General features: G+C 42.7%; 1 protein-coding gene across 1 annotated transcript; it reads right to left on the bottom strand.

The window, feature by feature from the left end:
• Positions 1-42,134: 42,134 nt before the first annotated feature.
• Positions 42,135-137,200, bottom strand: LOC129814813 (chromodomain-helicase-DNA-binding protein 6-like). Its single transcript, XM_055867853.1, is given in 40 exon segments — positions 42,135-48,348; positions 48,548-48,652; positions 49,526-49,669; positions 49,960-50,136; positions 51,180-51,728; positions 51,871-52,092; positions 53,428-53,579; positions 56,658-58,652; positions 59,993-60,201; positions 60,659-60,968; positions 61,230-61,284; positions 61,392-61,467; positions 61,747-61,876; positions 62,224-62,327; positions 62,570-62,659; positions 63,026-63,185; positions 63,626-63,825; positions 65,041-65,243; positions 68,530-68,640; positions 69,329-69,508; positions 76,072-76,236; positions 76,689-76,884; positions 77,497-77,707; positions 77,930-78,185; positions 78,931-79,074; positions 79,400-79,576; positions 94,109-94,261; positions 94,263-94,353; positions 98,650-98,771; positions 99,051-99,185; positions 99,347-99,433; positions 99,747-99,864; positions 100,943-101,001; positions 101,097-101,162; positions 113,421-113,570; positions 115,929-116,088; positions 121,865-122,403; positions 135,118-135,167; positions 136,514-136,539; positions 136,877-137,200. Coding segments are annotated over 40 exon segments (9,165 nt in total). The 5' UTR covers positions 136,912-137,200; the 3' UTR covers positions 42,135-47,295.
• Between the last annotated feature and the right edge of the window lie 6,979 nt (positions 137,201-144,179).

Below are 144,179 nucleotides of genomic sequence, written 5' to 3'. Positions count from 1 at the left end.
ATGACACTGTGATAGACTGCATCCAATTTGCTGAGTAGAGTATTGGAGGCTATTTTGTAAATGACATCGCCGAAGTCAAGGATCGGCAGGATAGTCAGTTTTACGAGGGTATGTTTAGCAGCATGAGTGAAGGAGGCTTTGTTGCAAAATAGGAAGCCGATTCTAGATTTAATTTTGGATTGGAGATGCTGAATATGAGTCAGCAAGGAGCCTTTACAGTCTAGCTAGACACCTAGGTATTTATAGTTGTCCACATATTCTAAGTCAGGACCGCATCCAGAGTAGTAATGCTAGGCGGGCGGCAGCGATCAGTTGAAGAGCATGCATTTAGTTTTACTATGGTTTAACCTTTCACGAGTATCTACCCCGGATCCGGGATCACCCCCCCCCCCCCCCCCCCCCCCACACTGAGTAGCATAGCCTAGCATAGCGTCACAATTAAATAGTAGCATCTAAATATCATTAAATCACAAGTCCAAGACACCTAATGAAAGATACAGATCTTGTGAATAAAGCCACCATTTCAGATTTTTAAAATGTTTTACAGGGAAGACAAAATATGTAAATCTATTAGCTAACCACTTTAGCAAAAGACACCACTTTTCTAACTCCATCAGTTTCTTACTCCATCAGGTGCTATCACCAATTCGGCTAAACTAAGATATTGATAGCCACTAACCAAGAAAAAACCTCATCAGATGACAGTCTGATAACATATTTATGGTATAGGATAGGTTTTGTTAGAAAAATTTGCATATTTCAGGTAGATATCATAGTTTACAATTGCACCCACCGTCACAAATGGAATTGAATAAATACATAGAGCAACGTGTTTACCTAATTACTAATCATCAAACATTTCGTAAAAATACACAGCATACACTAATCGAAAGACACAGATCCTGTGAATACAGACAATATTTCAGATTTTCTAAGTGTCTTACAGCGAAAACACAATAAATCGTTATATTAGCACACCACATATGCAAACGTTACCAGAGCATTGATTCTAGCCAAAGAGAGCGATAACGTAAACATCGCCAAAATATATTAATTTTTTCACTAACCTTCTCAGAATTCTTCAGATGACACTCCTGTAACATCACATTACAACATACATATACAGTTTGTTCGAAAATGTGCATATTTAGCCACCAAAATCATGGTTAGACAATGACAAAAGTTGCCCAGCTGGTCAGACAATGTCGTGCGCCATATTAGACAGTGATCTAGTCGTATACATAAATACTCATAAACGTGACTAAAAATATAGGGTGGACAGCAATTGATAGACAATTTAATTCTTAATACAATCGCTGATTTACATTTTTTTAATTATCCTTACTTTTCAATACAGTTTGCGCCAAGCGAAGCTACGTCTAACAAGATGGCGTCATAAGCGATTAACATTTTTCGACAGAAACACGATTTATCATAATAAATTGTTCCTACTTTGAGCTGTTCTTCAGAATCTTGGGCAAAGAATCCTTTCTTGGGTCTAATCGTCTTTTGGTCGAAAGCTGTCCTCTTGCCATGTGGAAATGCCAACTGCGTTCGGCATGAACTGGAAACCTGCCCGGCGCTTCAAAGTGTCTCAGAAATAAATGTCCCAAAATGCGCACTAAACGGATATAAATTGCTATAAAACGGTTTAAATTAACTACCTTATGATGTTTTTAACTCCTATAACGAGTAAAAACATGACCTGAGAAATATTACTGGCTACACTAATGCTTGGAAAAAGAGCAGGTCGGTGTCCACCGCGCGCCCGACACAGCTGTAAAAGAGTTCCTACCTACAGGTTTTTTTCATTTATAGTGGCTGTGATTGCGCAATCGATACCATTCAAATCGTCATCACGTAAAGGCATCCAGGGGAAGGCAGTGTCCGTATCCTGATAGCGTTCACAGTGGCCTTTAAACTGACTCCAGATCAGGGGCCAAAATGTGTGAAATCTGACTCCATGTCAGGGAAATTGCTGTAGAATGAGTTCTGTTCCACTCAGAGACAAAATTCCAACGCCTATAGAAACTAGAGAGTGTTTTCTATCCAATAATAGTAATAATATGCATATTGTACGAGCAAGAATTTAGTAGGAAGCCGTTTAATCTGTAATGCAATTATGCTAATGAGAAAACAGCACCCCCTGTAGTCGCAAGAAGTTAAGAGCAGTTGGAGTCCACGAAAAGAGTTTTGTATGGCATCGAAGCTCATTTGGAGGTTTAACACAGTGTCCAAAGAAGGGCCAGAGGTATACAGAATGGTGTCGTCTGCGTAGAGGTGGATCAAAGAATCACCCGCTGCAAGAGCGACATCATTGATATATACAGAGAAAAGAGTCGGCCCACGAATTGAAACCTGTGGCACCCCCATAGAGACTGCCAGATTTCCAGACAACAGGCCCTCCGATTTGACACACTGAACTCTATCTGAGAAGTAGTTAGTGAACCAGTCGAGGCAGTCATTAGAGAAACCAAGGCTGTTGCGTCTGGCGATAAGAATACGGTGATTGACAGAGTCGAAAGCCTTGGCCAGGTCAATGAAGACGTCTGCACAGTACTGTTTATCGATGGTGGTTATGATATCGTTTAGGACCTTGAGCGTGGCTGAGGTACACCCGTGACCAACTCGGAAACCGGATTGCATAGCGGAGAAGGTACGGTGGGATTCGAGATGGTCGGTGATCTGTTTGTTCACTTGGCTTTCGAAGACTTTAGAAAGGCAGGACAGGATGGATAAAGGTCTAACAGTTTGGGTCTAGAGTGTCTCCCCCTTTGAAGAGGGGGATGGAGCCAAAATGGCTACCAAGATGCCGCTGCCTCCCGTTACAGCCACTGTGCATAACAATGATGCCAACAAAAAGCTATTCCGGTCAGTGAGACCAGAGGGCAACCCACGTCCTGCTTCAAAGTTCAGAAACAGGTCTTAATGAAACACGTTCAGTTCAAGACTACCGCCATGCCCTGATGAGTTGAAATGGGATGTCTTCTACTCGGAGGCTGACCAGAATATCTGAAGGCCAAGCTTATTAATGTCACCCAGGAATTGAACCTGATGAAGAGTGGGGCCAAGATAGACAGTCAGGCTTTGGAGGAGAAGAAAGCAAAGGAACAGTTCAGAGCAAAGGTGGAGAAGTACATCCAGGAGATCTGCCTGATGAAGGGAGATGATAAGAGATAATGAAGAATGAAAGAGATGCTGAAAAACCGAAGAGAAGAGGCAGGGTTTTTTCTGTATCAAAAAGTGGCTTAGGTGGTGGACGTGGAAGTGAGTGTGGTCGGCCTGTCGGAGTGGCTACATTTGAGAGAACATTTTAGATGCCCCCACCTTGGGGGGTGGAGACATTTTTAATTTTTAAGCCAATTTCCTGAGGAAAGAAAAATTGTCCTCGGTTGCAACTATCCCTACCGAGTTCCAAACTGCCTCTGGAAACAACATCAGCACAAGAACTGTTCGTCGGAAGCTTCATGAAATGAGTTTCTATGGCCGAGCAGCCGCACACAAGCCTAAGATCATCATGCGCAATGCCAAGCGTCGGCTGGAGTGGTGTAAAGCTCACTGCCATTGGACTCTAGAGCAGTGGAAACACGTTCTCTGGAGTGATAAATCATGCTTCACCATCCAATGGATGAATCTGGGTTAGACTGGCCTGCACAGAGCCCTGACCTCAACATCATCCAACACCTTTGAAATTAATTGGAACGCGAGCCAAGGCTAATCGCCCAACATCAGTGCCCGACCTCACTAAGCTTGTGGCTGAATGGAAGCAAGTGCCCACAGCAATGTTCCAACATCTAGTGGAAAGCCTTCCCAGAAGAGTGGAAAGTGTTATGGCAGCAAAAGGGGGACCAACTCCATATTAATGCCCATGATTTTGGAATAAAATGATTGACGAGCAGGTGTCCACATACACTACATGATCAAAAATATATAGTTCAAGAGACCTTTTTATGATATTTTGAAGACAATATGGATGTACAGTCTATTGGTATCGAAAGGGACATTAGTCACACTACTCCATGTGAACACGTAGATTAGGATAAACTCCCTCTAGTGGCTGGATGAGAACAGACACTGTGACATAAAATACTGACATACACAAAAGGAGCTCTTTTTCCCCTCTCTCCAGATTAAATCCTGCCACTTGTGAGGTCTGGATGCCCGACAACCTGTCCATTTGACCCCACTCCCTCCTACCTTCTCCAGACCATCTCCGGAGACCTTCTCCAGACCATCTCCGGAGACCTTCTCCCATTCCTAATCAACTCATTCATTTCAAAATGGCAGAGTTGCTCCCTTCCTCATGAAACAAACACTCGACTCCACTAACGTCAAAAACTACAGACCAGTATCCCTTCTTTCTATTCTTTCCAAAACACTTGACTGTGCTGTCTCTGACCAACTCTAACCAGTCAGGTTTCAAGAAGGATCACTCAACCAAGACTGCTCTTCTCTGTGTCACAGAGTCTATCCACACTGCCAAAGCTGGTGCTCTCTCCTCTGTTCTCATCCTCCATGGATCTATCCTCTGCCTTCGACACCGTGAACTATCAGATTTTCCTCTCCACCCTCCATCTCAGGGCTGGGCGTCTCAGGCTTTGCACACTCTTGGGTTGCATTCTACCTGGTAGGCTGCTCCTACCAGGTGACATGGATAGGATCTGTGTCTGCAGCACATACTCTGACTACTGGTGTCCCCCCAGGGCTTGGTTTATAGCCCTCTCCCTCTTCTCTCTATACAACAAGTCACTCGGCTCCGTCAAATCCTTATATGGTCTCTCCTATCATTGCTATGCGGATGACACTCAACTACTGATCTTCCCCCTTACTGAAACAAGCAACACAAAGCTGGTTGCAAATCCAGATTCATCCTCCAGAAAAGACAGAACAAATATTATGGTTAAATTCAAATATACGAATTGATAAAAAATATATATCTTCTTCATGGATTTATTGTTATTTTTTATTTATGTTATAAATAGGAATGTCACATGTGCAGTAAACAGAAATATGGAAATGTTTGCTCTATCCAGCGCCATACAGTACAGGTTCCAAAATAGTTGGAAAGACATTTTCGATGTGCCGATTCCGTGGCCCGTTTTATGAAATGATATGCAAAACAGTGCTTGATTCAAAACTTACGTTTTCAATTTAAATTATTAGACAGAATTCTTGCGATAAACAGAATGTTATGTATATGGGGCATACAACTACCTCAGCTCTGCAGATTATCCTACAAAGAGACAGAAGCATTAGATCACTTACATGGCCAAAAGTATGTTGGATCTTGCTAGCAACATCTCATTCCAAAAGCACGGGCATTAATATGGAGTTGGTCCCCCCTTTGCTGCTATAACAGCCTGCACTCTTCTGGGAGTGCTTTCCACTAGATGTTAGAACATTGCTGTGGGGACTTGCTCCCATTCAGCAAAAACGTATTAGTGAGGTCTGGCACTGATGTTGGGCGATTAGGCCTGGCTCGCAGTCGGCGTTCCAATTCATCTCAAAGGTGTTCGATGGGGTTGAGGTCAGGGCTCTGTGCAGGCCAGTCAAATTCTTCCACACCGATCTTGACAAACCATTTCTGTATTTACCTCGCTTTGTGCACGGTGGCATTGTCATGCTGGAACAGGAAAGGGCCTTCCCCAAACTGTTATCACAAAGTTGGAAGCACTGAATCGTCTACAATGTCATTGTATGCTGTAACGTTAAGATTTCCGTTCACTGGAACAAAGGGGCCTAGACAGTTTGGAGCTCGGCAGTGAGTGTTGCAACTGGGGATAGACTATTTTTACGTGCTACGTGCTTCAGTACTCGGCAGTCCCGTTCTGTGACCTTCTGTGGCCTACCACTTTGCGGCTGAGCCATTGTTGCTCCTAGACATTTCCACTTCACAATACCAGCACTTACAGTTGACTGGGGCAGCTCTAGCATGGCAGAAATTTGATAAACTGACTTGTTGTAAAGGTGGCATCCTATGACGGTGCCAGGTTGAAAGTCACTGAGCTCTTCAGTAAGGCCATTCTACTGCCAATGTTTGTCTGTGGAGATTGGACGGCTGTGTGTGATGATTTTATACAGCTGTCAGCAACGGGTGTGGCTGAAATAGCCGAACCCACTAATTTGAAGAGGTGTCTTTTGGTATTGTGTGTATTTTGGTAATAGTGTATTTTGGTATTGCTCCTATGTAGCTTGTTTCTGGTCATAGGTAAGTGTTATGGTTAGGGTAGGGTTAAACATATGGATGTCCCAAGCATCCCGCATAGCACTAACCCTGAGTAAACGACGTCAAGTACTCTCACACATGAAAATTGGGGTAGCGAAACCTAAATTTGGACCAGTCCCTAACAAGTGACAACCCATACATCAAAATGTAGCTATAAAGCGCTACTTTGTAACATATGTTTTTTTTTAGAGTCTCTGAAAACATTTGAATGGCAGAGCTTGAAGAATACCCTTCACAAAGAACACACCAGATTCACAAGCTTCACTAAAGGGCTGTAACTGTAACGTTACCAAAGAGTTGAACGTCGCATCCATTGTTTGTCACGACACCCAATCATGACACTTCACATAACAGTATATAGCCAGTGCGCATTTTTTGGTACATTATTGACCTGGCAAGCTTTTATCTACTCAGCACACTCAGAAGCAGTAACAGTTCACAGAATTCACTATTTTCTCCAACTGGTGTAGTTGCATTAGGTGATATAATGTCCAGTGTTGCTGTAGCACGCCAAAGCAAAATAGGCTTATAGCCATGTAAGGACCGCCCTCTTCAGGACAAATAATGAAATGCAAAAAAAAGTTACATTCTATCCATCTATTCTAATTGGTCCTCTGAGGTCAGGCCTGGGAAATTATTTTCCATGGAGGGCCATATTAGAATATAATTTTGCCATTGCGGGCCAGAATCATAGTACAGGAATATGCATCATGTGTATGACTGTGTTGAGAGACATATCTACAGTAAATCACATCCAGATAGGCTACTTATTAAAAAAAAATTAACATGCACAGAAATAAACCACATCCATGTTCTCCTTTTGGTAGGTATTTTCATTATTTAACATACAATGAACTACACGGAGGGAAAAGTACACTGTGCATTCAGCACCACGGACAAAACTCTTGTCAACGGGTATGCACAAAAACACAGTGAGCGAGAGCTCAACATTACATTTAAACTACTCAATCAGTGTGAGGAGTGAGGTCTCTGATGGGCATCGACTAGAGCAGTGAAGTCAGGTATAGTTTCTGACGTTGCTATGAGGTGAGAGTCAGTAAGAGATGATCTGTGCCTTGACTTGTTATATTTCACCACTGAAAATGTCTGTTCACATACATAGGTTGACCAAAACAGTACAAACATCTTCTGAGCATGACTCCTAATCTTTGGAAGTTTTGTTCGTCAAGAGATGCATAGAACCTCGTCAGTGACATTGTTTTGAATAGTTCTCCAATCACTGCATCAGACTGAAGATCGATAAGCTCAAGTTGCAGGTCAGTGGGAGTGTTATCCACATTGAAGGTGAAAGGAGAGGAGACCAACAGCATGTCATTTTCCAACACTTTGAAATCCTCAAAACGAGGAGAAAACTCACCATTCAAAGCACGCAGCAGCGATGTATACTTCTCCCGCTGGTCATCTGATAGGGAACAGACCAGTAGTGTCGGAAGGAAGGTGGGTGAGATTGTTGGCTTCTACTTGGCTGGTCAGGAGGAGTAATCTTCCTTTGAAGTCTTTGACAAGGCTGTACATCTGATGTGAAAAAAAGGCCCTTCCCTTGTAGTTTGGAATTCAGTTCATTCATGAGGGTCATGATGTCCACGGTGAAGGCAAAATCAGCCAACCATTATTTTCCTTTCATTTGCAAAAACACAGCAATCTCCGACTTCAGGTCCCACACCGTTTTAAACACCTTCCCCAGCCATCTCACGTTTGTGTGGTAGGGGAGATCTGCATGACCCGACTCTGTCTCTTACAACAGCGAGACAAACTGCCTGGGGTTTAAAGATTTTGCTCTTATGAAGTTTACCACTTTAGTGACTGTATCCACAACATGGCTCATTTTCAGAACACATTTACAGAGTTCCTACTGATGAATAATGCAATTTAGGGGAAAAAATCTGGGTAACGTTTTTTCCTGTCAAGTTTGGGCGCCCATCAGTGGTCACACTGGATAACTTTTCAAAACTCAGTCCCAACTTTGCCTCACACTTATTAACCTCCTCCAATAAATATTTCCCTGTGGTTGTGCTCTTCATTGACAACACTGAAGCAAGCTCCTCTGTAATTTCAAAGTCTGGGGTTATGCCTCGTAAGAATATCAGCAACGTGCATCACTGCTCTCATACAGGGGCAAGGAGAAATAGATTAACTCCTTTACCTTGTCTTTCAACTGTTGCTCCATATTCTCTGCGATGTCCTCAACACGCCGTGTCACTGTTCATCTTGACAGGGACATTTTCAAACAGCTCTTTCTTGTCGGTGAAAAGTATTGCTGCAGAGTCAATGAAACATTCTTTAATGAATTCGCCCTCAGCGAATGCCTTGCTAAGATGAACAATTTTGTGGGGCAGTACATACCGTAGCTAGCTCTCACAATTCCGTCGTTTGCTGAATGCAGTTTTGTGAAAAGGCCTTGCTGCTTTTGCAACTGAGAAAGCAACTATTTCGATGCTCTTGCCCTCTGCACAGAAGACATATTCCTATATTTCTCTGCATGCTTCGTCTGGAAGTGTCGGGACAAGTTGTAGTCTTTCAAGACAGTGATGCGCTCTTTGCACACAGCTTACGCTGATACATCAATAGGGAAATATTTTGATGTTCATTCTTGCTTGAACACCCTACATTCATTGTCTACTTTACTTTGAAATCTTTGAACCCCCCCCCCCCCCCCCCCTAGCTAGCTACTATTTGTAACTGTGACATGTGTCAGCCTGTCAGTCATTGTCTGTCCTCGTGCAGTTGTTACTTATACGTGCCTTCAAAATAAATGTCCCACAGTGGGAGTTAAATCATTCCACAATGACGAGCATTCATTGGGCTTTTAATTTGAATAACAAATACGTTTTTCTAAACTTTACCATCGCACATTTTTTACGTGATCTGAGCATGATTCCGCGGGCTGTACTGAATCAGGTCGGGGGCCGCATACGGCTCCTGGGCCGGTCTTTGCCCAGGCATGTTTTGAGTGGATTAAACACAGATACAAATACTCCATAAAAGGCTAATATTGGTGATAATATCAGTCAACCAATAAATCAGTCGGGCTCAAATGAAAATACACACGCCAATTTAATTCCACTAAATTATGCAAAGTAACCTATTGACCGATAACCGTAACCAAAATAATCCCTAGACCAAATATATCATGGGCATATTTTGTTCTCTCAGCCCCATGGCCAAATGAGTAGAATTGCATTAAATGTATTATCAAATTACTCAATTTTCTCTTCGCCACATTGCAAAATGTGCAGAATTGCAGGAAGTGAACTTTTTTGTCTCTCTAACATCAAGAGACGGGCCACTCAAATGTTTTGCAACGAGGTGGGGGGCCCCTCAACCAAATCTCGTTTAGGACCCTGTCATGCCAAATAGTGTCCCCCGGCCAAATAGTGTCCCCCTCTACGTCACAATGCGATTAGATGAGTTCTAGCTTCTGTTGCTTGGGCTGTTGCAAGAATTTGTAACATTCTGACCTGATTACATAATTAACCAAAGCGTCCGTTGCTATGCTGGTTGGCTCTATTTTACCTTGAAGGCTCTATTTTACCTTGGAGGAGGTTGAGGGCAATTCTAGTTCTATTTCACCGCATAAACGCTCGCTCAGTCCGCGCAATATTATTACCTCAGAATTGCTCTCCAAGGACAGTGTTTTTGACGGTGACAACCTGCTGACTACCTGTTGTTTCCGAGGACCAAAAATACTGGAAATATAACACTTTCTTTACCATGTATTTGTCTTAAGTACATATTCTTAAATAGGAAAATATAGTTTTACTTCTTATGGCTGGGTGGCAGTATTGAGTAGCTTGGATGAAAAGGTGCCCAGAGTAAACTGCCTGCTAAGATTTGCATATTATTATTAGTATTGGATAGAAAACACTCTGAAGTTTCTAAAACTGTCTGAATGATGTCTGTGAGTATAACAGAACTCATATGGCAGGCAAAAACCTGAGACAAAATCCAACACAGGAAGTGGGAAATCTGAGGTGTGTAGGTTTGCCTATCCAATATACAGTGGGATAGTGGTCATTTTGCACTTCCTAAGGCTTCCACTAGATGTCAACAGTCTTTAGAACCTTGTTTGATGCTTCTACTGTGAAGAATGAGTGAAGGAGAGCTCTTTGAGTCAGGTGTCTGGCACGAGCTGAACATGCGCGCTCACGTGAGAGCAACCTGCTTTCCATCGCATTTCTGAAAACAAAGGAATTCTCCGGTTGAAACATTATTGAAGATTTATGTTAAAAACGTCATAAAGATTGATTCTATACATCGTTTGACATGTTTCTACGAACTGTAATGGAATTTTCTGACTTTGTCTGAACTGTGCGTCATGAATGTGGATTACTGGATTGAACGCGCAAACAAAATGAATGTATTTGGACATAAATGATGGACTATATCGAACCAAACAAACATTGATTGTGGAACTGCGATTCCTGGGAGTGCATTCTGATGAAGATCATCAAAGGTAAGTGAATATTTATAATGCTATTTCTGACTTCTGTTGACTCCACAACATGGCGGATATCTCTTTGGGTTGTGTTGGTCTCTGAGCGCTGTACTCAGATTATTGCATGGTGTGCTTTTTCCGTAAAGTTTTTTGGAAATCTGACACATTGCATTAGGATTTCAATTAATGTCATAGCAGAGAGCACACAACGTTTCAATGTGTCACTTTCTGCTTAAAGGTCTGTCTAGCCTGCCAGAGCCAATCAAAGTTGTTTCACCATTGCACATGATCGGTAAGTGTCCCAATTCAAATTTTGCCATGATAAGTTGTTTTGTAATGGTTTCTTTATTTGACCACAGCAGAGTTACATATTATAGAGTGTGTGTGTGTGTGTGTGTGTGTGTGTGTGTGTGTGTGTGTGTGTGTGTGTGTGTGTGTGTGTGTGTGTGTGTGTGTGTGTGTGTGTGTGTGTGTGTGTGTGTGTCAGTATCCTTACAAATATGAAAAGCTGCATACTGTATGACACAGATACAGGTAAGAATAAAGTCTTCTCTCTAACACTTCAAATGTTAGGGGTGGATCTCATCGGACCCTTCACGAAAGGCAACAGCTGGTGTTTGCCAGCGCCCGATCACTTTACCATGTGGGTGGAGCCAATACCCATTAAGGTCAGTAAAGGAAGAGTATGTGCTTAACCTCTCTTGGGGTAGAGTGCAGAATTTTGATGTGTGGATGAAAAGCGTGCCCAAAGTAAACTGCCTGTTACTCAGGCCGAGAAGCTAGGATATGCATTGGTAGATTTGGATAGAAAACACTCTAAAGTTTCTAAACTGTTAAAATTATGTCTGTGAGTATAACAGCACTGATATGGCAGGCGAAACCCCGAGGACAAACCATCCCCCCCAAACAAATTCAGCCAACCACTATTTTCAATGGCTTTCACTTCTATTATAAGGCCAAGTCCTCCCAGATTGCAGTTCCTAGGGCTAACACTAGATGTCAACAGTCTTTAGAAAGAGTTTCATGCTGGTTCTTGGAAAAATGAGCCAGAAATGGTAGTTTCTGGCTCCCATTTTGGCTGTAGTGTTTCCAAGCGCGTGGAAGAGAGCGCGTTCTTTGGTATTTTTCTCCGGTAAAGACAATAACGATTCTCCGTCTTTTAAATTTTATCGTTTATTTACGTATTTGGGTACCTAAGGTTTGATTATAAACGTTGTTTGACTTGTTTGGAAAATGTATTAGTAACGTTTGGGATTAATTTTGTATGCATTTTGATGGAGGGAAACTGGGTGGATTATTGACTGAAGCGCGCCAGCTAAACTGAGTTTTTATGGATATAAAGAAGGACATTATCAAACAAAAGGACCATTTGTGATGTAACTGGGACCTTTTGGAGTGCCAACAGAAGAAGATCATCAAAGGTAAGGCATTTTTTATATTGCTATTTCTGACTTTCGTGTCGCACCTGCCTGGTTGAAATATGTTTTTCATGTGTTTGTATGCGGGGCGCTGTCAGATAATGGCATGGTATGCTTTTGCCGTAAAGTCTTTTTGAAATCTGACACAGCGGCTGGATTAACAAGAAGTGAAGCTTTATTTTGATGTTGTACACTTGTGATTTTATGAAAGTTCAATATTTATAATACTGTAGTTTGAATATCGCGTTCTGCAATTTCACCAGATGTTGGCCAGGTGGGACGCTACCGTCCCACCTGCCCATAAGAAGTTAACTCTAAATTCCCTTCTGTAACCCATTAAAAATGGTGCTTGGAACCAAAATTACAATATTTTTTGTTTTGTATGATACCCGTCATCGCCTTGGAGGCCACGGCTTTCCTGAGCTTATCTTGAGTGACCGAGGTCAAGGAACGCTAGAACAAGGTACGAATGTTATAGGTTATATTCTGTCACCACATGGTCGGTTTATTTATTTTTTACAATTTGTTTTTGTTTTTCCATGGTACATAATCAGACGTATTTCAATATCTTACATTGGCAATAGATATCGCTTTCCTACCCCCTCCTCCAGGTTTGGTGAATGGACCAACCAGACCCTCAAGACTGCCATGGGCAAGTCCCTTGATGGGTACCAGGAACAGTGGGAGAACAACCTGAAGGCAATTCTCTTTGCACAGCAGCATCCAGGTCTCCACCGAGTACGGACGGGAGCCGCAGCTGTTGACTGAGGTAAACAATGCAATTGTAAATACAATTATTGCATATACTGTAGTCTTTCAAATTTGTGATTGACTTGGAGTTGTTGTTTGTCTATTGCTATTTTTGTATAAAGTACTTTCAGATCACTGAAACCCCACCTGATGTGGTGGAAGTTGCCAAACCAGATCAGAACGCCTTCGTGTACTACCTTCAGGCACGGACTGAGAAGGATGTGGAGGTTTAAGACCAGGTAAAAATGATTGCCCGCTGTTCATTTACTTTATAACACTGCACTAATCCATCACATTTTCGCACAGTAAAGTGTAACCTGTGTGTTTGCTTGTTTACGTCTAGGTCTCCTACCTTTTTCCTTTGAACTCTGCTCCTGTCCTCCAGGAGCTGGGGGGTTCTGCCCAACACCCAGATGTGGATCCACATGATGTCCTCCATTACCAACCACCCTCCAACTGTTCATTACATCATCTACAGCTACTGTTGTTATCATGTTGTCATTATCTGCTGAGAATGTTTTCTTGCTCTATCATACTGGGCACATAATATGTGAGCTAAACCGATTAACTAAAAACACTAGCACTGCAAACACTCAGAACAAAGAGAGCAGCAGTGCCTGGACTTTCCAGTCTCCCTCTTCAAGTCCCCCATTCTGAGACTGGCTGGCTTTTGAGAACAAGTGACAGGCAGAATTCCACACACCAGAATTCAGTATTTTAGTCTATGACCGCCATGTGAGTGCACAAAAAATCTGAAAATAAATGAATGACAGAACTGTACCAAAAACAATCAATGTTCATGTATTAAAATCTTAAAAAATGGCCATGTTGGTTTTCACAGCTGTTTCACAAGGTGTTCATTATTGTTGTAAGGTATCCTTTGATGGTATTAATTTGTTCCACATTATTCATTGTTGTATCCTAGGACCTACAACAGATACGGTTGAAGTCGGAAATTTACATAAACTAGTTTTAATGACTCCAACCTGGAGTGTTTCAACCACTCCACACATTTCTTGTTAACAAACTATTGTTGAAAAGTCGGTTAAGGCATTTACTTTGTGCGTGACACAAGTAATTTTTCCAACAATTCTTTTCAGACAGATTATTTCACTTGAAATTCACTGTATCACAATTCCAGTGGGTGAGAAGTTTACATACATTAGGGAGACTGTGCCTTTAAACAGCTTGGAAAATTCCAGAAAATGATGTCATGGCTTTAGAAGCTTCTTAAGCTAATTGACATTATTTGCGTCAATTGGAGGTGTACCTGTGGATGTATTTCAAGGCCTACCTTCAAACTCAGTGCCTTTTTGCTTGACATCATGGGAAAACCTCCCGGGTGGCACAGTGGTCTAGGGCACTGCATCGCAGGGCTAGCTGTGCCACCAGAGTCTCTGGGTTCACGCCCAGGCTGGGTCCGGGTTAGGAAGGGTTTGGCCGGTAGGGATATCCTTGTCTCAGTATGTAAAATGTAATAAAATGTATGCACTCTACTGGATAAGAGCGACTTAATGTCATTTAATGTCTAAATGACTAAAATGTAAAAATGTAAAACGAAAAGAAATCAGCCAAGACTTCAGAAAAAAAATGTACACCTCCACAAGGCTGGTTCATCCTTGGGAGCAATTTCCAAACACTTGATGGTATTCAAACACTTCAGGTATAAACACCATGGGACCACGCAGCCGATATACTGAATAACATACAGAATAACAGCAAACAACCTTGTGAAGGTACAAAAGTATCTATATCCACAGTTAAACGAGTCCTATATCGACATAACCTGAAAGGCCGCTCAGCAAGGAAGAAGCCACTGCTCCAAAACCGCCATAAAAAAGCCAGACTACGGTTTGCAACTGCACATGGGGACAAAGATCGTACTTTTTGGAGTAATATCCTCTGGTCTGATGAAACAAAAATGTAACTGTTTAGGCATAATGACCATCATTATGTTTGGAGGAAAAAGGGCGTGCTTGCAAGCCGAAGAACACCATCCCAACCTTGAAGCATGGGTGTGGCAGCATCATGTTGTGCGGGTGCTTTTCTGCAGGAGGGACTGCTGCACTTCACAAAATAGATGGCATCATGAGGGTGGAATATTATGTGGATATATTGAAGCAACATCTCAGTTGCTTCATCTCAACATCTCAGAAGTTAAAGCTTGGTCGAAAATGGGTCTTCCAAATGGACAATGACCCCAAGCATACTTACAAAGTTGTGGCAAAATGGCTTAAGAACAACAATGTCAAGGTATTGGAGTGGCCATCACAAAGCCCTGACCTCAATCCCATAGAAAATGTGTGGGCAGAACTGAAAAAGCATGTGTGAGTAAGGAGGCCTACAAACCTGACTCCGTTACACCAGCTGTCAGGAGGAATGGGCCAAAATTCACCCAAGTTATTGTGGGAAGCTTGTGGAAGGCTACCCAAAATGTTTGACCCAAGTTAAACAATTTAAAGGCAATGCTCCCAAATACTAATTGAGTGTATGTAAACTTCTGACACACAAGGAATGTGATGAAAGAAATAAAAGCTGAAAAAAATCATTCTCTCTACTATTATTATGCCTAGTCGTTTCTGAATCCATGACCCCCTGGGACATGCTTAACACCCCGGCCATCCTACCATCTAAGCTTGATGCCCTCAATCTCACACAAATGATCAATGAACCTACCAGGTACAACCCCAAATCTATAAACACGGGCACCCTCGGGCACCCCCAACTTGCCCTCCAAATAGGGCGGCAGGGTAGCCTAGTGGTTAGAGCGTTGGACTAGTAACCGGAAGGTTGCAAGTTCAAATCCCCGAGCTGACAAGGTACAAATCTGTCGTTCTGCCCCTGAACAGGCAGTTAACCCACTGTTCCTAGGCCGTCATTGAAAATAAGAATTTGTTCTTAACTGACTTGCCTAGTTAAATAAAGGTAAAAAATAAATAAAAAATAAAAATAAAAAATACACTTGGTTGAAAATGCTGTTTTCAACCAAGATCTCAGCCATCACTGCCTCATTGCCTGCATCCGCAATGGGTCCACGATCAAACAACCACCCCTCATCACTGTCAAATGCTCCCTAAAACACTTCAGCGAGCAGGCCTTTCTAATCGACCTGGCCCGGGTATCCTGGAAGGATATTGACCTCATCACGTCAGTAGAGGATGCCTGGTCATTCTTTAAAAGTGCTTTCCTCACCGTCTTAAATAAGCATGCCCCTTTCAAAAAAAATTCAACCAGGAACAGATATAGCCCTTGGTTCTCTCCAGACCTGACTGCCTTTGACCAGCACAAAAAAGAATAGCCCCCGTTATATGCAACTTTTCAGGGAATTTAGGAACCAAAAAGCTAAGGCTAGCTTTTTCAAGCAGAAATTTGCATCCTGTAGCACAAACTCAAAAAAGTTCTGGGACACTGTCTCTAGTCTTAAGATTTGTTTTGTGTTATTATCCATATTGAAGGTTATCACCCACCAGATTGTGTAGTGCTAATATTTAGTATAACTTGCCGATATTGAATATTACGTTTTTATCTTGAGGTGCTCTACATAACTCCGTTCAGTCCGCCATTACCTGTCTCAGTTCCACCTCCTACCTTCCTCCCAGTAAAACTCTAGGGTTAGAGAAAACACAGTAAAAGAGACCGAACAAATTCACAGTGGATGGTAACACCACCAGAATCAGAATAATTTATGAACATGAAAAAAAAAACTTGGTAGCGGACATTCCATCAGTCGTGGAAGAAAGAAAATAAACATGTCCTTAGTTTTCACTATGCTACATTTTAATCAGTCCTAAAAAAATCTTAATCATTAGTCAGGTTTACTACATCTTGGGCAGGAAGTCTTAATAAACACATGCGTATACATAATTATACTTCAGACACATTTATACTGCATAGATATCAGATAATACAGTGTATAGCTGAATTGGGCACCTTCTATAGTAAACAACTCCCTTGTAATCTTAATATTTTTGACCTGTTTCATTGACATACAATTATGTACATACTGTCCCAAATTTCCCCACTGTGTCTCTCAAAGCCTGTTTGAGTTCAGTGTGTACTGGCGGCTATCTATTGTTCCACAGGAAGGTTATGTCTAATCCAAACAACAGACGACTTAAACACGAGAGCAGTGGATCAGGCCTTGAGGAGTGAGCAGCCTCTAACTTAATATCAGTCTCAATGCTCAACCTCTCTGTTTTACTCCTTCAAATTACCAAAATATGACATTATTGGATTGCTATCTGGGTGTTATCATTCACTTTGTTACTTTCACTAGTCTCCATAATCTGTTTCCTCCAACTAAAACCATTCTCCTCTTTCCAGTAGAAAAAAAAGATAATCAATCACTAGTCCTAAAACACACGGACCACTCTCAAACAATGTTCTGCGTTCCACTATTGCAAGGATTACAGTGTATTTCTATTACATAATCACTGTTGGATATTCACGTTCTGCTTCAATATTTATTACATGTCTATTATTTTAAGATTCGTATGTAATGCTTTGGAGGGATCAATATGTGTTAACTGGGTTGCACTGTCTCATTCCCCAGTAGATGTCACACTCAGTCCATAATAAGTCTGGCACCTGAGACAGCATAGACAGGGAAAAAATGCAGTCTCCATTTTGCCTACTCACAAATTGGTTTAGGTCGTCATCATTTGGGATATCAACGAAAACTCCATCGGGAGTACAATGAATTGTAGCCTTTTAAGTTTTGTTAACAGAAAATCGTATTCAACATTCATTGGTTCTATTTAACAGGGTATGGGCTTATTTCAAAATGCATTACCAGGGTGAATGAAATCATCTAAGCGTTTATAGTTCTATTGGTTAGGGTTAAGTCAAGTCCTGTACAATGCTTTAACTCTTATCAAACAAATTATTCATAAAGGGACCACTCTGAACATTCCTCAGAATACCTTATCACCTCTCACGTATGTCTACGTGTGGGTGTGCTAGTTGTATATTGTTATTATTTGTTTTCTATTCTTACTTCATCAAATCATCATAATAAACCATTAAACTCAATATTATGTTACTTTATCTCTAGTAAACCATTATACATGTGTTACATCACAAATTCCTTCTCTAGACTATTGTTATATTCATACAGGGTTTTAGATATTTACACTAGTTCGATTTATTTAACAGCATATTTGAAAATAGTTCTCTCTTCTTTCATATCTCCATACATAATAATGTTATACATCAAACTCCACTGATGAGACACGTTATCCTCATATACTCTAAAGTCATGTTATCCTCAGAGACATGTTATCCTCGTTACCAATGAGACATGTTATCCTCAACATTAACAAGACATGTTATCCTCCTTACTAACAAGACATGTTATCCTCCTTACTAATAAGACATGTTATCCTCTGAGATTTCTGAGACATGTTTTCCTCTATCTGTAGATCCAATGGCGGTGTTGGACAGACCCCTAGATAATGTTACTAATCAGCTCACACAGAACTGGAAAACTCAAGTTGTGGCATTCATTCACCTCTTTCACAAGTTAGCTAGTCCCCTGACAGCTCTCATTCACTCAATACTTAATAGCTTATTATCCAAATTCCAATCTTAATAGTAATATTTTCAATCCATTTGTTATCAAAATTTCAATCAATCAGCCACATTTCAATCAGCTTAACTTCTCTGGGATAGGTGGCAGTATTTTCATGTCCGGATGAAAAGCGTGTCCAAAGTAAACTGCCTGCTACTCAGGCCCTGAACCTAACATATGCATATTATTAGTAGATTTGGATAGACAACACTCTGAAGTTTCTAAAACTGTTTGAATCATGTCTGTGAGTATAATAGAACTTATTTGGCAGGCAAAACCCCAAGGACAAACCATTCTGATTTATTTTTTAGGTCACTCTCTTTTCAATGGGTTTTCATTGGGAATCCAGATTTCTAAGTGACCTTCTTGCAGTTTCTATCACTTCCACTGGATGTCAACAGTCTTTAGAAATTGGTTGAGGTTTTTCCTTTGAGACATGAAGAAGTAACACTGTTCAGAATGAGGGTAGAGGGAAGTGTAAATTACTATAAAAATTACTCTTTGTTAGAGGCGAGTGACCTGAAAGCACGCTCCACATTGCTTTCCTCCGGTATTGAACACAGTATATCCCGTCTTCAATTTTATCGATTATTTACGTTAAAAAATACCTAAAGTTGTATTACAAAAGTAGTTTGAAATGTTTGGACAAAGCTTACAGGTAACTTTTGAGATATTTTGTAGTCACGTTGCGCAAGTTGGAACCAGTGTTTTTCTGGATCAAACACGCCAAATAAATGGACATTTGGGATATATATCGATGGAATTAATCGAACAAAAGGACCATTTGTGATGTTTATGGGACATATTGGAGTGCCAACAGAAGAAGCTCGTCAAAGGTAAGGCATGAAATATATCTTTATTTCTGCGTTTTGTGTCGCGCCTGGAGGGTTGAAATATGATGGTCTGTGTTTGTTTGCTTGGGTGCTATCCTCAGATAATAGCATCGTTTGCTTTCACCGTAAAGCATTTTTTAAATCTGACACGTTGGCTGGATTCACAACAAGTGTAGCTTTAATTTGGTATATTGAATGTGTGATTTCATCAAAGTTAAATTTTTATAGTAATTTATTTGAATTTGGCGCTCTGCATTTTCACTGGATGTTGGCCAGTTGGGACGCTAGCATCCCACATAACCCAGCGAGATTAATATGTCATATCTCACAACTTTCATATCCACATTCCCTCAGTACTATTCCCAAACACACTCGGTAATCTCCTCATTACCCACGTGCATTGTCAATGATTCTCTGTCGATACTTGCTATGCACATAAATAACACCACGTACTAAAAAATACCAATTTTTTTTGTGGCTGCAGACCAAAAATACATTTCCTCTAAATGCCTATAGACAGCTGTCAGCGTGGCTTTACATGGTACCGTTACCCTCGCTCCGGGTCCTAGTCCTTTTTTGGTCAGACAGAAATTTTCATCACGCTTCATAAAATGCGCCACCGGTTTTCCTCGCAGACCCCCACTGGAAAGCTCCACAGGTAGAATCAATCATTCTGTTCATTGACGACAAATTGTTGTGGAAATTCTTACACAGGGACACTCGAAGTCAATCTTAAATGAATCATTGTTTATTGTCAGCTCGCTGGAGAGGTTCCAACCAACTCAATGCACCATAGTACACATGTCAATCAGGAGCTCTGCTTGGGGAGTCTCAGCAGTTGTCTTATATACGGCTATACACAGACAAGCTATATTTGCATGATTTAGCATAATTAATTAATCATTACCGTTTTGTTTCATTCATTTGACCGACCAATACTGTTTCATAACATATGGCAGAGCAACACTTCACGAGGCTTCTTTCTCTCTAAGCTGAGACCTTGAAACTGAGATATCTTCATTTGTTCTCAAAACACGGTCGTTCGTTCTCAAAACACGGTCTGGGCGTACTGCCAAATTGCAGCTACTGATAGGTGATTTGTACAGCCACTTGCATGAACACAGGAATTGGTTTACAGAACAGCACATGATAGATCACAGAAATTGGTTATAAGAAAAGCACAAACATAAAAATTCCCATTACACTCCTTAGACAGGTGCTCTACTCATTAGTTTAAAACACAAAACTTATGTTGTCCGGATTATTTTGAGGCTCACTGCAATCTTCCTCTGTTCTTCAGAAATACAATTAATCAAAATAAGACCACTCCTGGTCACCCTGAGACTCCCCTTTTCCCAGTGCATACTTCACCATTTTCGACACCTCAAGCGGGTCTCCCACATCTGCATCCTTACTCAACAAACGCATCCCAACAAGAAGCGATTCATTATAATTTATACACGTATTCTCCACTCCAATTTTAGACCATTTCCCTTTTGTTCCGGTTTTCGATACAACTGTTGACCATTCAGAACATTTGTCTTCACCAACTTTGCTTGATTCAAACTCATCATCCACTTCCGCCATCTTTCCTTCTCATTCGGACCCTTTCTTCTGTCGTCACTAGTTACCACACCCACAAAGTCATAAACCCTGCCCATTTAAAAAAATGTATCTACTTAAAATGTCACTTTAAACTTAACCACACTGCTAACCTTATGCTTAACCTTAAATGAAGAACAAAAAGCTAATTTTTCATGAATTTTTACGATAACCAATTTCGAGGCTGTGCTATCTAGTGGAAACCCCTTGCTCTCCTTCTTTTTTGGGGTTTTACAGTGGACTACGTCCAAAGAGTTTGATTGCCGCCTCATACTGTGTGGGATGAAAAATGAAAAGATCACAAGAAATGTAATAGTGGATTAAAAAAATCTCCTTAACTACCCTAAAATCACTAATCCAAATGCTCCCTCCTGTCTTAAAATCAAATCTCCATTTCTGGTCCCTACACAGGAGCCTGGGAAGGCGTCACATCTTCTGTCGCCAATAACCCTTGCAAATCTTCTGCTGTGAATTCCCGAAGTCCCAGATACTTTTCTGCTGCATGCACAATAGAGCTTGTCAACTTGTGGTCCTAAAAAACGGAAATTTGTTTCTCTGGTTCATTTAGCCATTCCTATGGGGGAAATTAATGGGGAAAGAATGGGGTTTTTGGGATAAAGGCCAAATGTAACGGTCCTGACCTGTTTTATGTTGTTTTTGTATGTGTTTAGGTCAGGGCATGTGTTTTGGGTGGGCAGTCTATGTTATCTGTTTCTATGTTGGTTTTGGTTGCCTGGTATGGCTCTTAATTAGAGGCAGGTGTTTTGCGTTCTCCTCTAATTAAGAGTCATATTTAGGTAGGGTGTTCTCACTGTTTGTTTGTGGGTGATTGTCTCCTGTGTCTGTGTCGATGTTACACCATAAGGGATTGTTTCGGTTTGTTCGTGCGTTTTTGTAGTAAGTACTAGTTCGTTCGTTCTGCGTGCGTTATGTCAGTTCTTCGTACTAAGTCTGTTTATTTTTCGTTTTGTTATTTTGTTAGTTTATTCAAGTATAGTTTGTTTCGTTTTGTCTTATAAATAAAATTCATCATGTATTCACAAACCGCTGCGCCTTGGCTCGATCACTACTCCTCCTCTTCTTATGAAGAGAGAGAGGAACACCGTTACACCAAAAATAAAGTCTGAGGTTAACACAAGCTTAGGAGATCTATGAGATAATATCAGTCATAGTGTAGTGTAGTCAGGGTGTAGTCAGGGTATTTGGGTCATTGCAGCACTTATGATTGGGTTACAGAGACTGCAGGAATTTAGTAGGTCGCCTAGCATTTCGTGCACGCTGTCTTATGAAATTGTGTAGTTAATAAATAAAGGTAATGATTTTCTATATTTGTGTTGAGTATTGATTTGGTGTCCTATGCTTTGATGGTGGACCATACCCGTAAAACAAAGGTTGTGGCAGCGTCACACTACTCTGCTCAATCCAGTACTTTACCCACCTCTCGGGTGGTCTAGTGAGCTGTATTATAATCTAGCCAATTTTGACTTGTAGCTGAGGTAACTAGTGGAAACCGATGTGCCTGTTGTTGACATGAATATATCCCCTCTCATTGGCTAGAATGGTCCCACCTGCCTCCTCCCAACTGCCTTCGATTTTTGAAGACATTTATTTTCATTGTTCGAGCGCCACTAGAGTATCTGGTCAATATAATAAAAATAAAAAATATATATTTCACCTTTATTTAACCAGGTAGGCTAGTTGAGAACAAGTTCTCATTTACAACTGCGACCTGGCCAAGATAAAGCATAGCAGTGTGAACAGACAACAACACAGAGTTACACATGGAGTAAACAATAAACAAGTCAATAACACAGTAGGAAAAAAACTAAATGAGTCTATATACATTGTGTGCAAAAGGCACACAAGTGGCTCAGGTAGTGCAGCTCATCCAAGATGGCACATCAATGCGAGCTGTGGCAAGAAGGTTTGCTGTCTGTCAGCGTAGTGTCCAGAGCATGGAGGCGCTACCAGGAGACAGGCCAGTACATCAGGAGACGTGGAGGAGGCCGTAGGAGGGCAACAACCCAGCAGCAGGACCGCTACCTCCGCCTTTGTGCAAGGAGGAGCACTGCCAGAGCCCTGCAAAATGACTTCCAGCAGGCCACACCCTTTTGTGAGGAAATTCTTATTGGCTGGGCCTGGCTCCCCAGTGGGTAGGCCTGGCTACCAAGTGGTTGGGCCTATGCCCTCCCAGGCCCACCCATGGCTGCACCCTTGCCCAGTCATGTGAAATCCACAGATTGGGCCTAATTAATTTATTTCAAATGACTTATTTCCCTATATGAACTGTAACTCAGTAAAATCTTGGAAATTGTTGCATGAATATTTTTGTTCATTATAGTAATCACCTTTTGTCCGTTCTGAGGTGTTTGCCAAACCCTGATGGGCATGGCAGTGTAGATCCTGGACTTCCTGACATGCCGCCCCCAAGTGGTTAAGGTAGGAAACAACACCTCCACTTCGCTGATCCTCAACACTGGGGCCCCACAAGGATGCGTGCTCAGCCCCCTCCTGTACTGCCATTTGGGTTGCGCGTAATGTTGAGAAAACTACAGCCTTTTTCCGGTCCTGAAAGGTTAGATGAACATTTCCAAACGTATCAGATTAAAAAATATTACTAAAAATATTTATAATCATGCAATCACAAGTGAAATATACCAAAACACAGCTTAGCTTGTTGTTAATCCACCTATCGTGTCAGATTTTGAAAATATATTTTACAGCGAAAGAAATCCAAGTTTTTGTGAGTGTAGCTTTCAATGCTACAACAGCTAGCCTTATATTAGCTTGGTTAGCTTGGTCACGAAAGTCAGAAAAGCAATAAAATGAATCGCTTACCTTTGATAATCTTCGGATGTTTCCACTCACGAGACTCCCAGTTACACAACAAATGTTTTTTTTGTTCAATAAATATTACTTTTATCACAAAAAAACGCCATTTGGGTTGCGCGTTATGTTGAGAAAACAAAAGCCGTGTTCCGTTCGACAAATTCCAAAAAGTATCCGTAATGGTCGTAGAAACATGTCAAATGTTTTTTATAATCAATCCACAGGTTGTTTTTAACAAACATAATCGATAATATTTCAAACGGACCATAACCTATTCTTTAAGAGAGAAACGGAAAATGGGGAGCCCCTCAGGAAATATTCAGAGGACACTTGACTACTTTTGAAAAATGGCGCTCATTTTTCAAAATACAAGCCTGAAACTATGTCTAAAGCCTGGTCACAGCCTGAGGAAGCCATTGGAAAAGGAATCTGGTTGATACCCCTATAAATGGAGGTTAGACGGGCCAGGGAACACAGATGTTTTATTTATTTTAAATATCACTTCCGGGTTACATTTTCTCAGGTTTTCGCTTGCAGAATAAATATTGTTATACTCACAGACAATATTTTGACTGTTTTGGAAACTTTGGAGTGTTTTCTATCCTAATCTGTAAATTATATACATATTCTACGATCTGGGCCAGAGAAAATGTCCGTTTATGTTGGGCACGGTATTTAAAAAATAAATAAAAAATCTGACCCCTAGCGCTAAGAAGTTAACTTCTTTTTGGGTACCCTTCTTCTCAATTTCCGCCTAAAGACATACCCTAATCTAACTGCCTGTAGCTCAGGCCCAGAAGCAAGGATATGCATACACTTGGTATCATTTGAAAGGAAACACTCTGATGTTTGTGGAAATGTGAATTGAATGTGGGAGAATATAACACAATGGATCTGGTAGAAGAAAATACAAGGAAATAAACATACGTTTTCTGTTTTTTATTGTTGCTGTATCATCTTTCAAATGACCAAGAACAGCCAAACATACAGATAGGATACTGTGGATGATTTGAATGAAGAACATAAGATGGCAACAATAGCTGAGCAAAGTTTTAGACAGATGACTTCAAAAATGAGCGAGCTATATGACATTGAGCATGAAGCCACCCAGGTGTCCCACACAAATGTACCCAAATGTACCCAAGTGGCCGAATTGGTACAGTGATACATTTTGAAGGAAAGAACTATATACAAAATACATAAATGCTATTCTAACAACCCCCAAAAATTAATATATATATATATATATATATATATATATATATATATATGAAAAGAATAAAATAAATAAATAAATAAACAAACAAATAGCAAGGGTAACTATTTACATATTCACAATATTGTGAAGACCCTCAGTCCTCTACACAATATTGTGCTGCTGGTGCCATGGCCAATAGCAGTCTCTTTCTGCTGTAAAGCAGAGGCTTACTGAACAGGTGGTGCTGGTGATGGGGCATTTCCTGTGACAAAGGGCACATTGACGTCTCCATACTGTGCCCTTTTTACCCTGAGGCACATTCATGCCTGCAGAGATGAATCTGGGCAGGTGAACACCACTGGTTGACGGGGCAGAAGGTGCTGCAGTGGTCTTGCTGTAGCTAGCAAGCTCCTGGATGAGCAGCTCCCTGAAGGCTAGCTGTGAGATGGGGGGCTGTCTCTATCAATTTCCTCTATAATTTGTGTTAAATCTGTATACCTAGACTTTGTTTTAGCTTTTCCTGATTTATTCGCCATAATTTAAATATATAAACTTGTTGAAAATGCTATTGAATATGTACTGCTATGTGTAACACTCGTGGCTCCATCAAGTAGGATTTGCAATGGCGAATGAACCTCTTTTATGCCAGAGTTTACGACAAAGGCTGGTCTTCAAACGTATAACCATTACATATTGCCGTTTACCTCAGCTCATTGGCTATCTTCCAAGCTAGATTTCAAGATGATCAGTGGTTATTGGGCCAAATTACAGTCAATCAACATAGACCGGTCCTACCATTGGTGCGCAATGAGGTCATTGATTGGTGTCTTCAAATCGGTTTGTTTCGGTCAATACGTCCCGGGAAAAGAGCCATCATGTATGGTTGTGTTAGTAACAAACAGAGGATTGCAAAGAAACCAACCATGACTGGATAAACGTTTGTTTAGTGTGTGTAATTACCACGAACGCTTCGTCCAAAGTTGAATGAGATGGAAATCACGACGCAACCGGTTTACAAATGTTTCGTGTTAGGCTATAAAAATGTATTTTATCAAACAAAACGAACATTCAATGTGTAGTTAGGACACTTGCCATTGCCACCAGAGGAAGATCTTCAATGGTAAGCGATTTATTTTATTGTTATTTCTTTCGTGACGCTAATGCTTGGTTGGAAAATGCTAGTAATACTTGTGTGTGTGGGGCGCTGTCCTCAGAAAATCGCATGTTTACTTTTGCAGTAAACCTTTTTTAAATCTGACACAGCGGCTGGATTAATAAAACGCTCATTTTTTAAATGATGTAAAATAGATGTATTTACAGGAATGTATAATACAACGAATGGTGTATTTAAAATGTTAGCTCTCCGCCGTTTTACCGGATGTTGGCCTGGTGGGACGTTAGCTTCTCACCTAGCCTAGAGAAGTTAATGCAACCGCTGTGTCAGATTTAAAAAAAACTTTACGGAAAAAGCCCACCATGCAATAATCTGAGTACAGCGCTCAGACACAAAACCAAGCCATACAGATATTCGCCATGTTGTGTAGTCAACAGTCAGAAATAGCATTATAAATATTCACTTACCTTTGATGATCTTCATCAGAATGCACTCCCAGGAATCCCAGTTCCACAATAAATGTTTGATTTGTTCAATAAAGTCCATCATTTATGTCCAAATACCTCATTTTTGTTCACGTGTTTAGCCCAGTAATCAAAATCCATGAGTCGCGATCACTAGGTGCAGACGAAAAGTCAAAAAGTTCCGTTACAGTCCGTAGAAACATGTCAAACATCAATCTTTAGGATGTTTTTAACATAAATCTTCAATAATGTTCCAACCGGAGAAATCCTTTGTCTTGGAATGGAACGCAAGCTATCTCTCACGTGAGCGCGCATGGTCAGCTCATGGCACTCTGGGAGAGACCTTACTCAATTCCCTCTCATTCGCCCCCACTTCACAGTAGAAGCCTCAAACAAGGTTCTAAAGACTGTTGACAACTAGTGGAAGCCTTAGGAAGTGCAACATGACCCCATAGACACTGTATGTTCGATAGGCAATGAGTTGAAAAACTACAAACCTCAGATTTCCCACTTTCTGGTTGGATTTTTTCTCAGGTTTTTACCTGCCATATGAGTTCTGTTATACTCACAGACATCATTCAAACAGTTTTAGAAACTTCAGTGTTTTCTATCCAAATCTACTATTTATATGCATATTCTAGCTTTTATGGCTGAGTAGCAGGCAGGTTAATTTGGGCACGCTTTTCATCCAAAATTCCGAATGCTGCCCCCTACCCTAGTGAAGTTAAGGATTCACATATGAGGTCATGTGCTAAACAGTGAGTAGTGTAGTAAGACTAAAAGTGGTAATAGCCTACAATAAGGAAAAAATCCAGGGACGTGTCCAGATAAAAAACATTTTGAAATATTGCTTGACGCTTACCCAGACACGTGTCTAAATTGATGGGTCATGTGAAAGAAATGCTATAACCCCCAGCCACATCCAGTGGTTGAAAAAGTTATAAATTGTCATACTTGAGTAAATGTATAGACACCTTAATAGGAAATGACTGACGCGAAAAGGCACCCAGTAAAATACTAATTGAGTTAAAGTCGAAAAGTAAATATTTTTTTAAATTATTGACAGATAGCCAGGGGCACACTCCAACACTGACAACAACACAGCCATCATTTACAAACAAAGCATTTGTGTTTAGTGAGTCTGCCAGTTCAAATGCAGTAGGGATGACCAGGGATGTTCTCTTGATAAGTGTGTGAATTGGACAATTTTCCTGTCAAAATGTAATTAGTACTTTTTGGATGTCAGGGAAAATATATGGAGTAAAAAGTTGTAGTGAAGTAAAATTTGCCAAAAATATATTGTTAGGTTCTAATTTTGAGTAAATAACTCACGGACACTAGAGAAACTTAACCAAGTTTAATTCTTCCCAATGGGTCAAATACAGCTGTAATTCAGACAAAAACCTTTCACACAAGCACTGATATTTAACCCTTTCTCCTAGGCGGAGTCTCCTCCTCCACAATTGAACAGCCAATGCATCTCTGATGCTAGACAGAACTTTAGTGATATCTGTTCTACCTCACTTCATCTAACCTGACCACTAACACCAAAGTGCTCACTCCTCCCCAACTAAAGGCTGTCCCGGCTATTGACACCAGACTGTGTCTCTTCTCCTCCCAGAGGATCCATGATGGCTAACAATAACATATCCTGACATAATGTAAACGTTATACATGACCCTCTCTCCCTCAGTGACATTGTTAGTTTCTAAGATCTCCACCCATCTCCCCTTATCAATGCCTGCCACATGGAATCGCTTCCCTGCACTCAACACATTCCAAGCTTAGTTTCACACACTACATACCTTCATCCTATAACCCTCAACTTCTGGTGTAGACCCTCTAAACCTCGGCACTCCATCAGTGACATGAATAAGTATGTTTTCATATTCTCAGAACCCAACAATAGTAATGTGCAGATAACCCCCCAAAAATAATTAAGTAGTACTTTAACGTATTTTTAATGAAGTGCTTTACTCCTCTGCCCAAATGCCTTCCCACCAGTGTTGTAGTATTCCGTCACAGCAGACACCAAACAAGCCACACTTGCCTAGGAGTTAAAAAGTAGGTGGGACATGAGTACGAACAACAAAAGAACAGTAAGATAAATTACAATTAATTGTCTCACCCCTTTTTGGAGTGTATATATATATCCATCCATCTATGTCCTTAATCAGTATAAAGGAGGAAATGTTGCTGACTTGCTGAGAAAAAATCTAAGCTGTATTGCATCCTGATGTCTTTGCTTGCTGGTTCAGTAAGGGCCCCCAGAGACACCTGCAGGTCTTGCAGTCAGCAACCATCTTCTGGTAGACAGACCGCTCACTCTGAACAAGCAGGAGATGTTGCTCTTGCTTCTTCAGCTTGGCTGACTTAACAGCTTCTGGAAAATACAGAAATAATGTGAGACCAATAAAAGTAGTGCCAATCATGTTGGAGGTCAATTAAATAATCTAAATGTGTTTATGCTTTACATACCAAGTGTTGTCATCGATTCCTTGTAGAGACGCCACACTGCTGCTTGTCACATCGGATGGCAGCAGCTTTCCACCAAAGTGTTTGTGTCCTGGGTGGCGTCCTGGTAATACTATTGCATTATCCTCTGTGTAGTTGTTGATGAAGCACTCGCTGCAAGTCCTCATGCTTCAGGTGTAACCTGTGCTTGCTTGGGCCAGCTCTCTTTTTGATGGGAGGCATTAGACCATTCTCCCTGTATGACTGGTGGAGGAGAGTCAGGCGTGTTCTACTGATGCTGAAAGACAAATTCCAGATACAAATATTTTAGCATTATTATACAATAGATGCAAAATGGCATTCTGAGATATCACTACACACAGTTCATTCACATAACGTTAACGTAAACTCACTCACCTTTTGTACATCGCCTTGGTCCGTACAATTGACATTATTTTAGAGCCCAAAGAACGTAATACTTCCAGATCAACTGTAATGTCAATATCATTGTAAAGCACAATTTCTCCACTTTCCAACAGAATCAATTACATGAACTCCACGCTGCCCGTTTCTGCATGATTCAACAAGGCAACGAGCTCCATCGGGTCTTTTGAAAAATGACGGGTGGGGAAGCGAAACTAATGCGTGATAGTGAGAAGAGATGTGTGTGGCAAAATTGCTTTTTTTCACCTCGATCTGTCCAACTTATTACCTTATCACCTCTAAAGTGTAAATAAAACACTATAAAGAGTTTATATAATGTGTCATTACATACCTATTTGAAGGTTTGTGTTGAATTTGAATCGGGTTTCTGGGCGGTGCTAAAGTGATCTTCAGAAGTAAACAGCGGCTTTGAGAGTCATGATGCTTGCAGTGATGACACAAAAAATGACCAGGTATTCCCCCCTTACCCCGTCACTGTCTATTTCTTGTTTTTAAACGATGAGAGAAGTGCTACACATGGTGGAGAGAGATTGTAAGACAGAAATAGTTGCTTTATGCGTGCTGTACGTTACGGCATGACACGTCACGATGTAACACGGGTCAGTTTTTTCAACTTTTCTCCAATACTATAGAACCATTACCATGTCGATAAACGCTTGAATAGAAATCTAGTTCACACCCCCGATTTTGAAGTCAACACAGTCGCTACAGTCCCATTAGTTTTCTTTGCAGCCTCGTTTGAATGTCGTGGTTGCGCATATTTGTACGGAACGGGGTGAGTTTACGTTAGCTAGCAAGCCAGCCATCTAACTTCAGCTAGCTAGCTAACAGCAAGCTTTAACTTGGGATATTTTGTTTAGACATGTAGCTAGCTAGCTAGCCAACTAAACAATTAACCATAATCCCTAACCATAAATCCCAAACCATAGAGTACTAGCAATACAAACCGATTGTCATAGCTAGCTAAAGTTAAGCAAATAGGCTCAATTTTAGCTAGCAAGCCAGCCATCGGACTTCAGCTACCTAGCTAACAACAAGCTTTAACTTGCAATGAAAACAACTTCCAATATCAAACTAGAATACATGGATAAAAGCTTCACGGCAGACTGCAACCCTTTCATTAAATAAGATGTCCTGTTTTGTTTGTACAGCTTGCTTGGCCCATTGTTATTGTGTCAAGTCACTTCGGTTCACACTGACCGTATGCAATGCCGTAAGAAAAATCTTAAGCTTTAACCCCCACCCAAACTCTGACCATTGTACTTGCCCCAGCAGAGCTGGTTAGGCTGTTTTCATGTTATCCAGAGCGTTGATGACTAACTGCGCTCCTGGCAACAATTAAGCTTTTTTTTGCCGACATTTAATGACACCGGCCATATTCAACCGGAGTTGAGCGTTTGTAAATTCATCAGAAATTCTGCCCTCTGTACACTCAAAAGAAAGTGATCTGAAACAGTTGTTCGAGTGATGTTCTATTGAAATGGATACTTGCATACTGGAGTGTTTTGTTAAGTTTTAAAATGCAATAAACTGTTACTCCCTCTTCCGGGATGACTACAAGGCCCTCCCCCGCCCACCCTTCAGCAAATCAGATCACTATTTCATTCTGCTCCTCCCTTCCTATAGGCAGAAACTCAAACAGGAAGTAGTCGTGCTAAGGTCTATTCAAAGCTGTTCTGACCAATCGGAATCCATGCTTCAAGATTGTTTCAATCACGCGGAATGGGAAATGTCCTGGGTTGCCTCTGAGAATAACATTTTATTTATTTTTTATTTTATTTTAATTTTTATCCCATTTTCTCCCCAATTTTCGTGGTATCCAATTGCTAGTAATTACTACCTTGTCCCATCGCTACAACTCCCGTACGGGCTCGGGAGAGACGAAGGTCGAAAGCCATGCGTCCTCCGAAGCACAACCCAACCAGCCGTACTGCTTCTTAACACAGCGCGCCTCCAACCCGGAAGCCAGCCGCACCAATGTGTCGGAGGAAACACCGTGTACCTGGCCCCCTTGGCTGGCGCGCACTGCGCCCGGCCCGCCACAGGAGTCGCTGGAGCACGATGAGACAAGGATATCCCTACCGGCCAAACCCTCCCTACCCCGGACGACGCTATGCCAATTGTGCGTCGCCCCACGGACCTCCCGGTCGCGGCCGGCTGCGACAGAGCCTGGGCGCGAACCCAGAGACTCTGTTGGCGCAGTTAGCACTGCGATGCAGTGCCCTAGACCACTGCGCCACCCGGGAGGCCCCGAGAATAACATTGATGTATATGCAGACACGCTGACTGAGATCGTCAGGAAGTTTATAGTGGATGTTGTTCCCACTGTGACTAGTAAAACCTACCGAAACCAGAAACCGTGGATAGATGGCAGCATTCGTGCAAAACTGAAAGCATGTCACAGAAGCAGACCGCTCCTAAGGACTGTGGGCTCTCGTTCTTATGTAAGATGGAGCCGGAGAAGGTAGACATTTCACGTACCCCCAGCCGATTGTGTTTTTTCGTTCGTTTATTTGCGTTGTTCGTAACTTATTTTTTAAATTATTTTGTACATAATGTTGCCGCTACCGTCTCTTATGCCTGAAAATAATTTCTAGACATCAGGACTACGATTACTCACCACGGACTAGCAGAATCCTTTTTTTCCTTTCACGACTCTGATGAGCCCGACGCAAAGGATGTACTGCTTCCTCGGGAACAGGCCAAATATCCCATGATCTGTGTGAAGAGGAGGGGGAGAAAGAGGGGCCGAAGGGCGGGCTGCCTTTGATGAAGTTCATCAAAGGAAACATTAATCATGTATTTTCTGGTTTCTGTTGACCCCAACATGGCGGCTAATTTGGCTATTGTTCTGAGCTCCGTCTCAGATTATTGCATGGTTTATTTTTCCATAAAGTTTTTTTGAAATCTGACACAGCGGTTGCATTAAGGAGAGGTATATCTATAATTCCATGTGTATAACTTGTATTATCATCTACATTTATGATGAGTATTTCTGCTGAAACGATGTGGCAATGCAAAATCACTTTATGTTTTTGTAACTAGCGAATGTAACGCGCCAATGTAAACTCAGACTTTTTGTTATAAATATGATTTTAATCAAACAAAACATGCATGTATTGTGTAACATGAAGTCCTATGAGTGTCATCTGATGAAAATAATCGAAGGTTAGTGATTCATTTTATCTCTATTCTGGTTTTTGTGAAGCTATCTTTAGCTGGAAAAAATAGCTGTGGTTATTGTGGTTTTGTGGTGACCTAACATAATCGTTTGTAGTGCTTTCGCTATAAAGCCTATTTAAAATCGGACACTTGTGGGATTAACAAGATTACCTTTAAAATGATATAAGACACATGAATGTCTGAGGAATTTTAATTATGAGATTTCTGTTTTTTGAATTTGGCGCCCTGCACTTCGACTGGCTGTTGTCATATCGATCCCGTTAACGGGACTGCAGCCATATGAAGTTAAAGTGAGCTGGAGTTGAGTCAGTATGTTGGCAGCAGCCACTCAATGTTAGTGATGGCTGTTTAACAGTCTGATGGCCTTGAGATAGCAGCTGTTTTTCAGTCTCTCGGTCCCAGCTTTGATGCACTTGTACTGACCTCGCCTTCTGGATGATAGCGGGGTGAGGAGGCAGTGGCTCGGGTGGTTGTTGCCATTGATGATCTTTATGGCCTTCCTGTGACATCGGGTGGTGTAGGTGTCCTGGAGGGCAGGTGTTTGCCCCCGGTGATGCGTTGTGCAGACCTCACTACCCTCTGGAGAGCCTTACGGTTGTGGGCGGAGCAGTTTCCGTACCAGGCGGTGTTACAGCCCGACAGGATGCTCTCGATTGTGCATCTGTAGAAGTTTGTGAGTGCTTTTGGTGACAAGCCGAATTTCTTCAGCCTCCTGAGGTTGAAGAGGCGCTGCTGCGCCTTCTTCACAACGCTGTCTGTGTGGGTGGACCAATTCAGTTTGTCCGTGATGTGTACACCGAGGAACTTAAAACTTACTACCCTCTCCACTACTGTCCCGTCAATGTGGATAGGGGGGTACTCCCTCTGCTGTTTCCTGAAGTCCACAATCATCTCCTTTGTTTTGTTGACGTTGATTGTGAGGTTATTTTCCTGACACCACACTCCGAGGGCCCTCACCTCCTCCCTGTAGGCCGTCTCGTCGTTGTTGGTAATCAAGCCTAATGTCGTCTGCAAACTTGATTGAGTTGGAGGCGTGCATGGCCACGCAGTCATGGGTGAATGGAGTACAGGAGAAGGCTGAGAATGCACCGTTGTGGGGCCCCAGTGTTGAGGATCAGCGGGGTGGAGATTATGTTTCCTACCCTCACCACCTGGGGCCGTCGTCAGAAAGTCCAGGACCCAGTTGCACAGGGCGGGGTCGAGACCCAGGGTCTCGAGCTTATTGACAAGTTGAGGGTACTATGGTGTTAAATGCTGAGCTGTAGTCGATGAACAGCATTCTTACATAGGTATTCCTCTTGTCCAGATGGGTTAGGGCAGTGTGATTGCGTCGTCTGTGGACCTAATGGGGCGGTAAGCAAATTGGAGTGGGTCTAGGGTGTCAGGTAGGGTGGAGGTGATATGATCCTTGACTAGTCTCTCAAAGCACCTCATGATGACGGAAGTGAGTGCTACGGGGCGATAGTCGTTTAGCTCAGTTACCTTAGCTTTCTTGGGAACAGGAACAATGGTGGCCCTCTTGAAGCATTTGGGAACAGCAGACTGGGATAGGGATTGATTGAATATGTCCGTAAACACACCAGCCAGCTGGTCTGCGCATGCTCTGAGGACGCGGCTAGGAATGCCGTGAGGGTTAACACATTAAATGTTTTACTCACATTGGCTGCGGTGAAGGAGAGTCCACAGGTTTTGGTAGCGGGCCGTGTCGGTGGCACTGTATTGTCCTCAAAGTGAGCAAAGAAGTTGTTTAGTTTGTCTGGGAGCAAGACATCGGGGTCCGCGACGGGGCTGGTTTTCTTTTTGTAGTCCGTGATTGACTGTAGACACTGCCACATAGCTGACCAATCATCATGTTACCAACCCTTAGTAAACTTCTGGAAAAAATTGTGTTTGACCAGATACAATGCTATTTCACAGTAAAAAAAATTAACAGATTTCAGCATGCTTATAGTGAAGGACACTCAACAAGCACAGCAGTTACACAAATGACTTATGATTGGCTGAGAGAAATTGATGATAAAATGATTGTGGGGGCTGTCTTGTTAGACTTCAATGCAGCTTTTGACATTATTGATCATAGTCTGTTGCTGGAAAAACTTGTGTTATGGCTTTACACCCCCTGCTATAATGTGGATAAAGAGTTACTTGTCTAACAGAACACAGAGGGTGTTCTTTAATGGAAGCTTCTCAAATATAATCCAGTTAGAATCAGGAATTTCCCAGGGTAGCTGTTTAGGCCCCTTGCTTTTTTCAATTTTTACTAATGACATGATACTGACTTTGAGTAAGGCCAGAGTTTCTATGTATGCGGATGACTCAACACTATACACGTCAGCTACTACAGGTACACTCAACATAGAGCTGCAGTTAGTTTCAGAGTGGGTGGCAAGGAATAAGTAAGCCCTAAATATTTATAAAACTAAAAGCATTGTATTTGGAACAAAACACTAACTAAACCCTAAACCTCAACTAAATATTGTAAGAAATACTGTGGAAATTGAGCAAGTTGAGATGATTAAACTGCTTGGAGTAACACTAGATTGTAAACTGTCACGGTCAAAACATATTGATGCAGTAGTAGCTAAGATGGGGAGAAGTCTGTCTATAATAAAGCGATACTCTGCCTTCTTAACAACACTATCAACAAGACAGGTTCTTCAGGCCCTAGTTTTGTCCACCTTGACTACTGTTCAGTCATGTGGTAAGGTGCCACGAAAAAGGACTTATGAAAATTGCAATTGGCTCACAACAGGGCAGCAAGGCTGGCCCTTGGATGTACACAGAGAACTAATATTAATAATATGCATGTCAATCTCTCCTGGCTGAAAGTGGAGGAGAGAGATTGACTTCATCACTACTTTTTTTTTTACGAGAGGTATTGACATGTTGAATGCACGGAGCTGTCTGTCTAAACTACTGGCACACAGCTCGGACACCCATGCATACCCCACAAGACATGCCACAAGAGGTCTCTTCACAGTCCAAGTCCAGAACAGACTACGGGAGGAACACAGTACTACATAGAACCATGACTACATGGAACTCTATTCCATATCAAGTAACTGATGCAAGCAGTAAAATTAGATTTCAAAAACAGAAGAAAAAAATGCCTTATGGAACAGCGGGGACTGTGAAGCAACAAACATTGGCACAGACACATGCAGGCACACACACGGTACATACACATGGATTTAGTACTGTAGATATGTGGTAGTGGTGGAGTATGGGCCTGAGGACACACAGTGTGTTGTGAAATCTGTGAATGTGCTGTAACGTTTAATTTTTTTTTTTTATAAAAACTGCCTTAATTTTGCTGGACCCCAGGAAGAATAGCTGCTGCTTTGGATCCATAATAAATACATATACTGGTGATGTACTGTACCAGTCAAAAGTTTGGAAACACCTACTCATTCAAGGGTTTATCTTAATTTTGACTATTTTCTACATTGTAGAATACTCGTTAAGACATCAAAACTATGAAATAACATATTGATTCACACAGTAACCAAAACAAGTGTGAAACAAATCAAAATATATATTTTAGATTCTTCAAAGTAGCCACCCTTTGCCTTGATGACAGCTTTGCATACTCTTGGCATTCTCTCAACCAGCTTCACCTGGAATGCTTTTGTAACAGCCTTGAAGGAGTTCCCACATATGCCGAGCACTTGTTGGCTGCTTTTCCTTCACTCTGCGGTCCAACTCATCCAAACCATCTCAATTGGGTTGAGGTCAGATGATTGTGGAGGCCAGGTCATCGGATGCAGCACTCCATCACCCTCCTCCTTGGTCAAATAGCCCTTACACCTCCTGGAGGTGAGTTAGGTCATTGTCCTGTTGAAAGACAAATGATAGTCCCACTAATCACAAACCAGACGGGATGGCGTATCGCTGCAGAATGCAAGTGCACCTTGAATTCTAAATAAATCACTGACAGTGTCACCACCAAGCAACCCCACACCATCACATCTCCTCTTCCTGCTTCACGGTGGGAACCACACATGCGGAGATCATCCGCTTACCTACTCTGCGTCTGAAAAGGACATTGCGATTGGAATCAAAAGTCTCAAATTTTGACTATAGGACGGACTTCCACCGGTCTAATGTCGATTGCTCGTGTTTCTTGGCCCAGCAGGTCTTCTTGTTATTGGTGTCCTTTAGTAGTGGTTTCTTTGCAGCATGAAGACCTGATTCACGCAGTCTCCTCTGAACAGATGATGTTGAGATATGTCTGTTACTTGAACTCTGTGAAGCATTTATTTGGGCTGCAATTTCTGAGACTGGTCACTCTAATGAACTTATCCTCTTTAGCTGCAGTAACTCTGGGTATTCCTGTGGTGGTCCTCATGAGAGCCAGTTTCATCATAGTACTTGATGGTTTTTGCGACTGCACTTGAAGAAACTTTCAAAGTTCTTGACATTTTCCACATTGACTGACCTTCATGTCTTTTACCAAATAGGGCTATCTTCTGTATACAGGTGGGCCATGAACTGAAAGGTAGATCGAATCCCCGAGCTGACAAGGTAAAAATCTGTCGTTCTGCCCCTGCACAAGGCAGTTAACCCACTGTTCCTAGGCTGTCATTGTAAATAAGAAATTGTTCTTAACTGACTTCCCTCGTTAAATAAAATATACCACCCCTACCTTGTCAACACAACAACTGATTGGCTCAAATGCATTAAGGAAGGAAATTCCAAACTAACAAGGCACACTTAATTGAAATGCATTCCAGGTGACTACCTTATGAAGCTGGTTGAGAGAATAGCAAGTGTGTAAAGCTGTCATAAAGGCAAAGGGTGGCTACTTTGAAAAATCTAAAATTTATTTTTATTTCTTTAACACTTTATTTCTTTCATCATATCCCCAGTGGGTCAGAAGTGTACATACACTCAATTAGTATTTGGTAGCATTGCCTTTAAATTGTTTAACTTGGGTCAAACGTGTTGGGTAGCCTTCCACAAGCTTCCCACAATAAATTGGGTGAATTTTGGCCCTTTCCTCCTGACAGAGCTGGTGTAACAGCCAGGTTTGTAGGCCTCCTTGCTCGCACACGCTTTTTCAGTTCTGCTCACAAATTTTCTATAGGATTGAGGTCAGGTCTTTGTGATGGCCACTTCAATACCTTGACTTTGTTGTCCTTAAGCCATTTTGCCACAACTTTGGAAGTATGTGTCGTGTCTTTGACTATGCTGGATAAAGTAATATGACATTCTATAAAATCCTTTCTCTGTAATTAATATTACCTGATTAAGCTAATCATGTAACAGTAATTAACTAGAAAGTCGGGGCACCACGAAATAATGTTTATAGAGCTGTTATCTTCCGAATAATCTCTTAAAGACCTAATAATATTTTACATCAATAGCTGTCAATATTAATCATCACCTTATTTCAGTCTCATCTGAAAGTTGTAAATTCTTGGTTATCTTCACGAACCCTGGCCAACAAGTTCAATCAGCAATACAAACTTTGGTTTAATTATTTATTTACTAAATAATCACACAGAATGCAAATTATGTCATACAGAAAACGTCCCTGGTGAACGGAGCCGACATGACGGCTGTTTACACAAAGAGGGTTGGGTTTGAGTGAAAGAGCGGGAAGACTGAGGAACAAAGGGAGAAGCTATGCTATCGTAAATAGAGTATCTTATGCATTCTAAATTACCGCCCATTTGGAAAAGGAAAATGCAATAAATATTTACTCTGAACTGCGCTTCGGTAGGTTGGTCGTAGATGCTGGCCGTGTTGCCCAACAGAGATCTTCCAATCCTCTGAAAAATGTCTCTGGTGGTAAACTGGATACGTCGTCCGTCCTTTCCTAGCCCACGTTTACAGCGGCCGCTGCTAACTCAACGGCTAGGAGGTATCACTTCTATAGTGAATAAGAGTTCAAAGATCATACCATTCGCAACCAAAGCTCACGCTGAGGTTGGCTTAGTTCTGTAGTTGCCATGTTAGTCCTTTTAACGTGGGACCGTCGTCCTCACAACAGGTTATTATCTGAAACCTTCTGACATCGGACCTTCGCCCTAATGTACCCGGAACAGAAAGTTGTATTTTCGTAAAGGGCTTATATAGTGGAGGGAGAGAAGGGTATGTTTCATAGTTTATAACCAGTCTCTTCACATGGGCGGGCCACTGATGGAGCAGAGCTTTAACCTTATGAAAACCCAATTCTCTCATTTGGAAGCTAAAATTACATTTAATCTTTTCACAAATAGTTTCATATTTTAACATTTAAGTTGCACAACAATTCCATGTGAATCTGATAACTATAATGTGTAGACTTTCCAGGATGCAGTTTGTCATCCTATCATTAATAAGAATGTCTCAGATGACAACCGAACTGACATTATATTCATTAAATACCAACGCATATTTTCAACTGGTTGGATTACCGAAATATGGTTCCTTTCCCCCCACCTCTTGATGTTCCCCGGCTCTCTATGTTTAACAAAGGCTTTTTAAGAGTCCTTCAGTAGAGTCAAGAGAGGAAAGGGAGAAAGGTATTTATGGGGGGGGGTTCATAAACCTTACCCACAGGTCAACGTCATGACATATGCTTGGGGTCATTGTCCATTTGGAAGACCCATTTGTGACCAAGCTTTCACTTCCTGACTGATGTCTTGAGATGTTGCTTCAATATATCCACATAATTTTCCAGCCTCATGATGCCATCTATTTTGTTTAGTGCACCAGTCCCTCCTACAGCAAAGCACCCACAACATGATGCTGCCACCCCTGTGCTTCATGGTTGGGATGGTGTTCTTCGGCTTGAAAGCCTCCCCCCTTTTCCTCCAAGCATAACGATGGTCATTATGGCCAAACAGTTGTATTTTTGTTTCATCAGACCAGAGGACATTTCTCCAAAAAGTACAATCTTTGTCCCCATGTGCAGTTGCAAACCGTAGTCTGGCTTTTTATGGCGGTTTTGGAGCAGTGGCTTCTTCCTTGTTGAGCGGCCTTTCAGGTTATGTCGATATAGGACTTGTTTTACTGTGGATATAGATACTTTTTTTTTACCTGTTTCCTCCAGCATCTTCACAAGGTCCTTTGCTGCTGTTCTGGGATTGAGTTGCACTTTTCGCACCAAAGTACGTTCATCTCTAGGAGACAGAACGAGTCTCCTTCCTGAGCGGTATGATGGCTGCGTGGTCCCATGGTGTTTATACTTGCGTACTATTGTTTGTACAGATGAACCTTCAGGCGTTTGGAAATTGCTCCCAAGGATGAACCAGACTTGTGGTCTACAATCTTGGTTGATTTCCCATGATGTCAAGTAGAGAGGCACTGAGTTTGAAGGTAGGCCTTGAAATACATCCACAGGTAGACCTCCAATTGACTAAAATGATGTCAATTAGCCTATCAGAAGCTTCTAAAGCCATGACATAATTTTCTGGAATTTTCCAAGCTGTTTAAAGGCACAGTTAATTTATGTGTATGTAAACTTCTGACCCAGTGGAATTGTGATACAGTGAGTTATAATTGAAATAATCTGTCTAACATTTCCAAACAATTGTTGGAAATGTTACTTGTGTCATGCACAAAGTAGATGTCCTAACGTACTTACCAAAACTATAGTTTGTTAACTAAAAATGTGTGGAGTGGTTGAAAAACGAGTTTTAATGACTCCAACCTAAGTGTATGTAAACTTCCGACTTCAACTGTGTGTGTACAAACTTTTGACTGGTACGATATGTAAATAAGGTATGCTTTTCATTTCAGTTTTCGCCTTGTCATTATGGAGTGTTGTGTTTTTTATTTAATCAAATTGAGAATAAGGCTGTTAATGTAACAAAATGTGTATAAAGGGAAGGGGTCTGAATACTTCCCGAATGCACTGTATAGCAAACAAAAGTCAATGCACGGGCATCTCGGCCCTCACAGCTAAGGTCCATTTGGAGAGCATAAGCTGGGAAGTTTAAGTCCTTCAGTCGGTTTCCTTTTGATTGCTAGCAATAGCATAAATTAGTTTAACCACATAACAATTGAGAAAGCCAATATTATATTTTTGTATACATTTTTTTCAGGATTTTGGAAATTGTCCTGCAACTCACATGTTGCTGCGACCCCTAGCTCGGGAACAGCTTCGCTAATTTCTCCAGGTACAGACTGTCAGTTACGTGTCCTAGGAACACTGTTTAATCATTTCCTGTTCACTTGTAGCAGACAAAGGAAAAGTATCTCTGCCTGTCGTCCATGAGGATTTTTTGTGAAGTGTCCGAGTGGTGGGTTACGGTTGCTAAGCTTTGATTGGACAATCACTGTTCGGGAGCGGCAATTAGCAAAGGGTTGTTTACTGTGATTGTTTTCAATTAAATGGTCAAAAATAAACAAAATAGCTTTAAGAGCAATTTCTCAAGCAATTTTGCTAGGACTGTCTAGAAGTGGTCTGAGTGGGGAGGGGAAAACTGGAAATGTGCTGTTATTGGGAGAGAGGTTTGGAAGTCTTTCTTATTGATCTATTAACGAATTGTCCATAACAGCTCCTACTGTACATTAAAACGGCATTATCATAATTTTCACAATTTCACAGTATTATTCCAACCTAAGTGTGGAAATATATATAAAACACAGATACATTTATTTTTATTATTACAGGAAATTAACTTTAAAACATTTTCTCTCCTCCATAAAGAGGCTGGCCACTGAAATGTTTTGCCATGAGGTGTGTTAGATGTGTTGTATTGAGTACAGGTGTGAAAATTAGGAACAGGTTTATGTGCAGCGCACAGGCAGAACATAGAGAATGGAAACAGGCATCCTTCGGCGGTGCAAACCCCCGTGGTACCGAGCGGTCTCGTGATATTTGACCTGGTATCAGTCTGAATTTAGGCACATTTTCTTGCAGTTGTCAGATTCCCCCCCCCCAATATTTTTGGACCTCACCAGTTTGCATCCCTGCTAAACTGGGTTATATCCATGACGAGTCCTCTATCAATTTCCAAATTGTTTGATTGGTAAATTAGTATCGCAGCAAGCTATCTAAACTTAAAGTTATCATTGTCGAATTACCGACCGGGGGCCCCATTGATTTAGTTAGTAATGCTCACTCAGATATATTAAACGTCAAAACATTTCTCTCCATCCTATGGAAAAATGTGTAGAATTGCAGGAAATTAACTCTAAATAATTTCTCTCCGCTGCCAAGATGGGGACTGCTAAAATGTTTTGCTTGCAAGGTGAGGGAAACCAAATTTCACTTAGGGCCCCCAAAAGGCTAGGGGTACACTCTGACTACATGTATGGATGTGGGTACACAGACCCGCAAGTCACTGTGCCCCCCCCATGATGAGTCCAGATTTTGTGGCTCCCACCCCCAAAAGGTGCCCATCCCTGATCTCTCTATGATTACAGGCACAACTAAAATGTTTTTGCCAAAATGCCACTTGTGTCCACATATCAGTGCATTCGTAACCTAACCATTATAAAACTTCCATTTTATAAAATAACATTACATCGCCTTTTCCTCTCTGGTTTAGCTAGTAGCTAGCAGATGGTTGATCATATGGGCAATGCCTACTCCCGAGCTTCTCACTTAAACTAGCTGCTGCTAGCAGTATGTTGAGAAATGAATACCCCTTCACTTGATGAAAGTTGAAAGTCATCTTTTATTGTACAATAAAAGATCACATACCATGTTCTGAGTTATGGGATTGGTCCATGAGGGAATATTGGAGCTAGTTCAACAATGATTTTTTTATCCACAACTCTGTTAATGTAGCTTACGTCAGCCAGTACTTTTCTTTTGAAGCATGATGTTCCCACCCACGGTGCACTTCGTTCAATGTAGCTTTACAGTAAACCCATTTAGTGAACACTGGCTTTGACTGTATGAGCTGAAAACGAAGGTCCTAATCTGTCAATGCATGCATGCAGACGCACACACACACAGAGTGGCCATCTCTGCAACTTGGATTGTGGCAATTTTCAGGGCCTATATAACCAGCATGTCCAGGCATGCAATCACAACACACATAGCATGGCATTGGAAAGCCAGAGCCCGTATCTTTCCTCTGACATGCAAATACATAACAGAATTGATGAATAGGGCCTGGCGCCTAGTGTCTAACCTGACTGCAGAAATAGGTTATAGTACAATTCAGTCCAAAGTTCACACGGATACAATTGACCCCGTCCCAATGACCCACAATCTATGGCACATGTTAATAAGTAAGTTACACTTTTTCAGGAAAAGTTATAACATTTATGTATTTTATACTACTCTTGCCATAGGTGATGGCAAAAAAAAATACAACAAACATTCTAAAATGTGAAGAGCCAGCAAGCCTTAGAAGCGTGACTGTTGTCCCTCTGAACCCTTTAACGTTACACACCAGGCATAAACATGAAAATGCTTAGACAAGACTTGTACAATAAATACATATGAGATACATGACTTGAAATGAATCTGACCGTTTCATAAATTACCAAAAGACTAAATGAAAAGAAAACACAGTAAAACGATTTCATGACATGAAAGACTGAATAAATATTAATTGACCTTCAACTGTAGTCACATACTGCTCCAAGTAGTTGTTTTTCAAGTTGTCACACACAAGCAAAGTAATAGAAAATTGGTGTGGGCTGGTGTCTTGAGATCTAATAAATCTACTTTATATTCCCAAAAACAGGTTGTCTATCTGAAGACACATTACTCAGCCAATGGTAGTGGAATATTGGATCCAACGTGCAGAATAGGTCTACAATTGGATGAGCATTGGTTTTAACATCACATCCACTTCAGTTGTATACATACCGTGCACCAGTGATGTCTTTACGAAAACTGAAGGCCTGTTAAGTGAATATAAGCATGTGAAAAGCTTGTTGTTTGAGTGAAACAAAGGGGACCCTCAGACATGACCGATCAGGAATTGCATGGCACCCTTCACATTGATAACATTAGATGCAATTGGAATAGGTTCAGGGATGTTTCTGCACTAGTACTTCAGCCTAGATATAATAAATTATGTAAATCAGCAGAAGTTTGGAACAAAATAGAAAAAATATCAAACCAAATCTCAGAGGCACTGATGAGAAAACAGTAATAATTCATTGTTCTCCATTGTGCTTTGGAAGATTGTTTGAGTCACTTCATGGAGTAAGTGAATTGGACCATAAAGATAACTTTGAAAGATTATCTTCTATCACTGCAGTGACTGATACCAGCAAATGTCCAAATCCTGGTTTTGCACATTACCAAGGTATGTACGCATACAACTGAAGGGGCATTTAAAACAAACCGAACAAAATACTTTGATATATAACTTCCAATATGGAGATGTAACAAAACATCTATCTATCTATATACACTGCTCAAAAAAATGAAGGGAACACTTAAACAACACAATGTAACTCCAAGTCAATCACACTTCTGTGAAATCAAACTGTCCACTTAGGAAGCAACACTGATTGACAATAAATTTCACATGCTGTTGTGCAAATGGAATAGACAAAATGTGGAAATTATAGGCAATTAGCAAGACACCCCCAATAAAGGAGTGGTTCTGCAGGTGGTGACCACAGACCACTTCTCAGTTCCTATGCTTCCTGGCTGATGTTTTGGTCACTTTTGAATGCTGGCGGTGCTTTCACTCTAGTGGTAGCATGAGACGGAGTCTACAACCCACACAAGTGGCTCAGGTAGTGCAGCTCATCCAGGATGGCACATCAATGCGAGCTGTGGCAAGAAGGTTTGCTGTTTCTGTCAGCGTAGTGTCTAGAGCATGGAGGCGCTACCAGGAGACAGGCCAGTACATCAGGAGACGTGGAGGAGGCCGTAGGAGGGCAACAACCCAGCAGCAGAACCGCTACCTCCGCCTTTGTGCAAGGAGGAGCAGGTGGAGCACTGCCAGAGCCCTGCAAAATGACCTCCAGCAGGCCACAAATGTGCATGTGTCTGCTCAAACGGTCAGAAACAGACTCCATGAGGGTGGTATGAGGGCCCGACGTCCACAGGTGGGGGTTGTGCTTACAGCCCAACACCGTGCAGGACGTTTGGCATTTGCCAGAGAACACCAAGATTGGCAAATTCGCCACTGGCGCCCTGTGCTCTTCACTGATGAAAGCAGGTTCACACTGAGCACATGAGCACATGTGACAGACGTGACAGAGTCTGGAGACGCCAGGGAGAACGTTCTGCTGCCTGCAACATCCTCCAGCATGACCGGTTTGGCGGTGGGTCAGTCATGGTGTGCGGTGGCATTTCTTTGGGGGGCCGCACAGCCCTCCATGTGCTCGCCAGAGGTAGCCTGACTGCCATTAGGTACCGAGATGAGATCCTCAGACCCCTTGTGAGACCATATGCTGGTGCGGTTGGCCCTGGGTTCCTCCTATTGGCTGGAGTGTGTCAGCAGTTCCTGCAAGAGGAAGGCATTGATGCTATGGACTGGCCCGCCCGTTCCCCAGACCTGAATCCAATTGAGCACATCTGGGACATCATGTCTCGCTCTATCCACCAACGCCACGTTGCACCACAGACTGTCCAGGAGTTGGTCTGGGAGGAGATCCCTCAGAAGACCATCCGCCACCTCATCAGGAGCATGCCTAGACGTTGTAGGGAGGTCATACAGGCACGTGGAGGCCACACACACTACTGAGCCTCATTTTGACTTGTTTTAAGGACATTACATCAAAGTTGGATCAGCCTGTAATGTGGTTTTCCACTTTAATTTTGAGTGTGACTCCAAATCCAGACCTCCATGGGTTGATAAATTTGATTTCCATTGATAATTTTTGTGTGATTTTGTTGTCAGCACATTCAACTATGTAAAGAAAGAAGTATTTAATAAGAATATTTCATTCATTCAGATCTAGGATGTGTTATTTTAGTGTTCCCTTATTTTTTTTAGCAGTATATATATATATATAACACTAGCTAAATAAGGCATTTTACTTTTAATATAATCAACTAAGTTTAAAGAAAAATGTCATGTTTGGTGAAAGTTTGGCAGAACAAATGAATTATAGTCACAAGTTGTGACAAGGCAACTATAACATGTCTTCCAACAAAGAAAGATGACTCTAGAGCAAGAGAGAAATACAGCTCGAGGACAAAATGTCACCCATGGGACAGGTTGTGCAAGTGTGCGCATGCATGTACACATACACAAATAAAAGCTTAATAGACAGAATACAGGTAAACATTCACCAAAGGACACTTTTCTAATATGAAAAAAAAAAATCACAAACAAAAAGAGAAGTCAAGTTGTTACGCTTAGAAGCCAAGTCTAAAACATATACCCCAAAAAACAGACCCTGTTGTAAAATTGAGAATAAAATCAGCTTTTGCATCCATTTAGTGTAGTACATTATGTTAAATACAATAAACACTGGTACTGATTTTGCCATTTCCCCCCAATGTCAAGGGACATAACGGAGAAAACAAAAAATGTGGTGTGCATGTAAACAAAAGGAACAGCAATATACAGCTAAATAGATAGATTTGTTTGAAACATTCTGAGTATGACCTAGTCTACAGGAGTTTAAAATGCTTCTAAGGGAAGAAAAGGAGACCACGAAGCCTTTAAAACAACGAGGCACTCTGCCACTGCTTTACATACAGTATCTGTGATCAAACGACTAACTTTTCCCTAACACTGGAAAGGCAGATGGGAATGGACATATTATTTGTATACTTTGCACATCCCCCACCACCCCTCTCCCTTAGTGAAGTACCCTCTGTGTGCTTGTCCCTCACCGGTGAGGCACTGGCGCTCTCAACAGAGCTCTCTGTGACAGACTGTCTATGGTACCTCTTCACTGCTCCCACACTGACACAGCTGATCACATCCCAAAGTGACTTTGTGAGATTATATATTTTAAAGCATTATCAAAACTCAGGATTAGTCTTTGCCTTTTATTTGAGTGGCTGTCGTACTGCATATGTGTTCTCTCGATTGGTTATACTAGCATCATTGTTTTCTCTAAATCTGTTATACGCACTTTCGTTTGTCTATTTTCCTTTTAAAAATGTTTTACACAGCAGTAACAAGACAAACAAAATAGGGATGGACAAAAGCTGTCCTATTCAGAACTTCTTAGCAGCAGTTATGCTACTAATCAAACTTGGGACTGCAAGTTACCTTGCATGCATTGATATAAAAAGTATTATATTCAACACATTTTAAAGGACCTTCAAATAAAATTGCTATTCGTTTTAGGCTTTCGGGACATTAAACAACTTTAATGGGATATTCACATTCCTTAATACCATCAAGGAAACTGAGGGGACAGTAATCACTAGACGGCTACATCGTTCTTGGTTGTGATCATTAGGCACCAAAAATGGATAAAAAAAACTGACAAAAAAGATGGGACGACTTGATAAGAAACACATTTTCATTTCCCATTGAAACCGTTTGACAATGTTCTCCATTGCATGCCCTAATGAACACAACCCACAATCTTTATCCTCTTCAGTCAAACAGGCTCCCGACTTTACCTTTTTGCAACCAGGCATCTAAATGATGTAGCAGACCGTCAAGGATGCTTGAATTGTTATAACCATGTAACAACGTTGATTCATTCCTCCCTTCGCAAGTGTGTGTTTGCATCTCTTTCATGAAGTTCTTGAATGGAGCATGTGTGGGGATATATAGTATAAGATAATCACAAATTTGCTACAGGGCAGAACTATAAAAAATAAGTTGATAATAAAAGTATTTACATACAAATGAAGGTACTTACACACCACAAACTTAAAACTGTTGCACAGTAAGAAAGAGGTGGGAGAAGAAGTATATTGTGAAGTCTACTCTGCCCCCCTTGACACGCTCTCCTCCTCAGGCAGTTTTTTCTCCTCCATCAAGCTAATCTCCATCGTTCCTCTCTCCTCTTCAACGCTCTTCTTGGGGTTTACCTCTGGAGGTTCATGGGAGTCGTGTCCCGTGCCCTCCTCCTGAATGTTGTCCTCCATCTGCTCCCTGTCCTCCGGCCCAGCCTGGTCAGCCGTGCTCTCCCCAGTCTGGCCATCACTGTGTTTTTTCGGAGGCCCACTGTCTGTCTGTAAGTGGCTGTCTGCCTCCACCACCACCACCACCACCCCTTCCTCCCTTGTTCTTTTCTTCTTCGTCTTTGGGCTGCTGGAGGAGTCTGCAGGCGGCATGCCTGGCAGCGCCATGACGCCCCCGTGCGGGAGGAACATGTGAGGGTACAGCAGTCCATGGGACATCCCCGGAATGAGGAAAGGGTTGAAGGCCTGGTGGCTGCCACTGCTGCTGGTCGCTGTGGTGGTGGTGATGGCCGCAATGCTGTGGTTGCCCATCGCGCCTTGCTGCTTTTCCTCCCTCTTTCTCTCTCTGCCAGACTGAATGCCAGAGCCCTCGGCCCCTGTGCTTGAAGATGCCTGGCCGGGGCCTCGAGAGGGGCTACTGGCCGCTGAGGAGGAGGCCGCAGTGGTGGTAACTACAGCCGTGGAGGAAGAGGTGGAAGCAGAGCAGGTGGGCGGCAACCCCATCAGCCCCTGAACACTGAACATGTGGGGGGCGCCGTGTACGCCGTGGAGCATCATAGGCAGCATACTCAGACCATTCTTTGCGTCTTCACCGGCGGACACAGCAAAGCCATGGGGGAATCCCATCAAGCTTGTGAGTGGGATGCCCTGGACATTGTGGAGGTTCTGGAGGCTGACCAGGTCCATGCTGCCGATCAGGCCGCCGTTCATACAGAGCGGGCCCATGGGAGACTCGGAGAGGAGGGGCTTGGGCATCTCGCTGCGGGGACGACGGCCCCGGCGGCGGGGCCCCTGGTCGCGGCACACGGGCTCAGTGAGGATGCGGGTGAACTTGCCCTCAGGAAGAAAGCCCTGGAAACACAAGGTATTAGTTTAAGGAAAATGCAGGGATGGTTTTGAAGGACATCTGTAATCTGTGAAGCAGTAGGTTCTGACAACTGCACTATTCAAGATGAGTGAATGCCTAATTAAAAATGGAAGCATTCTAATGAAACTATTTGATTGGGGCATTTATGTGGATATGAGAGAGTGAAAATGCCATGCTACTCACAGAGTGTTTCACTACATCTGCCCAGTCAGGTGCCACGCAGTACTCAGTATTTTCATCCAGCCATCGTGAAAGCTCCTTGATTGCTGGAGCCATAGCACCCCCAAGCTACAGCACAGAGGAATACAGCCCTCAATGAGTTCTTGTACACACACACACACATAGCATAAATGTAAATTATGCATTTGTGCATAATTCAGGCAAACATTAGTTTAGAATTTAAGGCAGTTAACCAGCATGGCTACCACAGCATTCTGCAGCGATACACCATCTCATCTGGTTTGCGCGTAGTGGGACTATAATTTGTTTTTCAACAGGACAATGACCCAACACACATCCAGGCTGTGTAAGGGCTATTTGACCAAGGAGGAGAGTGATGGAGTGCTGCATCAGATGACCTGGCATGCACGATCACCCGACCTCAACCCAATTGAGATGGTTTGGGATGAGGTGGACCGCAGAGTGAAGGAAAAGCAGCCAAGTGCTCAGCATATGTGGGAAGTCCTTCAAGACTGTTGGAAAAGCATTCCAAGTGAAGATGGTTGAGAGAAATACCAAAAGTGTGTAAAGGAGTCATCAATGCAAAGGGTGGCTACTTTGAAAAATCTAAAATATATTTTGATTTGTTTAACAGTTTTTTGGTTACTACATGATTCCATATGTGTCATTTCATTTTTTGGATGTCTTCACTATTATTCTACAATGTATAAAATAGTAAAAATAAAGGAAAAACCCTTCAATGAGTAGGCATGTCCAAACTTTTGACTGGTACTGTATCTATTTCACCGACCCAAAAAATGATCCACCAATCGAACGTATTTTGTTAACATTTTTTTTTTTAAAGTCTCCCCACAATTTGCTGTTTCCATCAGGTACAGTACTCTCATAAAAATGGTGGGATGGAAACATGGTTAATGTCCGTGATGTTATGTGTGCTTGTGCATCAGTGTTCGGTGTGTGCGTTTGAGTCAAAATAGTTACCCTGCGGCCAGTGCTCCTGTGGACCACTGGCACCCTCTCTTCCCCTGTTAGGGAGTTGACATCCAGCTTGGTGGGGTCTTTACAGCGATGCCGCCGCTGCTTGGGCCGCTCCACAAAGCTGTGCAGAATCGCTGAGCCAGGAGACTGAAACCCCAGATTTGGCAAGAAAAGCACACTACTCCAAATGATATTCACTTACTTTAAAACGTACTATAAAACCTTACTTATAAAAACAGCGGGTGAGTTGAACCCTCGTACCAGAAACGTTCTCAAAGTGAACACGTTTTTCAGAAATCACAGTTTCCTCCTGCTCATTCACAGTTTCCTCCTGCTCATTCCCTCTTGATTCCAGGAATCCCTCCAACTGGGATTTCACAAAAGTAAAGGGAATTTGAAGAATGGATAAGATGAATGTGCATGGAGGATCAACTCACCGGTGCGAAAGTGGGCACCTCCATGCTGCAGTTGGGATTCGGTCGCAGCCATTCCATCAAGCCATTGTTGGCAGCCTCTCTGTCGATGGCCACCACCTCTGGCAGGGTGGGGGCGGAGGTTCCCGGGGGGCGCTCCGGTGGGGAGGAGGTGGACGACACTGCAGAATGGCTGGTGACCTGTAGAGGACAAAAACACAAGGAAACAAATAGATGCATTTGATTCCCAACTCAACGCTAGTATGAAGCGCTTGTGATTAGTGTTGCACGGTATAACGAAACTCTGTACTTTTTCGATACCAGAACATGAAAAACGGTTTGGTACTATAATTTGGGTTACTTTCAGTACTTCTGTCAAATGTGTCTCACGCCGTATACTGATTGAGAGGATCAAGTCTGTCTATCAATGCAGCTGATGTCCTAAATAACGCAAGCGTACTGTGCCTCATGCCTGCTCCATTTACTCATTGCTAGAGCAGAGTGTCTAGGCAGCAACATGTTAGCTCTCCACTCAACACACTTGAATCATTTTGAAACTAAAGATACCGGTAGCTTCCAGCTTTGTAGAATAACTTTCTATGCAAGTCACAGCTGAACTGACATCAATTCACAATAAAAAATATAAAAAACACAAAATATGCTGATTTCAAAACTTGTTGTCAACAAAAACGTAATAAATTCACAACGATCTCTCCCTCACATCCAAAGACACTGTAGCAACCCTGACTTATAACCTGTGCTTTTGTGGCACAGTCGATTTCCGCAGGGCTACCGGCAAGAATGTTGAGGGTTCGTGCCGGATTCCCGGCCTGTTGGTGTCAGAAGTGAAACTTGGACACCCAAAAGATGCCCAACATTTGAACAGAGCAATAGCTGAGTTTATATGTCTGGATTAAATGCCATTCTGTGACTATGGCTAATACGCCTTTTTTGCCATGGTATCGTTTTGGTATCAAGTATTGCGATGGTATTGAGTTTCGTGATCCTAAAACTGGTATCGTGACAACGCGACTAGTGATACGCTATCGTTCAACCTTTGTTGCAAATTAATTGCCTCCAAGCACCAAACCACAAGAGACAACTGTATTGTCCTTCCCCCTGAACTTGGTAGGGAGACAGGTCCACAGTAATTATCATCAAAACCAGGTGGTGCAGAAAACTAGTACCATTAAGCGGTCTCTTCTTCTGTTCACAAAACCAAAAGGAGTTTTGACTTGACATACCTGTTTTTCCTGCACATGCATTCCTCTGCTCTTGACAAACCCGATGTCAACCGCCTCCACGTTTCTCCGTCTGCCTCTCCTCCGGCGCATGATTGCGTCGTCACACCTCAGGTTGCCGTTGACAATTTGGCCGGTGACGGGGTGGATGAGACCTGCCTGCAGGATCCCGGCCATGTCCTTCCCCACTGAACCCTGCATGGCGCTCATGGCGGGCAGTTTTCGGGCACCGGAGTGGACCTGGTGACTCATGTGGCCTACAGTGGCTGCCGCGTCGCCCCCAATGCCCAGATCCCCGGCCTTGGAGAGGTCCATGGCCGCCTCCTGCCAGCCTTTGAGCAGCAGCGCCCCGCCTCTGTTCGACACGGTTACAGGCATCTCCTCCCCTGTGTGGCACTGCTTACTGAGCACCTCAGCCTTGTATTCAAACGCACGCCTACCCCGCTTTAGTTCAGGCAAATAGGGCGGCGCCACCAGTCTCTCCTGCAAGAGAGGCAAGGATGTCAACCTCCAGCCTCCCTGGCTGCATTCCCCTGCATCTCTTGACTTGTACTGAACAGGATGGAAATGGAAGAATGGAAAAATATTAACGAATACCGACAATAGACTGGCGAATATCCACAAAAACGTCACAAAAGAAGGATTTCAACAACGATGGTTATGAGGGGACAGAAGATGAACATGGGCTAGTCACCTTGGGAAGGTGGGTTACTACAGGAGGGGCTGGGATGTTGAAGTTGAGGCTCTGGGATGGCTGTACCCTGGCTGAAATGAAGCCAGCCCTCTGGTGCACAATGTTAGGCACACAGGTGTTTGCCAGAGAGCTAGGGGAGTCATACTGCTGGCTGGAAGAGGGCCACTTCCCCTTCAAGATGGCGTGACAGATGCTGTCCAGGCGGTTGATGATCACCCGATCCTGCAACGCAAAGGAGCACAAAAAAGTCCCACGCATTATTCCCCTGGTACTCAGTATTTGGCCTAGCTGCAAAGTCAAAATTGGCTATATCGTGAAAATGTACACTACATTATCATAGGTATGTGGACACGTGCTCGTCGAACGTCTCATTCCAAAACCATTAACATGGAGGTGGTCCCCACTTTGCTGCTATAACAGCCTCCATTCTTCTGGGAAGGCTTTCCACTAGATGTTGGAGCATTGCTGCAGGAACTTGCTCTTGTGGCTGAATGGAAGCATTAGTTATGTCGGGTACTGATGTTGGGCGATTAGGCCTGGCTCACAGTCGGCGTTCCAATTCATCCCAAAGGTGTTCGATGGGGTTGAGGTCAGGGCTCTGTATAGGCCAGTCAAGTTCTTCCACACCGATCTCGACAAACCATTTATGTATGGACCTTGGTTTGGGCACGGGGGCATTGTCATGCTGAAACAGGAAAGGGCCTTCCCTAAACTGTTGCCACAAAGCTGGATGCACAGAATTGTCTAGAATGTCATTGTATGCTGTAGCGTTAAGATTTCCCTCCACTGGAACGAAGGGGCCTAGCCCAAACCATGAATAAAAGCCCCAGACCATAATTCTTCATCCATCAAACTTTACAGTTGGCACTATACATTTGGGCAGGTTGCGTTCTCCAGGCATCCACCAAACCCAGATCAAACTGTCAGATGGTGAAGTGTGAGTCATCACTCCAGAGAATGCTTTTCCACTGCTCCAGAGTCTAACGGCGGCGAGCTTTACACCACTCCAGCTGACGCATGGAATTGCGCTCGGCCATGGAAACCCATTTCATGAAGCACCCGACGAACAATTCTTGTGCTGATGTTGCTTCCAGAGGCAGTTAGGAACTCGGTAGTGAGTGTTGCAACCCAGGACAGACAATTTTTACACGCTACGCACTTCAGCACTCGGCGGTCCGGTTCTGTGAGCTTGTGTGGCTCTAGCAGGGAAGAAATTTGACGAACTGACTTGTTGGAAAGGTGGCTTCCGATGGCTGTGCCATTCTTCTGTAAGGCCACTCTACTGCCAATGTTTGTCAATGGAGATTGTGTGGGTGTGTGCTCGATTTTACACACTTGTCAGCAACGGTGTGGCCGAAATAGCCAAATCTACGAAATTGAATGGGTGTCAGTTTTTGGTCTTAATTAAACATAAGGTTATGGAAATAACCTTGAAAATTAGATTTTGGGAGAGAAATTGTTATACCCTAATCGGATAGTGTCAACCAATTCCCCTGGGCTAACATGAAATGGAAACTTTTCAAGGCAGTTGGCAGGTCAACTCCCCATGTACCATACCTTTGGCCACTCGGAGAAGGAGTAGAGGGCTTTTTCCTGCAGCAGCTGGGCGATGGTGGGCTCCCGCACGTCCTGCAGACTGTCAGGCATCTCACACATGGACATGGGGACTGCAAACTGTGCCACCTCCACATAGCTGTCCACTAGAGAGGCTGTGGAGAGAGACAGTGATTCAGTGCACAACACAAGATCAACTACAGGGCATCTGGAGAAGGTGGTAGAAAGGTCATATTCAATGCTACATGTTTGAAGCCCGCTAAAACCAAAAGCCACAGCATTTTTTTTCTTCTGTTTTTCTGTTATATGAGTCCATCTTAACAGCTGTCTAGCTGTAGGTTACCTAGAGTTTTTCCCATATACATACAGTACCAGTCAAAAGTCTGGCCACACCTACTCATTCCAGGGGTTTTCTTTATTTTTTACTATTTTCTACATTGCAGACATCAACTATGAAATAACACATATGGAATCATGTACTAACCAAAAAAAGTTAAACAAATAAAAATATATTTGAGATTCTTCAAAGCAGTGACCCTTTGCCTTGATGACAGCTTTGCATTCTCTCAACCAGCTTCACGAGGTAGTCACCTGGAATGCATTTCAATTAACACCTTGTTAAAAGTTACATTTGTGGAATTTCTTTCCTTCTTAATGTGTTTGAGCATCATTTGTGTTGTGACAAGGTAGGGGTGGTATACAGAAGATAACCCGATTTGGTTAAAGACTAAGTCCATATTTTGGCAAGAACAGCTCAAATAAGCAAAGAGAAACAGTCCATCATTACTTTAAGACATGAAGGTCAGTCAATGCGGAAAATTTCAAGAACTTTAAGTTTCTTCAAGTACATTCCCAAAAACCAAAAAGCGCTATGATGAAACTGGCTCTCATGAGGACCGCCACATGTTCATTAGAATAACAGCACCTCAGATTGCAGCCCAATTAGGCCTTCATGGTCGATTTGCTGCAAAGAAATCCCTTACTAAACGACACCAATAAGAAGAGACTTGTTTCGGCCAAGATACACAAGCAAAGGACATTAGACAAGTGGAAATCTGTCCTTTGGTATGATGAGTCCAAATTTGATATTTTTGGTTCCAACCGCAATGTCTTTGTGAGACGCACATGTGGTTCCCACCGTGAAGCATGGAGGTGGTAGTGTGATGGTGCTTTGCTGGTGACACTCAGTGATTTTTTTAGAATTCAAGGCACACTTAACTTCTTTGGGGTAGGGGGCAGTATTTTCACATCCGGATGAAAAGCATGCCCAGAGTAAACGGCCTGCTACAAAGCCATAAAAGCTAGAATATGCATATTATTAGTATATTTGGATAGTAAACACTCTGAAGTTTCTAAAACTGTTTGAGTGATGTGTGAGTATAACAGAACTCATCAGGCAGGCAAAAACTTGAGAAAAAATCCAACCAGGAAGTGGGAAATCTGAGGTTGGTTGATTTTCAACTCAGCTCCTATTGAAGATACAGTGGGATATTGGTAATGTTGCACTTCCTAAGGCTTCCACTAGATGTCAACAGTCGTTAGAACCTTGTCTGATGCCTCTACTGTTTAGTGTGGCCGAAGGAAAAAGGAATGAGTCAGGTCTGCCATGAAGTGACCATGCGCGTTCACGTGAGAGCGAGTTCTGTTCCATCGCAATTCTGAAGACACAGGAATACTTCAGTTGGAACATTATTGAAGAATTATGTTAAAAAAATCCTAAAGATTGATTCAATACTTCGTTTGTCATGTTTGTACGGACTGTAATATTACTTTTTTTTTACTTTTTGTCCGTACTTTTTGCTGGACCTGCCCGCGCGTCGTGAGTTTGGAAAGTGTACTGAACGCTAGAACAACAAGGAGGAATTTGGACATAAATGGACATTATCGAACAAAAAAAACATTTATTGTGGAACTGGGATTCCTGGGAGTGCATTCTGATGAAGATCATCAAAGGTAAGTGAATGTTTATATTGTTACTTCTGACTTCTGTTGACTGCATAAAATGGCGGCTATATTTGTGTCTTGATTGGGCTCTGAGCACCGACTCAGATTATTGCATGGTTTGCTTTTTCCGTAAAGCTTTTTTGAATTCTGACACAGCGGTTGCATTAAGGAGAAGTGCATCTAAAATTCAATGCATAACAGTTGTATCTTTTAGCAATGTTTATTATGAGTATTCCTGTAAATTGATGTGGTTCTCTGCAAAATCAAAGGATGTTTTGTGACTTCTGAACATAAGGCGCCAATGTAAACTCAGATTTTTGGATATAAATATGAACTTTACCGAACAAAACATACATGTATCGTGTAACATGAAGTCCTATGAGTGTCATCTGATGAAGACCATCAAAGGTTAGTGATTAATTTTATCTATATTTCTACTTTTTGTGAATCCTCTCTTTGGCTGGAAAAATGGCTGTGTTATTCTGTGAATAGGCACTCACCTAACATAATCGTTTGGTTTGCTTTTGTCATAAAGCCTTTTTGAAATCGGACACTGTGGCTGGATTTACAACAAGTGTATCTTTAAAATGGTGTAAAATACATGTATGTTTGAGGAATTTTAATTATGAGATTTGTTGTTTTGAATTTGGCGCCCTGCACTTTCACTGGCTGTTGAAGAGTTGGGACGCTAACGTCGCACGTACCCTAGAGAGATTAACCATCATGGCTACCACAGCGATACGCCATCCCATCTGGTTTGCCTTACATACCTCCAGGCTGTGTAAGGCATTTCTGACCAAGAAGGAGAGTAAAGAAGTGCTGCATCAGATGAACTGGCCTCCACAATCACCCGACCTCAAACCAATAGATGGTTTGGGATGAGTTGGACCACAGAGTGAAGGAAAAGCAGCCAACAAATACACAGCATATGTGGGAACTCCTTCAAGACTGTTGGAAAAGTATTCCAGGTGAAGCTGGTTGAGAGAATGCCAAGTGTGTGCAAAGCTGTCATCAAGGCAAAGGGTAGCTACTTTGAAGAATGAAAAAATATTTGATTTGTTTAACACTTTTTTGGTTACTATAAGATTCCATATGTGTTATTTCATAGTTTTGATGTCTTCAACACTATTCTACAATGTAGAAAATAGTAAAAAAAAGAAAGAAAAACCCTTGAATGAGTAGGTGTGTCCAAACCTTTGACTGGTACTGTGCGCGTACACACACACAGAACCTTACTTTTGTCCAGGTCATATTACTATTTTGGATGCATGTAAAACTACCTTCATTACCTGGAGTTTGGGGCCTCTCCTCCTTGATCTTGTCCTTCACGTCCAGCAGCACCTCTGTCTGCTCCAGTTTGGGCGTGAGGACAGTGCTGTCAGGCTCCAGTATGTCTGACTTGCTCTCAGAGCTCTCTGGGTCCAGAGGGAACTCAAGTTTGATCTGTGTCACTCCCACCACACGTGGGGACAGTGGTGGCTCAGGCTGGGGCCTGGGGACTGAGGAGGATGGGGGCAGAGTGTCTGTAGCGTCAACAGTGGGGAGTGTGTATTCGCTTAAAGTGCTCTCTGCTTCGGCAGGCCCCTCGAAGTCAGCTTCTGGTTCTACGTCGTACTGCTCCAACGGCCCTGTGAATTGTCCTTCTGGTGCTTTGTCTTTACCGAAGTCTTCCAGAGGCCCATCCACTGATTCCTCCTCCTGGGAATCCATGGGCGATATCTCCAAGGGTTCTTCTACCTGTCCCTCTAGAAGCCCCTCAACTGGCCCTAAGGGCGTGTCCCTTTCTAAAGTCTCTTCTCCTGGCCTCTCTAGAGCCACCTGACATGACTCCACTGGAGAGCCCATTCCCATCCCATAGCAGGGCTCCTCTTGGAGAGTGTCCTCGCATGGTATACATGAGGGGTCCAGGCCCTGCTCCAGCCCCACCAGACTTGGACTGTCCACAGACATCTCCTTGTCAAATTGAAAGGACACATCCCTCTCTGCCTCCCTCTCGTCGGGGCTGGGCATGTGGGCGACAGTGTCCGAGTCACTCAACTTCTCTGGCTGCTCGACATCACCATTGTGGTGGTGGGGGTGCAAGGTCATATGGGACAGCGACAGGTGCGGAGGGGGGATGTAAGAAGGAAGCGGGCTGGCGGAGAGGTTTGTGTGCTCTGCAGCAGGCTCCTCCTCGCTCACGTCAATGTTCTTGAACAGCATGAAACTGGAGGGCAGCGGCTCCCCTGGGCCGCTCCGGGCTGAGGGTATACCTAGGCAGTCGTCAAGCACTCCCCCTGCTCCGTCCTCCCTTCCCCCGTCTCCCGGCTGCTCCTCTGTGTCCAGGAACTCTGTATCAAGGGCTGGTGCCCCCAGGATGGGGTCGGCCTCGTTGAACATGCCCACGACGTCTGCTGTGCCTGTGTGGTCCGTGCTCTCCCAGGGCGCCTGCAGCTCCTGTTCCAGCTCCAGCAAGGGAGCCATAAGGCCATTCTCTTCCGAGGAGCCCACCAGCACGTCGCTGCGAAGCTTGCCTGAGATGATTGGGTCCATGTCAGCCGACTGCTCGCTGGTCAGCTCCGCCTGCACACCATACGAGTTGAGCATGCTCTGGCCGCCCTGCGCTGAGTTGAAGGGGAACCCGTTGAAGGCCTCCTTGGCAGACTTGCCATGGAGGGAATCTGAGGCCAGGCCCTCATGCTGCAGTGATGCCAGTTCCAATGACTCATCCAGAGGGGGGCAAACCAGGAAGCCCTCCCTTGGCCCAGACACCATACCTAGGCTGCCACCAGGGCCCGTGCCCACTATCTCTGGCGGGTGACCGTGGACGTTCGGGTGAGAATGGAAGTGGATCGACGAGGAGGGGATGGCTGGGTGACCGTACTCCGGCGGCTGGGGAGAGTGGCATTGGCCGAGGCCCGTCTCATAGATGCAGCAGGGGTGGTGGTGCGGTGAGGGGGCCATGCCTGCGTGGTGCACACTGGGTTGGTAGCCCTGGTGATTCTCCTTCTGGACGTAGTTGCGATGGGCATCCAGGAAAGATAGCTGCGGGTCATTGAGGATGTAGTAGTCAGTGCGGCTGAGGCCGTGGCGGGCTGCTCCAATCAGGAGGTCGCGGTCATGCTTGCCACACTCCCACCACACAGGCAGGTAGAGGCTAGGCCGACACAGCTGCAGTCGCGAGCCCAGCAGTGGGTGGCGCAGCACCTGCTCCCTGACCTTGCGCAGCAGCTCGATGCGGTAGAGGGTGCGTGCTGCTCGCTCCTCTGTGATGGGCTCCACAAACAGGTTGTGGTCCAGAGGCCCTGACAGACAGAAGGAGGGCTTACTTTCGTATAAACTGTATAATTAAAACCACACCATTGCAATGTCACTACTACAGTATAAATAATACTAATCATGTCAAATCTATCACCATGCTTTTCAAAGCACAGCTAAAATAAGCTAAATAGTGAACTATCCCTTTAAGACACATTCCTTTGGCTGAGACTATTGTTAAAGGTTGAGTAAGTCGTTTTTAGAAGGTTGCAGGACGCATTACTAACCAACAACAGCTGCAAATCCCAATAAAATTACATCACGTAAATACTTTCCTTGCTTTGTCTAACTACACTATCTTGAATATAGCAAATACGTTTTGTGGTTCAGAGTGCAGTATTCATTTAGTTTCATAGCACAAAAGTACACAAGCAAGTTTCTCGCTGGCTTTAGTCAAAGAGTGAGCAAGTGGCAAGTGCAGGGTGGTTGCCAAGAAACACGTGCCACGAAAGGGAGGCAACGTCAGCATAGCACTACAAATCCAATGATTCCATGCTAGATTTGGGATGATCAATTAGCGTGAAAATTGGTCCCTTTCAGCCCGAGTGGTGCAGTGGTCTAAGGCATTGCATCTCAGTGCTAGAGGGGTCACTACAGACCCTGGTTCGATTCCAGGCTGTATCACTACCGGCCGTGATTGGGAGTCCCATAGGGCGGTGCACAATTAGCCCTGCGTCGTCCGGTTTGGGTTTGGCAGGATAGGCAGTCATTGTAAAATAAGCATTTGTTCTTAACTGGCTTGCCTAGTTCAATAAAAAGGTCTAAAAAAGCCAATTTTCAGTTTGCTTCATTTTTTGTGCAGTGCGAACCCAACTCAAACCAGGTACACTTGTCCTTATCCCCACACCACACACTAGACTACTGCAACAACATAAACCCTCACATTGATGCCACAAAAGAGAGAATGTGTGTAGTTTCTGGATATTGATTAGCGATTGTCAAGGACGCACAGAAATTTTAAAGTGTGGAGTTTTTAGTTCAGATTATTTGTTTATAATATGTGATCATCCACTTGGGAGAAAGGCCCACCCACTGGGGAACCAGTCCCAGCCAATCAGAATTGAGTTTTACCCCACAAAATACCTTTATTACAAACAGAAATACTCCTCAGCACTTTAAAATGTTGGACCAGCACTTTACATGTTGCGTTTATATTTTTGTTCAGTGTACATTACGGCAGTCCCTAGGGTGACAAATTCTGGTACTTTCCAAAAACTCTGAGGTTATCCAGAAATCCTGGTTGGAGGATACCTGATTTCCGGTTATTCCCTTCTTATTGCACCTTTAAGGGCAAGCTCTCTTGCTTTACCTCCAATTGAGTCGTTACCTTCGTCCTTCCTGGGGGGCAATCTGCAGGCGCTGCGGCACATGGACACAAAGCTACTGAAGTATCTCTCCAGGCTCTCGTCGGTCTTCCTCTCCAACCGGGCAAAGGAGCGGAAAGGACTCCAGTCGAATGTTTTCTTCTCCAGGTCGTACACCACACCGAACGACGACACGGTGCGGTAGAAATCTGCTTGCTCACGCCGTGTCCACCTGCTCACAAAAACACAGGCCTACCATTAACCTTTGATCAGGGGAACATGCACTGACATGTGACTGCAGTACACGGAAGCCACAAGTCAGTTGTGGGTATCATACACAAAAGCAGTCTGGTTCCAGTAAGACATTTCCCCATTGAAGTCAAATGTCTTAATCCAAATAATTTTACATTAGGTCTTTGACATGCACCATATTTTAGGGGCATAGATAATGAACCAGTCCAATTCTTCCTCTAGCCTAGCAAGTGTTCACAGATCTTGAAGGATATGTTTTGTGAAAGGTAAATAGTGATAGTTCCACCTAGCTTATTGTAGAGCTAGCAGGAGACATCCTCGTATTGATATAACCATGCCTTACATATCGGTAAACATAGAGGGGTGTAAGGAGCTAGGAACCGAAAGGGAAAAGGACAGAGCAGCACATAACGTAGGGGATCAATGACATCACCCACCTTTGCTCTGACATCATCACCCACCTTCTCTGCCACTCCAGGAAGAGAGGGTCAGGTTCGGCGGCGGCCACCGTGCAACGCCTAATCTCCTCTCCCAGCTGCCAGGACATTGTCCCCGGGCCTGCCCCCAGCCCTTCAGGTAGCAGGAAGTCGTGGCGCAGCGGCTCGCGCCGCATGAAGCGCTGGTAGGCCGTGATGAGGCGACGTAGCCTGGCCGTAAGGGCAGGGCCGGCCGGCCACAGAGGGCGACCCTTTAGCTCCATGCCCTCCTGGCCAAAGCTCTCCTGGACCATCTCCACTGAGAGTGTGTCTGCAAAGTAACAGCATCAGATCTATGCTTGTTAATCATATGCTTTTTATGACAAATTCTTACAATTATGTGAAAAATATATTTTGGACAAAATGATATTACCTACCTCGTAGAATAACCCACAAGAACACTTGCAGAAAATGAACTAGGTGGAACTTGGAGTTGGCAAAACCACTATAATCTATATGCACTCACAGATTTCTCCAGTTTGTAAGGTGGTTTTATGCAAAAAGGAAAGTCGAAAGGTAGATGAACACTCACCTTGACCAACACTGTCATGCTTGTCCATTGCATCATTACTGGAGCTGGTTTCATCCTTTTGGAGCAAAAATAGACGATACAACATCACAACAACTCGGCCTTTAAAGATATTAAATAATTGAATCCCATTTTCATTTAGCCGAGTCACTCGAGAGTCCATACCTTATCAACCTTTTCCACTCCTCCCTCCTCCAGATCGCATTCAGGATCGTCTTTCACATCATCACTTTTGCAACCACTAAACATTAACAATCAAGATAAAGACCACAAAGTTAAATCACTTTCTCCATCACCAGACTCAGCATGACCACCCAGGATTTATTCATATATTTAGGGGAACTAGATCGAGGTATTGCAGATACATTCAATTTTGGGGCTTAAAGGCATTGATTGACATTCACATTTGTACACAGCACCTGAGATTTGGTACTGTGGATATTACTGTATGCTGTTATTTTGGGGTCAATCCTTTAAAATGAGACTTGTGCCCTACGGTAAGGCGGGGGCGGTTTCTTGCCTGTCAGTGAGGTCAGCCACCACCTCTCCTCCACTCTGCTCGGCTGAGAGCACCGTGACGTCAGGCATGCCCACCCGCTCCAAGAAGCATAGCTCTGAGTCGGCCCGCATGGCATTGTATCGCTCATAGCCTGAGGACACACAGCAAGAGCGCAGATGGTGATGATGGAAGTGGCTTTAGACTGAAATGTACTATCAATTTTAAATGTATGATCAATTAAATCAATGACCAATAACTGATATACGGTAGGCCAGTAATTACCAATCCTAATCCAAGATTTACAGAGCGAGCTACAGGCTTAAAACCTGACTCAGCCAATCGACTGATCAGGACTTGGACTAGTTGATTCAGGTGTTTTAGTGCTGGAACCAAACTTGCACACCCTGAAATTCTCTCGGACCAAGGTTGATGTAAGATCCTTTGAAATTGATCAAATTAGGGCCTTGATAAGAAGGAGACCCGAGACTAAAGGATTACCGTGTTTGTGCACTCCTAAGAGGAGAGACTTATCCGCCTCTGCATCCCACCAGCCTGCTGGGATCTCGATGTAGTCAATATCAGGCAGTGCCACCTCCAGTTTACTGCACAGATTACACACACAAACAAATCAGCCATTTACTTTGGGCTGGTTTCCCGGACAAGATTGTCCTACTTCTGGATTAAAAAGCATGCTCAATGGAGAATCTGCAATGAAAGTGCTTTTGAGTACAGGAATAGGCATGATCTGTGTTCAAGGAACTAGCCCTTCATGTATCAACAAGTTCATCAGTGTATATAGTAAGTGGCATGATTAATGGGTGCCCTCATGGTGCCCACTCTGTACCTGGCATTGATGCCCTCCAGGAACTGAGCAGCAGTTTCTCCCAGGACCTCCGCCTTGAGGTAGTACAGCATCCTCACCCTCAGAAGTACCCTTGGCACAACACATAACACAACACATGGACCACTCGTTCGTCGTTCTGTTATTGGACACAGCAACTGTTTTACCAGGAGCAAAGTTTGCACCAGTTTTTTCAGGAAGAGAAAACACACAAAGCTAAAACATAAAACTTAAAAAAGGAGCAAATGCAAAATAAATCTGCCACAAAAAGTAAATGTAGCATAAAACTCCCTTGGCCTCAGCACTTGAAATCATAATTTCAAACCATCTAGATGGTGTATGTTTCTTTTCAAGCTAGACTTTGTAGATTTAGAAACCTTAGGAATCCTATTAGTCAGAGGAGAACATGACGAGGTTCACCTACAGCTGAAGGTGAATCGTGAGTAATGGAAGACTCACTTGTTGCAGTGCTGCTTGAGGTGTTTCTTGTAGCTGTCGTCCTGTAGCACTACCTCTGGGTTGCAGTTGACAAGCCAGTCTGCATGCTTCATCTCGGGCACGCTCAGCTGGTTCTTTAGCTTCTTACCCTTGCGTCCCCTGGGCACTGGGGCCGACAGGCCTGCTTGTGGAAAGGTAGGGTTTGAGAGCAATACCAAGCAATCATCTTACATCTAGCAATCGTCAGTAGCACACCAGTCCACATTAAAGCACATATTTGGGGATTAGAGTCGAAGCTACGGCTACAGTTATTTGGAGTCATCAAAGCACTCAAATTAACAAAAGCTAAGATTGATTTTTTTCTCCACTTCATTGTTAAGGGATAGATAGAGTCGATACAAGATGCTGAGCAATGATTCAAGCCCTCAGGGGCCATTCAGTCAGGAATCTGCTTTATAGACCACAATGAGAAACTCTGGCACTACGAGTTGCTTTTTAGACCTTGATTATTAATTTGAGTGTTGTCAACATAAACTAGCCATTTTGCCAGTCCTCTTTCCTCCACACGGCCATATGAGTGAATGGCAGCTTGTTTGGAGGGGATGTAAGTGAATCTCTCACCAGAATGGTTCTGCAGGTCTTGTTTATGGCCATCCTTGGCAGGTGTGATGAGGTCCCAGATAAAGCTCTTGATCTTGTCATCGCCCATGTAGTGACGCACGCAGTAGACCAGCAGTGCCCGGCACAGCACCTCCATGTCACGCTCACCCAGTTGCCACTTGAAGCGCCCATGGGTCAGGATGTCCTTCCAGCGACCCCAGCTGTGTGGACACACGCAGAGAGATGGAGCGGGTGTCATGAGCACAGATACACCACAAAAAAGTGTCCGAGTCACCGGGATACAATAAATAAAACTGTACACTAATGTAGCTTACTGCATGAGGCTCTCATCGAGTCCCCACCTCTCCTTGAATACCCCCAGCCAGTGCCACATACAGTTGCAGCCAAACATATTGGCACCCTTGCACTTTTCTTAAAGAATTCCATATTTCTTAAAATAAATAAAAAATTGCTTACAATTTTACTTTTGAAAATAAAGACAAATGGACAAAATTACTGGCACCCCGGAGCTAGTACTTGGCTGCAGAGCCTGCGTTTTTGGCCCACTTTTAAGCAGCAAAACTGCTCTAATTCGTCAATGTTTGAGAGGTGCCCTCCACTAACCAGCTCTTGCCATAGGTTATGGATGTGAGTCAGATCTGGACTCGTCGCTGGACACTCAAGAACGGTCCAGTGCCTCTTTTTGAACCATTCAAGTGTGCTTCTGATGTGTGTTTAGTTTGTTTCGTCCTGCTGGAAGACCAACCTTCAACAGAGACCCAGAGACCTATAATTTCTGGGTAACAATTAAGTACCTTACTGATTATTTTCAATTAAAATGGTCTAAAAGAAACAAAAACAATTCTCGAGCAAGAACTTTGCTAAGACTGTCTGGATGTGGTCTGAGTGGGGAGGGGAAAACTGAAAACGACCCGTTATTGGCAGAGTGGTTTGGAACCCTCTTTTCGATGGGCCAAAACTTCATCCCACCAAAACAGGCTGAAATTTCAGGTGGTCTTTTCTAACAGCTCTTACAATAAAAGAGCTGGAAAAACAGATTTAAAAACACGTTTTTGACTGCACTGGGCCTTTAAAAAAAAAGTGCAGGGGTGCCAATATATTTGGCAGGGACTGTATTTGATGTATTCCACAACTAGCACACCTGATTCAACTAATGAGGGGCTTGGTGATTAGTTGACCAATTGAATCAGTTGTGCTAGTCCCGGAATATGTCAAATAAATGGTACTGGCTGGGGGTTACTCAAGGAGATGATTGGGAAACACTGGCCCACTAACTCCGCAGTAGCCAGTAAGAGTGCTTACTAAGGTACAATTTGAGGGTACTTAAGCCAGTGAGAGAGCACTTACATTTCACAATTATTACAGTATGGCACAATGAAAGTGTGACTGGGAAATGTTAGATGTGATAAAATAACCCGAATATGAGCAGGTTTTTCTCAACGCGGAAGCAGTCGGCACGGAGGTAGCGTCTGCTCCTCTCGCTGAAGCGGCGGGTGCGACAGGGCCTCTCTTCTGAGTCGCTGTCCAGCTCAGAGAACTCCATCAGCTCGTCGTCTTCGAACGAGTTGTAGTGACGAGTCTGCTTCCTCACACGAGGCGTATCAATCACCAGGCTCTCCTGTGAGGGAGAGGGAGTGGTAGTTCATATTCTGGCTTTATTGAAGGATTTATGGACACACGGTTCATCGAGCCATACAGACATTATATGAACCCATGCACAGCACACATACTGTGTACGGATGCCAAACAAATCCATGCGCAGAAAAGTCAAGATGTAGGCCTATAGATAAGTGTACAAACACTGCTAAAACCACATACTCAGGCCCCCAAAAATTACAGTTGAAGTCGGAAGATTACATACACTTAGGTTGGAGTCATTAAAACTCATTTTTCAACCAATTTCTTGTTAACAAACTATAGTTTTGGCGAGTCGGTTAGGACATCGACTTTGTGGATGACAAGTAATTTTTCCAACAATTGTTTACAGACAGATTATTTCACTTATCATTCACTGTATCATAATTCAAGTGGGTCAGAAGTTTACATACACTAAGTTCACTGTGCCTTTAAACAGCTTGGAAAATTCCAGAACATGATGTCATGGGCTTTAGAAGCTTGTGATAGCTTCTAACCTCCAAATGAGCTTCAATGCCATACAACACTCCTTCCGTGGCCTCCAACTGCTCTTAAATGCTAGTAAAACCAAATGCATGCTTTTCAACCGTTCGCTGCCTGCACCCTGCCCGACTAGCATCACCACCCTGGACGGTTCCGACCTAGAATATGTGGACATCTATAAGTACCTAGGTGTCTGGCTAGACTGCAAACTCTCCTTCCAGACTCATATCAAACATCTCCAATCCAAAATCAAATCTAGAATCGGCTTTCTATTCCGCAACAAAGCCTCCTTCACTCACGCCGCCAAACTTACCCTAGTAAAACTGACTATCCTACCGATCCTTGACTTTGGCGATGTCATCTACAAAATAGCTTCCAATACTCTACTTAGCAAACTGGATGCAGTTTATCACAGTGCCATCCGTTTTGTTACTAAAGCACCTTATACGACCCACCACTGCGACCTGTATGCCCTAGTCGGCTGGCCCTCGCTACATGTTCGTCGTCAGACCCACTGGCTCCAGGTCATCTACAAGGCTATGCTAGGTAAAGTGCCGCCTTATCTCAGTTCACTGGTCACGATGGCTACACCCACCCGTAGCACGCGCTCCAGCAGGTGTATCTCACTGATCATCCCTAAAGCCAAAACCTCATTTGGACGCCTTTCCTTCCAGTTCTCTGCTGCCTGCGACTGGAACGAATTGCAAAAATCTCTGAAGTTGGAGACTTTTATCTCCCTCAACTTTAAAAATCTGCTATCCGAGCAGCTAACCGATCGCTGCAGCTGTACATAGTCCATCTGTAAACTACCCACCCAATTTACCTACCTCACCCCCATACTGCTTTTATTTATTTACTTTTCTGCTCTTTTGCACACCAGTATCTCTTCTTGCACATGATCATCTGATGATTTATCACTCCAGTGTTAATCTGCTAAATTGTAATTATTCGATTTATTGCCTACCTCATGCCTTTTGCACACATTGTATATAGATTATCTTTTTCCTACCATGTTATTGACTTGTTTATTGTTTACTCCATGTGTAACTCTGTGTTGTTGTCTGTTCACACTGCTATGCTTTATCTTGGCCAGGTCGCAGTTGCAAATGAGAACTTGTTCTCAACTAGCCTACCTGGTTAAATAAAGGTGAAATATATATATTTTTTTTTAAATAGCCTAATTAACATCATTTGAGTCAATTGGAGGTGTACCTGTGGATGTATTTCAAGGCCTACCTTCAAACTCAGTGCCTCTTTGCGTGACATCATGGGAAAATCAAAATAAATCAGCCAAGACATCAGCAAAAAAATTGTAGACCTCCACAATTCTGGTTCATCCTTGGGAGCAATTTCCAAACGCCTGTTCATCTCTACTAACAATAGTGTGCACGTATAAACACCATGGGACCACGCAGCCGTCATACCGCTCTGGAAGGAGACGTATTCTGTCTCCTAGAGATTAATGTGCTTTGGTGCGAAAAGTGCAAATCAATATCAGAACAACAGCAAAGGACCTTGTGAAGATACTGGAGGAAACAGTTAGAAAGTATCTATATCCACAATAAAACGAGTCCTATATCGACATAACCTGAAAGACCGCTCAGCAAGGAAGAAGCCACTGCTCCAAAACCGCCATAAAAAAGCCAGACTATGGTTTGCAACTGCACATTTTGTACAAAGATTGTACATTTTGGAGAAATGTCCTCTGGTCTGATGAAACAAAAATATAACTGTTTGGCCATAATGACCATCTGGAGGAAAAGGGAAAAAGAGGAAAAAGGGAGATGCTTGCAAGCTGAAGAACGGAGGTGGCAGCATCATGTTGTGATGGTGCTTTGCTGCAGGAGGGACTGGTGCACTTCACAAAATAGAAAATGATGTGGATATATTGAAGCAACATCTCAAGACCTCAGTCTTGGACAAATGGACAATGACCCCAAGCATACTTCCAAAGTTGTGGCAAAATGGCTTAAGGACAACAAAGTCAAGGTATGGAGTCGCCATCACAAAGCCCTGACCTCATTCATATAGAAAATTTGTGGGCAGAACTAAAAGAGCGGGTGCGAGCAAGGCGGCCTACAAACCTGATTCAGTTACAACAGCTCTGTCAGGAGGAATGTGCCAACTTATTGTGGGAAGGTTGTAGAAGGATACCCAAAACATTTGACCCAAGTTAAACAATTTAAAGGAAATGCTAGCAAATACTAATTGAGTGTATCTAAACTTCTGACCCACTGGGAATGTGATGAAATAAATAAAAAATGAAATAAAATAATTCTCTATTATTATTCTGACATTTCACATACTTAAAAATAAAGTGGTGATCCTAACTGACCTAAAACAGGGAATTTTTACTAGGATTAAAAGTCAGGAATTGTGAAAAACAGTTTAAATGTATTTGGCTAAGGTGTACGTAAACTTCCGACGTCAACCCCCCCCGGGCACAAAATTCATACGCAACACACACACGCACCACACACAGCAAGCTGTAATATACACCAAACAGAATTAATTTAACTGCAGCCTCTCCTCCTCCCTCTGCTTCGCATGCTGTTTTTCCCTCTCTCATTAAAGCAACACATCTGTTCAACAGAGTGACAAGTACCAGATATTTAAACTGTTTCGCTTCCCCTTTCTTTCCTAGCCCCCATTCAGAGTGATCTGCAGGGACATGCGGGACCGGCTTTTTCTGGAGTCCCTCCAACACCATGGAGCGGCTACACCCTGGTCAGGGATAACCGGTAGCCCCATAGTGCCCTTCCCTAGTTCCCCTCCCTCCCCCTTACCTTCTCTGCTTTGGAGTCAATCTCCAGCTCGGTTATTTTGGCCCATTTCTGCCAGAAGTTGGGATCGTCCAGGGAAATGTCAGTTCTGTTTCCAGAAGACACAAAGCTGGCCTGGAAATGACAAGGAAAACAAAAGCGTGCACACACATCAACCTGACTGGATCTATGCGAGTAACATACACAGATATGCTGAGAAAGCTGATAAGGCGTGAAATCAGACCTTGGTTAGAGTTGCATCTCCCTTTCACCACCCACTCTGAGTGTAAAGCAGGCGAAACTGAAACTTGTGGTGACTGGCTAACATGTCCTTCTTCCGATAGTTACAGACTACCTGGATTGTGATAGTTTTAGGATGAAGGTTTAATCTATAAGGGAGGGGTAGAGTTTACCTTGGCAAAGGAAAAGCCCTTGACACTCAAACTTGAATTTCCCCATTGTAGTTGAGCACAATGTAATCAAATCTCAAACCATCACCATCCAGTAAAGTGAAAGACCAAGGCTGAAGGGTAAGGTTTATAATTGAGTTACCCTTGGCAAATGTGGAGCTCTGTCAGGATGATGATGGTCAAGATATGGGTCAGAGGTTAATGGTCTGAGGTATAAGGGTTTACCTTGACAATCGTGGAGCCCTTACCCTCTGTCTGGATGGTGATGTTCTGGGTATTAGTCAGGGGTTAGAGGTCAGAGGTATAAAAGTTGGGGTTTACTTTGGCGAAGCCCTTGCCTACCGTCTTGATATTGACAGTCTGGATATTAGCGTCAGGGGTTAGAGGTCAGGGATATAAGGATCAGTGTTAACCTTGGCGAAGGTGGAGCCCTTGGCCTCTGTCTCGATGGTGATAGTTTGGGTGCGGCGCTGCAAGATCTGGTCGATGTCCTCCTCACAAAACTTGGAGCCCTCGTCCTCCTCATCCATCAGTGCGCCATACGCCCCCTTCTTCAGCAGGTCCTCCACCTCAATCTTGGTCATCTGCTGCGCCTTTAGGACACCATGCCCCCCCGTTAGTTAGGCAACCATAGCAACAGCTCTCAGATCAGCTGGACCCAATTACAGATCAGGGATGGGGTCAATTCCATTTCAATTCAGTCATTCAACTGAACAAAACTCAAATACTCCTTAATGTTTTTCAATTACAAAAAGTGGAATAGGTTTTAAATATACTTCAGTACATTTAATTGCTAAAATTTACTTAAGTATCAAAAGTAAAAATATTAATAATTTCACATTCCTTACATTAAACAAACCAGAAGGCACAATTTTCTTGTTTTTAAAATTTACGGATAGCCAGGGGCACACTCCAACACTCAGACATTATTTACAAACGAAGCATTTGTGCTTAGTGAGTCTGCCAGATAAGAGGCAGTAGGGATGACCACGGGATGTTCTCAATGTGTGTGAATTGGACTATTTCCCTGTCCTGCAAAGCATTCGAAATGTAACGAGTACTTTTGGGTGTCAGGGAAAACGTATGGAGTAAAAGTACACTACATTTAGGAATGTAGTGAAATAAAAGTTGTCAAAAATATAAATAGTAAAGTACAGATACCCCAAAAAACTACTTTAGTATTTTAACTTTAGGGATAGGGGGCAGCATTTTCACTTTGGATGAATAGCATGCCCAGAGTGAACTGCCTCCTACTCTGTCCCAGATGCTAATATATGCATATTATTATTACTATTGGATAGAAAACACTCTGAAGTTTCTAAAACTGTTTGAACGATGTCTGTGAGTATAACAGATCTCATATGGCAGGCAAAAACCTGAGAAAAAAATCCAAACAGGAAGTGGGAATTCTGAGGCTGGTCGATTTTCAACCAAGATCCTATTGAAATCACAGCGAGATATGGATGATTTTGCACTTCCTACGGCTTCCACTAGATGTCAACAGTCTGTAGAACCTTGTCTGATGCCTCTACTGTGAAGAGGGGCCGAATGAGAGGGGAATTAGTCAAGTCTGCCATGACCTGACCATTCTTTGACCATGCGCGTTCACATGAGAGGGAGCTGTTCCATCGATCATCTGAAGTCAATGTAATTCTCCGGTTGGAACGTTATTCAAGATTTATGTTAAAAACGTTCTAAAGATTGATTCAATACTTCGTTTGACATGTTTCAACTGACTGTTACGGAACTTTTGGACATTGTCAGCTTTTAGTGAACGCGCTTCCTGATGTTGGATTTGTTTACCAAACACGCTAACAAAAATAGCTATTTGGACATAAATTATGGACATTACCGAACAAAACTAACATTTCTTGTGGAAGTGGGAGTGCATTCCGACGAAGATCAGCAAAAGTAAGTGAAGATTTATAATGCTTTTTATGAGTTTTGTTGACTGCACAATTTGGCGGGTACCTGTATGGCTTGCTTTTGTGGCTGAACGCTGTTTTCAGATGATTGAATATTGTGTTTTGCCGTAAAGCTTTTTTTTTTTTAAATCTGACAGCGGTTGCATTAAGAACAAGTGTATCTTTAATCCTATGTAAAACATGTATCTTTCATCAAAGTTTATGATGAGTATTTTCTGTTATTTGACGTGGCTCTCTGCAATTTCTCCGGATATTTTGGAGGACTTTCTGAACATGAGGTTTTTGGATATAAATATGAACTTAATCGAACAAGACATATGTATTGTGTAACATGAAGTCCTATGAGTGTCATCCGATGAAGATCATCAAAGGTTAGTGATTAATTGTATCTCTTTGGCTGGAAAAATGGCAGAATTTTTCTGTGAGTTGGTGGTGACCTAACATAATCATTTGTGGTGCTTTGAATTTGGCGCCCTACACTTTCACTGGCTGTTGTCATATCATCCCGTCAACGGGATTGCAGCCATAAGAAGTTGAGGCACATTTGGTTTATTTGAAAATAATTTTTTGTTCATGACGAGTTGATAAAGTATTGTCGAAAGTACGTAGGCAATATTATTTACTGTGTCGATAGCAGAGTAGGCTAGTGTACAATAACGTAATTTAATGTGCTCGTATTATTTATTTAACCGATTAATTAAATTGTAAATGAGAATACACACGTGGTGCTATAGGATATAAATATTTTACATTGTAATACATTACCCCTACATGCCATTGGGTGATGGAGCTATGGGTTTATTTTTCAACTGTCACTAGGTCGACACATTCACACTCAAACTGAATCGGGGATGCATAAATACTTTTCACTGAAGGGAAACGCGGTACAACATGCAACTTCGATCGAAGACCTAAAATCATGCCTGACAAAATCACAACGGTATCCTAATCTAGTGTGGATACAGTTGTAGCCTATTCTACAACAATGTAACTATGTGCTAGTATTATTTATATAATTGATCAATTAAATTGTAAATGTGGAAGGGTACGCTACTTCATTCAATGATCACGGTATTGTACAAGGTAGATCCAGGAGTAGTCTATAGTCCTCAATAATAATGAAATTGAATGTGCTATAGTAACATTTATTTAATTGATGAATACAATTGTAAATAGGGATGGGTAGGCTACTTCATTCAGTGAATACTCAATGTATTGCTATCTGGGAGTATGCTAATGACAGATTTTCAGCTGTTGAACTATGACAATGTCGAACTAAATCTCTTTCTTTTAGTCAAGATGTGATGAGCCAGAGCAACCAATCAGCTTCACTGCAGCTGCTCAATCCACCACCCCCTTACTCCCTCCACAAGTAACTACATCCTCTTCTCCTGTTCAACTACTTTGCCACCACACTAACAATGACTGTACACATACCCCTGTGCCCATCTCAGTGCAACATGATCCATCTAAGGCCTCAACTGGATGTCTAAGACGTGAGAAATGCAAGCAAGATGCTATAGTAGTGTGTGTATGGATGGCGTTCCAAGTAAAAACATGAGAAGATGGAAAAGGAGATGAGTGAGAGCATACAGTATGAAAATAAAGACCCCATGGGATCTAAAATGTGGGGTGCCTCGTGTCTCCTTTTTCTCCATTTGAGGATACTACAGTCACCCCTGGTGGAGCCACTTGGAACACTGCAATTTAAGTCTGGGCAGAGATTGACAAAAACCTTCAAAGGTGGTGGTTCTATGTTGCGTGTCAGGCAGATGTTTGAGTACAGAATGAAATGGTGTAAACTTAACAGACTGAACTTGTTGAGTACACTCTTTGAGAAAGGGGTTCCAACAGGGTTCTTTGGCTGTCACCAAAGGAAAACACTTTTTGGTTCCTCCTAGACACAGAAGGGGTTCTACCTGAAACCAAAAAGGGTTCTCCTATGGGGACAGCGGAAGAATCGTGTTAATTTGTAGATAGTACCTTTATATCTAAGTGTAGGCCTATATTGCAGTTGTGGTTCCATGGTTTTCTGTAAAAAATCTAATTCAGTGGTGGTGAGTTAAGATAGTATTTCTGATTATGACACATCCGCACTTTTAGCACACATTTGCAAGCAGGCAAAGTAACCTGTGTGTGCGGAGGAATGTGTGATCACTCAACATTGACAGGACCAAAAAAAAAGACATGCTTGGGGCTCCCGAGTGGCGCAGCGGTCTAAGGCACTGCATCTCAATGCTAGAGGCGTCACTACAGACCCTGGTTCGTTTCCAGGCTGCATCACAACCGGCCGTGATTGGGAGTCCCAAAGGGCAGCGCACAATTGGCCCAGCGTCGTCCAGGTTAGGGTTTGGCCGGGGTAGGTCGTCACTGCAAATCTTAACTGACTTGCATAGTTAAAAGTTCAGTTTAAAAAAAAAAGTTAAACATGCAAACGAAAGATAATGTGTCTAACATGCACCGCTATGCAATTATTAGGAGACTAGATGCACATAGCTAATCCTGGCTACCAAAGTTCTAGCATTAATTTACTGAGGCAAGCAGATCAGAGATGTCAAGGTGGTACCCAAGCATATGCCATGTGTATATGGGACACACACACACTTGAGGTTTTATTTTGCCTCCCTGGTATTTGCATTAAATGTATATAATTACTGTCGCTAGGGCGACTGTGACATTAGTGAGATCTTTGACATTTCTTCATTCTTGGAGAACGACTAGTTCTGAAAACGAACGTTTATGCCTCAATTTTACCTATAATTCCGGTATGTAATGTGCAAAAGTGCAATATGACTCAAAATATTGAGGTAACATGGTTAATTACATAGTCCATGAGTTTGATGATGTTTAAAGGCAATTGAAGGGAGTTTTAACCGACTGAAAAACTGCTTGGCATTTTCCCCATTGTAAGTAATGGAGTTTGGCTAGGTTGATAACGGTTTACATGGCGTCCGAACTTTATGTACTATTTTCAACATAGGCGTTATCTACATTAGGCGAACAGAGGCCCATTCTCAGCAACCATCTCTCCTGTGTTCCAATGGCACGTTGTGTTAGCTAATCTAAGTTTATCATTTTAAAAGGCTAATTGATCATTACAAAAACCCTTTCCAGAGCGCACACTGATGCTGTAACTAGCAAATGTGTTGTCTTTTCTGCATTCTGTATGTGAACGATGAGCTGAGCCTTGGATACAACCAGTATTGCACCAAATGGGCATCACTCTTTTGCATACAACCCCCCCCCCCCAAACTTCTCATCGGATCTACACGAAGCACGTAGGTCATTAATTTCGGATTCAAAATACGTGACCTACATGATTCGTGGTGATCCGAAGGGGGGGGGTGTTGTATGCAAACGAGTGATGCCCGTTTGGCGCAATACTGGCTATATCCAAGGCTCTGCCAAACGTTCAAATAACAGAATGCAGCATGTGACTGAAGAGAGAAAAGATTAGGTTGCATCCCTGTTTGTTACGTTACAGCCTTATTCTAAATTATATTTTCCTCAACAATCTACACACAATGCCCCATAATGTCAAAGCGAACAGGTTTAGATTTTTTTGCAAATGTATAAAAACAAATACCTTATAAGTATTCAGACCCTTTGCTATACACCTCGAAATTGAGCTCAGGTGCATCCTGTTTTCATTAACCATCCTTGAGATGTTTCTACAACTTGATTGGAGTCCACTTGTGGTAAATTCAATTGATTGGACATGATTTGGAAAGGCACACACCTGTCTATACAAGGTCCCACAGTTGACTACGCATGTCAGAGCAAAAATCAAGCCATGAGGTTGAAGGAGCTCCGAGACAGAATTGTGTCGAGGCACAGATCTGGGGAAGGGTACCAAAACATTTCTGCAGTATTGACGGTCCCCAAGAACACAGTGGCCTCCATCATTCTTAAAAGGGAAGGAGTTTGGAACCACCAAGACTCTTCCTAGAGCTGGCCACCCGGCCAAACTGAGCAATCGGGGGAGAAAGGCCTTGGTCAGGGAGGTGACCGAGAAACCGATGGTCACTCTGGCAGAGCTCCAGAGTTTCTCTGTGGAGATGGGAGAACCTTCCAGAAGGACAACAATGTCTGCAGCACTCCACCAATCAGGCCTTTATGGTGGAGTGGCCAGACGGAAGCAGCTCCTCAGTAAAAGGCACATGACAGCCCGCTTGGAGTTTTCCAAAAGGCACCTAAAGAGACACAGACCATGAGAAACAAGATTCTCTGGTCTGATGAAACCAAGCTTCAACTCTTTGGCCTGAATGCCAAACGTCACATCTGGAGGAAATCATCTGGATGGTGACTGCAACATCATGCTTTGAGGAGTGGCAGGGACTGGGAGACTAGTCAGGATCAAGGGAAAGATGAACGGAGCAAAGTACAGAGAGATCATTGATGAAAACCAACTCGGGACCTCAGACTGGGGCGAAGGGTCATCTTCCAACAGGACAACGACCCTAAGCACACAGTCAAGACAACGCAGGAGTGGCTTTGGGACAAGTCTCGGAATGGTCTTGAGTGGCCCAGCCAGAGTCCGGACTTGAACCAGATATAACATCTCTGGAGAGACTTGAAAATAGCTGTGCAACGACGCCCTCATCCAACCTGACAGAGCTTGAGAGGAGCTGTAGTGAAGAATGGGAGAAACTCCCCAAATACAGGTGTGCTAAACTTGTAGCGTCATACCCAAGAAGACTCACGGCTGTAATCACTGTCAAAGGTAGTTTAACAAAGTACCGAGTACTTATTTAAATGTGATGTTTCGGTGACATTTTTTATACATTTGCAGGAGTTTCTAAAAACCTGTTTTTGCTTTGTCATGTAGATTGATGAGGGGGAAAAAATGTATCAATTTTAGAATAAGGCTGTAAAGTAACAAAAAGTAAATGCAATGTACGTGAATTTGCCGCAATACTTTTGGTCCCCTAATTTGGGGGGACTATGTACAAAAAGTTCTGTAATTTCTCAATGGTTCACCCTCAAATTAAAAAATGTATCATTTTAAATCCGACGTGCTGGAGTACAGAGCCAAAGCAACAACAAAAGATGTCTCGCTGTCCCAATACTTTTGGAGCTCACTGTATACAAAGAAAATCCAGAGATCATCTTTCATAGTATAACCTAGTCCTAGATCTGTTTGTGCTGGCATGACGATGGGACGATGACAATAGGAGTTGGCAAAACAGCACAAACAGATATGGGACCAGGCAATCATAGCAGTCACTCACCCCATTGAGGCTGCCCTTTCGATTAATGTCCTGCAGCACAGCCTTGTCTAGACCCAGCTTCAGACTGGCTTTATCAAACATCTCCCTCTCATAGGAGTTCCTGGTGATCAGCCTGTACACTTTCACTGCTTTACTCTGGCCGATGCGGTGGCAGCGAGCTTGGGCCTGGCAGGGACACAAACGGTGGCAGTTTCACACACACGGCTTGAAACGGTTATTTCACACGGGCATTCAAAGTTTCAGGTTTTAATGTCACGTGCACAAGTACAGTGAAATGCCATTCTTGCAAGCACTAAATCCAACAACGCAGTAATCAATATCAATGTAGTACAAAAAAAAAATTTCACACTGCATGCCCACATGAAATAGCTATTATACCACTTCATACAGTATGAAATTGTATCCAAAGCGACGTCCGTATGTGCATACACATACAGTGGTGTCCCCAGAGGGAATCAAACCAACAATCCTGACATTGCAAGCGCCATGCACTATCAACTGAGCCACACAGGACAACATGAAAGCATGAAATCAGGAAATGAGTATAACACTTCTTAGTCCAGGACTAGGTTTAAGTCAAGGTCCGGAAAGTGGTGCTGAACTTTGTGTTGACTAACCTGTAGGTCGTTCTGGGGGTTCCAGTCCGAGTCGAAGATGATGCAGGTGTCTGCAGCGGTCAGGTTGATGCCCAGGCCCCCAGCACGGGTACACAGCAGGAACACAAAGCGGTCCGAGTCCACCTTACAGAACCTGTCGATCGCTGCCTGGCGCAGGTTACCCCGCACTCTGCCGTCGATGCGCTCATAGGTGTACCTAGAACCACACATATAACGTATGAACATACTGTAGCAACCTCAACCGAACGACCTCGTCACGAGGTTCGGATCTCTTGGCGTAACAGTGAAGGTGTTGGGCTGACAGTCGCAGGTTTGAGTACTGGTCGGGCTACCCCCGAATTCGCTACAATACATACAGTACATATTATGTATTCAAACATATTCATTCATACTGTGTTTTCATTTAGATTTTTTTTTTTGCGATATTCATATTGTATCTCCAATTAAAATGCTTGGTCACCTCTTACACTGTATATTCCACTTAATAAATATAAAATCCCCTATGGATCATAGATATCCTGTAAAAATGTGTCTAACACAGATTTATCATTATGTCATAAAGTGACAGCCATTAATATTGTTATACACATGCGCCTTTACTCTTGTTCTTGGAACTGTCCAGCAAAATCATATATTTTTCCCTACTTGATAAACTCAACACAATTGCAGTCTTGGTCCGACTCTTTTTTTAGACTAGAGCAGAGGGTGAGGGGGATTGTGATGTGCGCACACAGAGCAGAGCTTGAGCCCAGTCCAGCAGCCCCAGACCCATCCCCGCTCTCAACTCTATCCTCAGCCCCAACCTAACCTCCTCTGGATGAGGTAGTCCTCCAGGATGTCCAGGCAGCGCACCATCTGGGAGAAGACCAGCACCTTGTGGCCGCCAGCAATCAGCTTCGGCAGCAGCTTGTCAATAAGCACCAGCTTCCCCGCCGCCTGAATCATGGCCTGGAGCTGGAAGTCCCAAGCATCAGGGCTGTGCGTTTTCCTGAAGCTATCCAGGATCTTCTCCTCCGCACCTGGACATGTCCAGAGAAGATAAGGGAGAAAAAAGGTCTACTTAAAATGCATTGTAGAGAGCCTTGTGAAGGTCAGAGAAAAATCGGCATGAAGCCATTTCCATAAAGTCAGGATGGAATTAAACTGAGTCCATATATAAAGGACTCTACAGGGCTATGGATGCTAGAAGGAATACAGGTCAGGTGTTAACAGATTCGTTCAGCCGTCGACTCATTTTATACCTTTGATCAGGTACGGGTGGTTGCAACACTTGCGCAGCTCCATCATGGTGTTGATGAGGTTGGGCATGTTGTGCTGGTTGGCCCCCTTGGCCAGGAAGGTGAAGTTCTTCTCCAGGATGGCCCGGTAGTACTTCTTCTGCATGTTGGTGAGCTCCACCTCGATGATGGTCTCCTCCTTGGGCGCCAGGTTCTTCTCCACGTCGTCCTTCAGCCGCCGCAGCATCATGGGCTTCAGGATGGCCTGAAGCTTCTTCACCTGGAGGAAGAGGAGAGCAGGGTTGGTGTGAATTCCATTTCCAATTCAGTCAATTCTGGATGTACATAAAATTGACTGAATTAAATCAAAATTGACCCCGACCCTGGGGGAAGAGGACAGAGGTGGTCAGGATCTGATGGTCTGCAGTAATGAGACTTAGCAATATGTTAAGTTTAGACTCAGACAAAACAATTGTTTGTTTAGTCTGGGCTGGACAACCAAGCGGCAAGTAGCCTAGCAGTTAAGAGCGTTGGGCCAGTAACCGAAAGGTTGCCGGTTCAAATTCCAGAGCCAACTAGGTGAAAAATCTGTCGATATGCCCTTGAGCAAGGCACTTAACCTTAATTGCACCTGTAAGTCCTTTTGGATAAGGCAGTCTGCTAAATTATTAGAATGAATGTATAAAATTGCCGTAGACACAACAATAACTTAGTGGCGCTACTCATAATATGTTTAAATTATCTGCAGAAGCAACAATTTGATAACACGGATTCAAAAACTGCTTGATGATGTAAAGTGCAGACTTTCTGTTTTGTTCAGTAGCATTTTAGCTATCATTAAGTGTATGATACCATGCTTAAAAGGAAATTGCTGAGGGGTATCTACGAGAAAGAATCAACATTCCCATAGATTCCTGTATATTCCCATGGCAAGTTTCCTATACATTCCTGTAAATTCCCAAGGAAAGTTACCAACTTTTCCCCACAGTTTTCCCACCCTAAAAGAGTACCCCTGAGAAAATCACCTGTTCCTCAGTCTTCAGATCTCCAAACTCCTCCAAGAAGAGGCTCTCTGAGGGGAACTGTAGGGGCTCCAGGAAGTTGAGCAGACTAAAGAGCTCCTCCACTGAGTTCTGCAGGGGGGTGCCTGTCAGGAGGACCTTGTGTTCCTACAGGAGTTAGGTTTTATAGTTTTTTTTCATGATACTCAAAGACAACTCAAAGACAACTCAAAGACAACTCAAAGACAACTCAAAGACAACTCAAAGACAACTCAAAGACAACTCAAAGACAACTCAAAGACAACTCAAAGACAACATCCAACTCAGAGATCCTACTCTGGCTGATTAAATTTTTTATTTTTCTGCTGTACTTCCCTCTTGACCAAGGGGGGGGCATCCATGCTACTATCAGCCTTGGCTGGTGCTGAACTGAATTAATTGACTACAAAGAACAATGCAGATTTTCAAGAGAGTTAGCTAGCTACCCCCTCACCAGGTTCATGAGCTTGAGGCCCTCCAGGAGTTTACAGTTGCGGTTCTTGAGGCGGTGGGCCTCATCGATGACCACGCAGCGCCAGTGGATCTTCTTCAGCTCCGGGCAGTCGGCCATAATCATCTCAAAGGTGGTGATCACTCCGTGGAACTTGTACCCGCCCAACACTACATTTCCCTATACACAGAGAAAGACAAAAGGAGGAAGAAAAGGAAAGATTGGGGGGGGGAAACATTATTTTTTTTCAGAGCAATTATTTAAACACTGCTTTAAAACCGATGAATGCCGTGAATTTGTCCTCCAGGAAGGCAGAAGCAAGAACAGTTCTGGCCCTAAATAAGTGAAATAGTACCATGGTAAAATCAAGACAATTGCAGTGGCAACACATTGCGGTCCTCCCTGATCAAATAACCAAATGCATAATATTCGTCATTCCGAGGTGCATTCCATAATGCCAGGCGTTCTTCTGTGAAGTTGTTCCATCTTGTAAAGCTAGAAGACAATAAATCAAACCTGCAATTGTGTTTGCTGCCACACGGCACTCTGTGTCCCCTTCACCACAGCAAAACATTCAGGTAAGATTTATTCGGGCCTGAGCTGGAAGTGGGTCACGGACATTGCTCATCCATTAAAGCTCTCCTCCATCACTTCAAACACCTTACCTGGAGACTACTTCCTTAACATGAGTTTGTTAAAAGCGCTCGAGAGGCATGGAGTGCAGATATTGTCAGTACCATGGAAACACATTTATCGAGATACTAGTAAGCAAGGTTCTGCTACGCTCGCTAATCAGGGTGGAAAATTCACTTTTTGGTCCTCCAGCCACTGTGGCAGGCAGATGTATATATATATTTTTTTAAATCAATCTATTTTTGCGACATAATTACACCTCCCAAAAAACAAATACAGATGAGCATGCTTTGTTTTCTAAAACAAGAAGTCATTTCTTAATTTCATTTCATTTTTGTGACCTGCGTCTTTTAACCACTATGTTAAAATAAATAATTTAGATACAGTAGTAAAATAAGAAATAGTTCTACAACTGAACATCAAGAATCAACAAAATGCCTAGCCTGACACAAAAGTCTGATTTATTATAGTTCAGGGCTCTACTCTGACATTTTTTTTTTTATAAGGATTACAAGTAGAAATGAAGCACACAAATAAGGAGAATAATTGAAGTATGAGTGTTTAAATGATAATGAATGACTCAAAGTTAATGAATATATGTTTTTAGGAGTGATCCGTGCTCAAATCAAGCACAATCATTAGGTGAGAATTTTGCGGTTGACCCTTTAAGGGACGGGCCATTACCGTGGTAACTTGGGCAGTCGCTGGTCTACGATGAAGAACATCTCCAACTGTGATGTCTTCCTAGCAGCAGTTGCAGCAAACTCAAACGAACATTGAAAAACAACCTAGCTTGTGAATACAATTATACAACTGGCCAAGAAACACAAGGACAAAGTCCCACAATAGTTGCCTTCATTGTCAATTTGACCAGCGGCGACCCATCATTCAGGGCACACCTGTTTAGCTAAAGCATTTTTAAAATACACTGCTCAAAAAAATAAAGGGAACACTAAAATAACACATCCTAGATCTGAATGAATGAAATATTCTTAAATACTTTTTTCTTTACATAGTTGAATGTGCTGACAACAAAATCACACAAAAATGATCAACGGAAATCAAATTTATCAACCCATGGAGGTCTGGATTTGGAGTCACACTCAAAATTAAAGTGGAAAACCACACTACAGGCTGATCCAACTTTGATGTAATGTCCTTAAAACAAGTCAAAATGAGGCTCAGTAGTGTGTGTGGCCTCCACGTGCCTGTATGACCTCCCTACAACGCCTGGGCATGCTCCTGATGAGGTGGCGGATGGTCTCCTGAGGGATCTCCTCCCAGACCTGGACTAAAGCATCCGCCAACTCCTGGACAGTCTGTGGTGCAACGTGGCGTTGGTGGATGGAGCGAGACATGATGTCCCAGATGTGCTCAATTGGATTCCGGTCTGGGGAACGGGCGGGCATGTACATAGCACCATTGCCTTCCTCTTGCAGGAACTGCTGACACACTCCAGCCACATGAGGTCTAGCATTGTCTTGCATTAGGAGGAACCCAGGGCCAACCGCACCAGCATATGGTCTCACAAGGGGTCTGAGGATCTCATCTCAGTACCTAATGGCAGTCAGGCTACCTCTGGCGAGCACATGGAGGGCTGTGCGGCCCCCCAAAGAAATGCCACCCCACACCATGACTGACCCACCGCCAAACCGGTCATGCTGGAGGATGTTGCAGGCAGCAGAACGTTCTCCACGGCGTCTCCAGACTCTGTCACGTCTGTCACATGTGCTCATGTGCTCAGTGTGAACCTGCTTTCATCAGTGAAGAGCACAGGGCGCCAGTGGCGAATTTGCCAATCTTGGTGTTCTCTGCCAAATGCCAAACATCCTGCACGGTGTTGGGCTGTAAGCACAACCCCCACCTGTGGACGTCGGGCCCTCATACCACCCTCATGGAGTCTGTTTCTGACCGTTTGAGCAGACATGCACATTTGTGGCCTGCTGGAGGTCATTTTGCAGGGCTCTGGCAGTGCTCCACCTGCTCCTCATTGCACAAAAGCAGAGGTAGCGGTCCTGCTGCTGGGTTGTTGTCCTCCTACGGCCTCCTCCACGTCTCCTGATGTACTGGCCTGTCTCCTGGTAGTGCCTCCATGCTCTGGACACTACGCTGACAGACACAGCAAATCTTCTTGCCACATCTCGCATTGATGTGCCATCCTGGATGAACTGCACTACCTGAGCCACTTGTGTGGGTTGTAGACTCCGTCTCATGCTACCACTAGAGTGAAAGCACCGCCAGCATTCAAAAGTGACCAAAACATCAGCCAGGAAGCATAGGAACTGAGAAGTGGTCTGTGGTCACCACCTGCAGAACCACTCCTTTATTGGGGGTGTCATGCTAATTGCCTATAATTTCCACCTTTTATCTATTCCATTTGCACAACAGCATTGTGAAATGTATTGTCAATCAGTGTTGCTTCCTAAGTGGACAGTTTGATTTCACAGAAGTGTGATTGACTTGGAGTTACATTGTGTTGTTTAAGTGTTCCCTTTATTTTTTTGAGCAGTGTATATAGATATTTTTTTAAATATACAAATAGCCTGTTTCCATGTTATTCTGGCATTAATTCGTGTCACATATGTTTGCAAACAATGTAGTTAAAAATGTAATCCTTAATAATGAAGCCACATACAAACATCGTCTCTGAGTAAGGCAGCTCCAAAAAGCAGGTGTTTCAGCCGAGCTCAGTGCTTCTGTCACTCATTGGGACACTACATCACTGTAGAATCTATAGGGAGAGCTAAGCAGTTCAAGGCCCTTTGGGTGCTGCCATAGATTTACAGTAGAAATGCTCGTCCAAGAAGGCTCAAGGTCATTGGCCACAGATAAAATGACGTCAAATCACGTTATATCTACCGTAGCTTTGATTGTACTGAGCATGTCAACATCATACTTTCAAAATCTTAGCTAGCTAGACAAGCAGCCATCATCACAAATCATTAGGGTTGTAAAGGGTCGGAAATTTTCCATGGAAAGTTAAGCCCGGGAATTTTGCTTAAATTCATAAAAAAAAGTTAGCAAATAACAGTGGAGCGCCCCCTTATCCACACCGAAAGGACAGTAGTGGAGAAGGTGGAATGTTTTAAGTTCCTGGGCGTACACATCACAGACAAGTTGAAATCGTCCACCCACACAGACAGTGTGGTGAAGAAGGCGCAACAGCGCCTCTTCAACCTCAGGAGGCTGAAGAAATTTGGCTTGTCACCCAAAACACTGACAAACCTTTACAGATGCACAATCAAGAGAATCCTGTCAGGCTGTATCACAGCCTGATACGGCAACTGCAACGCAAGGCTCACTAGAGGGTGGTGCGGTCTGCACAACGCATCACCGAGGGCAAACTACCTGCCCTCCATTACACCTCGAAATTGAGAAACAGCTTCTATCTCAAGGCCATCAGACATCTAAACAGCAATCACTGACTCTGAGAGGCTGCTGCCTACATTGAGACCGAAATCACTGGACACTAATACATGGATCACTAGTCACTTTAAACAATGCCACTCTAAATAATGCCACTTTAATAAAAGGTCTACATATCTTACATTACTCATATCACATATAAATACTGTATTGAGACCCAATCACTGGACACTTTAATAAATGGATCACTAGTGACTTTAAACAATGACACTTTAATAATGTTTACATATCTTACATTACTCATATCAATCACATGTATATCCTGTATTTTATACCATCTACTGCACCTTGCTTATGCCGCTCAGCCATCGCTCATCCATATACTTATATGTACATATTCTCATTCACACCTTTAGATTTATGTGTATTAGGTCGTTGTTGGGAATTGTTAGATTACTTGTTAGATATTACTGCACTGTTGGAACTAGAAGCACAAGCATTTTGCTACACTCGCATTACCATCTGCTAACCATGTGTATGTGACAAATAAAACTTGATTTGAACCATTTTGTGGGATACACATAAGGCAATTATAGGTCTTGTGGCATATTTTGGTTAAACTATCCCTAATTCAGTGGAATTGCAACCCTCTGCATGCACAGTGCATTCTTCCATCACATGTACAGCTGATTCTCAAGATCTTGCACACTAATGAGATGCTATTGAGCCCACACTACTACACCGTCCGAGCCAAGTACTACATGCTTTCTGGTAAGTTTTGATTACAATACATTTTATATGACAAACATGATTTGTGTTAACTAGTAAATAGTAGCCTACAGCAAAGTGTGTTTAAAATCATTCTAATTTGTTCATTTCTGCTAGTTCGTTTTTGCTACCATGTGGGTTTTAGCTTGATTGAGCCTGCTAACTGAGGAGTGGTAATTCACCTGTTTCCATACATGTTTCATTTTAAAACATTTATATTACAAAGGAGTTGCTTAATCTAACTGCTTAACTATTTATCTGTACATGGAACTGTATTTGGGTAAAAAAAATATGTATTCTAATCTTTATAGGAAAATGCCACGGGCACTATCTGATGTGTGGAGACATTTCACTGCAGCTAATGTAGAAGGAAAAGCTGTGTACATTTGCAAATACTGTGCCAAATCATGTGAAGAATACAACAAAGATGCTGAATCTGGCCAAGTGCATAAAGTTCCCTCAGCACTCACAACCTGATAAGTTCCTCTACTTCTATCTGAGGTGAAAATTATGAATCAGACACCTTATCGATAGCAACAGCTCATGGTCCTCCTGGAATCAGAGGGTATTTTGACTCAATGGAGGAACGTAGTCAGAGAAATGCTCCAACTAGACATGCTTTATCTACTAATTTGCTGGATGCAGAGGTCAACAAAGTTCAAGTGAAGGTCAAGTAAATCATAGAGAAAGCAGACTATTGCAATCAACTCTGATGGGTGGTCGAATGTTCATGGGCAAGGAAAAATAAACTACATCATCTCCAACCCTCAACCAGTATTCTACAAGAGCACAGACACGGGACAGACACACCAGTCTCTACATTGATGACTGCCTTCAGCTCTTCTGCAATGACCTTGGACCACAGAAGGTATTTGCACTGCTGACAGACAACGCTGCGAACATGACGACTGCTTGGTCTAAAAGTGGAGGAGTCCTACCTTTTAAGTTCATGTTTTAAGTATCCCTATATTCCTGTTATTACGGGGCTATCACTAAGTCAAGAGTGCGCATGCGCAGGAAGGCTGGTAGTTGTTGAACCTAGCCTCGAGTGTAATGGCTACTTGTAGTGTGTTCATATAGTATAGTAAACTTTGTTAAACTGGACCCTTGTCGTTGTGTCATTTCGAGTTAACATTGGTAGCAGAGGATGGTTTCTAACTACAATGTGCCCCCTCGCTTCGACGAGAAGAGGTCGTACGAAAGTTGGAAAAATGAACTGGGAATCTGGACACGGGTTACTAATCTGGAGGCGAAAAAGCAAGCACTTGCGGTGGTATTATCGCTGGAGGGAAGAGTGAGAGATACAGCACTGGAAATATCCGTTGAGGATTTGAACAAGGATGACGGTATGGGAACTTTGATCACAGCACTGGATTCTGTATTTCTTAAAGAAGAGAAAGACCGTGCCTACGAGGCATATTCAAACTTTGACAGTGTTACGAGAGATATTTCGGTTGCAATGGCGGACTACATCATTGATTTCGAACAGAGGTACAATAGAATGCGCAAGTACGACATGGTTCTCCCAGATGCAGTGTTAGGGTTCAAGTTGCTAGACACTGCTGGTCTAGATGGTAGGGAGAAACAGTTGGCTTTGACTGCTTGTACTGTGCTGACTTTTGCATCTATGAAGTCGGCACTAAAAATAATATTTGGTGAGAAGACGTCTGTCGCGCCAATAACAGATGGAATGCAAGTGAGTGACGCAGCATATTACACCGAGCAGCACAGAAAAGGCGCCAACAAGTCACGTTCTCAAGACAACCAGAAGAGGGCGCCATTTCCCGGCACAAATCCACTGGACAAATATGGAAGGAGATCGAAATGTGCAATTTGTCAAAGCACTTACCATTGGGTTAAAGACTGTCCTCATAAAAATGAACAAGTTAAACTAACAGAGGAAAATGTAAACACAGAGATAGAGCAGTGTAACATTACACTGTTTTCAAATGAATCTGCTTCTGATACTGAGATTTTTATAGTTGAATCCTTAGGATCTGCTGTGACTGCATGTACACGGACAGTGTGTGGTGCAAAATGGCTTGATACCTATGTCAGTGAACTAAATATGAAAGAAGTACAAAATATGATTGAAACACCAAGCAAAAGAGCTTTCAAATTTGGAGATGGGAGAATTGTCCATTCTACCAAGAGAGTTAAGATACCAGCAAAAATTGGTCAGACTAAGTGTCACATTGAAACAGAGGTGGTCCCTACAGATATCCCCTTACTATTAAGCAAAGGTTCCCTCAAGAAGGCAGAGGCTGTACTAGACATAAAAAATGACAAGGCGGTGATGTTTAAACAACCAGTGACTCTTGAACTTACTACCTCAGGCCACTATTGTGTAAACATTTTAGACAAAGACATCACACAGACTCCATGCAAAAATGAGATTCTGACTGACACAGAGCACATGGAGATTCTGACAGTCACAGAGAACATGAGCACTAAAGAAAAACACAAAGTATTGCAAAAGCTTTACAGTTTGGACATGATACAGTTGACAGACTTCAGAAGTTACTCAGCAGTTCAGGGAATAATGATGATGAGAAGTACGAAACTGGAAACAGAGTGTACTACAAACAAGTTGACTGTCAAGAGTGGAAAGGACCGGGAGTAGTCATTGGTCAAGACGGTGTGGTGATATTTGTGAGGCACGAAGGCATGATTGTCAGGGTGCATCACTCAAGATTGCGGAAAGTAAATGATCAACAAGATAGAGGGGCTGTAGCTGAGAATCAGTCTCCTAATGAAAATGACAAAAAGGACACAGTAACAGACACAAACCTACCAGATGTCACATCCAATGATATGGACACTGAAACTGACACCCTTAAAGAATCCTTAAAGCACGTCTAGTGGCTAGATGTTTTGAGGAGCTGGCTGCTAAAGAACTGCTAAAAGCGAAGGAACACTGTGGAAACTAAAAAAGTGTGTGTATGGACTAGCAGATGGATCACTCTACTGGTACAACAAAGTCAAGGCAACAATGCTGAATACAGGTGGAAAAATGTCACAAGTGGATCCTGCAGTCTTCTATTGGCTTGATCAAGACTGCAATGTGACTGGAGTACTTGCCTGTCATGTTGATGACTTTATCTGGGGTGGCTCAGAGACCTTTGCTTCAACTGTGATTCCACACCTCAAAGCTGTTTTCTAGGTTGGCCGTGAGGAGCATGATCATACATTTTTGTTATGTTGGCATAGAGTTTATTACAGTTGATGGCAAAATACTGATGCAACAGGAGAGCTATATCAAGAATCTTCAACCCATCCACATGGATTCTTCAAGAGCCGTACAAAGGAATTCCCCTCTGTGGAATTGAAGCTGATAAATTGAGGTCAAAGATAGGACAAATTTTATGGGTTGATAGACAGAGTAGACCTGATGTAATGTTTGATGTTTGCAACTTGGCATCTAACACAAAACACGCCACTGTACAAACCATTCATGGAGGCAAACAAAGTTGTTCGTAATCTGAAATCACAACAAGTGATATTAAAGTTTCAGCATGTTGGATAAGATGACTCTTTCAAACTAGTTGTCTTCAGAGATCCTTCGCAAGGGAACCTTACAGATGGAGGCACACAAGGTGGACATCTAATCGTGTTAATGGGTGAAGGAGGAAGATTCTCACCTATCTGTTGGCAGTCAAAAAAGATCACAAGGGTTGTCCGAAGCGGACTTGCTGGAGAAACCCTTGGTCTTGGGGATGGAGTTGACAATGCTATCTTTCTTGCAACTCTGTTCTCAGAGCTTACCACTGGTGAGACAAAACAGCACTTTCTACCTGTAGTTTGTGTCACTGACAACTACTTATTAGTTGATGCTGTGAAGTCAACCAAGTCTGTCACAGAGAAAAGACTCAGCATCAAGGAACTTATTCAAGCACAGAGAATCCAGCGGATTCTGTGGTCGACCACAAAGGAACAGCTTGCTGACTGTCTGACTAAAAAAGGAGCATCCGGTCTTGTGCTCCTACAGGCTCTCGCTCCTACAGGCTCTCAGTAATGGAAAGTGGCAGCTTGAGTAATACAAATAGGAACTGTCACACAACCCATTTGTAATGGGGATCTTGAATAATACTTGGACATTTAATTATGTTGTTGATGTTTTATTTGTCTTTAAAGGGGGAGATTGTTAAGTTCATGTTTTAAGTATCCCTATATTCCTGTTATTACGGGGGGCTATCACTAAGTCAAGAGTGCGCATGCGCAGGAAGGCTGGTAGTTGTTGAACCTAGCCTCGAGTGTAATGGCTACTTGTAGTGTGTTCATATAGGTTTAGTAAACTTTGTTAAACTGGAACCTTGTCGTTGTGTCATTTCGCGTTAACACTACCCTCACATCACACTCATTGGCTGTGCTGCTCATGCATTGAATCTGCTCCTCAAGGACATCATGGCACTGAAAACAATGGATACACTCTACAAGAGAGCCAAGGAGATGGTTAGGTATGGGAAGGGTCATGAAGGTATAGCAGCAAAGTGAGAAGAATAAGAGCATCACATTGAATCTGCCCAGCAACACCCATTGGGGTGGTGTTGTCATCATGTTTGACAGTCTCCTGGAGGGAAAGGAGTCTCTCCAAGAAACGGCCATATCAGTGTCTGCCGATATGGACAGCCCCATCAAGAGGATCCTCCTGGATGATGTATTTTGGGAGAGTGGTAAGCAGCCTGAAACCTATAGCAGTAGCCATTGCCCGGATTGAGGGAGACAATCCCATCCTGTCTGATTTTTAGACTCTGCTTGCAGATGTAAGAGAAGAAATTGTTAGATTACTTGTTAGATATTATTGCAGTCGGAACTAAAAATACAAGCATTTCGCTACACTGGCATCAACATCTGCTAACCATGTGTATGTGACCAATAAAATTAGATTTGAAATCTGTACTGCCCTGCCTACTTCACTGTTGCTCCAAGCAGGGGAAACAGCAGTTCTGAAATACATCAAAAAGTGTGAAGACTTCTGCGTGAAGCCCATACTGGCAAGAGCAACCCGTCTGGTTCAGAGCTCAACAAGGCCTATGGTGTTATCAATACCGTGTCTCGCCACCTTTGCCTGGATGAGGGCAAGGTTCTCGGCAGTCTGGCGAAGTACACTTCCAAGCAAGGGCTTTGGGATGGAGATGCAATATGGCAGTCGTGCCAACATATCTCATCAGCCACCTGGTGGAAGGGACTTTGTGGATCTGAGGCTCTTTCCCCGGTTGCCTCCATCATCCTCCAAATCCCAACAACATCACCTGCCTCAGAGCTCAACTGGTCCTTGTTTGGGAACACACACACACACCAAAGCATGCAACAGGCTGACCAATACAAGGGTTGAAAAATTGGTGGCCATCCAGGCACATTTGAGCCTGACAATCCTCAACGAGGTCAGAAAGTGACAGTGAAGATGAGGCCTCAAAGGCTAATGTTCAAGAGGTGGACATTGAGGTGGTCCAGGGAGAAGACATGGAAGCCTGAGAGAAAGACAACCTAAACCTTAGTTTCTAGACTATCATTTTACAGATAGATAGATGTATGTTGAAAATGTTTTTGGGAGATGTGATGGATCATTGGGGATCATTCAATATACCCTTTTGTTGTTCAGTGAAATCATCCCATGTGAAGAGTCAACTCATTTAAAGTTAAATTCGTAACTAAATAGTTGATTTTATTTCTATTGGAAGGATTTATAATTTGCAATTATGTCTACTTATGATAAGGTAAAAGGTTTATGTCTCCATATGATATGGTAAACATATCCAATGCAACAAAAATCTACATTTAAAAAGGTATTAATATTAATTGCATATATTCCCGTTAATTCCCACGGAAAGTTTCCACCTCTGAATAATCCCCAAAATGTGCAACCCTACAATTCATGTTGACAATCTACTAGAAAATAATTTTCAATCCTTGTCATATGAAGAGAAATTGCAGAGCAAACGTGTTCGTCGGCCATTGGAAATGAACATTACACAACAAGACGAATGAGTGGTATGGAAGGAATCAGTTACTAACTGCGAGAGTTGTATCCTTTTCCCTCTCATCCAACACTTCCCACACTGCCCCTACTCGGATGGTATTGCGCCGTCCCAACCTTCGCTCTCTCTCCCCCGCTACTCTCTCCTCTTCCATCCTATCATCTCTTCCCTCTGCTCAAACCTTCTCCAAACTATCTCCTGATTCTGCCTCCTCAACCCTCCTCTCCTCCCTTTCTGCATCCTTTGACTCTCTATGTCCCCTATCCTCCAGGCCGGCTCGGTCCTCCCCTCCTGCTCGGTGGCTCGACGACTCATTGCGAGCTCACAGAACAGGGCTCCGGACAGCCGAGCGGAAATGGAGGAAAACTCGCCTCCCTGCGGACCTGGCATCCTTTCACTCCCTCCTCTCTACATTTTCCTCTTCTGTCTCTGCTGCTAAAGCCACTTTCTACCACTCTAAATTCCAAGCATCTGCCTCTAACCCTAGGAAGCTCTTTGCCACCTTCTCCTCCCTCCTGAACCCCCCCCCCTCCTCCCTCTCTGCAGACGACTTCATCAACCATTTTGAAAAGAAGGTCAACGACATCCGATCCTCGTTTGCCAAGTCAAACGACACCGCTGGTTCTGCTCACACTGCCCTACCCTGTGCTCTGACCTCTTTCTCCCCTCTCTCTCCAGATGAAATCTCGCGTCTTGTGACGGCCGGCCGCCCAACAACCTGCCCGCTTGACCCTATCCCCTCTCTTCTCCAGACCATTTCCGGAGACCTTCTGCCTTACCTCACCTCGCTCATCAACTCATCCTTGACCGCTGGCTACGTCCCTTCCGTCTTCAAGAGAGCGAGAGTTACACCCCTTCTGAAAAAACACACTCGATCCCTCTGATGTCAACAACTACAGACCAGTATCCCTTCTTTCTTTTCTCTCCAAAACTCTTGAACGTGCCGTCCTTGGCCAGCTCTCCTGCTATCTCTCTCAGAATGACCTTCTTGATCCTAATCAGTCAGGTTTCAAGACTAGTCATTCAACTGACACTGCTCTTCTCTGTGTCACGGAGGCGCTCCGCACTGCTAAAGCTAACTCTCTCTCCTCTGCTCTCATCCTTCTAGACCTATCGGCTGCCTTTGATACTGTGAACCATCAGATCCTCCTCTCCACCCTCTCCGAGTTGGGCATCTCCGGCGCGGCCCACGCTTGGATTGCGTCCTACCTGACAGGTCGCTCCTACCAGGTGGCGTGGCGAGAATCTGTCTCCTCACCACGTGCTCTCACCACTGGTGTCCCCAGGGCTCTGTTCTAGGCCCTCTCCTATTCTCGCTATACACCAAGTCACTTGGCTCTGTCATAACCTCACATGGTCTCTCCTATCATTGCTATGCAGACGACACAATTAATCTTCTCCTTTCCCCCTTCTGATAACCAGGTGGCGAATCGCATCTCTGCATGTCTGGCAGACATATCAGTGTGGATGACGGATCACCACCTCAAGCTGAACCTCGGCAAGACGGAGCTGCTCTTCCTCCCGGGGAAGGACTGCCCGTTCCATGATCTCGCCATCACGGTTGACAACTCCATTGTGTCCTCCTCCCAGAGCGCTAAGAACCTTGGCGTGATCCTGGACAACACCCTGTCGTTCTCAACTAACATCAAGGCGGTGGCCCGTTCCTGTAGGTTCATGCTCAACAACATCCGCAGAGTACGACCCTGCCTCACACAGGAAGCGGCACAGGTCCTAATCCAGGCACTTGTCATCTCCCGTCTGGATTACTGCAACTCGCTGTTGGCTGGGCTCCCTGCCTGTGCCATTAAACCCCTACAACTCATCCAGAACGCCGCAGCCCGTCTGGTGTTCAACCTTCCCAAGTTCTCTCACGTCACCCCGCTCCTCCGCTCTCTCCACTGGCTTCCAGTTGAAGCTCGCATAAGCTACAAGACCATGGTGCTTGCCTACGGAGCTGTGAGGGGAACGGCACCTCAGTACCTTCAGGCTCTGATCAGGCCCTACACCCAAACATGGGCACTGCGTTCATCCACCTCTGGCCTGCTCGCCTCCCTCTGAGGAAGTACAGTTCCCGCTCAGCCCAGTCAAAACTGTTCGCTGCTCTGGCACCCCAATGGTGGAACAAACTCCCTCACGACGCCAGGACAGCGGAGTCAATCACCACCTTCCGGAGACACCTGAAACCCCACCTCTTTAAGGAATACCTAGGATAGGATAAAGTAATCCTTCTAACCCCCCCCCCCTTAAAAAATTTAGATGCACTATTGTAAAGTGGCTGTTCCACTGGATATCATAAGGTGAATGCACCAATTTGTAAGTCCCTCTGGATAAGAGCGTCTGCTAAATGACTTAAATGTAAATGTAAATGTAGTTGCAAAGCAGTCAATATTTGACTTCCCCTGACTGCTATTCGGTAGAGAGGGTGTGTGGTCCAAGTCTGGGTTTAAACCCCTAGTCGATTTCCACAGCCCCACGGGAATCTATTTAGCATAATAAAAAAATCCACCAGTTTAAGCTAGAGATATGTATTTGTATTTTTTCTTGCATTGCTTCTCAATCTACCGCATCAGCCAATGCCGCACTTGCGCATCTGCGGTGAAAGGTGGCAGAGCTAGGAGCGGTGTTTGTCAGACCATGAGACATCCCGGAAAATCGGTCTTCTCACAAACTTCTTTAGTGTCTGAACATTGGCCCACAAACCAAAGATGAGACTCTCATAAACAAGATGGTGTTCTCCGTTTTGTGCTATAACCCCCACAAGCGTCTTGGGACTCGTCTGAAGTCAGTACAGCCGATCTGTAGCGTCCGAACAATTTGGGCTATATGACACCTCTGCAGAAAGGTAAGTCTTGCACGAACAAGTTGGCTGTTTTGCTCTAGGACGCCCACAAGCCTGAAGGTTCCTGTATCAGTTTAAAAAATGAACAGAAGTACAGCGCATTTGGAAAGTATTCAGACCCCTCGACTTAACCCACATTTTCTTTAGAGCGTTAGAGCGGTGGACTAGTAACCGAAAGGTTGCCAGATCGAATCCCCGAGCTGACAAAGTAAAAATCTGTCATTCTTCCCCTGAACAAGGAAGTCAACCCACTGTTCCTAGGCTGTCATTGAAAATAAGAATTTGTTCTTAACTGACTTGCCTAGTTAAATAAAGGTAAAATAAAAATTACATTCTAAAATGGATTAAATATATTTCCCCCCCCCTCAATCTACACAAAATACACCTTAATGACAATTCAGACCCTTTGCTATGAGACTCAAAACTGAGCTCAGGTGCCTCCTGTTTTCATTGATCATCCTTGAGATGTTTCTACAACTGGTGTGCCAAGCTTGTAGCGGCATACCCAAGACTCGATGCTGTAATCGCAGCCAAAGGTGCTTCAACAAAGTACAGAGTAAAGGGTCTGAGTACTTATGTAAATGTGATATTTATGTTTATTTCTAATACATTTGCATGTTTTATTTTTATTAAATGTTTTTGCTTTGTCATTGTGGGGGTATTGTGGGTAGAACTGACGAGGGGGATTTTTTTTATTTTTTTTTAAAGGGTCCATTCTAGAATAAGGCTGTAACGTAACAAAATGTACAAAAAGTCAAGGGGTATGAATACTTTCCAAAGGCACTGTACATCCAGCAGACAAGCAATGGCTCACCCTTTAGTCTTCTGAAAATTCCTACACACACACACAGCTTTTGTTCGACCCATAGGGAAAAAAACACATTACATCTGCATATCTTGTGTAGATTCAAACACACGTACACAGTGGTGCAATTTCATACATACACATTCAATGGCTTACCTCAGGAACCTTTGCATTTTAGTATGCATGCACACTGCATCTGCCCAGCATAGTCTCACATCCACACATACCCTCACACATGCACGCACCACTGTCTCACCTGCTGGGCCTTGTGATACATCTCGCAGCTGCCTACTGTCTCACACACACAGACCATGTTGGCTCACCTGCTGGTCCTTGTGGTACATCTCATACTGGTGGATCATCTGGCGACTGATCTGGCTGCCGTGGTAGACAATGACGTTGATCTCAGTCCAGGTGCGGAACTCCCTCTCCCAGTTGGTGATGGTGGAAAGGGGGGCGATGATGAGGAAGGGTCCCCCGCAGGCCCATGGAGAACATCTCAAAGAGGAACGTGATGGACTGGATGGTCTTCCCCAGGCCCATCTCGTCAGCCAGGATGCAGTTCTTCCTATATAGGAAGAGTCGGGCAAACATGGTGATGTCAAACGCACAAAAATATTTTCAAAGAATACAAAAAGGGGTGAGGGGTGACAATCAGTGGCCTGCTGAGGGAGAGTAGAGCTAATCTCCGAACCTAGAACCAAATCTCATGTGTGCATGCCAGCCAACTCGGTTTGATTTTGGGGGGCTGAGGTTTTCAAATCTGTACTGAACGGAAGTAACAGTCATGAAGCCTCTGCCAAAGCCAGTCCCAAGCAACTTCAAGAAGCCCACGTTTACAATCCAGGCTGCACAGAATGACAACATGTCATGGAGGTATCCAATGGTTTGGATGCAACTATTTCACAGGTTAGCAGTGCAAAGTTAATCCACCACCGCACCAGAAGATATCCTCCCCCCATCTCAAACGTGACAGATTAAATGTTAATAGTCTGTCACAAAAGTTCATTTGAACACCTGATCTCCCCCTTTTGATCATGCCTGGTTTCAATGTGATAGTAGTCTATCGAGGATGCTAACTGTCCAAAAATGTATGAAGGGGGCATGGCGTTTTATGACAGAGGAATTTCACCATGTGCTTTTGCAGCATGTGCTATTCACCATGTGTTAACATATGTTTTGGGTCTTTGATTTGAGTGAGTGAGTGTGTAACAATTACAGAAGCATTTGTGTGAACAGTAACCTGTTCAGTAGTATTATAATGTAAGAGTTTGGTAGTATTAGAGTTCTAAACTTCAACATTCAAAAAAGTATTTTACACACGTGTCCATTACAAACTAAGCAAGAATCGGAATGCGTAATTTGTCACCGTACTTGAAAATGTGTAAAAAAAAACAGTAAATACATTATGCTCCATACATGCGGTATGCTACAACAGAAACGACAACACGATATACAGAAAATATGGCACTTACTTTGATTGGAACTCACATGTCCAATATTATTATTTGTAGGGAAAACAGCAATCAAGGCAATGTGAGCACCAACCAGAAAAAGGGGGAGGGGGGGGGGGGGGGAGTTTGTGCTAGACTGTGAAAATGTCTGCATACTTCATCTGGGGTAACAATAGGGAGGTGCTTGGGCTCTCATTGAAGAGGGATGTTTGTCTGGTTCAGTAAAGCCTCAAACAAATTGTCCGCAAACAGTGAAATGGGCTACATTCTATGTGAATTAATGAGGCGGAACACACACGTTGAAATATAGTCAAGAGATAATTAGCAGGTAGCGTGTGTCATGATTTGAGGACAGCGTGTGTTAACTGTCCTGTTGCGTAACAATCACATTTTGGAACAGTGATTGCATTCTGATATCACGCGCATAAAACAATAACTCAGACTGGGGCAACTGTTAGAGCTATTTGGAACTCACACGTGAAAAGGTTAATAAGCACAATGTAGTGAGTAAAGCCCAAATTGGATTTGTACCAAAAACATTGCACGATCGATCATATTTACACCCTACATACCCTGATATATAAACAAGTCCACAAAAATATACGCTTTATTTATCGACTTCCAAAAAGCATTTGATTCTATTTGGCATAGAGGACTGTTCTACAAATTTATTGAAAGTGGTTTAGGGGGTAAAACATATGACATAATTAAATCAAAGTATACTGGCAATACGTGCAGCATCAAAATTGGCAAGAAAACTAAAGAATTCTTTAACCAGGGGCGGGGCCTTCGACAGGGTTGAGCACCACGCTCTTCGATATTTACATCAAAGAATTGGCCACTATTCTAGAAAAATCCTCAGCCCCTGTGTTTGTCTCCACAATTCAGAGGATAAATGCCTGCTCTTTGCAGATAACCTGTGCCTGCTTTCAGCCACAGCACATGGCCTATAGCAGAGCCTGGACCTGCTAGAGCAGTACTGCCAGACCTGGGCCTTGGCAGTAAAATATAGATTTTCCAGAGAAGATCCAGATCTCAGGGAATTAGACCAAAGATCTCATTTGGTACAAATATATAAAGTATTGCACACACTACAATTACTTTGGTTTAAAAATAAACTCAACTGGACTCGCAGGGTATTATACACACCTTTAAAAATGAATTAAAATTGAAATACCTATTAAAATTTGGCTAAAACAAATTGAATGCGTCAATAAACCAATTGCACGTTATGGCAGCGAGTTGTGGGGTGCACTTGCAAAACAAGATTTCACACGATGGGACAAACACCCAATTTTAACCCTGCATGCAGAGTTCTATAAGATTCTCCTACATGTCCAGAGGAAATTTAGGCCAATATCCACTAGTAATAAAAAAAAAATACAGTGATCCACTCATATCATTACCAAGCCCTGCAATGCAAGATCTGAGCAAAGACAAGAGTCCACTCATCCAGCTGGTCCTGGAGTTCACAAACCTGTTCAACGAACACACTGAAGCCTCAGGACCAGGACAACCAATCAATCAGAATAAACTAAATTACAACAAAGTCAAAACAAAACTACATTACCTATTGGGAAACAAAAGCACAAAGCAAATTGCAGTGCTATCTGGCCCCAAATTGACAGTACACCATGGCAAACTATTTGACCATGGTGACTGATCAAAACCTTAGAAATACGCATTTCAGGGTCAGTACAGTACCTCACACATCAAAACAAATTTTAGTCACACGCGATGAATACAGCAGGTGTAGTAGACCTTACAGCTTACTTACGAGCCCCTAACCAACGATGCAGTTAAAAAATATATATGGTTAAGAATAAGAGATAAAAGTAACATGTACTTAAAGAGCAGCAGTAAAATAACAATAGCGAGACTATATACTGGGGGGTACTGATACAAAGTCAATGTGCGACGGCACCGGTTAGTTGAGGTAGTATGTATATGTAGGTAGACTTATTAAAGTGACTATGCATAGATTGCAACAGAGAGTAGCAGTGGTGTAAAGAGGGGGAGGGGCCAATGCAAATAGTCTGGGCAGCCATTTGACTAGATGTTCAGGCGTCTTTTGGCTAGAAGCTGTTTAGAAGCCTCTTGGACCTAGACTTGGCGCACCGGTACAGCTTGCCGTGCGTTAGTAGAGAGAACAGTCTGTGACTAGGGTGGCTGGAGTCTTTGACAATTTTTAGGTCCTTCCTCTGACACCGCCTGGTATAGAGGTCCTGGATGGCAGGAAGCTTGGCCCCATTGATGTACTGGGCCCTTCGCACTACCCTCTGTAGTGCCTTGCGGTCGAAGGCCGAGCAGTTGCCATACCAGAAAGTGATGCAACCAGACAGGAAGCTCTCGAAGGTACAGCTGTAGAACCTTTTGAGGATCTGAGGACCCATGCCAAATCCTGAGGGGGAATAGGTTTGGTTGTGCCCTATTCACAACTGTCTTGGTGTGCTTGGACCATGTTAGTTTGTTGGTTGATGTAGACACCAATGAACTTGAAGCTCTCAACCTGCTCCACTGGAGCCCCGTCGATGACAATGGGGGCGGGCTCGGTCCTCTTTTTCCGGTAGTCCACAATCTCCTTTGTCTTGATCACGTTGAGCGAGAGGTTGTTGTCCTGGCACCACACGGCCAGGTCTCTGACCTCCCTATAGGCGGTCTCGTCGTTGATCAGGCCTACCACTGTTGTGTCATCTGCAAACGTAACGATGGTGTTGGAGTCGTGCCTGGCCGTGCAGTCATGAGTGAACAGGGAGTACAGGAGGGGACTGAGCACACATCCCTGAGGGGCCCCTGTGTTGAGTATCAGCGTGGCGGATGTGTTGTTACCTACTCTTACCACCTGGGGGAGGCCCATCAGGAAGTCAGTCAGTTGCAGAGGGAGGTGTTTAGTCCCAGGGTCCTTATAGATTGCATCTGTGGATCGGTTGGGGACGGTATGCAAATTGGAGTGGGTCTAGGGTTTCTGGGATGATGGTGTTGTGAGCCATGACCAATCTTTCAAAGCACTTCATGGCTACAGATGTGAGTGCTACGGGTCGGTAGTCATGAAGCAGGTTACCTTAGTGTTCTTGGCTAAAACATGTTGGTATTACAGACTCGGACAGGGAGAGGTTGAAAATGTCAGTGAAGACACTTGCCAGTTGGTCAGCGCATGCTCGCAGTACACGTCCTGGGAATCCATCTCGCCCTGCGCCCTTGTGAATGTTGACCTGTTTAAAGGTCTTAATCACATTGGCTGCGGAGAGTGTGATCACAGTCTTCCAGAACAGCTGGTGTGCTAATGCATGTTTCAGATTGTTTATCTATGAGAAGTGTTTAGTGGTGGATTACTACCTGAGCAGTAAGTCTACTATTCATGGGGGGAACTATGTATAGATTTAGGGGAGGAGGAGTGGCAGGTTTCCTACCTGTTGTACCAGTTGAAGAGCAGCCAGTTCATGCCCTCCAGCTGGTACTCTCTCAGCTGGTTCCCGTTTCGATAGTCTTTGGATTTGTCCAGCTTCTGCCACTTGTCTGGCTGAGGTCTTTCCTACTCAGAGTGCGCACACACACACACACACACAAATTGGCAATATCAAATAACAGCATCACACACACATTGAGGTCGACTGGACGGGTAAACGTACTGCCCACGCCCACAAATGCACAGAATACCTGACCAACTCTCATAATCACACAGACACATCAAAAGCTATTCTTCGAAAACAGAACACCCAATTCAGACACATTGCCGATTGTTCATTTCATTTTTAAACAAAGGAACAAATGTTGTAAATTACAGGGGAACGAGGTACTCTTTCCCACTCACCACAAATTTCAATTCAGGGATTCTCTTGATCTCCTCAAACTCCCGAATCTTCACCGGGTCCACATCTTCCTGAAGCTCCCATGTAGCCTCCTCATAGGACAGGGAGCACCACTTCACCAGGTAGTGTGTCACCTCCTGTAAACACACACATGCACGCACAGCGAGACATAGTGACAGTCAATGAGTCAGACACAGAATTAGCCAGTGAGTCAGTCAGATGCACTGACTGACGCACGTGTGTCCGAACACACAAACGCCCCTCACTGGTGGTGAGCAACTCGCTTTCCCCGGCTCACCTCTCCTGTCTCTGTGTCTGTCGTGATGGCCACCTCCAGAACTCTATCCACTTCTATGTAGTCGGGGTTAAAGAGGTCTTCATTCGGCTACATGGAGGAGTAGACGATCAATATCATCCTTTTCATGTGATACCTACGTAGCTATGCATGTATTTTTTTATGGCATATGAAAATGTATTGAATGGCTGCGCTGGGACAGTTTTTTTTATTTGTATTGGTGTACATTTGTACTTCGCAGAAAAAGAAATACATGTTTGCTGATAAATTCAGATACTACTACAAATAAAATCCACTGTTGCAGCTTAGCCATACAGTACATTTTCATATGACATAAAAACAAATAATTTGTATATACATAAAATCATGAAATTCTGTCAGAAGAACATAAGAGTAGCCTCACCTCAACGAATATGTGCTTCATTTGGGCATGCTTAGTCCTGAAGCGCTTGATTTTTTGCTGGATGCGAGGGTCCTTCTCCAACTCCTCCAATGTCGCCCATTTACAATGCAGGTAGGAGCTATGAGCAAAAGTGGTAGGATGGGTCAATTAAAATATTCAAGGGGAAAAGGGGTACATTGACCTTCGACTATGTTGAAATGAGAGTAATTTGGCAAAAGGGTGCAAAAGCAGTTCGGAAACCTACTCATTCGAGGGTTTTTCTTTATTTTTAATATTTTCTACATTGTAGATTAAAAGTGAAGACATCACAACTATGAAATAATACACATGGAATCATGTAGTAACCCCAAAAAAGTGTTAAACAAGATTTTTCAAAAGTAGCCACACTTTGCCTTGATGACAGCTTTGCACACTCTTGGCATTCTCTCAACCAGCTTCACGAGGTAGTCACCTGCAGTGCATTTCAATTAACAGGTGTGCCTTGTTAAAAGATCATTTGTGGAATTTCTTTCCTTATTAATGCGTTTGAGCGTCATTTGTGTTGTGACAAGGTAGGGATGGTATACAGAAGATAGCCCTATTTGGTAAAATACCAAGTCCATATCTTCACTATTATTCTACATTGTAGAAAATAGTACAAATCAAGAAAAAACCTGTATTGAGTAGGTGTCCAAACTTTTGACTGTACTGTATACATTTCCTGAACTTTCTTATATCTCTCATATATATAGATTTTTTTTACTATCCGTTTTCCCATGTATGAATGTAATCTTCAATGCGTTTATATACAAGGCCAAATTCAACGTTTCATTAAATAATTTGTAGTTTTTTTTTTTTATACCTACATGGGTCCTACATTTCAAAATCAAATAGAAAAATGATCCACGGAATGACTATCTTAAAACAATCCAATATGTTAGCTTAGTAGACCCCCCTGTCCACAGTGTAGACTCTTAGGGGTTAAAAAGCAATCCCACAGTATAAAAACATCAAGTGGCGGATTTAAGAACATAGAAATACATTGAACACAGCTAAACATGAGAAAATGCTCATTTTGAAAGGTGCAGCTAGGAAAACCTTGAGCGCTCTAACGTGTCATACACCAAAAAAAACAGACCGTCTGTCGACAGACCATCTGTTATCAAAGAGACCAATGTTATTGGGGTCTTCCGCCTAGCTACTGTAAGCACACTTACAAATTTCTGTACTTGACATAGAACTCCTCGGACTCCTCAGTTGCATCCTCAGGGGACGCCTCAAAAGAAGAGAAAAAAAAACACATCAAATAATCGAAATCCACACACACCTTGTTGCTAGTGTCTGTGTGGTTGTTTATGTCAGGCGGCATACCTCTTTCTTCACAGTTCGAACCGACAGGATCTTCTCAATAACGTTTGCCTCATCTTCAGGGGGCTCCTGCAACAGGGGGGAGAGGGGGCATTACTCACACAAGGTTAAACAGAAAAATAGTGTGCTTGGGCTTACTGAGGGGGACACTGAACGAGCAAGCAAAGACATCAGGATGCATTACAGCTTTGATTTTGCTCAACAAGTCAGCAACATCTCCTCCTTTATACTGATGACAGACATAGAAAGATGGACAGATATAAACGCTGCAAAAAAAAAAGAAAAGTCCTCTCACCTGGGTTGATTTTCAGCAAACTTCACATGTGTAAATATTTGTATGAACATAAGAAGATTCAACAACTGAGACAAACTGAACAAGTTCCACAGACATGTGACCAACAGAAATGGAAAAATGTGTCCTTGAACAAGTACTGCAGTGCATCTCCTCCTTTGCCAGTTCTTGCTGTGAGATGTTACTCCACTCTTCCACCAAGGCACCTGCAAATTCCCAGACAATTCTGGGGGTGGGTGGGGGGGGGGGGGGCTAGCCCTCACCCTCCGATACAACAGGTCCCAGATGTGCTCAATGTGATTGAGATCTGGGCTCTTCGCTGACCATGGCAGAACACTGACATTCCTGTCTTGCAGGAAATAACACACAGAACGAGCAGTATGGCCGGTGACATTGTCATGCTGGAGGGTCATGTCAGGATGAGCCTGCAGGAAAGGTACCACATGAGGGAGGAGGCTGTCTTCCCTGTAACGCACAGCATTGAGATTGCCTGCATTGACAAGCTGAGTCTGATGATGCTATGACAAACCGCCCCAGACCAATACGGACCCTGCACCTCCAAATTGATCCAGAGTACAGGCCTCGGTGTAACGCTCATTCCTTAACTTCTTTGGGGTAGGGGGCAGTATTTTCACATCCGGATGAAAAGCATGCCCAGAGTAAACGGCCTGCTACAAAAACATAAAAAGCTAGAATATGCATATTATTAGTAGATTTGGATAGAAAACACTGACGTTTCTAAAACTGTTTGAATGGTGTCTGTGAGTATATAAAAACTCATATGGCAGGCAAAAACCTGAGAAAATCCAACCAGGAAGTGGGAAATCTGAGGTTTGTCAATTTTCAACTCTGCTCCTATTGAAGATAGTGGGATATTAGTAATGTTGCACTTCCTAAGGCTTCCAGTAGACGTCAACAGTCTTTAGAACCTTGTCCGATGCTTCGACTGTGAAGAGAGGCCAAATGAGAGGGGATTGAGTAAGGTCTACCATGACCTGAACATGCGCTGACCATGCGTATTCATGTGAGAGCGAGCTCTATTCCATCGCACTTCTGAAGACAAAAGAATTCTCCGGTTGGACCATTATTGAAGAATGTTAAAAACATCCTAAAGATTGATTCAATACTTCGTTTGTCATGTTTGTACGGACTGTAATATAACTTTAACTTTTCGTCCATACTTTCCGCTGGACTTGTCCACGCGTCGTGAGTTTGGAAAGTGTACTGAACGCTAGAACAACAAGGAGGAACTTGGACATAAATGATGGACATTATCGAACAAAACAAACATTTATTGTGGAACTGGAATTCCTAGGAGTGCATTCTGATGAAGATCAGTAAAGGTAAGTGAATGTTTATAATGTTATTTCTGACTTCTGTTGACTGCACAATATGGCGGCTATATTTGTGTCTTGATTGGGCTCTGAGCGCCGACTCAGATTATTGCATGGTTTGCTTTTTCCGTAAGCTTTTTTGAATTCTGACACAGCGGTTGCATTAAGGAGAAGTGCATCTAAAATTCCATGCATAACAGTTGTATCTTTTAGCAATGTTTATTAAGAGTATTACTGTAAATTGATGTGGCTCTATGCAAAATCAAAGGATGTTTTGTGACTTCTGAACATAAGGCGCCAATGTAAACTCAGATTTTTGGATATAAATATGAACTTTACCGAACAAAACATACATGTATTGTGTAACATGAAGTCCTATTAGTGTCGTCTGATGAAGATCAAAGGTTAGTGATTCATTTTATCTATATTTCTGCTTTTTGTAAATCCACTCTTTGGCTGGAAAAATGGCTGTGTTATTCTGTGAATAGGCACTCACCTAACATAATCGTTTGGTTTGCTTTCTTCGTAAAGCCTTTTTGAAATCGGACACTGGCTGGATTTACAACAAGTGTATCTTTAAAATGGTGTAAAATACATGTATGTTTGAGGAATTTTAATTATGAGATTTCTGTTGTTTTGAATTTGGCGCCCTGCAGTTTCACTGGCTGTTGATGAGGTGGGACGCTACCGTCCCACGTACCCTAGAGAGGTTAAACGATAAACGTGAATCCGACAATCACCTCTGGTGAGACAAAACCGCGACACGTCAGTGAAGAGCACTTTTTGTCAGTCCTGTCTGATCCAGCGATTGTGGGTTTGTGTCCACAGGTGACGTTGTTGCCGGTGATGTCTGGTGTGGACCTGCCTTACAATAGGCCTACAAGCCAGCAGGCCTACAAGTTCAGCCTCTCTCAGCCTATTGCGGACATTCTGAGCACTGATGGAGGGATTGTGCGTTCCTGGTGTAACTCAGGCAGTTGTTGTTGCCATCCTGTACATGTCCCGCAGGTGTGATGTTCGGATGTACCAATCCTGTGCAGGTGTTACACGATGGCAGACCACAAATGTCCGTCCTGTCTCCCTGTAGCGCTGTCTTAGGCGTCTCACAGTATGGACATTGCAATTTATTGCCCTGGCCACATCTGCAGTCCTCATGTCTCCTTGCAGCATGCCGAAGGCACATTCACGCAGATGAGCAGGGATCTGGGCACTAAACTTTTAAACTGTTAGTGTCTTAATGACCGTTCCACAGGTGCATGTTCATAAACTGTTTATCGTTAATTGAACAAGCATGGGTAACAGTGTTTAAACCCTTCACAACGAAGATCTGTGAAGTTAATTGGATTTTTACAAATGATCTTTGAAAGACAGGGTCCTGAAAAAAGTTTATATACACACAAAAAAACATATATAAAATTTAAAAAATCTCCCAAAAAAGTATTTAGTCAGCCACCAATTGTGCAAGTTCTCCCACTTAAAAAGATGAGGCCTGTAATTTTCATCATAGGTACACTTCAACTATGACAGACAAAATGAGAAGAAAAAAAAAATCCAGAAATCACATTGTAGGATTTTTAATGAATTTATTTGCAAATTATGGTGGAAAATAAGTATTTGGTCAATAACAAAAGTTTAGCTCAATACTTTGTTATATACCCTTTGTTGGCAATGACAGAGGTCAAACGTTTTCTGTAAGTCATCACAAGGTTCACACACTGTTGCTGGTATTTTGGCCCATTCCTCCATGCAGATCTCCTCTAGAGCAGTGATGTTTTGGGGCTGTTGCTGGGCAACACGGACTTTCAACTCCCTCCAAAGATTTTCTATGGGGTTGAGATCTGGAGACTGGCTAGGCCACTCCAGGACCTTGAAATGCTTCTTACGAAGCCACTCCTTCGTTGCCCGGGCGGTGTGTTTGGGATCATTGTCATGCTGAAAGACCCAGCCACGTTTCTTCTTCAATGCCCTTGCTGATGGAAGGAGGTTTTCACTCAAAATCTCACGATACATGGCCCCATTCATTCTTTCCTTTACACGGATCAGTCGTCCTGGTCCCGTTGCAGAAAAACAGCCCCAAAGCATGATGTTTCCACCCCCATGCTTCACAGTAGGTATGGTGTTATTTGGATGCAACTCAGCATTCTTTGGTCTCCAAACACGATGAGTTGAGTTTTTACCAAAAAGTTCTATTTTGGTTTCATCTGACCATATGACATTCTCCCAATCTTCTTCTGGATCATCCAAATGCTCTCTAGCAAACTTCAGACGGGCCTGGACATGTACTGGCTTAAGCAGGGGGACACGTCTGGCACTGCAGGATTTGGGTCCCTGTGTTACTAGTGTGTTACTGATGGTAGGCTTTGTTACTTTGGTCCCAGCTCTCTGCAGGTCATTCACTAGGTCCCCCCGTGTGGTTCTGGAATTTTTGCTCACCGTTCTTGTGATCATTTTGACCCCACGGGGTGAGATCTTGCGTGGAGCCCCAGATCGAGGGAGATTATCAGTGGTCTTGTATGTAATCCATTTCCTAATAATTGCTCCCACAGTTGATTTCTTCAAACCAAGCTGCTTACCTATTGCAGATTCAGTCTTCCCAGCCTGGTGCAGGTCTACAATTTTGTTTCTGGTGTCCTTTGACAGCTCTTTGGTCTTGGCCATAGTGGAGTTTGGAGTGTGACTGTTTGAGGTTGTGGACAGGTGTCTTTTATACTGATAACAAGTTCAAACAGGTGCAATTAATACAGGTAATACAGGTAATGAGTGGAGGGCAGAGGAGCCTCTTAAAGAAGAAGTTACAGGTCTGTGAGAGCCAGAAATCTTGCTTGTTTGTAGGTGACCAAATACTTATTTTCCACAATAATTTGCAAATAAACTCATTTTGTCTGTCATAGTTGAAGTGTACCTATGATGAAAATTACAGGCCTCTCTCATCTTTTTAAGTGGGAGAACTTGCACAATTGGTGGCTGACTAAATACTTTTTTGCCCCACTGTGTGTGTGTGTGTGTGTGTGTGTGTGTGTGTGTGTGTGTGTGTGTGTGTGTGTGTGTGTGTGTGTGTGTGTGTGTATGTATATATATATATATATAAATAAATATACGGGAGGCAGGCAAATACTTGATTGACAAGAGTGAGACATTGAATTGTAATTTATCTTAATGTTATTTTGTTGTTGGCAGGTGCACTATGCATCTGACCCTATGCAGCCAGGTCCCATCTAATTTTTAACTTCTCGCCAGTTTGGCTTATTTGGTGTCTGCTGTGAAGGAATACAACAAGTCAACTACTTGATTGATGAAGGTCTGTCATCCAGCAAAGGCAGCAGCGCAGTCATCAACTATATGCGCCATTTCTTAAGCAACTACGGAGTTGGGGAAACACGTGTGGACCTGAATTGCCACTGGTGCTTCGGCCTCATCAAGCAGTACCAGCACTTCAGGTGAATATCATTTATCATTGCATTGTATGAGGTTATTCTTTTTATCTAAACCTGGGAGGTGAATTGATGTTGTGCAAGTTCGTAATGTCTTCAATTTTTTTTTGTTATTTCCTGTTTTACAGCTTCAATGCTCTGGAGCCTGGTGTTGTCGCCAAGGAGCGGTCAGACTCAGTCGGGACCAGGTTTCAGCTGCTGCGCAACGCTGACATCCTTCCTCCAATAGATGTGCAAGCACCGCCTGTACAAGCACCACCTGGACTGGACACAGCTAGACAAACTCAACTTCTCAAAAATATCTGAGAGTTTCGCGCCAAAGAGGCTATGGACTTCACATGCCCTGCATCAAAATCAAGGGCAGGACAGAAACAGACTCTCCAGTCATCAGCACTACCTCTATTCAAATGACTCTCTCTTAACACACACACACACACACCATATGTTGCGGCTAGTATTTTTTTTATTCTGGGGCTCGGTCCTCTTTTTCCGGTAGTCCACAATCTCCTTTGTCTTGATCACGTTGAGCGAGAGGTTGTTGTCCTGGCACCACACGGCCAGGTCTCTGACCTCCCTATAGGCGGTCTCGTCGTTGATCAGGCCTACCACTGTTGTGTCATCTGCAAACGTAACGATGGTGTTGGAGTCGTGCCTGGCCGTGCAGTCATGAGTGCTGCTGCTCAGCCACTTGATTGTTTTTTTATTTATTTTACTTCTTATGGGCAGGTGGGACAGTGCCCCGCATACAAACACATGAAAAACATATTTCAACCAGGCAGGTGCGACACGAAAGTCAGAAATAGCGATATAAAAAAATGCCTTACCTTTGATGATCTTCTGTTGGCACTCCAAAAGGTTCCAGTTACATCACAAATAGTCCTTTTGTTTCATAATGTCCTTTATATCCATAAAAATTCAGTTTAGCTGGCGCGCTTCAGTCAATAATCCACCCAGTTTCCCTCCATCAAAATGCATACAAAATGAATCTCAAAAAAGTCAAACGACGTTTATAATCAAACCTTAGGTACCCTAATAGGTAAATAAACGATACAATTTAAGACGGAGAATCGTTATTGTCTTTACCGGAGAAAAATACCAAAGAATTCACTCGCTTGGAAACACTACACCCAAAATGGGAGCCACCTAGAAAAACTACAATTTCTGGCTCATTTTTCCAAAAACCAGCCTGAAACTCGTTCTAAAGACTGTTGACATCTAGTGGAAGCCCTAGGAACAGCAATCTGGGTGGACTTGGCCTTATGATAAAAGTGAAAGCCATTGAAAATAGTGGAAAGCTGAAATATCTTTTGGGGGGGATGGTTTGTCCTCGGGGTTTCGCCTGCCATATCAGTTCTGTTATACACAAACAACTTTAACAGTTTTAGAACAGCTTTTCTATCCAAATCTACCAATTATATGCATATCCTAGCTTCTGGGCCTGAGTAACAGGCAGTTTACTTTGGGCACGCTTCTCGGACGTCAAAATACTGCCCCCTACCCAAGAGAGGTTAACCAGGTAGGCTAGTTGAGAACAAGTTCTCATTTACAACTGCGACCTGGCCAAGATAAAGCAAAGCAGTTCGACACATACAACACGGAGTTACACATGGAATAAATAAAAACACACAATATATACTGTATTATTGTCTGTATGTATACAACTACGACGTCTTTCACTATCGTTATTTATAGTGTACATACTGTATATTTTATTTATATTGACACCACATCTGATATTGCTACTATGCAAGTAACCATTTGTCAGTACTGTTTACACCTTCTGTAGAGACCCAATCACTTAGCAAGACTTAACAAAATATTGATACAGTTGAAGTCGGGAAGTTTACATACACTTAGGTTGGAGTCATTAAAACTCGTTTTTCAACCACTCCACACATTTCTTGTTAACAAACTATAGGTTTTGGTAAGTCGGTTAGGATATCTACTTTGTGCATGACAAGTAATTTTTCCAACAATTGTTTTCACTTAAAATGCACTGTATCACAATTCCAGTGGGCCAGAAGTTTACATACGCTAAGTTGACTTTGCCTTTAAACAGCTTTGAAAATTCCAGAAAATTATGTCATTGCTTTAGAAGCTTCTGATTAACATCATTTGAGTCAATTAGAAGCCTAATTAACATCATTTGAGTCAATTGGAGGTGTATATCAAATCAAGTTTATTTTATATAGCCCTTCGTACATCAGCTAATATCTCGAAGTGCTGTACAGAAACCCAGCCTAAAACCCCAAACAGCAAGCAATGCAGGTGTAGAAGCACGGTGGCTAGGAAAAATACATCCACATGGCTACATGTGGATGTATTTCAAGGCCTACCTTCAAACCCCGTGCCTCTTTGCTTGACATCATGGGAAATCAAAAGAAATCAGCCAAGACCTCAGAAAAAAAAATTGTAGACCTCCACAAGTCTGGTTCATCCTTGGGAGCAATTTCCAAACGCCTGAAGGTACCACGTTCACGCAAGTACAAACATTATGGGACCAAGCAGTCATCATACTGCTCAGGAAGGGGACACGTTGTCTTCTAGAGGTGAACATACTTTGGTGCAAAAAGTACAAATCAATCCCAGAATAGCAGCAAAGGACCTTGTGAAGATGCTGGAGGAAACAGGTACAAAAGTATCTATATACACAGTAAAACGAGTCCTATATCGACATAAAATGAAAAGGCCGCTCAGCAAGGAAGAAGCCACAGCTCCAAATACGCCATAAAAAAGCCAGACTACGGTTTGCAGCTGCACATGGGGACAAAGATCGTACTTTTGGAGAAAGGTCCTCTGGTCTGATGAAACAAAAATAGAAATGTTTGGACATAATGACCATCGTTATGTATGGAGGAAAAAGTGGGAGGCTTGCAAGCCAAAGAACACCATCCTAACCGTGAAGCACGGGGAGGAAGCATCATGTTGTGGGGATGCTTTGCTGCAGGAGGGACTGGTGCACTTCACAGAATAGATGGCATCATGAGGTAGGACAATTATGTGGATATATTGAAGCAACATCTCAAGACATCAGTCAGGAAGTTAAAGCTTGGTCGCAAATTGGTCTTCCAAATGGACAATGACCCCAAGCATACTTCCAAAGTTGTGGCAAAATAGCTTAATGACAACAAAGTCAAGGTATTGGAATGGCCATCACAAAGCCCTGACCTCAATCCTATAGAACATTTGTGGGCAAAACTGAAAAAGCGTGTGAGCAAGGAGGCCAAAATGACTGTTACACCAGCTCTGTCAGGAGGAATGGGCCAAAATTCACCAACTTATTGTGGGAAGCTTGTGGAAGGCTACCAAAAATGTTTGACCAAGACTAAACAATTTAAAGGCAATGCTACCAAATACTAATTGAGCGCATGTAAACTTCTGACCCACTGGGAATGTGATGAAAGAAATAAAAGCTGAAATAAATAATTTTCTGCTATTATTCTGACATTTCACATTCTTAAAATAAAGTGATGATCCTAACTGACCTACAACAGGGAATTTTTACTGGGATTAAATGTACGGAATTGTGAAAAACTGAGTTTAAATGTATTTGGCTAAGGTGTTTGTAAACTTCCGACTTCAACTGTATATAAAATGTATATTGATCTGTGTGGTCGTAACATGATTTTGTGACATACCACAGACTCACTAAACACAAATGCTTCGTTTGTAAATTATGTCTGAGTGTTGGTGTGCCCCTGGCCATCCATCAACAACAAAAAATATTTCAAAAAAGGTTAAAGGTTTAAGGAATTTGAAATTATTTATACTTTTGATACTCAAGTACATTTTAGCAATTCCATTTACTTAAGTATTTTTAAAACCAAATACTTTTACTCAAGTAGTATTATACTGGGTGACTTTTACCTTAATAGATAATGACTGAATTATCTTTATATCTGGACATTTTCTGTTAACCTGGAATTTTTCCTTATTCTAGGCTACTACTTTTTCCACTTTTAGTCAATCTTTCCTACACTTCTCACTGTTTCGCACATGACCTCACATGTGAATCCTTAAAGAGATGGTGGGGCTGGCTTAAGAGGGAGTGAACAATGCTGAATGAGTGTAGACAAATATAGAGCTCTCCAATAGGTACCAAAACAAGACCCCTTTCTCAAAAATGTGTTTACAAGTGTATCAACTTAAAGCAGAATTACTTTCCCATTGTTCCTCAAAAATGCAGTGTATGATATACCATTTTGTAGCTGAGTCTCTACTTTTCACCAATATAAAAAACCCAATTTCAAATGTTGCTACATAAGACCGAATCCAGGTGGTGAGTCACATCTTAATTAGTTTTATTACAAATGTATTATATTGTTGAGGTTATTACCATTATTAACAGTTATCAGCTATATCAGCTAGACGCTCTGGATAAGAGCGTCTGCTAAATGACTAAAATGTAAATATAATTAATATTGATGTTAATATGATTAGAATGAATCATGTTATATACAGTACTGTGAAAAAGTATTTGCCCCCTTTCTGATTCTCAATTTTTGCATATTTTTCATACTGAATGTTACAGATCTTCAACCAAATCCTAATATTAGTTAACGAGAACCGGGGTTTACAAATAAAAAAAGGATACTTATTTTATTAATTAACTAAAAGTTACACAACACCCAATTGCACCCTTACACTCAATAACTCGTTGTGCCACCTTGAGCTGCAGTGACTGCAACCAAATGGTTCCTGTATTTGTTGATCAGTCTCTCACATCACCATTGAGGATTTTTGCCTCCCTCTTGCATGCAGAAATGCTTTACCTCAGCAAAATGTGTGTTTTCAAGCATGAACCGCTCGTTTCAAGTCCATTCCAAAACTTCAAATGTATTTATTTTTAACCACCTTCATGTAGACTCGATTTTGTGTTTTGGATCATTTCTTGCTGCATTACCCAGCTGCGCTTCAGCTCACTGATGGATGGCCAGACAGTCGCCTGTAGAATTCTAATATTTTTTTCCATCAACCTACACACAATCCACAATTAAGTTTTTAGATATTGCAAATATATTTTAAAAAACTAACACACATACGTATTCAGATGCTTTACTCAGTACATTGTTGAAGAACCTTTGGCAGGGATTACAGCGTCGAGTCTTCTTGGGTATGACGCTACAAGCTTGGCACACCTGTATTTGGGGAGTTTCTCCCATTCTTCTCTGCAGATCCTCTCAAGCTCTGTCAGGTTGGATGGGGAGCGTTGCTGCACAGTTATTTTCAGGTCTTTTGGCAAACTCCAAGCGGGCTGTCCTGCCTTTTACTGAGGAGTGGCTACCGTCTAGCCACTCTACCATAAAGACCTGATTGGTGGAGTGCTGCAGAGATGGTAGTCCTTCTGGAAGGTTCTCCCATCTCCACAGAGGAACTCTGGAGCGCGGAGTGACCTTCGGGGTCTTGGTCTCCTCCCTGATCAAGGCCCTTCTCCCCCGATTGCTCTGTTTGGCCGGGTGGCCAGCTCTAGGAAGAGTATTAGTGGTTCCACGCTTCTTCCATGGAGGTCAATGTGTTTTTGGGGACCTTCAAAGCTGCAGAAATGTTTTGGTACCTTTCCCCAGATCTGTGCCTCGACAATCTTGTCGTCTCGGAGCTCTTTGTACAATTCCTTCGACCTCATGGCCTGATTTTTTTCTCTGACATGCACTATCAACTGTGGGACCTTAGAGAGGTGTGTGCCTTTTCCAACTCATGTCCAGTCAATTCAATTTACCACAGGTGGACTCCAATCAAGTTGTAGAAACATCAAGAATGATCAATGGAAAGAATGCACCTGAGCTCAATTTCGAGTCTCATAGCAAAGGGTCTGAACACTTATGCAAATAAGGTATTTCTTTTTTTTAAATACATATGCAAAAAAATCTAAACCTGTTTGCTTTGATATTATGGGGCATTGTGTGTAGACTGATGAGGAAAAAGTTTTATTTAGTCTATTTTTAGATTAAGGCTGTAACATAACACAATCTGGAAAAAGCTAAAGGGTCTGAATACTTTCCGAATGCACTGTAGGAAGAGGAATATTAGAATGTGTAGAGAATCAACATGGTAGCGCAATCAAAAGAATAATAAGATAAGTAGTGTTTTAAAAAATATATATTATTATACTAGAGGGTAAAAAAATATGTTGAAGTGATCACCTATTCTAATGTAAGAATGACTTGGTGTTTAATGTCCTCTAATGTAATCTTAATTGAAAGCACGGCCTTTAAAAAGCTTCCAGAGTGGGGCAGCGGTCTAAGGCACTGCGCATCTCAGTGTTGCAGTGTCACTACAGCCTGAGGTTCGATCCCAGTCCCATAGGGTGCCACACAATTCTCCCAGCGTCGTCCAGGTTAGGGGAGGGTTTACTTGGCTCCACACGCGCTAACAACTCCTTGTGGCGGGCCGGGCGCATGCAAGCTCACTCCGGTTGTCAGTTGAACGGTGCTTCTTCCGACACAGTGCAGCTGGCTTCCGGGTTAAGCGAGCAGGTGTTAAGAAGCACGGTTTGGCGGACATGGGGGGAAAAAAAATAGTAACAGCTGACTGATTTAGTCTTTATATAAACATTCTTGATAGTAGTGGAAATTAACAATCGTCGACCTTGGCTTAGCCGTCAGGCTATTACATACTTTGCCAATTCAATGTACCCGGTCCAAAACTCATGAGAGGACAACTTCTTGCCCCAGGACCTCTGAAAATTTCATACATGAATTTAACGACATTAGATCGGTCTTCAATATTTATGAACTGTAAATATTTGAACAGCGAGAAATTTGGAGACTTGTCTATGGTGTCGGTGAGGAACTTCTGTCATTGTAGCCCGACAGATGTTGTTCACCATTCATGATCCGTTGGCCATGGCCGTCGATAGTCTTGCGAACGCCATCTAGAGTAGCTGATATCAGGACCAAAGCAGTGTCTATTGTCCCTTTAAGTTCTGAGACCATCATGATGTGTAGTTTGTCCAAGTCGGCAGGTAGGCCTTGTGCGGGGTTGTCAGCCATCTCCACCATAGGTGGCGCCATCTTAGTCATCTCCAGCAGAGAGTTTTCGTTCAGACTGTCTTTGGGACACAGCTTGTGAGCCATTTGAGTAAGAAGTTGCGTTCGACGTTAGAAAAAGTAAATCCTACTAGTAGTGAAAAGTAGAGGAGCTACCTCACGTTAGTCCCACGTGTTAACCCGGAAGCCTCTACATAAAAACACGGAAGCCTCCACATAAAACATTCTACTATCGCATAGCTATTAGTATAAACATGGCCAAAGATAAAGAACGAGATGCTTACCTCAGCCTGCCAGGTGATAGTGGCAGCGTTGAGGGCAGGGATACGGCCCGTCCCCAGCACAGCAATAGTCTCCCCGTCGTCATCCACCACCTTGAAGTCCAGGTCCTCATTGTATTTCCTGCGCTTCACCTGACGCCCCGAGCGACGCTTCTACGAGAGAGAGTTTACACTAAGTGCCTTCATGTCAAGCATTAGCTACTGCACATAGAGTACCAGTCAACAGTTGACACGTACTCATTCAAGGGTTTTTTCTTTATTTTCTACATTGTAGAATAACAGTGAAGAAATAAAAACTATGAAATAACACATATGGAACCATGTAGTAACCAAAAAAAACTTTTCCCTTTCCTGTGGCGGTCCTCATGAGAGCCCGTTTCATCATAGCGCTCGATGGTTTTTGCAACTGCACTTGAAGGGTTTTTTCTTTGAGCCAATCAGTTGTGTGGTGACAAGGTAGGGTTGGTATACAGAATATAGCCTTATTTGGTAAAATACCAAGTCCATATTATGGCAAGAACAGCTCAACTAAGCAAAGAGAAATGACAGTCCATCGTTACTTTAAGACATGAAGGTCAGTCAATGTGTAAAATTTTAAGAATTTTTAAAAGTTTCTTTAAGTGCAGTTGCAAAAACCCATCAAGCGTTATGATTAAACCGGCTTTCATGAGGACAACCACAGGAAAGGAAGACCCAGCGTTACCTCTGCTGCAGAAGATACATTCATTAGAGTTCCCAGCCTCAGAAATTGCAGCCCAAATAAATGCTACAAAGATCAAGTAACAGACATCTCAACATCAACTGTTCAGAGGAGAATGTGTGAATCAGGCCTTCATGGTCAAATTGTTGTAAAGAAACCTCTACTAATGGACACCAATAAGAAGAAGAGACTTGCTTGGACCAAGAAACATGACCAACGGACATTAAACTGGTAGAAATTGTCTTTTGGTCTGATGAGTCCAAATGTGAGATTTTTGGTTCCAACAACCATGTCTTTGTGAGACGCAGAGTAGGTGAACGGATGATCGCCGCATGTGTGGTGCTTACGCAGCATGGCTACCACAGCATTCTGCAGCGATATGCCATCCCATCTGGTTTGCGCTTAGTGGCACTATCATTTGTCTTTCCACAGGACAATGACCCAACTCACCTCCAGGCAGTATAAGAGCTATTTGACCAGGAAGGAGAGCTGCATCAAATGACTGGCCTCCACAATCACCCGACCTCAACGCAATTGAGATGGTTTTGGATGAGTTGGACCGCAGAGTGAAGGAAAAGCAGCGAACAAATGCTCAGCACATGTGGGAACTCTTTCAAGACTTATGGAAAAGCATTCCAGGTGAAGCTTGTTGAGAGAATGCCATGAGTGTGCAAAAGCTGTCATCAAGGCAGCTTGATGGTGGCTACTTTGAAGAAAAACATAGATGTTTAAGACTTTTTTGGTTAGTACATGATTCCATGTGTGTTAGTTCATAGTTGATGTCTTCACTATTATTCTACAATGTAGAAAATAGTAAAAATAAAGAAAAACCCTTGAATGAGCAGGTGTCCAAACTTTTAACTGGTACTGCGCACACAAACATGCATTTTTGTTAACCAACGTGGCAGAACTGGAGTAATAATGAACGGCAACAAATAGGGTTTAACCAGCGTCAATACTGAACCCCTGATTAGTGGGGTCAAAATAGTGATTTCCTGTTTTGTAAATGGTGTTTCCACACTAGGAGCTCGAACCAACACTGGAATTGTGAAAATTATAAACATTGCTTCTTTTTTTTGTTCTTTGCCTGGAATTTCATCCTTTTCAGGTGAGACAGTTTTTGGCCCAGAGCATGACATCACAATCTGATTATTCTGACCAATAACCAATCATTTTACTTGCATATGTATTCTCTCTTTTTTTAACCTTTTACTAGGCAAGTCAGTTAAGAACAAATTCTTATTTTCAATGACGGCCTAAGAACAGTGGGTTAACTGCCTTGTTCAGGGGCAGAACGACAGATTTTTACCTTGTCAGCTCGGGGATTCAATCTTGCAACCTTTCGGTTACTAGTCCAACACTAACCACTAGACTACCTGTCGCCCCCACTTTAAGATAATTTTTTTTTTTACAGAACATTGTACAAATGGAAGCAACATGCAGAATTGTGAGTACAATTTACATATAAAATACAGAAAATGGCAATTCTAACTAAAATACAATAAACAAAAATAGGCAGAAAATATGTATTTGTCAACAAACCATGGGCTGTGACGGCTAATACTTTGATATGCTAGAGTCTAGACAATCCTATCTGCCAATCAGGGCTGTGTGTGGAAATATATTTCAAATTTGTATCAACACGCCCACAAGATCAGACTGAGCGTTTCAATGGCAAAAAGAGGCTCGGGGGAAATAAGTGCAAAAAATACTGAGTTAGTTTCATGAAATAAACAGTGATTTATTAGACACAGTGATAAAAAATGTAACCAAGACTGCTTTAGAGAAGCAAGTGTCACTCAGTTCCTCACCGTGTTGTCGAGGGGATCGATGCTCTCCTCTCCCCCGATGGCCAGCGCGGACAGGAAGGTCACATTATCTCTATCCCCAGCCTCCTGGAGAACTGCCTCGCTTTTCCGCTTGCCCTTTTTCTTCTTCTCCGCTGGGACCGGCCCTTGGAAGACTTGCGCTCTGTAGAGACACAGCAGGGTTGGCACCACAGAAACACAAGTCCACCAGGGAGTGTTCGTAATCTGCACTCAACTGACCAGAGGGGTCACATGGCGGCATTATGCGTTTATCGCCTTGCCACCTCACATCTCGGCAGGTATACGAGCAGAAAATACAAAAGCTAGATACAGTGCATTTGGAAAGTATTCAGAACCCCTGACTTTTTCCACATTGTTACGTTATATATATATATATATATATATATAAAATGTATTATTGGTTTGTTCTCCCCCCTCCACACACAATACCCTATAATGACAAAGCAAAAACTGGTTGACATTTTTGCAAATGTATTAAAAATAAACTTAGCACATTTACATAAGTATTCTTACTCTAAGTATCCGGGCTGGGCCACTCAAGGACATTGAGACTTGACCCAAAGCCACTCCTGCGTGGTCTTGGCTGTGTGCTTAGGGTTGCCCTGTTGGAAGGTGAACCTTCGTCTGAGGTTCGGAGCGCTCTGGGGCAGGTTATCAATGATCTCTCTGTACTTTGCTTTGTTCATCTTTCCCCCGATCCTGACTGGTCTCCCAGTCCCTGAAGAACAACCCCACAGCATGATCCTGCCATCATCATGCTTCACCAAAGGGATGGTGCCAGGTTTCCTCCAGACGTGACACTTGAAATTCAGGCCAAAGCGTTCAAGCTTGGTTTCATCAGACCAGAGAATCTTATTTCTCATGGTCTGGGAGTCCTTTAGGTGCCTTTTGGAAAACACCAAATGGGCGGTCATGTGCCTTTTACTGAAGAGTGGCTTCCTTCTGGCCACTACCATAAAAGGCCTGCTTGGTGGAGTGCCGCAGAGATGGGAGACCCTTCCAGAAGCACAACCATCTCCACAGAGGAACTCTGAAGCTCTGTCAGAGTGACGATTGGGCAGCCAGCTCTAGGAAGAGTCTTGGTGGTTCCAAACTTCCACTTAAGAATGATGGAGGCCACTGTTTGGGGACCGTCAATACTACAGAAATGTTTTTGTATAATACCCCAGATCTGTGCCGCAACACATTCCGGTCTTGGAGGACTACGGACAATTCCTTCAATCTCTTGGCTTGGTTTTTGCTCTGACATGCACGGTCAACTGTGGGACCTTATATAGACAGGTGTGTGCCTTTATAAATCATGTCCAATCAATTGAATTTACCAGAGGTGAACTCCAATCAAGTTGTAGAAACCAAGGATGATCAATGGAAACAGGATGCACCTGAGCACAATTTTGAGTCTCATAGCAAAGGGTCTGAATACTTGTGTAAATAAGGTTTATTTAATACATTTGCAAAAATTGGGTGTTCTGTGTAGATTGAGGGAAAAATGTATTTAACCCATTTTAGAATAAGGCTGTAACGTAACAAAATGTGGATAAAGTCGAGGTCTGAATACTTTCCGAATGCACTGTAAGTGGGCAATGTTTTTTTTCTAACGTCCTTTTTTTGGGAAAGCAGGGGTTTAAAAAAGAGGTTTAAAAAGGTTCCCCACAGTTTCCACCTCAAATCCACCCATTCTACGATTAGAAAAATGCCTCCCACTCCGCTACGGACATGCCAAATAGCAAAATTCTGTGGTCTAGATATTAGCACCGAACGAATATCTCCCTAGATCCCATAACAAAGGCTCAATGACATGGTGCAACTTGGGAAATCTTACCTTGGGGGGAAAAAATCTAAACATCTCTAACTAAAGCCATACAAAGTTGATTTACTTGTTTAACAGATTTCATTTTTTTTAAAGTGAGGGGAGTGAGCAATTTATTTATTCATTTATTTTTGAACCCCAACCTTACAAGGTTTTGTACTGACTTAACCAAGACATTTTAGAATGACAGTCACAGGGACCACAGTTTGAGTCCTGGTCAGGGTCATTAGTGTCAGGAGTTGGATAGCACCTTTGAAAGCCTGTCCCAGCTGACTTTTAGGCACAGTTCATTAAATCAGAGGCATAGATCTGCCATTTTATATAATTGATTGTAGTCTACATATAGTAGTATATATATTCTATTTAGCTTGAATTCTACATTTAACCTTCTCAAGTGTGAGTTTCAAATATGTAACAGTGCACCCAGCAAGAGTTATTTTTTAATGTGTGCAATATGCTCACTGTTCCAAAACTGTATCATTACACAATAGGACAGTTAACCAGGAACGCTACTTGCTAATTATCTACACTGAGCAAAAACGCAACATGTAAAATGTTGATCCCATGTTTCATGAGTTGAAATAAAAGACCCCAAAAAATTTCCATCGGCACAAAAAGGTTCTCAAATGTTGTGCACAAATCAAATGTTAGTCACATACACGTACGTGTTTAGCAGATGTTATTGCGGGTGTAGCAAAATGCTTGTGCTTCTAGTTCCGAACGTGTCGGGCTATATCACCACCTGGTAGTAAAGGTTGAATAATCTATTGTTCAGCTATTAGCCTCCCTCCCCAACTTGCAACAAATTGATGTATTTTTGTAGAGACTAGAACTTTATTTTCAAACAAAAATAATTGTTCTGAAAGCAAAAACGAGGCTTCAAAAGTAAATACATTTAAATTGCAATCGAATATTTTGTAATAGAGCTCAAAACGTTATGCATTTTATTCCTCAAATATTGCGAAAAAAATGTATTTGAAAAAATTTATTAAATTTCGCTATCAACCACCCTCCATTTTGGCCATTTTTTGAGTGTCAGTTTGGCTACAAACAATACTGTTCAGCCTTTCTTTCGACAAAAAGCAAGTCATAGCAGACACCTACGAAGGACTGCGTGATGATAGCATCTCAGGTAAGCAGTACTGGGCGTTCTTCCATCCAACTTCTACATAGCTAGTAGTTAGCTCCTAGATTTGGCATGGGTCCTCAGATCAAAAAGTTCTACAGCTGCACCATCGAGAGCATCACCGCCTGGTATGGCAAATGTTCCTCATCTGGCCGTAAGGCGCTTTAGGAGCTAGTAGTTAGCTCCTACGATTCAGTGTCGGTTCATAACATTCTACTATATTACACATACATACCGTAGAATGATAAATAATGCAATTATTATTCAAGCAAACCAAAATAATTTAGCTACGAACGCCTGTGCTCGCCATTTTCAGTTGAATTCATCTAACCTTCTGTCCCATTTGTTTCATAGTCGATATATAAATCACCTTCCATGACAGTGTAACGGTTAGCTTTTCTTACAGAAGGAAGAAAGAATACAATATGTCTGCCAGAGAATGCTATTCTGATGTGTCAGATGAAGAGTTAGACCAGAAAGTCAGTGCCATTAAGGAAGCCCCATGTGGGCTTAGGAATGGTCAAAGGAAGTCTCCAAACAATGGGCCATCGTGTACAATGGCGAAGAGTTAGGGAGTCTTCGCAGCGTGTAGATGGTGCAGGTATCATTGTCAGAATGATCCAGCTTCGTTGCATTGCTCGGCAAAAATACTCTGTACCTGCTCCCCGTCAGCTCAGGGATTCGATCTTGCAACCTTTCGGTTACTAGCCCAACGCTCTAACCACTTGGCTACCTGCCGCCCCACCTCTAAGTCCCGCTGTGTAAGCTCGCAACTTTTAAAGGAGGAACCACTGTACATTTTTCTGGGCTAACAATGTAAGAAATACAAAAAACAAAATACTGCAAAGTTTCCTAAGAACTAGAAGCGAGGCAGCCCTGTGTCGGCGCCATCTACACATTCTTCACATCCCGGTTAGTGAGCATTTCTCCTTTGCCAAGATAATCCAATCACCTGACAGGTGCGGCATATCAAGAAGCTGATTAAACAGCATGATCATTACAGAGGTGCACCTTGTGCTGGGGGCCCTAAAAAGGCCACTCTTAAATGTGCAGTTGTCACAACACAATGCCACAGATGTCTCAAGTTGAAGGAGCGTGCAATTGGCATGCTGACTGTATGAATGTCCACCAGAGCTGTTGCCAGAAGACTGTATGTTCATAAGCAGCCACCAGTCATTTTAGAGAATTTGGCAGTACGTCCAACCGGCCTCAGAACCGGAGACCCCGTGTAACCACGCCAGCCCAGGACCTCCACACCTGGCTTCTTCACCTGCGGGATCATCTGAGACCAGCCACCGCTGCAGCTGATGAAACGGAGGAGTATTTGTCTGTAATAAAGCCCTTCTGTGGGGAAAGAAAATCATTCTGACTGGCTGGGCCTGGTTCCCCATGGCTGCGCCCCTGCCCAGTCATGTGAAATCCATGGATTAGGGCCTAATGAATTTTAATTGACTGATTTCCTTCTATGAAAATTGTTGAAATAGTTGCATGTTGCGTTTATATTTTTGTTTCATATAGTAATTGCTATTATCCAATTCATATTATGGTTTCTGTCAGCCGACAGTTAGCACTAGGACTAACGTAGCCTACAGTTTCCGATTTGGATGAGAATGGCATTATACTGCTGCTACTTCGTTGAAAGTCTTAACATCTGCATCCAAAAATAAACTGCGTACAACTGACTGGTGCGTCGATCATAACTAAACATTCTAATCAGACCGGTTTGAGCATACGCTGTAGGGACCACTGTAAAATCATCACACCTGTGTACTCGTACATGTCAAAGGGTTAACATCTCCCACTACAATAGATGGGTTAGCTGACAACGTCACGGAAACGATGTGCACTTGTCACTGGGGCAGAAGTACATGAGTTGTGATTCTGGATAGCCCGATAGTTACCAACAATGACAAGAAACTGCTATGTGAGGAATCGTAAATGACTCGTTTCAGCTAGTTTCATCTTGTTCTTGATACCATGTTTTGTTTTGTGTTTTGGCAGATTATGTCAATGCTAATATGGCTAAAATTCACTAGCTAGTTAACCAACAACTAACAATGGATTTGTGAGACAAGTGCTCATTGTATAAAATGTATATGTTTTTAATTAACATTGTTGACATGTAAACTATAAACAGTCTGTTTTGCCCCATAGTTGCGCACGCGTCTGTTTTTTTGGTAAAGTGGCACACTGGTCTAAGTCACTGCATCTCAGTGCAAGAGGCATCACTGCAGTACCTGGTTCGAATCCAGGCTGCATCACATCCGGCCGTGATTGGGAGTCCCATAGGGCGGCGCACAATTGGCCCAGCGTCGTCCGGGTTTGGCCGGGGTAGGCCGCCATTGTAAATAAGAATTTGTTCTTAACTGACTTGCCTAGTTAAATAAAAATATTTTTAGACAGATTCAGCAAGCACACACATTTTCTTCAGGAAATGTACTTTTCCTAGTTTAGTCATATGGCGTTGCAATGTCCCACATATTCAATACCCAAATCGACTTGAAATATATACAAAACAAGTTTTGCAGCTTCATAATCCAAAAAGGTACAGAAAAAAAATAAAAACTTAAATTTGAGATTTACAAATGATTTTTTTGAGTCACATCATTCTATTCATCATGATTGGACCAAATTCCAACTACTACAATGAATCGTCAACTTTGTCAAAAATAGTTTCATATGAATCATCGATTATGTATTTTTTATTCAAAATGTTGGGGAGAAATGTGAAGCGGGGATCCATTAAACAGTCAAATCAACTTTGTTAGGCCTAAGGAGAGGAGTTAAAGCAGAGTAACAGCACGGGTTCTGACTTCTTGTAATCCACCTAAATTAATTGAATGGTATTATTCCGCACTAGACAAACACAACCATGTCTCTAAATACAACCAAGATTTTACCCGCTAACCACCCAAGAGAACCTGGTTGCGACACACCATTGGAAAAACACAGTGAATGCACTAGTGATCAAAAGCCCCTCACCTGGGTTTGCGGCCCCTCTGTCTGGAAGGAGAGGGGGCGCTCTTGCATTCTGAAGGAGGATGGGGCAGGGCCTGCGCCTTGGGTTTTCTCCCTCTCTTCACCTCTTTTGGTGCCTTCACCTTCCTGGGCTCCTTGACATTGCGCAGCAGCAGCTCCTTCTCTTCTTTCTGCTCCTTCTTTTTATTTGGTTTCATGTCTCTCTCCAAGCCCTTGTGCTGCCAGGCACTGCCAGGCTCGCCCCGCTTGTCTTTTTTCTTTCGTTTCTTCTTCGCCCACCGCCCGCCCCCTCCATCATCCTCCTCGCTGTTGAGGGGTGACGAGGGGGCGCAGGGGCTGAGGCTGGCCGAGCTGGTGCCCGCCTCGCCCATCCTGGGTTGCTTGGAGTTGGCCATGCAGTGATTGGTCTGACCACCACCAAGGTCCCTGATCTGGTCCTTAGAGCCCAGGGTTCCCCTGGGAAATGGAGTTTGTGCATTTTGGGCAGTTGCATTAGAGGCTGCTGTAGCTGGAGTGTACTTTTGTGAGTGGGTGGTGGACATCTGGAAAAGAACAAGAATAGTGCAATGAAGATACAGAAAGATAAAGGGATAGGGAAAAAATGCAGGTCATGCCTCTATCTTGCAGTCATAATGAGAGTGAATGGTCGTCACAGGGCGTACTTCTGCAAATGTGAACAATGTTTGCCAGTGTTCAGAATCACATTACACAACAGTGAAGTCTCAGTAAAATTCTCCACATATTCAGAGACCTAGTTAGAGATATAGTGACAAATCTTTCTGTGTCAAATCAGAGGGTAAACCCAAAGCCTGCAAATCCTCCGATATTTAACGGCATGCTCAGAATTACATTAAGGGTCTCCATGTTCCTCGATCTCTTCCTCAAAATGCACATCTGGGCTGTCATAATGCAGCCAATTCTATGGAGAAACAAACTCCACAATAAAACATCCCCCATGACGCATTATGACTACTCTTTGAAATGCAAGCAACCGATACAGCAAAGTTATGCACAATACTAATAAGCCAACGCAGATTCATAGGACCCCAGAACCTTTGGACAATTGTACTCTCTCTACACCTGATGAGAGCAGTGCAATACGTCTAAACCTCTCCCAACAGTGACCACAAAATTATAGATTTAGGTGAGGATGCATCATTTGAACGGAAAGTTATCTGACATATTTTGTAATCAAGTGAGTGCTGTTTGGTAAAAAAAAAGACTCAGTTAGGTGGGGGATGAAAGTCTGTATGAAACCAATTTTATTAGCATGGCATTGCAAACTGGGCATGAATTAAGAAATATGAATGAAAAGGCCCCGTACAGCTTTTCTGAAATCCATAACTAATTTCTGGGTAACGATAAATTAAAATTTAAAAAAAGATCCAAATGGTAAAAAATAAAAATAAAAATTTCTCAAGCAAGCATTTTTCCAGGACTGTCTGGGAGTGGCCTAAGATGCAGAGCGGTTGTGGGGACCAGCCCAATAGTTACAATAGAATAATAACACCCAATCCACACTGTGGAGCATGTCGCATCAAATCAGTGCAAAATAAGAGATCTCTTAAGCTGAAAACAAGTTGGCAGAGACATTTGAAAGTGTCTTATTGGTCTATTACATTATTCTTTCATGTGATCACTTGAGGAACAAGACTCCAACAATGCAAAACCTGCTGAAAAAAGGTAATGTAGCTGTTCCAATAGACTTGCTAGCTGTTCCCATAGACTTCCAGTCATTTTGCTAACGGCAGTAAGCATTTGCACTTCAAACCGCATGTAGACATAAAAATGGTATCCATGAGTTAAGTAGAAAAAGGGCTGGTGGTTCTACTAAGCTAACATACGTTGTCACACCAAGGATCATTTAGCTTTTTGATTTAGAATTGTAGGACCCCTTTTAGGTAAAAAATATATATTTGATGAAACATTGAATTTGTCCTTACTGCTATTAGCCCATAGAAATGCATTGAATAAACTGATTCATACATGGAAAGAGTTTTAAAAAATGATGTACCATAAGGAAATCTCAGTCCTATATCTGAGCGATATGAAAGTTCAGGACACATCTTTTTTACCCATATTATTATTTTTTTTTTTTTTAACTAACTCCATATATACACTTCCATTCATTTAAAAAAAAAAATGTTTTACTTGTCCTGGGCTACCTTCAGACCAGTCTTGTGGGCATCCTAGAGGCGTCATTAGACGCCGACTCTAAGGGGTTATTAAAGTTCTTTACTCACCATAATTATCACTTGTCTGACCGCATGCATAATGACGAGTTTCTCACACAACTGGCCTGTGTGGGTGATGATTTTGCCTGAATGATCTGAATCTAGAATTACAGGGACTCTACGCAACTATATTCAATGTGCGGGACAAAATTGATTAAGAAGTTGGAGCTCTTCTCAGTCTGCATTAACAAGGACAAAAGACAGGTCTTTCCATCATTGTATGATTTTTTTGTTTGCCATAGAACTCAAGCTTATGGACAATGTCAAATGTGATATAGCGAGGCACCTGAGTTGGGTGGTGAAATACGCAGTTACATTCCAAAACGGATGACACAAACAACTGGATTCGTTATCCCTTTCATGCCCTGCCTCCAATCCACTTACCGATATCTGAACAAGAGAGCCTCATCGAAATTGCAACAAGCGGTTCTGTGAAAATTGTATTTAAATCAGAAGCCACTGCAAGATTTCTAGATTGGGCTGCGCTCAGAGTTTCTTGCCTTGGCAAATCGCGCTGTTAAGACACGGATGCCCTTTCACATAGGTACGTGGTTGCAGAGTGGATTCTCGGCCCTCACTAGCATGAAAACTCAATACAGGCACAGACTGTGTGTGGGAAATTATTTAAGTCCGAGACTCTCTCCAATACAACATTGCAGAGTTATGTGCATCCTTTCAAGTACACCCTTCACTGTGGTGAGTTATTCACAATTTTCAATGAACAAATAAAGTTTTAAATGTAAGATGGCTAAATAAAGAGTAACATTTGTGATTATTATTATTATTTGCGCCCTGGCCCTATTTGTGCCCTGTTGTGACAAACTCACACTCAATTCTTATGTTTAAGAAATGTATCATATAGTGTGTGTGGCAGGCTTACAATGGCACAAAAAAAACATTTCAGAGGGCGCTGACCCTGGTGCTAGAGGTGGTATGCAGCTGGAGGTTAAATGTTTAAAGGGGTATGGGACTTAAAAAGGTTTGGGAACCACTGTACGATAGGCTTGATATTGAGGGAATGCTGGCTAAACTCAATTGGCAACTATACTGTAATGAGTTGTGTAGGCTAATCATTCGGTTGTCTGGATTATCAAATTGACCGGCATGAATTAAATGTGTAGTAGTAGGACTTGTGCTCGTAGATACTTATAGTGCGTGACAAGGACCAGGTTTGTTGAAAACTGCCAAGGTATGTATTGTGGTAAAGGTTTGGGGTACCCGATGTCCCCAGATTTATATTTTAATTCTGATGGGTGGGCCATTATTTGAGCCATGACATTTTTACACAAGTATAAAACAAGAGCTAAATCAAGCCATTAGTGAAGCTCAGCATCCATCACCAGGATGTCTGAGTCTAAACCAATCTGTTCCTCGATGCTTTTGTGTTCATATTGTGCTACAAAATGATAAGCACATCATGTAACCATAATCAAGACTCATGCTAAGATGTACACTTACAGCTACATAGTAACATAGACAAAAGTAGTCCCAGAAAGCATTGAAAAAATAACAACAAAAAACACCTACTGTTCGAGAAAAGTCCTTGATTTAATATAGCAACAGTAATTGTATCCACGAGAATTAGCAGCGTACCACATCCCAGTAGAGAATTTTGTGTAAAAGTAGATATGGCACACTTCATGTGATAAGGGCTATATTGGTGCAGTCCCATTTTGAGCAACATGTTATTTATAAACCAAGGCTGAGGACATGTGGAGGGGTATATGGGACAACTCATGCACAGGAAGATAATAATGTCAATGAATCAGACTCCCAGCTCCGGGAATCAGGGCCGTCGCCATGGAAACAGGCTCTGTATCAAGCAGCAACGTAAACACGCCGTCTCTATGGTAACCCTTTCGTTGCCAGCTGACGGGACTGTTTGACATTTCATCCATTTTGCACTTGATCAGACAGATGCTACCTATAGCCTGCCCCCCTGCTTTGGTCAACAGCTGCTTTCCCTAGTCTTCAGGCTGGGATGAACAATCAAAGGGGAGAAGGTCAAACACAAAATATGACAGTCAGTCTCTCACAAATAGAGCTCTTAATGAGGTTTGTGACATTGAAAACAAGTTCAGCATTCATCTTGCCTATAGAAAGAATGATTCTTTTTTTTTTTACATGAATAGAACATAAAAACAGACCATGGTATGTATGATGTAAACGACACCTCTCCAAATGAACCGACCTAACACACTCATACAACGTTCACCAGCTTGCAAACAATGGACAGGACAAGGCTGCAAACAGACAAACTGGTAGCGCAAAGATTGAATAAGACAGAAAAGCCACGGACATGTCTTACTCCAAAATCACAGGAACATTCCTTCTCACCTCACGATCCCTGTCAAATCCTAGGGTAGTAGTCCACAGTGTAACCCTCATCCAGGTTCCCATCTCCAGAACCACAGAGCTGCTGGGACATTGTCCTGAGGCTTCATGGCTCTACATTTCCCATGCACCTTCATTTGCGACTGCACGCACAGCGCCCAGTGACGTGCTGCAATGTACACGCTTGCCAGCCAACTCGGTCAACCACAAACAAGCTGCCTGCAATCAAATTCCCTATGAATCAATACAGCCTTCCGAGCTGCTGAACACCACAGATGCAGTCAAGTCAATGCTTCCCTCTGCCTTCTCCCTAAAAACACTGACACCTATGCAGCAGAAATGGTAAGGCTGCTGCCACAGGACGCTTCAGGACTGGGCATCATTCAAATGTAACCTCTCAGGAGAAGCACAGGGCTGCAGGGTGGTTTGGGTAGGGAAATCCAGAGAGGAGTGCCAGAAGGAATGCAAGCTCATGGGAGAGACACATTTTTCTTCCCATGTGAAAAGGGATGGCATAAAGTGGTGGTCATGGGTTGAGGCAGTTTGAGCAAGAAATAAATGAGAAACAAAAGAGACTAAGTGAGATGGACAAGTGAAACAGTTGAAACTGCAGTTGTTCCATGTACACAAAGCTCGAGTGTTGCCTGTATGGTTCATACACAGGCTAACAATACCAATGTATCTGATACATTTCAGAGGGAGGTAATTTGCATTTGGCCCCCTGAGGCAAAGGTTACGTATCTTTAAAAAGGGATACAACTTGACATGATTTCTGCACTTAAACTTGGCTGTAGTCGCTTACCGACAGTTTTTGGATATGTTTCGCTTCAGGTAGTGATGCACCAATTACATTTTTGGCCGATAACGATCTTTTCCTTGCAAAAAATAAAAACGATACCGATATTTAAAATTTTAGCGGCCTTTTAAGCATTTTAGTACAGTTAAATAGTTACACAGGGGTCTAAGGAACTGCATCTCAGTGCAAGAGGCGTAACTACAGCCCATGGTTCAAATCCAGGCTGTATCACGTCAGTCCCATAGGGCGGCCCACAATTGGCCCAGCGTCATGCGGGTAGGCGGTTAATGTGAATAAGAATTTGTTCTTAACTTACTTGCTAAATAAAGGTTACACACACACACCAACAAAATAACTTTTTGGTGTGTATCTACGCATGTCCCCATTAACAGTCAAAACCTATTTCTTTCACTTACTTCCTGTAATGTTTCGTTGTTCATTTGTTCAGTCGCGTCATTCTCAACTAGGATTTCTATGGAACGCCGTTTGGGTCTTTGCATGTCAAAAGAGATAAACGTCAAATAACACTATTTGACGTGTCAAATAAGCCTGTTGACCAATCAGGACCTGAATATGAATGCACGTCACAATTTTACACGTTCATTAATTTACGTAGTTATTACACATTGATTAGACTGTCACTCGTATGTCATATGTCACAATGATTCATCAACACATATGCTATGATGCTGGTAAAGTTGTCTCGTGCACCTACAGTGCTGGTAAAAAAAAAAAAAAAAGCTAGCTAGCTCATAGGTGCAAACAATGTTCTTCCTCAAAAACATAGCAAAACGACCATCAAAACGACCATTAGCTAACTAAGTATACAGCTAGGTGTCATCTAAAATAACCCTAAATTATAAGACCGTTCTTATTTGACTAATGGTGGTAGGACCCATCTATGTGAAGCTAGCCACAAGGATTAGCCAAATTAGTAGACTTCGCAGTTACCCTTCAAAATAAAAAGTATGTCATTGACAGTGACGGAAATGAATACAAATACTAGAATTATGCCATAATCTAATAGATCATGCTAAACGAGGTTGGAACGTTATATATATACATATATATATGTTTACGGACATATTCAATCAATCCCTATCCCAGTCTGCTGTTCCCACATGCTTCAAGAGGGCCACCATTGTTCCTGTTCCCAAGAGGTTAAGGTAACTGAGCTAAATGACTACCGCCCCGTAGCACTCACTTCTGTCATCATGAGGTTTGAGAGACTAGTCAAAGACCATATCACCTCCACCCTACCTGACACCCTAGACCCACTCCAATTTGCTTACCGCCCCAATAGGTCCACAGACGACGCAATCACACTGCTCTAACCCATCTGGACAAGAGGAATACCTATGCAAGAATGCTGTTCATTGACTACAGTTCAGCATTTAACATCATAGTGCCCTCCAAACTCGTCATTAAGCTCGAGACCATAGGTCCCGACCCCGCCCTGTGCAACTGGGTCCTGGACTTCCTGATGCCCCCAGGTGGTGACACTGGGGCCCCACAAGGGTGCGTTCTCAGCCCTCTCCTGTAGTCCCTGTTCACCCATGACTGCGTGGCCATGGACGCCTCCAACTCAAGCAAGTTTGCAGACGACACTACAGTGGTATGCTTGATTACCAACAACGACGAGACGGCTTACAGGGAGGAGGTGAGGGCCCTAGAAGTGTGGTGTCAGGAAAATAACCTCACACTCAACGTCAACGAAACAAAGGAGATGATCGTGGACTTCAGGAAACAGCAGAGGGAGCAGCCGCCTATCCACATCAACGGGACAGTAGTGGCGAGGGTGGAAAGTTAAGTTCCTCGGCGTACACATCATGGACAAACTGAAATGGTACACCCACACAGACAGCGTGGTGAAGACGGCGCAGCAGCGCCTCTTCAACCTCAGGAGGCTGAAGAAATTTAGCTTGTCACCAAAAACACTCAATTTTTACAGATGCACAATCGAAAGCATCCTGTCGAGCTGTATCACCACCTGGTACGGCAACTACTCCGCACACAACCGTAAGGCTCTCCAGAGGGTAGTGAGGTCTGCACAACGCATCACCGGGGGCAAACTACCTGCCCTCCAGGACACCTACACCACCCGATATCACAGGAAGGCCAAAAAGATCATCAAGGACAACAACCACCCAAGCCACTGCCTGTTCACCCCGCTATCATCCAGAAGGCGAGGTCAGTACAGGTGCATCAAAGCGGGGACCGAGAGACTGAAAAACAGCTTCTATCTCAAGGTCATCAGACTGTTAAACAGCCACCACTAACATTGAGTGGCTGCTGCCAACATACTGACTCAAATCTAGCCACTTTAATAATGGAAAAATTGATGTAATAAATGTATCACTAGCCACATTAAACAATGCCACTTCATATAATGTTTACATACCCTACATTACTCATCTCATATGTATATAGCGTACTCTATACCATCTACTGCATCTTGCCTATGCCGTTCGGCCATCACTCATTTATATATTTTTATGTACATATTCTTATTCATTCCTTTACACTTGTGTGTATACGGTAGTTGTTGTGAAATTGTTAAGTTAGATAACTTGTTAGATATTACTGCATGGTCGGAACTAGAAGCACAAGCATTTCGCTACACTCGCATTAACAACTGCTAATCATGTGTATGTGACAAATACCATTTGATATATATTTAAATCAACAAAAGACAAATTGTTAATTTCACAAAAATCTGTTGAAATCACACTGGATGTATTATACTTTAGAATTGAAGGCATACTTATTTCACTGTACAGCCTTACCTATGGCTTGTGGATCAATGACGTGGGGCATCAGTCTACTCAGTGACACCCAGAGAACATTAGCATCGTAGCTCTTATTGGAGGACTCAAACAACCGAGCCACTTTTATTGTCAACCTGTGTGTATTGAACACTATTCCATAGGAAAAACAATAATCTGTGGATGTTTTGGAGTCTGATAACTCTGAGGAGGACGTTGGGGAAAAAAATATTGGTATTGAGTATACTGTCAACCCATTTCATTGATCCCCAATCCTCAGGTAAAGCTGTGCAGTGCAATATGAATGTCAATACACTGACTGGGGAGATGATTTCACACAGTCACAGTCCCGCGATAAGAGCTACAACGCTAATATTAGCGTAAACTCTTCACAGTTGTGTTCTGTGGGTGTCACCGAGTAGACTGATACCCCATTTCAATGCTTCACATTCCAACCTTGTTTAACATCTAGTCTAAATATGGCATGATTCCACCAATTGTAACCTTCTGCATCACTTTCAAAGAGGTACTTTTATTTTGAAGGAAAACCGCAAATTCCACTATTGTGCCTAATACTTATTGTGGCTAGCTACACAACACATAACCCGGTCAGGTCGAGCCTCACTAGCCAGATGAAGCTAGCTGGCTGCTTATAACGTTAGCTTTGGGCAACAGGATTAAGTAGCTGGCTAGCTATTTACACTGCTCAATAAAATAAAGGGAACACTTAAACAACACAATGTTACTCCAAGTCAATCACACTTCTGTGAAATCAAACTGTCCACTTAGGAAGCAACACTGATTGACAATAAATTTCACATGCTGTTGTGCAAATGGAATAGACAAAAGATGGAAATTATAGGCAATTAGCAAGACACCCCCAATAAAGGAGTGATTCTGCAGGTGGTGACCACAGACCACTTCTCAGTTCCTATTCCTATGCTAAGAAGTTAATAGCTTATTTAATGTGTCAAATAGTGTTATTTGACGTGTATCTTTGACACGCAAAGACCCAAACGGCATTCCATAGTATGTCGTGAAGCTATTACTGTACAACATCTGAATGGCGCACTTGGTTACGTTAGTGTGTACCGGTGCACGACCAGTCACAAAAGCCAACATCACCCACGACAGAGAACGGTTGATTGTCAAGGGCAATGAATTCCATTATCTTGGCATTAATGGATTTTACGTTTGCGTTGTCTCGCTGAAATGTTCTTACGCTTTCAAATGACTGCTCAATCCACACAGCAGACATTGTGGGCTAGGTTAGGAATGCTGTGTTGCACTTGTAACGCAAAATTTTACGTGGCGTCATTACGTTATTAGGTATGCACTTCAGCTATGACATCGGTTTTTCACATCTGTGTTAAACTAGATACCGATGTTGGCAATTTTAGCTAATATCGTCTGATTCCGATATATCGTGCATCCCTAGCTTTTGGTATTTATAATGTTGTCATAGACATATTTTCAGTATGAATGAGGCCCTAAAACACACCTTGGAGGGTTTGGGGTATCTCTAAGGATGAGTCCCAATTCTCCACACTTCACTAGAAGTGTGTACTTGCAGACTTCTGCCCAATCCCAAATTGAGCACTAAGCCCTATGCAAGGGTTACCCAAACTGGTCCTCGGGACCACAAGGGGTGCACATTTTTGTTTTCGCCCTAACACTACACGGCTGATTCAAATTTTCAAAGCTAGACAATTAGTTGATTATTTGAATCAGCTGTGCAGTGCTAGGGCAAAAACCAAAACATGCACCCCTTTCGGTCCCGAGGACAGAGTTTGGGAAACCCTGCCCTATGCACTTGTGGAGATCTGAGAGGATTTGACAGGTATAAGCAATATGGAGAAACCTCCACCTAGCCTCAGTGGGCAGGGTGGCACTATTACCATTACCACTATTGCTTACACCTGTCAAATCCTCTCAGATCTCCACAAGCGCATATGGCGTACGGTTTACAAGTCCATTTGGGATTGGGTCTTTCTTGCAAGGATTTTACAATAGTGGAAATACACTCCAGCCATGATTAAAAAGAACCCTAACCCATAACAGGGAACGTGCAAGTGCACACTTTTGGAAAAGGGTGGGGAAATCGGGATGTAGCATAATATTACAAAAAGTATACTACACATACAATGGGTACTAAAATTGACACCCTTGAAAAAGATGAGCAAAAATGTATAAGTAAAATACTGAGCTATATACTGCATGCTCAAATTTTGGGAAATTATATTTTATGCTACACTGAACAAAAATATTTTAAAAAAGGAAACATGCAACAAATTCAAAGACTTTACACAGTCAGAAACCTTAAAAAAAATAAAAATACATTCAGAAAACCAGTCAGTATCTGGAAACCACCATCTGCCTCATACAGTGTGACATCGCCTTCAATATTTCCTTGATCAGGCTGTTGATTGGGGCCTGTGGAATGTTGTCCCACTCTTCAATGGCTGTGCGAAGTTGCTGGATATTGGCGGGAACTGGAACACGCTGTCGTGCACGTCAATCTAGATCATCCCAAACATGCTCAATGGGTGACACGTCTGGTGAGTATGCAGGCCGTGGAATTGAGTACAGATCCTTGTGCCGTGCATTATCATGCTGAAACATGAAGTGATGGCGGTGGATGAATGCCACGACAATGGGCCTCAGGATCTCATCACGGTATATCTGTGCATTCAAATTGCCATTGATTAAATGCATTTATGTTAGTTGTCCATAGCTTATGCTTGCCCATACCATAACCCCACAGTTCAGTCTTCACAACGTTAACAGCAGCAAACCACTCGCCCACACACACTGTCTGCAATCTTCCCAGTACAGTTGAAACCGCGATTCATCCATGAAGAGCACACTTCTCCAGTGTGCCCGGTGGCCATCGAAGGTGAGCATTTGCCCATTGAAGTCGGTTATGACGACGAGCACGCAGATGAGCTTCCCTGAGATGGTTTCTGACAGTTTGTGCAGAAGTTCTTCGGTTGTGCAAACACAGTTTCAGCTGTCCGGGTGGCTGGTATCAGATGATCCCGCAGGGGAAGAAGCCAGAGATGGAGGTCCTGGGCTGGCGTGGTTACACGTGGTCTGTGGTTGCGAGGCCAGTTGACGTAAACTGACATTAACATTCAATTTTCAGGCAATTTCTCTACCAACAGCTCTGGTGGACATTCCTGATGTTGGCACGCCAATTGCACACTTCTTCAAAACTTGACATTTGTGACAAAACTGCACATTTTAGAGAGGCCTTTATTGTCCCCAACACAAGGTGCACCCATGTAATGATCATCCAGTTTAAATCAGCTTCTTGATAATCCAGCCATATTTTGGCAAAGGAAAAATGCTCACTAACAGCGCTGTAAACTATGTGCACAAAATGAGAATTAAGCTTTTGTGTATGTTTTTAATCTACACCAAAACAACCACTGGTGTGTGTGATTAGCCAAAGAGCTCTAAAGCCTTCTTTAACCTGATTGCACTCCACTGTTTGTTTTTTTGTCATTTGAGTCTAAAAAAAACATTGAATAACTTTCAATTTAAGCATAAACTAAAGCTATTCAAAGTTGGTTTAGAAAGACTCAAATGACAACAACAAAAAATGGATTGCAATCAGGTTTGTAACAGAATGCAACATTTTCGGGTAGGAGTAAGAGTTTTGAGTTACCATTCAAGAAACTGTGTATATCATTAATTATAATGACCATTGAACAGGAAATCCTGCAAACAGTGGCTTTTAAACAAATGACTTTAGTCATGACAGAATGAGCCTTCAAAATTAAGCCTATCGGTGGTTTAGAATGAAATACTGCCATTAACAAGAATCTCACGAAGCAGCACTCCAAGAGGACTACAAGACTAACGAACAGAGTCATGTGAATGGCCTGCGTTCAACATCCAGTCAACAAAAGATGAGCAGAGAGACTGTGCTCTTATTGTATGGGTAACGTGTGATGAGTCAGAATCATAGGTCTGACTCATCATTCAATTCCATTTGCGATGGAACTTAGGATCATACATTTTAAGCCACACACTTAGGCAACTCAAGGCTGAGTGACAGTGTTACTCTTGATTTACTTATCTACTTTTACATTTCAAGGTTGCTGAAGACATATTTGTTAACAATGTATTCTGTTCTAATATGTATGTATGTATGTATGTATGTATGTATGTATGTATGTATGTATGTATGCAAGTTTGGGGTCACTTAGAAATTCCCTTGTTTTTTGTCCATTAAAATAACAAATTGGTCAGAAATATAGTGTAAACATTGTTAATGTTGTAAATGACTATTGTATCTGGAAACGGCTGATTTATGGAATATCTACATAGGCATACAGAGGCCCACTATCAGCAAACATCACACCTGTGTTAGCTAATCCAAGTTGATCATTTTAAAAGGCTAATTGATCATTTGAAAACCCTTTTGCAATTAGGTTAGCACCGCTGGAAACTGTTTGAAGAAGCACTGTTCACGTTGAGACTGGTGTTTTGCAGGTACTATTTAATGAAACTGCCAGTTGATGACTTGTGAGGCGTCTTGTTTCTCAAACTAGACACTAATGTACTTGTTCTCTTGCGCACCGGGGCCTCCCACTCCTCGTTCTATTCTGGTTAGAGCCAGTTTGCGCTGTTCTGTGAAGGGAGTAGTACACAGCGTTGTACGAGAACTGTAATCGAACCCACAAATGCTGATGCTCCAGATACTAGTCTAAAGAAGGCCAGTTTTATTGCTTCTTTAAATCAGCATTAATCAACAGTTTTCAGCTGTGCTAACATAATTGCAAAAGGGTTTTCTAATGATCAATTAGCCTTTTAAAATGACCAACTTTCATTAGCTAACACAACGTGCCATTGGAACGCAAGTGATAATTTGCTTGTGTTGCTGATAAATGGGCCTCTGTACGCCTATGTAGATATTCCGTTTAAAAAAAAGCTGTTTCCAGCTACAAGTCATTTACAACATTAACAATATCTACACTGTATTTCTGATCAATTTGATGCAATTTTAAATGAACCAAAAAAAAGTGCTTTCTTTCAAAAACAAGGACATTTCTAAGTGACCCCAAACTTGAGCGGTAGTGCATGTACGTAAACAAGCATGCAAGTCAAAAAGATACAAACCTGTTTGTCCTTCTTTTGTATTTTCATATTTCTCTTCACCTTCACTGCATCTATAACAAAAATATATATCTTTATTGAAGTAAGAAAATGTATTTTAATACACTAACCTCAGTAGGACCTGGTCAAATTATTTGCAGGGGGGAAAGAGTTACTAGTTAAAAAAATAACTAAATAAACAGGAGATAATTTGTTAGTCACCTTTCTACATTGATAGAATTGGTACAATAAACCAAGGCTCTTTTAATGACACATTCCATCTAGGCCTACATGATTAGGCACCATGAGCAATTCCAATATAGCTACGGCACTTATGACTGTCAGGTGACAACTAGTCTCAGCTATTTGTGAAATAAAACATAATGTGCAACTTAAAAAGTTAGACATTTGCAAGTTACCTTGAAAGTGATGAGCCAAACTAGCCTACTCCTTCCTGTGTCTACTGGGTACAGACTAAACTCAGCCCCAAATGCACCATTTTTTAGCCAACAAAATCAGACACGAAGGTGTTCTTTCATAGCAAACTTAATTTGGGACACATTGTTTATTTACAAACGAACCTCGAGTGGTTTTGGAATTTGTATAATGTGTGACATGTAATTGTTTATGCTCTATTCACTTTTAGTATTATGTTTATATGCTTTTATTTTTGCGGACCCCAGGAAGAATAGCTGTGACTTATGCAACAGCTAATGTGGATCCAAATAAAACTGCAGGTGGCTAGGGGAGCTGCCTATTTTACCTGTGCGACCAGGGTCTTTGTTTACTGTTAGACCTGGTGTAGTTGTGCGGCATATTGGCTCCACCAAAATTCCATAGGAATAATCGACCTACCTGCGGAAACGTGTCTTAGTTTCATGGCAAAGACTTGAACTGGCTATCATGAAGTAGCTAGTAGACTGTAGAACTTAACTGCTACAAGTTGCCTGGCAAATTGAAGTTCTTAGCTAACTTATATGATTAAGAACGCGTTATCAACTCAGCTACCAAAAACAACACTAATCGTTACGTCGGCGGCACCGTGTCCTATTTATATTAGCAAGGTATCGAGCTAGCCAGCCTGCTAACTAATGTCACTGCAATGATGTTATATATTCCAGTCCTTACACGTGTGAACACCCCCTTAAAATCCTCGCAGAGACATCGCCGCTACCCCTCAATATGACTTCACCTACCTGGGCAACACTCGCCGGTCAGAGCATCAGTTGCCGAACACTGCGCTTTCTCCCTGCATTTATTTCCAAGGACACAAAAACGCCATGACAGTTTAGAAAAATGCATTAAAAAAAATTAAACGGGGTGTGAGATGGGGAGGGGGCCTCCGTGCAATTTCTTAATCCTCATAAAGCACAAGAGCAGATGAGTTCATTCATGAGGGATGCACAAGTTTGAGACTCACCAACCACCGCACCACAACACAGGACCCTGCAATACAACACAGAATAAAAACAGTAAAAATACCTACTTACCTAAAATGGCTACTGCAGCAGACAAAATACAAACAGCTATTATTTGGTGAAGTTTAGCGCTGGTCTCCTGCTACAACATCCAAAAAAATTGGACCCGTAACATTCTATTTTTCATTGGCTGCACCATAGTGCAGCTGGGTCGATGGATATTTCCATTGGTCCTCCAGCTGTCAAACAAGGAGTGCCCATCTAAGTTTGTCTGAGAGCTACATATTGCAAACACCATTCGGCACATTTAGTTATCGTTGATGTGAACCTTATTGTGATTGGTTGTATTCTACTACTTTGCTTACCATAAAACCGCACGAAAACCTAATTTTCCGGTCATGAGAGTCCCTCGGTTTTGCTCTTTGGCCGTGTTATTTAACACGCATTTGTTTTATTCTTGGTGTCAATTCTGTACAGATCTAACGGTTATATATTTCTTCTTCTTCCTTGTGTAACAGTATAGCTTCCGTCTCTCTCCTCTTTTCCCCTACCTGGGCTCGAACCAGGGACCCTCTGCACACATGGACACCGTTACACATCGCTCCACAAAACCCGCGGCTCTTGCAGAGGAAGGGGATCAACTATTTCAAGGTCTCAGCGCGAGTGACGTCACCGATTGAGACACTATTACCGCACACCCTGCTAACTAGCTAGCCATTTCACACCGGTTACACTTGCATCTTCCAATCATGATGGCTTTTATATGGAAGCCCATTCCTGCCACACAATAAATAAATATAAACAGTACTATCTAAAAATGTTGAGATATTTTAAGATAGTATCTTGACATTTTTTAGATAGTGTCTCAAATTGTATACATACTATCTTGAAATTCTGACTAACATATCTCAACATTATTTAGATAGAATCTCACATTTTTGACATACTATCAACAAAAAATTGTGTGATACATTAGTCAGAATTTCAACATATCTTGACATTTTGACTAAAGTATTTCTAAATGTTTAGATAGTATATCAAATTATTTACATACTATTGCTACATTTAGAGATACAGTGGTTCCTCAATTCAAAATGTTAAGGTTATGCCAAGGCACTGGTAGAGCAGTGGTGATTTTAAAATGTAAAACTCCAACACAAAACAACACTCAACAATACATTAATTGCACTATAACGGTGCCCACAAACTGTTAGGGCTGACATAAAGCTGTTCCAACATCAGAGCCTTGTCTTCTATCAGCGGAGCCTTGTCTTGCAGCAAAACAGTTCATTCAGCCTCAATTTCTGCCTTTAAAAAAAAACATAGCTGATACGGCTGACTTGCTTAAACAAATGTAGTTTCTACTGACAATTGAGATATACAAACTATGGCATAATTGGATGATGAGCGGATAAGAGGCCATCCAAAATTTTGATTGAAACATTAATGAGGGAACTAGGATGGAAGTAGTCAATATAACTATTTGTTCAGCACCTTTGAAATGGAGCAACAGAATTCAGACCATGGGCCATTCTTACAGTATTCTCCCTGTACACCAAATCATAACTGTAGGATAAATAAAGGGGGCATATAAGCAGACAATGAAAGCTCTTACAATATTCAATGATTACATTTCTCTAAAACAGGCTATAGGCTACATGTGCACCACCAACTTCTAATAGCTTACTACACAATGTACACTTAGTATTACTTTCTTAGGGACAGTATACAGGGCATTTGAAAGTAGTCAGACCCCTTGACTTTTCCAACATTTTGTTACGTTACAGCCTTATTCTAAAATGGAATGAATTCATTTTTTCCCTCATCAATCTACACACAATATCCCATAATGACAAAGTGAAAACAGGTTTTTAGACATTTCTGCAAATGTATTAAACATAAAAAACAGAAATACCTTAACAAATAAGTATTCAAACCCTTTGCTATGATACTCGAAATTGAGATCAGGTGTATCCTGCATCCATTGATCATCCTTGAGATGTTTCTACAACTTGATTGGAGTCCACCTGTGGTATATTCAATTGATTGGACATGATTCGGAAATGCACACACCTGTCTATATAAGGTCCCACAGTTGGCAGTGCATGTCAGAGCAAAAACCAAGCCATGAGGTTGAAGGAATTGTCCATACAGTTCCGAGACAGGATTGTGTCGAGGCACAGATCTGGGGAAGGGTACCAAAACATTTCTGCAGCATTAACCAAGAACACAGTAGCCTCCATCATTTTTAAAGGAAGAAGTTTGGAACCACCAAGACTCTTCCTAGAGCTGGCCACCAGGCCAAACTTAGTATTCGGGGAAAAAGGGCCTTGTTCAGGGAGGTGACCAATATCCCAATGGTCACTCTGACAGAGCTCCAGTTCCTCTGTTGAGATGGGAACCATCTCTGCAGCACACCACCAATCAGGCCTTTATGGTGGAGTGACCAGACAGAAGCCACTCCTCAGTTAAATGCACATGACAGCCCTTTTGGAGTTTGCCAAAAGACTCTCAGACCATGAGAAACAAGATTCTCTGGTCTGATGAAACCAAATCAAATTTGATTTGTCACATTTTTTTTTATTTTTTTTACCGTTATTTTACCAGGTAAGTTGACTGAGAACACGTTCTCATTTGCAGCAACAACCTGGGGAATAGTTACAGGGGAGAGGAGGGGGATGAATGAGCCAATTGTAGACTGGGGATTATTAGGTGACCATGATGGTTTGAGGGCCAGATTGGGAATTTAGCCAGGACACCAGGGTTAACACCCCTACTCTTACGATAAGTGCCATGGGATCTTTAATGACCTCAGAGAGTCAGGACACCCGTTTAACATCCCATCCGAAAGACGGCACCCTACACACAGGGCAGTGTCCCCAATCACTGCCCTGGGGCATTGGGATATTTTATTAGACCAGAGGAAAGAGTGCCTCCTACTGGCCCTCCAATACCACTTCCAGCAGCATCTGGTCTCCCATCCAGGGACTGACCAGGACCAACCCTGCTTAGCTTCAGAAGCAAGCCAGCAGTGGTATGCAGGGTGGTATGCTGCTGAATGCGCTGAATACAACAGGTGTAGACCTTACAGTGAAATGCTTACGTACAAGCCCTTAACAATGCAGTTTTAAGAAAATACCTAAATAAAATGTTAAAAACTAAGAGAAAAGAATGACAAATAAATAAAGAGCAGCAGTAAATAACAATAGCGGGGCTATATACAGGGGGTACCAGTACAGAGTCAATGTGCGGGGTCACTGGTGTCGAGGTCATTGAGGTAAATGTACATGTAGGTAGAGTTATTAAAGTGACTATGCATAGATAATAACAGAGTGTAGCAGCAGCGTAGAAGAGGGTGGGGGGGATGCAAGTAGTCCGGGTTGCCATTTTATTAGATGTTCAGGAGTCTTATGGCTTGGGGGTAGAAGCTGTTTAGAAGCCTCTAGGACCTAGACTTGGCACTCTGGTACCGCTTGCCATGCGGTAGCAGAGAGAACTGTCTATGACAGGTGCGGCTGGAGTCTGACAATTTTTAGGGCCTTCCTCTGACACTGCCTGGTATAGAGGTCCTGGATGGCAGGAAGCTTGACCCCAGGGATGTACTGAGCTGTACGTACTACCCTCTGTAGTGCCTTGCGGTCTGAGGCTGAGCAGTTGCCATACCAGGCAGTGATGCAACCTGTCAAGATGCTCTCGATGGTGCAGCTGTAAAACCTTTTGAGGATCTGAGGACCCATGCAAAATCGTTCCAGTCTCCTGAGGGGGAAAAGGTTTGTCGTGCCCTCTTCACGACTGTCTTGGTGTGCTTGGACTATGTTAGTTTGTCTGTGAGGTGGACGCGAAGGAACTTTAAGCTCTCAACCTGCTCCACTACAGCCCTGTTGATGAGAAACGTGCTTGTTCCTCCATTTCCTGTGGTCCCCGATCATCTCTGTTGTCTTGATCACATTGAGGGAAAGGTTCTTGTCCTTGCACAACATGGTCAGGTCTCTGACCTCCTCCCTATAGGCGTTCTTGTCATTTTCTGTGATCAGGCCTATCACTGTTGTGTCATCAGCAAACTTAATGATGGTGTTGGAGTCGTGCCTGGCTGTGCAGTCATGAGTGAACAGGGAGTACAGGAGGGTACTGAGCACGCACCCCTGAGGGTCCCCCGTGTTGAGGATCAGCGTGGCAGATGTGTCGTTACCCTACCCTTACCACCTGGGGGAGGTCCATCAGGAAGTCCAGTATCCAGTTGCAGAGGGAGGTGTTTAGTCCCAGGGTCCTTAACTTGTTTGGGATAGGGGGCAGTATTTTCACGTCCGGATGAAAAGCGTGCCCAACGTAAATGGCCTGTTACTCAGGCCCAGAAGCTAGGATGTGCATATAATTGGTAGATTTGGATAGAAAACACTCTAACGTTTCTAAAACTGTCTGTGAGTATAACAGAGGGGCGAAACGGGGCGAAGCCCCAAGGAAAAACCATTCAGCTTACCACTATTTTCAATGGATATCACTTTTATTATAAGGCGAAGTCCTCCCAGATTGCAATTCCTAGGGCTTCCACTAGATGTCAACAGTCTTTAAAAAGAGTTTCAGGCTGGTTTTTGGAAAAATGAGCCATGGTTTGCTTTCGCCATAAAGCCTTTTTGAAATCTGACACAGCAGCTGGATTAACAAGAAGTTAAGCTTTATTTTGATGTTTTGCACTTGTGATTTTATGAAATGTAATATTTATAATACTGTAATTTGAATTTCGCGCTCTGCAATTTCACCAGATTTTTCCTTAGATATCGTTCAGCAGCTGTTGTTTACATATATGCATAGGCCCCCACCCTGTGTCTTACCAGAGGCTGCAGTTTTATCCTGAAGATAGAGTGTATAACCGGCCAGCTGTATGTTCTTAATGTCCCCATCCAACCTGACAGAGCTTTAGAGGATCTGCAAAGAAAAATGGGAGAATCTCCCCAAATACAGCTGTGCCAAGCTTGTAGTGTAATACCCAAGAAAACAAGGCTGTAATCGCTGCCAAAGGTGCTTTTACTGAGTAAAGGGTCTGAATACTTATGTAAATGTGATATTTCTAAAAACCTGGTTTTGCTATGTCATTATGGGTTATTGTGTGTAGATTGATGAGGGGAAAAAACAATCTAATCCATTTTAAAATAAGGCTGTCACGTAAAAATTCTGTAAAAAGTCAAGGGGTCTGAATACTTTTCAAATGCACTGTATATATCTCCCTGGCATAGTAAATCATTTATGTAGGAGAATACAAGTCATTGTTGAACTCACCTTGTTGCGTGGTGCTCACTTGAACAGGAAGGTGGAGCAGCAGCCCTTCAAGAACAAATATTGTCATCAAAGTCTGGCATTCTCTAGATTTATGGTGCTTTCAACACAACTGGGAACTCGGGAAAAAAACGAGGTCAAATCATGACGTTAGTAATCTTCATCACTACCTTGATTACTTCCCCTTTTTCTTGCACTCTGGTAGCCTCAATCATTAGGCAGTATTGGTTCTGTTTTCATGTCCAGACGCTTGACTAGCATAGCCTAGCCTAACGGGACAGGGATATCATATAATATAATTTTCATGAAATCACAAGTCCAATACAGCAAATGAAAGATAAACATCTTGTGAATCCAGCCATCATTTCCGATTTTTTTAATGTTTTACAGCGAAAACACAATGTATTTCTATTAGCTAACCACAATAGCCAAACACACAACCGCATATTTTCACCATGTTTCCACCGCATATGTAGCTTTCACAAAACCGACAAAATAGAGATAACATTTGTCACTAACTAAGAAACAACTTCATCAGATGACAATCTTATAACATGTTATACAATAAATTTATGTTTTGTTCAAAAATGTGCATATTTGAGGTATAAATCATAGTTTTACATTGCAGCCACAATCACAAATAGCACCAAAGCAGCCAGAATAATTACAGAGAGCAACGTGAAATACATAAATACTCATAAAACACTTATGAAAAATACATGATGTACAGCAAATGAAAGATAAACATCTTGTGAATCCAGCCAATATTTCCAATTTTTTAAAGTGTTTTACAGCGAAAACACAATATATATTTCTATTAGCTCACTACAGTAGCCAAACACACAACGCAATTTACTCCCCGCAAAACTAGCTTGCACAAAACCGACAAAATAGAGATAAAATGAATCACTAACCTTGAACAAATTCATCAGATGGCAGTCTTATAACATCATGTTATACAATACAATTATGTTTTATTCGAAAATGTGCATATTTAGAGCTACAAATCCTGATTATACATTGTGAATACATAGCATCGATTCACCAGAATCTCCGGAGATATTTTGGACACTCACCTAATCTGACCAAAGAACTCATCATAAACTTTACATAAAAATACTTGTTGTATGGCATATGAAAGATACACTGGTTCTTAATGCAACCGCTGTGTTAGATTTTTAAAAATAACTTTACCATAACATAACAGACAGCGCTCACCAAAACGGCGGAGAATAGGAGTCAACATTTGACACAGAAATACAAAATAACATCATAAATGTTTTCTTACTTTTGCTGAGCTTCCATCAGAATGTTGTACAAGGAGTCCTTGGTCCAGAATAAATCGTTGTTTGGTTTTAGAATGTCCATTTCTTCTGTCGAATTCGCGCCACAATGCTAGCCAAGGTTGCTAACATTCCCATCCTCTCTGGACGCAAAGAACGGAAAACTCCAAAAGTCCCAATAAACGTTGAATAAACTGATAAAACTCAGTTGAAAAATCCTACTTTATGATGTTTTTCTCATATGTATCAAATAAAATCAGAGCCGGAGATATTCGCCGTGTAAACCGAACGCTTTTCAGAAGACAGTGTCGCCTTCGAAGACAAAGAAAATTCCGGACCTGTCACTCCAAAAGCTCTTGTTCGGCCTCAGATCAAGCTAGACAACCCATTCCACCTTCCACTGCCTGTTGACATCTAGTGGAAGGCGTATGAAGTACATGCATATCGATAAATAAAAGCCAGTTGAATAGGCAGGCCCTGAAACAGACCCTCGTTTTCAGATTTTTCACTTCCTGTATGGAAGTTTGCTGCAAAATGAGTTCTGTTTTACTCACAGATATGATTCAAACAGTTTTCGAGGCCGTTTCATTTGGGCACGATTTTTTCCGAAGTGAAAACAGCGCCCCCCTATTGACAAGAAGTTTTAACGCATAAGCACCTACTAACTAGATAAGTACAAGTGGAAACAGTAGGCCTCCTATAAAATAAAGTGCTACCAACATCCCCACACAACAGGCCCTTTTCCCAATGAGATCTCTCTTTTAATAAGTCATTTTTTCATGTTCATCAAAGGATGGAGTTATAGAAAAGATAATTGCATAAATACAAGTGCAACTCCACAGCAATCTTACTTGGTAACATTGTTACCACTTGTCCGAAAAAATCACAATAAGCGTTGTGACATAACCACCAATATCAAATGTGACATGACACACTATGTGTGACGTAACCCACTTTCTGGTTGCCAGTGATTTTAATTCGGCGTCACTAAGATGCCCAACTTCCATCAACACGTCTCCAACGCCATTAGCGGCGGCGACGTTTTAGACCATTGCTATTCTACCCACAAACAAATGTACAGGGCCCTCCCTTGTCTGCCATTCGGCAAATCTGA

The sequence above is a fragment of the Salvelinus fontinalis genome, chromosome 18, assembly GCF_029448725.1.
Source record: "Salvelinus fontinalis isolate EN_2023a chromosome 18, ASM2944872v1, whole genome shotgun sequence".
Taxonomy (NCBI): domain Eukaryota; kingdom Metazoa; phylum Chordata; class Actinopteri; order Salmoniformes; family Salmonidae; genus Salvelinus; species Salvelinus fontinalis.
Note: the sequence above shows the minus strand (reverse complement) of the source record. Positions and strands in the feature narration are given on the sequence as shown.